The following is a 124420-nucleotide window of genomic DNA, read 5'->3' as shown; positions in this document are numbered from 1 at the left end:
GACAACTTACTAGCTGTGTGACCCTGGGCAAGTCACTTAACCCTCACTGCCCTGGGGAAAAAAGGGGGGAAAAATGAACAAAAACCAGAAAAGAGCCCTGACCATAGAAAGTCACTATGGCAACAGAAAGATCAAAACACAAATTCAGAAGAGGAGAACAATGTCAAAATGCATATATATAAAGCCTCAAAGGGAAATATGAATTGGCCTCAAGCCCAAATTAATTTACTTAATACTAATCAAACTACCAAAAATTATTTTATAGAGGTAGGAAAAGTAATAACAAAACTCATCTGGAAGAACAAAAAGTGAAGAATAGTAAGGGAATTAATGAAAAAAATGCAAAGGAAGCTAAGCTGTCCTAGCCATATGTGATCTAAAACGATATTATAAAGAAGCAGTCATCAAAACTATTTGGTACTGGGACAGCTAGGTGGCGCAGTGGATAGAGCACCAGCCCTGGAGTCAGGAGTACCTGAGTTCAAATCTGGCCTCAGACACTTAACACTTACTAGCTGTGTGACCCTGGGCAAGTCACTTAACCCCAATTGCCTCACTAAAAAAAGAATATATATATATATCTATATATATCTATCTATATATATATATATCTATCTATATATATATATATATCTCCTGTTTGGCATTTAAAGCTTTTCTCAGATTGACTCCATACTATCTTTTCCAGCCTTATTACACATCATTCCCCTTCACACGCACTCTGATCCACAAAACTGGCCTTTGTCCTGTTGGTCACATGTAATACTCCAGTTCCTTTCTTTGTCCCTTGACACTTCCTCCATGACTGGAATTCATGCTTTTCCTCTCCCAGGAAGGAGAACCTTCCTGCCTCTCAGAAGCCCTAGCCCAAATGCCACCTTCTGCATGAAGCTTTTCCTGATCCTTCCAGCTTCTAGTGGCTTTTTCCCTTCCCTTAATTATCTCATACACCTCTATGATGCATATGTGTATGTATGCATATATATAAATAAAATAAATAGCATTTATATAGCACTTTAAGGTTTGCAAAGGACTTAACAAATACTATCTCATTTTTTCCTCACAACCACCCTATTAAGTAAATGCTGTTAATTATCCCCATTTTACAGATGATGAAACTGAGGCATACAGATTAAATAACTTGCCCAGTATCTTACAAACAAATAAGTATAGAAGGTTAGATTTGAACTCAGATCTTCCGGACTTTCAAATCTAATGCATTTTCTATTGTGCCACCTAGTTAGTATCTTCCTCACTGCATTGTAAGGACTTAGAAAGGCAGAGACTATTGCACTTTTTTCTTTGTCTCTCTAATGTCTAGCACCAGGACTAGCATATAGTAAGTGACATGGGGTTTAGGATAAATTAGAAGTTTCTCCTGTGAGAAGCAAAACCAAAGATGATCAGATAACAGGACAGACAAGGAATCAAGGGACTATTAAAGTTCAGATTGACCGACCAGATATCAGGACAGATAAAATTCTATAGCTAGGAGACAGAGATAATCCTTTCAAAGGTCAGTATCATCATTTCAAAAAAATCCCCCAGACTCTCAGGAATATGACAAGCATCCAAGCCACACCCCACCCCAAAGGGGAACTTTCCAGTTTTCAAGTGGATACCCCATCTATCCTCTATAAAAGCTTTTGCCTTCTCTCTGTTCCTGGAAGAGGTTGTTTCTAAGCCCTTGTCCCTGGTGGTTGAAGCCTTTCACTTCCCAGTCACTTTCTCTAGAGCCAAATAAAAGACCACTTTAATTCTAATTGGACTTTATAGGAGTGTGTAATTCTTTATTGAGGAATTTTTAAGAATCACCGCCTCTCCCCCATGACAGTAAGCAAGTAGTTTCTAAATTCTTGTTGATTGAAAATTTTTTCTTGCCTTCTGACTCACCATAAAATCAACTCTGCCAGCTCCTTTATTTACCTCTCTAGGGAGGGCCTATGAACCAGCCTTCCATTTAACCTCAGCTTCCTTGTGTCTTCAGGTTTTGTCTTTATAATGTTGATATTGATAAAATACAACATTTCCAATAGAATATCTACTTATTGATCACTAGACACAAAAAACTAACCTTTAATATCCCAAAACATAAACTAACACTCTGAATAATTCATCTTGTGACATATCAGAAAGATATAAAATGAAGTAACTTCATCTTTAGCAGCATAAAATCTATAGATACTTTACAGTGGAGTAACCAAAACTTCCTTGAATATTTTATTTGCCCTTCTTTTTTTGAGTATTTGAAATGTTCTACATATTGAAACATATGCAGAAAAGCTTGAAAAAAAAGAAACATTCAGTAATCCTAGTAGAAAAAATACTATTAAAATATATAGAACTTTAGGCTTTGAGTATTTTGAAATGTTCTACATATTTAAATATATTTTACACAATGTATAAACACACACGTATACATCTTTACTCCACAAAAACTTGGGAAAAAAAGGAAATTAAAATAATCCTAGTAAAGAAAAATGGTATATATTGTGTGTATGTATACACACATGTACACACACATATATATACACGTACATGTAAAACTCCAGGCTGAGTTTCAGATTCTGATTTGATTTTTTTTTTTTAACTCTCCCTTTGGTCCCTCTTCATTTACCCTGTTTTTTTCTGGTTTTTGCATCAAAAGTTCATTGTCAGTACCAATGTTATACATTTAAAAAAAAAAATATGTATTTTCTGTTTTCCTCAGTATATGCTTATAAATAATGATAGATAATAAATAAAGGTCTACATTACTTAAGTAAGTTGGTTGGAATGTGATTCCATATGGTGTTTTCTGATCTGCTTTCTTGCTCTAGAGGATAAGCAACCTTTGACCTGCAGCTGGCAATCTTGTTAAGAAAAAGTTTCTTTATTCCTTATAAGGCATGGGCAGACTGTTGAGTAATGGCAATGGGTGGTTACATTTTCATTGTGCTGTAAGCTGACTGGAACATACCTCCAGGCAGCTTTTCTCTTAGCCTTTGTTACAAGCCTGGCAACAATAAAATTTTAGAGAAACAAGATTAAACTATCAACTGTGAAAATGGGAGGTTCAGGTAAGTGAACATTTTGTGTGTGAAGCATAATAGTGGAATTCCAAGCTGGAGTTTGTTTAGAGAAGCTTGGGTTGGAAAATGCTTGAAACTGAGTTAAATTGACTCAGCCCAATCTGCTGCCTTTGGTTTTTCAAGCTGCAGTGGTGTAGTTATTACGGTAAAGAGTCATATGTCTTTGAAGTAATGTGGGCACTAAATTTTCTTTAGTATGCAGGTCTAATCTGCATGCAGATTGTGACAGGGAAGGGAGCCATTTCTGCTTCCTCCACCTCGGAGGCAAAGATCATGCGTATTTTACAGCATCTTCTGTTTCCCTCTTTTATTGTGCCTTTAGAAACTTTGTGTGCCTGTCAGAAGAATGAAATACTCTAAGGGAAAACGCATGAATTAAGTATGTCTGAGAGGAAGTGTTTGAGAAAAGTGCTGGATGAAATGAACACAAATCTAGGCAGTGTAACATTGTGGAAGCCATTTATATTTTGCTGTGGACTCAGACTAGTGGAAAAGACCGAAGCCGCAGCATCTGGCTTCTGGCTTCTGGCTTCTGGCTTCTGCAGATATGGAGGGGAGGGATCGCCCTTCTTTGTAAAACAAAATTGTACCAGCAAAGCAGCAAGAGGATTCTATCCAGGCAAATCTAATTATCTTTCTGAATATGTCAATGACAGTTTCTTTCTCTGTAGTTACACTCTATTTTCTGGTGACACTTTTGAAGGGTTGGGGGGGGGGGGATTTTTATTAAGCGAACCATAAAACAAAAATGAGCAAAAGGTGTTTCGTCCACAGTCCATAGTTCAGTATTCTCTCCCTAATACTGGCAACAAGTTATGAAGTCAGCCACAAATGATCAGGAATATTTATCCCTCAAACTCCTGGGTTCCCTTACTGGATCTATCAAAGGGTTAGGAAAACTGTACATCTGATTTCAGTGGTGTCTATAGGGAACTCCCATCTACCTACTTGGGTCAGCACCTCTTCTGCTGCATGTAGTCTCTGTTACCTAGAATACTGAGAGGTAAAGTAACTTCCACACAGTTATACAGTCTGTGTCAGAGGTGGCTCTTGAACCCAGGTCTTCCTGACTGAATTCTACTATTCCATGCTATCTTTCCCAGCATTATGTATGAATTTTTAAAAAAAATAAACTTTATAGATGCTTTTTTACATCATCATATCCAGATTGTACCTCTCTCCCAACACCACCACCATTAAAAACAGTTGCAGCATTCTGCCGGATTAATACTAAACTGTTGGAGGAGGGAGAGAGGTTTTGTTATGTGGTCTCATGGTTGGTTTTTCAATTACTCAGTTTCACTCAATCTAGCTAAATCAATTTGGGGGCTTTTCAGTATATTGATACCCTTTGAATACTACAGGCTTCAAAAAGTGCCTTTTATTTCTAGTATTCAGAGATTTAGTGAACTGATCTATGTTTACTCTTGGTGATTTTATAAACTTTACTCTCAGCCCTCATTTTTGTAATTCCTAAGCTGCATGGGGTTCTGGGTGGAAGAAGTTTACTGTAATGATAATAATTTACTGTAGCAATAAATAGACCCCCAAAGCATAAATACAATATTTTTTAATGCACAGGAAAAAAACAGAAAGGGACCTTATTAAATTTATATATTTGTATATGTATGTATATTTCCATTTATATGTCTTTAAACAACTGCACATAATGGAAGTGCATTGTTTCTTAATCTTTTTTTCTTGTTCTTTGTGTATCATTGTATTTGCGTTTATTGATGATTGTTCAGTTCACAATTTAAATATTTTTTTTCAAATAGCACTGAACTTGCCATCAAGGATGCCTGGATTCAGCTTTTGCATCTGACACTGTGACCTTGGGAAAACCATCTTACCCTTCTCAGCCTCAGTTTTCATATCTGTAAAAATGCAGATAATATTTGCATTACTTATTTCCCAGGGTTATTATGAGAAAATTACATTGGAAACCCTAGGTATTCTATAAATGTAAGATATGGTAGGGAAGACTCTATTCAAATATTTCAATTGTTTTTCCCCAATTTTCTTCAGCTCTTTATTTGTAATATTTCTTGAGCTGCAGCTGTGAGAACTACACTCATCATTCTGTGGTTTTTGTTTTGTTTCTAATGCCTTCTTGCTAATACCCAGAATTTTGTTGGCTTTTTTGGCCCGGGAAACACATTGGACCATTGTCCTAGGGAACAGGAAATGATTTTACATTGGCTCCAGAGTTAGAATTTTGCCCAGCACCCACAGTGAAACATATCTTCCAGACAGCTTTCCCAGATCTTCAGTATGGCATTTAATTATCAATAAGAGGGGACAGCTAGGTGGCGTAGTGGATAGAGCACCGGCCCTGGAGTCAGGAGGACCTGAGTTCAAATTCGGCCTCAGACACTTAACACTTACTAGCTGTGTGACCCTGGGCAAGTCACTTAACCCCAATTGCCTTGCAAAAAAAAAAAAGAGATACAAAATTGGAAATGTAGTAGAAAGAGAACAAGAATAAGTTCTTGTTGGGGCAACTAGGTGGTGCAGTGGATAGAGCACCGGCCCTGGATTCAGGAGGACCTGAGTTCAAATCTGGCCTCAGACACTTAACACTTACTAGCTGTGTGACCCTGGGCAAGTCACTTTAACCCCAATTGTCTCACCAAAAAAAAAAAACAGAAAGAAAAAGAAAAAGGAAAAAAAAAGAATAAGTTCTTGTTGATTTACGTCTTAACTCTTCTACTTACAAGCTCTCCTAGGTAGGCTATGTGAGTCACTTGCCCTCCATGTAAAATAGTCATAATAATACATATGCTGCCTATATTACAGGGATATTACAAGGATCCAAAGATAAGATATGGTTTAAATGCTCTGTGTTTTGTGCTAGGCCATAAAACTTAAGGTGCTTTATTAACTTGTTTTTGTTTTGTTTTTCATCTGAACCTGTTAAGAAATTTTAGCACTAGGGAATTCCTAGTGTGGGAAACTCTTTCCACGGATCCAAATTCCTAACTGCCAATTCTAGTCATACAGAGCTGTCCTGAAAGGGTATGGAACGTTAAATGATTTGTCCCAGATACAAAGCAGCAGAACCTTAACCCATGTCTTTCTCTAAACTTTCTCCTCTGTCCACACTGCCTCTAAATTGTTATTAATACTAATAATGAATAACCACCAGATGTCATTAAACATCTTGAGGAGCTACAAATAATAATGCTAAGCAAAAAAACTCAGCCTCAATCCTAGGGAGAACCTAGCATTGATACTTCCTTCATCCAAAAATAGTGTTCTTTTTCCTCAATCTACATTTTGTTTCCTTTCTCTAAGCCATTCCCCATCAGAGATAAAATATACTACCCTGATATCACAGAAGGCAAGGATTTTGTACAGGGGGAAAACCTGGAAATAAGCTTTTAAAATATCTAGATAAATTATACCAACTGATTTATCCTTATCCACATGCCTAATCTTAATCTACTATACTCCAACTCTATGAGAATAGTCAGAGATAATATCCTCCTACAAATACTACAATGCCTGTTTACCTGGCAGTTTATTTTAGCTTAAGTGTTTAGAAGTAGGCCAATATTATAAATTCTACCAGGACATCTAATGTCAGAGGGAGAGTGACCAACCTTTACTTCTTAGTTCCACCTCTACACTCCTTCTAGAGATAGGGTGTTGGCCTGGGAGTCAGAAAGATATGAGTTCAAGTCTTACCTCAGACTCTTACTAGCTATATGACACTAGGTAAATCAGTTAGCTTCTCTTAGCTTCAGTTTCCTCATGTAAAATGGGGGTAAGAGCACCCTCTTTGTATTGTTGGTGTGAGGATCAAATGAAGGAAAGAAAGTAAAGCACTATGCAAACCCTAATGTTCTATGTAAGTGATATTATTATTATGGATGTGAATCATCTTAGAAGGTATTTGCTAACATCTTAATGTCTTCCCCTGGCTCTTAATCCCTGTATGTGAGAAGTAGGATTATTCAATAAATAGTTCCTTCAATAAACTTCTTAGAATGTGAGTGAGGTCCTTGAGGGCAGGCATAGGGTTGTTTTTTTAAACCTTCCTTTGTATCCTCAATTTATGTATAGTACCTGTCAAATAGTAAAGACTTAGTATATGCTGTTGACTGGCTGTCTCTCTGATCATTTACCCCTGTTCCAGGACCGACAGAAGTTAAGCGATTTGCACACAGTCAATAAGTGTCTGGGGCCAGATGAATTCAGGACTTCTTCACTCTAGGTCATAGACTCCTAAATACTGATTATTCTGTTCAATAGATGGATTTTTCATTCAGAAGAGACCAAAAATTTCAGACCAGTAATAATACTATTTCCTAATAATTTCTAGAAGAAAAATACGGTTTAGTGAAGATACTTCCACACTGATAATGCTTCTAGTGTTTCTCTATTATAAATAGAGAATATTCTTGGTGTTTTTTACTATTTTTTTTAACAAGAGTCCATTATTTTGTTGAAGGCCTTTTCTTAACATATTTAATACTCTGTAGCCATTTTTGTTATTAATATCATCAATTATTTTTATCATTTTTCTAACATTGGACCATCCCAACAATCCTGGTATAAATCCAACCTGATCATAGTGAATAATTTAAGAAAATATATTGCTGTAGTTAAATTTTATTCAGTATCTTTGCTGTAAGAGTCATTAATGAGATTGGTCTATAGTTTTGTCTGCTTTAACTCTCCATGGCTTGGGGATCAGGACCATATTCGTTTCATCGAAGACTCCTTACTGTGCCTTTATTTTTGTGAAAACATTTTATTGTTCATATGGGTCAGTTGCTTATTGTTTATAGGAATTCCTTGTCTAAATGTTAGAATTCACTTGTAAGCTAATTTATAATAATTTTCAAGACAGTTTGCCTTTTGAACCCTGTCCAGCTATGTGTTGTTGTTTTTTAATTTTTCAATAGAAATGCTTAGAAGTTGTCAATTCAGTTAAAATTTCATTTTTCCCCCTGTAGCATTGTGGGATCATAGCTTTAAAGCTGAAAGGGGCCTTAGAGATCATCTAGTCCAGTCTTATCATTTTACAGATATAGAAACTGAAGCACAGAGAGGTTCAGTGATTTTTCCCATGGTTACTCTGGCTGTGTGTAGGACTGTGCTCAGCTTTCTAGGATAAACCTTTCGTAGGCAGAGTAGGCCTTTTTACTTTGTTTCTTGGCCTATTGGTGTGGCTCTAGAGTCAGAGTAATTCAGTCAAAATCCTGCATCTGCCACTTGCCACAGGATCTAGGGCAAGTTACTTACCCTCTTGGGACACAGGTATTTTTTCACCCCTGAAATGAAGGTTTTGAATCAAATATGTAACTTTTCCAGCATCTTCTTTTTTTTCTCATAGATTCATAGTCCTTTGTGATTCTGACTGGGGTTCCTCAGTATGTAATCTGTCTCTTCCTCTTTCTTGCAGCAGTTTTTCTTTGACCTGAGAACTCTAGAGTTGGCAGTCACCTTTTTGGGCATGTTAAATTTAGGGAATTTTGGGGGCGGCTAGGTGGCGCAGTGGATAAAGCACCCGGCCTGGATTCACGAGTTCCTGAGTTCAAATCCAGCCTCAGACACTTGACACTTACTGGCTGTGTGACCCTGGGCAAGTCACTTAACCCCCATTGCCCCGCAAAAAAAAAAAAAAGGTTGGGGGGCAGGAAACTAACCCCTAAGGGGAAGCTAGGTGGCACAGTGGGTAGAGCACCGGCCCTGGAGTCAGGAAGATCTGAGTTCAAATCCGGCCTCAGACACTTAACACTTACTAGCTGTGTAACCCTGGGCAAGCCACTTAGCCCCAATTGCCTCACTGAAAAAACACACACACACACACAAAAAAAAAATTTAGGGAATTTTGTGTGGATGCTGTCTAGTTTTGTTTCCCCCCAATTCCCATACTCCTAGGCAATTTTATATTTTCTTGAAATGAAATATCCCAGTTTTCCACGTCAGTTGTTTTTTGCTCATAGAAACCTTACATATTCTTCCGGTGTTGTTGTATTTTGACTTTGCTTGAATATTTCTTGTGTCATTAGGTTTTTGAATTGTTTCCTTCATTTTTTCTGTTAATTTTTTCTGTAGGATTTGTTTAGTTGTTTCACACTCAAGATTTCTATAAATAGCTTTAAATGTACTCATCTTCTTTCATTCCTCCCAATAGGCATTTTATAACCACTTTCAGAGCCCTTGTGACCAATCCATTCTCTTTTCTGGTGTACTAGTTTTAGCTGTTGCAAAATCATTTTCTCCTGGTGTTTTACCCTTGGGCCAGGAGCAGGACAAATCACCCTCACATCCTTTCCTTCCTGCTTAACACACTGCAGCTAGCTCTGACAGTAAAGAGGAATGACACCTGCTTGTCTTTGCCTTGCTTCTTTCTCCTCTGCTCTCTGGCATTGTTTACTGTCTGAATGAAACTTACAAGGCGCCTTTATTGACATGGGGCCAGCTGTCTCCAACACATGAATCAAGTTAGTCCTTAAACATTATGTTTCTAGTCCTTTGTCTAAGGATGGAGAATGAACACTAAATCATCCTTGCAGATACAATCCCCACAAGGAATGGAGAAAGGGAGCAAAGAGAGGTAGAAACAGGAGACATTTCATGTCTTGAATTTTTGTGCAGGCAAACAAGAAAATATGTTACGTTAAATAAAGGATTTTAATCTAATGTAGCTTCATCTGTTTGTCAACCTCAGTCTGAACAAACCATCTCACCTTTCAGTCTTGCTACAAATTATATAGGGACCTAATGGTAAAAATGTCTTAGAGTTATTTTATAATTGGGGGAACTCTTAGAGTTCATTAGTCCAGCCTCTTTATTTTATAAGCCAAGGAAACAGGCAGAGAAAGGGTGAGTGGATTGCTGAAGATCACACAACTAGTAATAATAATGAAATAATAATAGTTATTTACACATGTTAACATTTACAAAATATTTTCCATGTTATCTTATCTGAGCTCCCTCTTCCTGTGTGAGATGGATAACCAAGAGGTATTGTCACTATTTTACAGATGAGGAACCTGAGAGTGTGAGAGGTGAAGTAACTTCCTATGGTCACATAGTTAGCAAATATCAGAGGAGAGATTCAGGGCATTCAATAAAATATATAATCCCTAGTTGCCTTAGTAAACCTTTAGGTAGGCAGAGTTAAGGTAATACATTTATCTCTTGGATCCCTTTGGCCTCTTCCTTCCAACCCTTACAGGGATTGAATAGTACTTTCAATTTTGCCGTTGTGTATTTTCAGTTTTGAAATTTTAAAATCTTCAAAAAAAGATCCAGGTAAGAATATATGTACCTGAATAGAGCAGAAAGGATATAAACAAGCAGGAGAGTGTCAGGACAACATTTAAAAAAAAAAACATGTTGTACATAAGAGATTCATGGTTTCATATATAATCCACTTTCTTTTTTGTGTATGAACATTTTCATGTTTATTGATATTAGTTAAGTTTGTAGGGGAAAAAATTGGGGAGAAAAAAGAATATGTGTATCAAGAACTCTCCATTTTGGGAACTCCTTATATAGAAACTCTCCTTTACCCTTTTCCCAATTAGTATCAATTAATACCATTACTACTGTGAGAGTTGGAATAACGCCCCCTGCTGGGAGAAACATTGTGAGCTCTGACCTGAGGACCAGCCATGTGACGTTAGTGTCCAGAACTGACCTTTTCTGGGATTTCAAAGGTCAGCCCGGCATCCGGAAGTTACTTCTGTAGAACCACCTGTTGGACTTGTCAATCAGGGCTGCCAACCAATTAGCTTAGATCTGTGTGTGGGTGGACAGCCCTGTTTCCTGTTGGAGAAGAGGCTTCTGGGAAGAGGAAGGAAGCATTGGGGTCTTTTGGGTTCCTGACCTCAGTTTGGAGAGGTCGGATGATGGGGTCTCTTAGAAATAATTAGATCTATTACCTCTCTCTCTTCACCTACCTCTGATTGCTCTTTAATAGATTCTTTTTTTTTTTAGGGTCATGGAGGTTAAGTGACTTGCCCAGGGTCACACAGCTAGTAAGTGTCAAGTGTCTGAGGCCAGATTTGAACTCAGGGAGTCCTGAACCCAGGGCTGGTGCTTTATCCACTGCGCCACCTAGCCGCCCCCTCTTTAATAGATTCTTAAAAGTCTAAACTCTTGCTAAAGCTTCTAATTTGGGGCAACCACCCATTAGATTTTAGACATCATAGCTAGAATTTTAACCCCTTACACTACCCACTTGTGACACCTGTGATAAAACCTGGATAGTTCCCTGAAGCACATAGACATTAAGTAATTTACCCTGGATTAAACCCTCTAGTAAGTGTCAGAGATAGGATTTGAACCCGTCTTCTGACTACAAACTCAGCAGTCTACCAACTTATGTCTTTATGCTCATAATTCCATGGTCTTCACAATAGTTGGCAAGCAATTGAAATTTCGTATTGTATATTCCTTTTTTGTAACTTTTTTTTTTTTTTTTTTTTTTTTTTTTTAGTGAGGCAATTGGGGTTAAGTGACTTGCCCACGGTCACACAGCTAATACGTGTTAAGTGTCTGAGGTCGGATTTGAACTCAGGTACTCCTGACTCCAGGGCTGGTGCTCTATCCACTGCGCCACCTAGCTGCCCCTTTTGTAACTTTTTAATAGTATTTTAAGCAGAAAGGCTTATTATATTCTGTGTTAATTTGCTGTAATATTTAATCATTAGCAGTATTCCAGTTTGAGTCACATTTAACAGTGAGGAGACAGGGTCATAATAGAGGCAGAGAGGAGGCAGCTAGGTGGCACAGTGGATAAAGCACTGGCCCTGGATTCAGGAGGACCAGAGTTCAAATCAGGCCTCAGACACTTGACACACTTACTAGTTGTGTGACCCTGGGCAAGTTACTTAACCTTCATTGCCCTGCAAAAAAAACAAAAACAAAAAAATAATAGAGGCAGGGAGAGGGAGCTCACTGAAGCACTAGTGTCTTTGTTTTCTTCTTCTGAAAACCGACCAGAACAAGAGAAAATTAAAAGTTTTGGAGAACAGTGAGGGGGATATAGAAAGGAAGGAAGGTAAAAAGGTAGAGGAAGTAACTTTTAAAAGTACACACTTATTTTTTTGTTTGTTTTGTTTTTTGTTTTTTCGGTAAGGCAATTGGGGTTAAGTGACTTGCCCAGGGTCACACAGCTAGTAAGTGTTAAGTGTCTGAGGCTGGATTTGAACTCAGGTACTCCTGACTCCAGGGCTGGTGCTTTATCCACTGTGCCACCTAGCTGCCCCAAAAGTACACACTTATTAAAAGGCATACTTTTAGGCAGATACACAGAGAAATTGTTCTTCAAGTCTCTACTAAAGTGTCACTTTTTTTTTTTTTGGTGAGGCAATTGGGGTTAAGTGACTTGCCCAGGGTCACACAGCTAGCACGTGTCAAGGGTCTGAGGCCAGAGTTGAACTCAGGTCCTCCTAAATCCAGGGCCGGTGCTCTATCTACTGCGCCACCTAGATGCCCCTAAAGTGTCACTTTCTACAAGAAACCTTTACCAATTAACTTTAATGCTAATTCCTTCCCTCCGTTAATTATTCCCAATTTATCCTGTAAAGATCTTTTTTGTATGTAGCTATTTGCATGTTGTCTCCTCCATTAGATTGTAATCTCTTTGAGATCAGGGATTGTCTTATTTTTTTCTTTTCCCCATTGCTTAGGGTGGTGTCTGGCACATACTAGGCCTTTTATAAAAGCTAATTGACTGAATGTCCCCAAAGGAAAGCTGTCTTTATGAACTTCTTTATGTCCAGTGAATTTGTAACTGCAGTAATAGATACTAATAACCTTCCCCTTTAGGATAGATAATTTAAAATTGAGATTTACTGTCCCATTTTGAACAGTTTTGGTTCTGCTCATATATTTTGAATCTGAATGTAAAGAAAAGGGAGCAGAGTCGGTTTTGATTTCACAAGCTATTTTTAAAATAGTTTAACTCAAAATAACCACATGTTGGAATATGCCAAAGAGGAATAATTTATATAAAAATATTATTTAAAGAAGAAAAAATACTTGCTTTGATTAATGGGATTTGTTTTGTTTTGCTGTGGTATTTCTTGCTATTTGAGTAGACAAAAGTTTTACAGCCCTAAGTTTATTTTTATTTTTGAATTTTGAATTTAAACACCAAAAAATAGCATTTCCATATGTGATATGTATGTATACATATATGTGTCAGAATACAAGAAAAGAATTGCATATAAAATTGTTTCCATTTCACATGGCTTTCTTTAAAAAAAAATTTTTAATTAATCTGTTGTTTCCATTACCTCCACCCTACCCTACTCTCATTGAGCAAATTAAAAAAAAAAAAACAACCTGAAAAATAAAGCCATGAATATATAGCTGCCTAATCTGGCAAAACAAATTCCCACATTAGCCATGCCTAAAAATATATGTCTTTTTCCAAATTTTAAGTTCCTCTCTGGTCAAGGGGGAAAACAGTATCTTTCATCTTCTTCCATTTGGATTCTTGGATTAATATTGCAGTGATTGGTGTTCTAAAAGACTTTCAAAGTTGTTTTTATGTGTGATGTTAACAATTTTTGTATAAATTGTACTCCTAGTTTTGCTCACTTTGTTCATTAGTTCATAGAGGTCTTGGGCTATAGCGCTGTTTAATACTAGGTATTTTCTATAGGAATGAATTTTACTGTAAAAATTTTGTTCATGATCACATGACGTTATCCCTTACTTACTTGAAGAGGTGTCCCATTTCTTTTCCAAGACTAGCCTCTCACCCTACCCCTTTAGCAACTAGTCCTTGAATTATCTCTTTTCTTCACTAGCATCTCAATTTGTGTCTTACTGACTCTTTCCTTTTTTCCTACAAATGTGCATGCCTACCCATTTTAAAACAAAAACCACTCAAACCTTCACTTTGATTCTGTGGCCCTCTCCAGCTACCTATAATTGCTTTCATTGCTAAACTTCTTGAATACACATAATCACTACCTCTAATTAAAAACCCATTATTTTTTCCTTAAGATCCTGAAATTACTTTCATTCTTTTTATTCTACTGGAATAGAACATGGGTCTAATTACTAAATCCAGTACCATTTTTTTATGGTCTTTGAATTTTCTACCCACCTCTGCTTTTTTTTTTTTTTTTGGTGGCCTGGAATTAAAGTTAGATAACAGTATGGTCAGTACAGAATCACAGGATCTTGCCAGCTGAAGGCTTCCGACATTATCTGGTCCAACCTCTACCTCAACAAGAGTGACCTCTACAACATTTCTAACAAGTGATTATCTAGGATCTCTTTGAAGACTTTCAGTACCCACATTGGAAGCCCATTACACTTTAGACAGTTCTTAATTGTTAGCAAGTTTTTCCTTAATAAATCTGCTTCTGCATGTTCTGAACCATGCAATTCAATTCAACATGCACTTATTAAACAAACTCTCTACTTCTGCCCCCTTTTTTCATGCCTTCTATGTAACATTTGATATTAGTACCCTTTCCTCTACACTATCTCCTTTCTTGACTTCCATGGACTGTTTCTCTTCTTACCTCTTTCTTCATTCCACTATTTATTTTGCTGACTTCTTTCTTTCTGGAAATGTGATCATTCCCCATAATTCATACCTGGATACTTAATTCTTCCTTTATACTTACTTCCACAGAAAACCTATCCTCTCCTATGGTTTTAATTACCCTGGTGACTTTCAGGTCTGTATTTCCAGCCCTAATATCTCATCTTCATACTAATCCCATATTTTCATTTGTTGGGCATTTCTGTTTGGATGCTCTGCTCATTTCAAGTTCACAATATTCAGAACAAAAGTCATCATCTTGGGAGCATCTAGGTGGCACAGTGGACAAAGCACCAGCCCTGGATTCAGGAGGACCTGAGTTCAAATCCAGATTCAGACACTTGACACTTACTAGCTGTGTGACCCTGGGCAAGTCACTTAACCCTCATTGCCCCACAAAAAAAACCAACCAAACAAAAAAGTCATCATCTTATACCCAAAACTCCTCTGCCCTTCCCAACTTTCCTCTTTAGTTATGTTACCATTCTCACAGTCACCAATGCTAAAAAACTTAACTATCTTTGATTTTCCTAACCCCCATATATACAAGTCCTGTCAATTCTTTTTTCACAGTGTTTTTGGCATTTGTTCCTTCTTCATTCCCATCACTAGTAACCTAGTCCAGGTCTTCCTACATAATTTCTGAATTGGTAAAATGATTATAGACTATTACATTGTCCATCTGGTCTACTTGTCTGTAATTTTCACCCACTATAATCAAAGTAGTAACTAGCGTGGAGTAACAGGACTTTGTCTCAGGGCACCAATATCCAGAGACTTATCCCCTATTTATAGTGACCTCCATCCCTGCATCCTTCTTCACAGCCTTCTGCTCACAGTGCTACAGAGAGGCACAGCAGCCACCTTCACCCTCAATCCTATCACCATTATACCTCTCTCCTGGGACCATCTTTCCCCTGAATCTCCATGATTGCAAGGGTTCAATTCTTTGAGGGATGGGTTGTCACTTTACAGAGGACACTGTACCCCTAATGGAACTGTCCTCTGGGTCACCACTAATTTAACTCCTTACTACCACCACAGCCTCCTCTGAATTTGCACACTGTTGCACCTAATTATGGCATTGGCTCTAATCTTCCTTTTAAAAAGTCACTTTTATCATATTACTTTCCTACTTTGAAAAATATTAAATGACACTGTTAGTTTGAAGCCAGGCTCTTTAGCATGGAGATGCAAGGTCTTCTACAATATATCCTTTCTTTACTTAGCCAATGTTACTTCTCTTTACCCTTCAAGCAAAGGATACAGTCAGGCTGGCCTTACTTATTCCTACTTCTGTATCTATTTCAATGCATTTGTCTATTCCCCTACTTCAAATACCTTTCTCCCTAACTGAATCCTGTATATCAAGACCCAGCTTAAATTCTACCTTTACTAGTGTTGAATTATAATAACTAAAGTTCTGTTAGACAGCATTTCTGAAAAGGAAGCCATAATCTCATTTCTAAACCATTTGGCTATACTTGTCTATTTAATGGTAAAGTTCATCCCATTCTCATTCACAGTTGCTAAACTGTATTTCCCTTCATCCTATTTTCTTATACTTATCCTTCTCTATTTTTCCATGCCCTTCTTTAAGAATCTCTTTTGCTTCTGATTATTGATTCCCCTTAATCTACCCTCCTTGTTCCCCACTTTTTCCTTAATCCCTTTCCTTCTTATTTTCTTCTTAAGTCAGATGTTTTTCTATACTCAACTGTGTGTATATTAATTCTTCTCTCCTTTAATCAGTTCAGATTAGAGGATGGTGCAACTACATATACTCCCTCACTCCTGCTATCCCTTCCTTATATAAATACCTCTTTGTGCACCCCATTTATAAGATATGGTTCCTAGTAATAATAAAGTTCTGAGGGTTTACATGTATCTCCCCTTATAAGAATATAAACAGTTTAAACTTGTTTAGTCCTTTATAATTTCTCATTCATGTTTACCTTTTTAATGTTTCTCTTGACTCTTGTGTTTGTCACTTTTTTTAATCAGCTCTGGTCTTTCCTCCAGGAATGCTTGGAAGTCCTCTATATCATTAAAGGTCTGGTTTTTTTCCCATCGGATTATAGTTAGTTTTGCTGGGTAGATTACTCTTGGTCCTTTGCCTTCTAGTATGCCATATTCTAAGCTCTCTACTCTTTGTGGTGATGGCTGCCAAATCTTATGTGATCCTGATTGTAGATCCTTGCTACTTGAATTCTTTCATACTGACTGCTTAACTGCTTAGAGTATTTTTTCCTTGACCTTGGAGCTCTGAATTTTGGATTTAAGATTACTGGGATTTTTCATTTTGGGGATTCTTTCAGAAGGTGACTGGAAGATTCTTTCAATTTTTACTTTGCACTCTGGTTCTAAGATAGCAGAACAATTTTCTTTTGCGATTGCTTGAAATAATGGTAGTTAGCCCCTTTGTTTATGGCTTTCAGGTGGTCTAATGATTCTTAAGTTATTTCTCCTAGATCTGTTTTCCAAGTCAGTTGTTTTTCCTGTGAGAATTTCACATTTTCTTCTATTTTTTTCAATATTTTGACTTGTTTTATTATTTCTTGGTATCTTGTGGAGTTATTAGCCTCAATTTGGCCAGTTCTTATTTTCAAGGAGTTATTTTCTTCACTGAAGTTTTGTACTTCTCTTTAAACTGTTCTCTTTTTGTATCTTCCTTCCCTAACTCTTCTTTTTTCCCCATTGTTTCCTATACTGCTCTCATTTGGTTTTTTAAATAATTTCTAACTCCTTTTAAATCTTCTGGGAATTCTTCTTGGACTTGTGTCCCAGCCACATTTATCTTAGAGGCTTTGCTTGTAGGGTTTTTGTTGTTTGTTTGGGTTTTTTGTCATTATCTTCTGTGTTTGTGTCATGAGCTTCCCTGTTGCCATAGTAGCCCTTTGTGGTTGGATTCTTTTTTTTGTTTGCTCACTCACCAGCTGGCTTCTTATCTTTAGACTTCTTATCTTTAGACTTTATGTTAGTGCTGGGCTCTGCACACTTATTGGGTTTGGCAAGAGGGGGTAGGGAGAAATGTCTGGCTTGAACTTTTATTTTCTTATGACCCTTGCTTCTTTCACCGCTCTGGCTGAGAGCCTGAAAGTTTGCAGTGATCCCAAAGTAGTGTAATTTGGGGAGAAGTCTGTTCATTGCCCTCTTTGTCTGAGTACCAATAAGTTCCTGATCCAAGTTTGAGTCCATTGGCTTGCTTCTAGTTGGAAGTTTCAGCCAACTGCCACTTGCTGGGAGGCTCTATGGATTCAGAGTAACAGAACTGCTGGCTCCTCTTTGGCCTGGGATATTGTGCTCTGCTCCTGGGATCAGAGACACATGGCTACTATGTGCTATGTGTTTAATATTCATATATTCCTCAAGGACATTTTTCTCTGCCCTGGATCCATGTGATCCATGGGTGCTACCAGATAGCACTCATTCCTGCACCTAGTACTTATTCAGGGATCCCTGGGTTCTCTTTCTGGTGCCCTACCTTGGCCCTTTCTGAGTCCCTGGGTACTAGAATGTTCCCTTATGGGACTGTGGCCAGAGCCACATGTTCCTGGTCAAACTACCTGCCCATTTCTCTCTTTCTGTCTTCCTAAGCTGCCCTGGATGGGAGAGGGAAAAGCCTCACTGTGACTTCTTCTTGTCTTTCCTAATCAAAATTCAGTCTGGTACACTCTACATCTTTGTTGAGGAGGTGTGGGAAGGGGAAAGCCAGGCTCTAATGCTTTCAATCACTTAACCATTTCAGTATTTCTCCATCTATAATCTCTTGAAGAGAAGTAGCCTTTAAATTTTTTGAGTTAGGTTTAGGGGGTATGAGCCATGCTGCCAACTAAAGGTACCATTTCAAGGTGAAGGTGATTTCCAGATTGCATGTGTATCTATATATATATTTTTTGTATCTATATATTTTTAAAGAATATTTTTTATTTTTTCTCAATTTCACGTAAAAACAATTTGTTTTTTATAATCTTTGAATTCCAAATTCCCTCCCTCTCCTTTTTCTTTAATAAGGCAAGTACTTTGATATGGATTATACATGTGCAGTCATGCAAAACATATTTCCATATTAGCTATGTTACAAAAGAAAACACAGAGCAAAGAAAAGAAAAGAAAAGAAAAGAAGAAAAATAAAATTTAAAAGTGTGTTTCAATCTGCATTAAGATTCCATCAGTTCTTTCTCTGAAAGTGGATTTTTCATCATAAAACTTTCAGAATTGTCTTGGATCATTGTATTGCTGAGAATAGCTAAGTCATTCATAGTTGATCATCAGACAATTTCATTGCTACTCTGTACTGTTCTCCTTGTTCTGCTCACTTCATTTTTCATCGATTCATATAAGTCTTTTGGGGTTTTTTCTGGGAGCATCCTGCTCATTGTTTCTTTTTTTTTTTTTTTTTTTTTGGTGAGGCAATTGGGGTTAAGTGACTTGCCTAGGGTCACACAGCTAGTAAGTGTTAAGTATTTGACATCAGACTTGAACTCAGGTCCTCCTGAATCCAGGGTCGGTGCTTTATCCACTGTACCACTTAGCTGCCCCTTACTCATTGTTTCTTAAAGTACAATAGTATTCCATCTCAATCATATACCACAACTTATTCAGCCATTCCCCAATTGACAGGTATCCCTGTGATTTCCAATTCTTTGCCACCACAAAGAGAGTGGCTATAAAAATTTTAAAACATGTAGGGGGGCAGGTAGGTGGCACAGTGGATAGAGCACTGGCTGTGGAATCAGGAGGATCTGAGTTCAAATCCGGCCTCAGACACTTAACACTTACTAGCTGTGTGACCCTGGGCAAGTCACTTAACCCCAATTGCTTCACCAAAACAACAACAACAACAACAACAAAAAAAAACCATGTAGATGTAGGGGTTTATTTCTTTTTTCCCTAATCATCTTGGGAAGCAATTCTATTTTAAAACATGTAGGGAATAATTTCCTTTTCCCCTATTCATCTTGGGAAACAATTCTAAGAGTGGTATTGATGGGTCAAAGGGTATAGTCGATTTAACAACTCTTTGGTCATAATTCCAGATTGCTCTAAAAAATGGTTGGATCAGCTCACAGATCCACCAACAATGAATTAAGGTCCCAATTTTTCTGTATCTCCTCCAACATTTGTCACTTTCCCCTTCTATCATTTTAGCCAGCCTGGTAGATGTAAAATGATATCTCAAGGTTGTTTTAATTTGCATTTCTCTAATCAGTAGAGATTTAGAGTATTTTTTCATATATCTATAAATTGTTTTGATTTCTTCATCAGGAAACTGCCTGTTCATATTCTTTGACCTTTTATCAATTGGGGAATGACTCACATTCTTATAGATTTGAGATATGATATCTTTATGTGAGGAACTGTCTATAAATTTTTTTCCCTGTTTTCTGGTCCTGCTTTAAATTTAGGTTTATCTCTATCTTAACCCTTGGGCTCTTTATGTTTGAGGCAAATTCAGGTTACTGGCAACATTTGAGTAAAGAAGTGAGCAGAGTACTGGATGATGTCTATAAATGTATAGAGTAGTATGTTGTCTATAAAAGGCACCAAAAAGGTAAGTTGGAAAAGCAACAGTCAGTTTCTTGGAACTTCCTCCATCTTTGCAAAAATGGGTAAAAATGGTGGCTTTAGACTAAATTTAATATTCAGAGGTGCTTGTAAGAGTTGATAATCTTGTCACAACTCAGTCTCACTCCTTTTTTTCTTCTTCTCCTGTAGCCCCTGTGACAGTGATTCTTTACTGCTTTGCTCATTAAGTCCTGGATGGGGCTAGGGAAATTAACTCTATTATCACTGCTGCAGCTGCTACACAGCTCTTGAGCTTCTTCCCTTTTCCCTTCTCTAGCTCTCATTTCTACTCTCTAGCTCAAAGACTATAATAATCCCCAAACCCTCTCAAGGCTGAGAGAGGGAAATGCTTATCCTTCTGAACTAGAAATCCTAAGATGTCAGTTAGGTCTCCAATTCTTATGACACTACTTTAGTCATTTTGGTTATGGTATTTTTTTTTACTTCTTGTTAACAGTATTTAATGGAATGCTTCATTGTTTTAAATTGTTTTAGCTTCAAAGGAGTTTGCTGGAGATATGTTAAGAGCTCACAATGACTACAGACGGAAGCATGGCTGCCCCCCGATAAAACTGGACAATAAATTGAACCATGAAGCACAACAGTGAGTCAGTTTTTAACACTTAGAGATTTTTAAATATTTGTTCCGCCTTTTTGAAAGAACTTAGCACCTAAGGATCCTGTGTGATTGTTGTCTGAGATTTGTCATAACATTTCCTGTTATAGTGCTCTTTTCTTAGTGTCATTTTAACATTAAGGAGGAAGTTTGCTTTTTAAATAAATTGAATTTTGTGACAATACATTTTCAAGGTTTAGATGTAAGCAAGGTGGGCATTTGGAAGTTTTTTTTAAGGTTCATTCATTTCTGCTTATAATTTTAGTAAATGCTGTGAGTTTCTTTGCTAGGTATGCAGATGCACTGGCTACTACAAAGGTTCTCAAACATAGCTCAGAATCCAGTAGGGGAAATTGTGGAGAAAATCTAGCATGGGCTTCCTATGATCAACCAGGTATGTTTGTTGGTTCTTTCATACTCTCTTGACGGAATTATTAGATTCTAAATTCCTATCTCTGAAATTTACCTACTTCATTTTTTGTGGGCTGTATATATTTATAAATCTGATCTGGTTTTTTTCCCCCTAAAAGTTGATTTACACCTGAGTTTTGTTTTTGTTTTTTCATACATGCCCTCCTGGACTGAATTATATCTCACCTACTCTATTTTTAATCTATTTGTACACACTTGGAACCACAATCCAGCTCCTCATATAAAAATACAAACCTTTTCTCTCCCCCCTCCCATCTGATTTATCTCGTCTACTTCCTCCACCTACCTCTTCCATTTCTATTCCCAAACCCTATGCTTTAAATTGCATCCCCAAGGCTTGTTCTTGGCATAGCCCTGTTACCCATTCTTGTATTTGTTAACCAAACTGAGAGCAGCACATGAAAAGCATTTACCACGTAAAAGTGTTATTTGGACTTACCTACCTGCTCTTGTAGAATTGAATTACAACTACTCAGAATAATATTGAGTACTATTAAATATTTTGAAAACTGCAATATTTTAATCAGAAGTTCCCTCATTAAGGAAAAGAAGCCTTTTTCCTCTTTCAGTCACCAAAGTCAGAGAGATTTGAAATCAAAAAGTTATTTTAGGGCCTCTAATTATACTCTTAATAAGATAGCATGTTTATTGGGCTTATTGAGTTTTATTTTGTTTTAAAGCTTATTTCCTCTTTTTGAGAGGCACTTTCTATTGATTTTGGGGAGGAAGATATTTTGTTGTTAAATTGGTTTGCATGCTTTTATATGTGTGAGTATATGCATATATATATATATGTTTTGTATACACATATATATATATGCAAACATACATACATATATAAATATTTATGTAGCCCAGGTTTCTCTGGGCATATCCAGTTCTGGCTTGGAGTACCCCTACTGAACCTTTTGAGAATGCCTAGTTGGCCTAACACGTAGCCTACATTGTACCCTACCAGGTGAGTGGGGGATATATTGCTGCCTTTGATTGTCCACTTGAGTCTTTAAAACTGGAGTAACTGAACATTTCACATGCTTTCTGCCATCTTTGAACTGCCCTTTTTGGACCCTATCTGCTTCATCCAGCACTGAAGCTATGAACTGAGGTGGTGAGAGAGGAAGGAAAATCTTTCCCCTGCTTTCTCCCTATTACTCCTGGCTTAAAGAAATGGGCCTGGAAGTGTGTATTTCTGTTCTGTGTTGTTTTCCCTCAGTTTCAGGTACTGGAGGTGATCTCCACCACAGACCTGGGAGTTTGAACCATGGTGACCTTGATACCTAGAGCCAGGATTGCAGACAGGATGGTGTAGGGGCAGCTAGATGGCGCAGTGGATAGAGCACTGGCCCTGGATTCAGGAGGACCTGAGTTCAAATCCGGCCTCAGACACTTAACACTTACTAGCTGTGTGACCCTGGGCAAGTCACTTAACCCCCATTGCCACTCAAAAAAAAAAAAATTCAGACAGGATGGTGTAAGCAGCCATCTTGGCATAGAAACCCTGAGAAGCCAGGGTACCTGAGACTTGATCCTGAGGGGGATTTTGGACTTGGAACTGGGACTGTTCTCTGTGGGAAGAGAGCTAAGCTAGGAACCTAATCCTCCTTCCCCTTCACACCACCTGCACCACCTTTACACTACTTGTACACCTTAGTCTTGGGACCTCCACTCTAACCTAGAACTCTTGAGGCCCTTGAGCAGCATGGAACTCCTGAAAGGGGTGGGAAAAGGAGCTTCTGGAAACATCTGGCCACCTGGAGAAATCCCTCAAATCAGGCCCTAGGAAGGAAGTGAATCCAGTGGGAATGAGAAATATCTGCCACATTTGTAAAAGTTAACCAGGAGTTACTGCTACCCCTGCATTCTGCTTTATTAAAAAAAAAAGTAGTAATTCATACAGCATGTAATAGTTTACAAAGCACTTTAGAACAGGGCTTACTTTTTATTTTGTTTTATTGTTTCTAGGTATCTCATGGAGTTATTAGTTTCTATTGGTTCCATTGTAACAGGGCTTACTTTTTAAAGTTTTTTTTCTCAAATACATTAAAAAAATTTTTTTTATCATTTGTGTTTTAAAATTTTGAGTTCCAATTCTCTCCCTCTCCTTTCCTCTCCTAACTCATGCAAAACATATTTCCATATTAGCCATGTTGCAAAATAAAACAGAGACCAGAAGGGGAAAAAAAAGAAAAAGAAAGTAAAAAAGATGTATGCCACAGTCTTCATTCAGACTCCATCAGTTCTTTCCCTGGAGGTGGATAGCATTTTTCATCATAAATCCTTCAGAATTGTCTTGGATCATTGTATTGCTGAGAATAGCTAATTCATTCATAGTTAATTATTATACAAATTTCCTGTTACTACACTGTGTAGTGTTCTCCTGGTTCTGCTCACTTCACTTTGCATCAGTTCATAGAAGTTTTTCCAGGTTTTTCTGAGAGCATTCTGCTCATTTCTTATAGTACAGTAATATTCCTGCACAATCATATGCCCCAGCTTATTTAGCCATTCCCCAATTGATTGGCATCCCTTCAACTTCCAGTCTTTGCCACCACAAAAAAAAAAAAAAGGTGCTAGAAATATTTTTGTACATATAGGTACTTTCCCTTTTCTTATGGGATACAGACCTAGTAGTGATATTGCTGGGTCAAAGGGTAGGCACAGTTTTATAGCCCTTTGGGCATAGAGTTGTAAATTGTTATACAAAATGGTTAGGTCAGTTCACAACTCCACCAAGAGCTCACTAGTGCTCTTATTTTTCCATATCCCCTACAACATTTGCCATTTTCCTTTTCTGTCATATTAGCCAATCTGATAGGTATGAAGTGGTACCTCAGAATTATTTTAATTTGCATTTCTCTAATCAGTAGAGATTTAGAGCATTTTTTAATTTAATTTTTTTTTTTTTTTGGTGAGGGGTTAAGTGACTTGCCCAGGGTTACACAGCTAGTAAGTGTCAAGTGTCTGAAGTTGGATTTGAACTCAGGTCCTCCTGAATCCAGGGCCAGTGCTCTATCCACTGCACCACCTAGCTGCCCCAATTTAGAGCATTTTTTTTATGATTATTAGTAGCTTTGATGTTGTCTTCTGAAACTGCCTGGAAAAGAGGTTCTTAAAATTTTTGTGTCAGAGATCACTTTGGCAATCTGTTAAAAACTATATACCTCTTCTCAGAAAAAAAAAATGTTTTTAAATAATTGTAGGAAATGCTATATCTCATTTAGAGGTAAATGAAAATAAAGATGTAATTTTTTTCTCATCCAAGTTCATGGGCTCCCTGAAATTATATTCATGGACCCCAGGTAGAGAACCCCTGCTTTAAACTTTAAAACACTTTCTGTGGTTTGCTCAGTGGTCTCTCCAGGCCTAGAGAGCTTTCAGTAGACATTCCTTAAGTTATAAGCATTGGACTTCAAGCTATTCCATGACATGCATATAGCTATTCGCATTCTAGGGGCTCATGGATGCACTACTTACCTTCCTGATAACCCACTGCCCTTGCCCTTTCACTTTATTTTTCCTCAGGCAAATCTGTATTCCCAAGAATTATCTTTAACCCTCTTCTATTTTGACATTTTTGCCTATTCTCAGTAAATTATTTTTCTTCCTCTCTCCTTCCCTTTTTTTATTCCACTTGTGGGTTTAAGAGGCATCCATAATGGTTGATTAAGAGCAATACTGGCATTATATTCATGTCAAAGAAAATGAAATCATATTTTGAAGTAAAATTAGACATCGTTAGTGTAAAATGGTGGAAGTTTGGAGGTGTTTGGTTTAAGAAGAAAACTGGCTATTCCCTCTCTTTGACTCCCACTCTCGAGGGGATAGAGCTACCAGCAACTCCATTCCAGGGAGGAAGAGTTTCCTTGAAACAGATGGAACAATGACCTCCCTTAGAGCAGCTCTGGGAGAAAGCTTTTTCTTAGCAAGCCTCTGTCCCCTGTACACTGCTCATTCATGTATGTTATTACAGACAGATTCACATGACTTATTTCCCTGCTTTGGGGGCAGTTATATTGCTACTTGTCAGTCAAGTCTTTTTGGCTCATTTCTAACCTACAGTTGGGAAACTCCAACAATTTTAAAAGAGAGTTTCCTCTCTATGTAGCCAAATGTAACTTGCCCTTGAGCAAACAGAATACATCAAGATCAACAATGCATTGTGTTACTTTTGGTTTTATCGTAATACCAATTTCTAGATATGAGGGGAGGGGAAGAGAATAAGCATTTATATAGAGCCTACTAAGTGTCAGGCACTTAGTATAAGTATTTTTTACAAATATTATCTAATTTGATGGCCACAGCCTGAAAGGTAGGTGCTATTATTAATCTCCATTCTACAGTTCAGGAAACTGAGGTAAATAGAGATTAAGTGACTTGCCTAGGGCTACATAGCTCATAAGTGTCTGAGGCCAGATTTGAACTCAAGTCTTTGTAACTCCAGGCCCAGCACTACATGCAATGTGTCACTGGCTGCCAGACTAGGTAAAAGATAATATAATTTATAAACTTTAGAGAAACAGATAACCTTTCAAACAAATATACACTCTCCCTGAAAGGAAGGGGAATTTAACCATTTGTAGTTCCCAGCTACTGCCTTTTCTTGGGTGGCTGTAGGGAGTCCCGGATGTCACACCTGATGGTGGCATTGGTAGCAGAGTTAGCAGCAGTCACAGTGGCAGTGCTCAGTTCAGGAACTCCTCCTGTCTCCCCATCAAGATGAGGAAGAGCTGATGACCGCTCAGCTTCTAGTAACCCCTATGGTTGAGCCACTTGGGTATAGAGTGGGTAGCAGGGGAGCCAGCCAGTGGCAGCCTCCTGGACTCCACAGTCTGTTATTGCTCCAGTCTCTTTCCTTCATTGTGGTAGGAGAATATTCTCAGTCCCCTTGACCACCTCTCAGCTCTCTTGCATATCCTTATTTCTTCTTGGGAGCTTTTAGCTACTTCCTCCAAAATGGATGGAAGAAGAGGCTTCCTTTTCATGATAAAGTCTCACAGAGATGGATGGGGTGTTCAAGCACTGCTAGTACCTGGGGCGGGAGGGCTTGCTGAGGCCTTTTCAGAGATGTTCATCCACCTGTAGTGTCTACTTGGCATTCTCACCTGTGGCTCTAAGAAGCTGTAGTACGCAACAGCCACGCTATAGTAAAACATTTCAGCAGACAAGCTAAACCTGGTTGAGGATAACCAATGAGCCTCAAACCAGTTGATGAGTTAGTAGGTGTCTACCCTAAGCACGTGAAGACTTCCCACAGCAAAATGGGCAGATGAAAACAACTTGTTCCAACATCCATAAAGGCGGCTGAAGCAAGTGCTATGGAGTGCTTAGAGGTTGGTCAGGCATCGAAGATGCCAAGGTCATCCTGGGCCATTGTCAGTTGCCCTGACTTTTGTCTTGCCACTAAACTTTGATGACTCTGGAAGAAAGTGAGGCTGATGACTTGTGCAACTCTGCCTCACTTAAACCCAATTCATGTGAGTCGAGATATCACCCCATGATGTTATTGGTCACCTTTGAAAATGAAGGACAAACAACAATCTCACAGTCACCTTTGAAAATGAAGGACAGACAACAATCTCACAGTCACCGTTGAAAATGAAGGACAGGGGCAGCTAGATGGCGCAGTGGATAGAGCACCGGCCCTGGAGTCAGGAGTACCTGAGTTCAAATCCGGCCTCAGACACTTAACACTTAACTAGCTGTGTGACCCTCAGCAAGTCACTTAACCCCAATTGCCTCACTAAAAAAAAAAAAAAAGAAAGAAAATGAAGGACAGACAACAATCTCACAGTCACCTTTGAAAATGAAGGACAGGGGGCAGCTAAATGGTGCAGTGTAAAAAGCACTGGCCCTGGATTCAGGAGTACCTGAGTTCAAATCTGACCTCAGACACTTGACACTTACTAGCTGTGTGACCCTGGGCAAGTCACTTAACCCCCATTGCCCCACAAAAACAAAAACAAAAAAAACAAAAAAAGAAAATGAAGGACAGACAACAATCTCACAGTCACCTTTGAAAATGAAGGACAGGGGCAGCTAGGTGGCACAGTGGATAGAACACCAGCCCTGGATTCAGGAGTACCTCAGTTAAAATCCGGCCTCAGACACTTAACACTTACTAGCTGTGTCACCCTGGGCAAGTCACTTAACCCTAATTGCCTCACTAAAAAAAAAAAAAGAAAGAAAGAAAATGAAGGACAAACAACAATCTCACAGCCCCATGGCTCTCAGGACCTCAGATGGACAGACATTGGGTACTTCTTATCCCTTGATCAGAAATTTTGCCCTTCCTTACAAAATCAGCCATACTACAAGTGGCACCTGGAATTACCCATGACAATATCAAAATAAAGACCCACTCCTAAGAAAACCAGCATCCCAGATGGGACCTCAGAATACAATTCACAGGAAATATACATCAATAGTACATGTAATAGACATAGGACTATTCACACTTCAGTGACTAAAGGTCTCATTTACATGGAGGACAGGTATATACATATGTCACAGCAGTGCATGCTTATACAAAGAACACAAGCATAATAGCAAAACAAAAGTAAAACAATATTAATATCAGTAGGACTATAAAGTAATGGCATATGTAAAAACAGCAGTGTTTATACCAATAACAAGTAAAATTATGAATAGTTAAATTAATGTATTCACAATATATGCATGATGTAACAAAGCAAATAGCATGAACAAGGAAATAAAACAGAAGTATATTCAAAACATGCAATAATTAGAATGTAGATTAACAGACATGTATTTGCATATAAGGGACACATTTCAGAGGAAAGCATCAAAAATGTCACCTGACTGCTTGTTTTACAATTTCCCCCGTAATATAATTATTAGTCTGGCCACTGATAAAAGGGACATAGTTCTCTGACCTATCATTTGTTGGTCTTTCCACCTCTGCATGAACTAGTTGTGGAGGACTCAGACTAGCTGTCAATGCTACTACACTGCTACGTGGCTTTCCTCTAGGAGTCCTTTTAGCTGCAGTTCTAGACGGAAAAGGTGGTGGCTCTGGGTTCTGTTCTGTCCCCTTATTTGAACTAGTAGTTGAGTGACAGTACACCAATTGTTTTTTACTTGAAATGTCTGTTTCTGAGCTATTGTTTGGATCAAACATCCTGCTCAGCTGACAATTTTTTTTTCCTACCTAGAGTTCAGTGGGGTTAAATGTCCATCGGTCTCTATCTGCTCATAAGGGAGTTTAACCAACTCACCTAAAGGCAATAAGTGGTCACAGTGAATTGTAAATTGTCTATACATGACCCTATCAGTGACCCCTACTGTGTGGCACAGTGGATAGAGTCCTGGGCCTGAAGTCAGAAAGAATCATCTTCCTGAGTTCAAACCTGGCTTTAGACACTTACTAGCTGTTATCCTACGCTAGTCACTTAACCCTGGTTTGCCTCAGTTCTTTATCTGTAAAATGATCTGGAGAAGGAAAATAGCAAACCACTCCAGTATCTTTGCCAAGAAAACTCCAAACAGGAGTCATGAAGAATCGAACATGATTGAAACAAATCAACCAGTCTCCCGGCCTAATTTGTTAACTAGCAAGTTGCCCACTGTTGGAGGGGTCCCTTACCTTCTCATTTCAGGTTCACTGTTGGAATATAATAAAACACTCACAGGTTATTGAACATGAATGAAAGGAGGTTTACTTTGCCCTAACAGAGCAAGGCTACAGTAGCACTTAGATTCTCTGGATACCACTTCCCCGTGTCTCCATATGGAAAGGAATAAGAGCAAGTTAGGCACCATGAAGGACAGAATGACTGAAGGGGTCTTCAGAAATCCACCAAGTCTGAGGGGCCCCAGCTGCCTGTAGCTGGGATTTCTTACGACTTTAGGTGACCAGGAAGCTAATCCAAGACTGATTAGGCCCCAATAACTTTGTCTCTCTTTAGGGAAGGCTAATCCCTAAGGATTAGATTAGGAGGAGGGTCATTGGCCTCCCCATGTTAGGAGAGGAGGGGAAACGATGTCAGGGAAATACTGATACATTTTAGCACTATCACACCTATTTATCTCTAGGTGTGAAATCGTTTTCCTGGTGATTAGTTAACTTGTGTGTCTCATACACACCAAGATTTCTTAGCAAAACTGTCTCTTTGTTGAAGGTCTTGACAATAAACTTTGGCATGATCATTTGGCATCATTTGTTTCTGTCAAAGCTCTTCTGAGCTGAAATGTGGCTAGGTGATGAGATGTACTGGTTATGAATATTTGCAGTCTTTCCATCTTCAGAGACTCCAACGTACATGTCAGTAAGGAGGTATAGTGCCCAAACACAAGCGGCTTGGGTGTAAAGGCTAGGGATCATTCTTGGTGGCATTGTACATATGTACTAGGAATGTTACATATCTTGTGTCGGTATACCTAACATATTCAACAGGATATAGATGTAATAGGCTCTGGATCCCCCATGAACATGGCAAGATATAGTTTGAGACTAAGTGACTTGCCCAGGATCAGTGGCTTTCTGGCCACTGTACCATACTGCCTCTTCACTAGTATCTTGGACATACTAAAATTGGTACCAATTAGTGCTAACATTCTGTTATAAAACATAGTCATGCCAGAACCAAGGTGTCTTCTTCTCTGTTGATACCAGCAACTTCTTGGAATGATTTCTACTTACTGTGATATATTTCAAACAGGAATTCTGTGCCTGGCCTGACTTGGGCTATTCCCCTGATAGGTTAGATGCTATATGAGACACTCATAGGTTTATTCAGGAAATAAGAAAAAAGAGATTTGCTCAGCCATAGTAAGAGAAAGACATTCAACAAAGATAGCTATCAAAGGTACCTCAAGTTAATGCAGATGAGCAAAGCTCCCTGTACCCATCACCTTCCACTAGCCAAGCATCAGAGAGCCAGCCTGGAGCTTCTTGGGGCTGCCTTGTACTTAAGGGAGGAAGAAATGACATCCTTTATTTGCCTGAGCCAACCAAGTCTTAAGGAAGGTCTCAAATCTTTTAGCAAGAAGTACTCTAATTTGCCTGGGGAGAAGGGTTAGAATATTGTTTCTACCATAATGGGTAATTTTTATTATTCTGTCTTCCAAGTCCAAGCCAATTCAAAAACGGTAATTATATTGTTTTTCATTACATTATGAGCTCCTTGAGGGCAGGGAGTATCTCTTGCCTCTCTTTTTATCTCTATTTCTTAGCATAGTGCTTGGCACACAGTAAGTACTTAATAAATATTGATTGATTAATTGAAACCCTTCATAGAACAACTAGAACACAGTGATCACTTGTGCTCTTCTGACCAGGACAGCAGTGGAGTCTACATTTTTTATTCTTCCTTATGTTCAGTCCTATGTGTCCAGATGAGAGAGACCCATAAGGAATATGATGAGGTCATGGTTACTACTGCTATTTCGTGGTAGCTAGATGGTATAGTGGATAGAGCACTGGACCTGGAGACAAGAAGACCTGAGTTCAGATCTAGCTTCAGGCACTTAATAGCTGTGACCCTGAACAAGTCATTTAACCTCTCTCTGCCTCAGTTTCGGCAACTGTAGAATGGAAATAAATAATAGCACCTACCTCCCAGGATTGTTGTGAGGATCAAATGAGATAATATTTATAAAGCACTTAGCACAGTGCCTGGCACATAGCAGGCACCATATAAATGCTTATTCCTTTACCTTCCCCTTCTATTTCCCAGTATCTTCCTGTTTCCTGATATTTTCTATTTCCTGTAGACCTTAGCATCTGCAGTACCAACACTGTATGTGTCCTCCTTACAGGTATGTGCAACCTGCACATGACCATTTTCTCTTCAGCTGTAATAGAAGGCCATGATACCTCATGGTTTTCTCTTGATAGCATTGTTCTTGTGTCAGTCTGAGAAGTACCTAAGATTCTTGGGCTTGAAATTTTGCAGTGAGCTATCTCATGGTCCCCCTTCCAATTGCTCAAGTGCTTTCACACAGTCTGTCAATTTGTTACAAGTCAGTGACTATTTCATTGCCTTATCAGTCAAGCCAAATCCCATAGTCCTTTGGTAGTTTAAGTCAGTTTTGTCAGATCTGCTTTTGGCAGGGACTATCACTCCTCTTGCTACCAGTTTCAATAATTCATAAATAAATTGACTGGCAGTTTCTCTCTGTACCAAGTCATATTGCCAAACTAGGTAAGACCATCTCACCCATTAAGCTACAGCTACAGAAATACTAGAGGGTTCATAAGCATTTCTGATATGTGAGCTCAAGGCTTCTTTACTTTAGAGCTGGCAGCTCTTCAAATGTAGGGGCTCTGATACTTTCTTTTAACAATTCATGTTGCCCCTATCAGATGATTGCCAGCCTTGTAGAATATATAAGATCAAAGATTTAGAATTGGAAGGGGATGTATGTGGTCCAACCCAACCATCATTTTACACATGAGTGAAAACTAAGGCCCGAGATAGCGTAATGACTTGACAAGAGGTCACACATCTGAATCCAGAGCCAGTGCTTTACTTCCCCCTATACTCCCACATCCTCTTGATCCAGACCTTTATCGAGTCCTTTCTCTGGAAAGGCAAGTGTCCTTTCCGGAGAAAGTGCATCCCTTGGGCCCAGGTAGAGTTTGTCTTTATTGAGGCTCTTAATTTCAGACCAGCTCACAGGCAACCAAAGTAAGTTTAGGCCCCACCCTGATGCCCAGGGAACGCTCTCTCCTGTAGGAGACTGAGCTCTTTGCTTGTTTTGTTTTTTTGTTTGTTTGTTTGTTTTTCCGGTAAGGCAATTGGGGGTTAAGTGACTTGCCCAGGGTCCACAAGCTAGTAAGTGTTAAGTGTCTGAGGCCGGATTTGAACTCAGGTACTCCTGAATCAAAGAGCCGGTGCTTTATCCACTGCGCCACCTAGCTGCCCCGACTGAGCTCTTTTCTTAAGGGAGGTACTCCTCTGCATGGCCTAGGGAAACTAGTCCTCCCTCTTTGAACAAATAAGAATTTCATTTCCTGCATAGATATAATATGGCATCAGCCTCAGCCACAGATGAGTTGTCTGATTCTGATGATAAGAATCTTGCCTCAATTTCCTGTTCTGGTAAGTTTCCTTGTAGATCTAATTCTTTATCTGAACTTCAGGGTAGTTTGACCTCCTTTACTCATTAATGTTGCCATTTCTGTGCAGACTGTCATCATTTTGGATGGCAAACTGGTTATTTAATAATGTCTCCTACATAGATTTTGTCAGGAATTTTTAAATGATCAAATGAGTCTGGCATTTTACACATCACATACTTCAGTTCTCATTCCACTATAAATTGTCGATGGTGTCCCCCAAACTTTCTTATTATGTCCTTTAATACTTTTTGTAATATCCTGTATTTCATACCCAAGGTCTGTTAAAAAAAATCAGCAGTATATGGTACAGTGGACAGAGTGCCAGGCCTGGAGTCAGGAAGACTCATCTTTCTGAGTTCAAAACTGGCTTCAGACACAAACTGTGTGACCCTGGGCAAGTCACTTAACCCTATTTGCCTCAGTTTCCTCATCTGTCAAATGAACTGGAGAAGGAAATGGCAAATTACTCCAGTATCTTTGCCAAGAAAACCACAAATGGGGTCAGGAAGAGTCAGACATGACTGAAAAAGATTGACCAACAATAACACTCTGAATATCGGTAGTGCCCTGTTGATATGTATGCCCATCAAATGACAATATGTTGCAATGAAATATTTGTATTTTCAAAATGTTTATTTATAATGACAATATTAAATATGGTCAATATTTAAAATGGAACTAGCAATGTAGTCTAATACTACGGTGATACTACAAATCAGCATTCTAAGCCAATGGTGTTAAAGAGAAAAGGATCAAAAACAAAAACAAAAAAAAAGAGAGAAAGGGATCCCTGCCTATAGCATGTTGACTTAGAAAATCACAAATTAACATTGTTTATTTGAGGCAACTAGGTGCAGTGGATAGAGCACTGGGCTTGGAATCAGGAAGACTCATCTTCCTGAGTTCAAATCTAGCCTCAGACACTTACTAGCTATATGACCCTGGACAAGTCATTTAACCCTGTTTGCCTCAGTTTCCTTAGCTATAAAATGAGCTAGAGAAGGAAACAGCAAACTATTTTGGTATCTTTTCCAAGAAAATCCCAAAATGGGGTCATGAAGAGTAAGACAGGACTGAACAACAGATGGTGGATTGCATTCTTATTTATTTTGTTAAGTATTTCCCAGTTACATTTTAAATCTGGTTCAGCTAGCATTCCAGAGAGTTTGGCCACCTCTGTACTAACTAATTGACAAAGCATTTAATATGGAAATTAGCTACAATCACATTCTATTTGTACACTGATAGGCACCTAAATAAAGCTCCTTGACTCAGTACTGTCAATGTGTTCATATGCATATGTAACAGAGGGCAGTAGGACAGCATGTGTATTGGTGACAACTACATGGAGCCACTGAAAATCCTAATGCAGAACAAAAATAATAGCAAAATAAAAGAAAACCAAAACTAGAATCAGAGTTCAAAAGCATGATATAATCAAATTGCAACCTTCAGTAAGAAAGAAAGCAAATACAATAATATGAGAAAAAAAGTGTAACTCATTAGTAACAAAATTATGTGTCAAGTTCAACAAGCAATGAGTCAGATTTAGCAGCCCACAAAAAATCTTCCCATAATAACAGTAAAGATAGTGTATTCAATGTAACAGAAAATTTAGAGCAGAAAAGGAAAAATGAAATAACATAACATTAAAAATGAAAATTGTAAAAGAAAAAATTAAATAAAGTATTCATATTATAGATAACCATGATGCTTGTAGCTGGAATCCTGATTCAGCTTAAAAGAAGCAAGAATAAAGAGTTAAAGCATTATTTAAATTAAAGCTTCAAAACTTGTTTTTCAGACTGTTTATGTTTTATAGTAGAGATGCCTTACATTTTATTCTGTTTTTAGCAGTCTTTTTATTTTGTTTTAATATTTCTTGTTGTCTTAGTCATTAATGTCTTTTTGATCTATTAAAATTTCAAGGGGTTTGTTGCTTAGGTAAGGATTTGTACCTAACCTGATAATTTTCCTTCCAAGTATTTTCCTCTATAACTCTCATTTCTTTTTTAGTTCTTTCCATTAGAACTCTCATTTCATTTATCATACACTTGTTTTTATACTCTTTGTATCTTGCTTCATTTCTTCCAGAAATCCTACTTGATTTCTGTGGTTTTGTTTGATATTTTGCTTGTAGACGTCTTTTGGGGAGTTTGTGTCATAGAAGCCCCTATTTACACATCTCTTTATTGTTGTCAGTCTTTTTTTGTTTATTTTTCTTCTAGCCTTACTTCCTGAATTGGTACTTTGTGTTAGCTCCAGGCTCATTTTACTTCTGGAGGGAATATTGGGGCCTTGTATGGTCTTAATCTGTATTATCTGGGTCCTGCCACTGCTTTCTCTGTGTATTGAGTGCTATGTTGTCAAGGATCTTAGGGGCAGCTCAGGACAGGGAACTGCAAATTCTGTGGGCCCCGAGCAATCTGACCTATGACAGGGTCTGATCATTGGCCTTAGCTTTGCATGATCTAGATGCTGATTGATTCTGGGCAATATAGATATAGGCGTTACACTATATAGTTGCTTTACCCAGCCCCTGTCTGCAAAGTGGAAGGTTCTGCAGGTTCAATTGTGATAGAGCTGTGTCCACAAACTAAAATACAATTTGATGAAGCACCATAGTATCATAGATAGAGTCCAGGACTTGGATTCAGGAAGAACTGGGAAAGTGACTAAACCTCTCTGGGCCTCAGTTTTTTTCAACTGTAAAATAAAGTTATTAGAGTCAAGACTTATACAATCCCTTCTAGCTCTAAAGATATAATCCTATGATAGATTTACCAGAATTATCAGGTATTATTTCTAATTGCTTTGTAAGACACTATAACTGGAAAATATATATGTGAAACTGGCTATGTTATCTTAAATGTTAAAACTAGAAGAGGCCTGAGGGAACTGAGGGATGGATAAGGAGGAAAAAAATGTCTAAGACCAATGTAAACATTGACAAATTACCTTTCTTTTTGAGCCAAATTTTTTCCTTCACAGTGAGAGACTAAACAAGATGGATCCTAAGGTCTCTTCTAGCTCCAAAATTCTGATTCTGATTCTGATTCTTCAAAGTATATATTTAATAATTTAGTAGCTTAAAGGAAGAAAGATTTAACAGGACCAAGAAAAGAATAGGGTAAGTTGCTTAAGACATGTTGGTCTCATTTTCAGTCATGTCTGACTCTTCATGGTCCCATTTTTTGTTTTCTTGGCAAAGATACTAAAGTGGTTTGACATTTCTTTCTCTACCTCATTTTGCACACGAGGAGAATGAGGCAAACAGGGTTAATAAGTGATTTTCCCACGGTGACACAGCTAGTAAGTGTCTGAGGCCAGATTTGAACTTAGGAAGATGAGTCTTCCTGACTTTAGGCCCAGAACTTTATCCACTGCACCACCTAGCAGTCCTGCTTAAGACATATTACCACACTATTCCATAATCCCTTTGAGATATCAGAATTCACTCTCAGCTTTGATGTGTTTATACATTGTATAGTACCAAAATACCTTCTTAAATTGTAAATTTTCCTTATGAAGGAAAGTCTCTGATCTGTTTCATTCTTTTATATGGTTTTAATTTATTATTTATTTTGAACATTCTTTTCTTTTTAAATTTTGAGTTCCAAATTCTCTCCCTCCCTTCCACCCCTTCCTTAACCCACTGAGAAGGCAAGCAATATGATGTCCTTTATACATGTGAAATCCTGCAAAAAATATTTCATATTTCATAAAGTGAGAAAATTATACTTCAGGTTGTACTCAGAGTTCATCAGTTCTCTCTCTAGAGGTGGATGGCATTTTTTCATCAGGAGTCCTTTGGAATTAATTGATCAGAGTACAGTTAATCATTATTATAACATTGCTGCTATTGTGCATAGTAATCTCCTGGTTCTTCTCATTTCACTTTGCATCTTTTCTTACCATATTTTTCTGAAACCATGCACCCTGCCCTTGTGATTTCTTATAGCCCAATAGTACTCCATCAAAATCATATGCCACAGTTGTTCAGCCATTCTCCAGTTGATGGGTCTATCTGCCATTTCCAGTATTTGCCACCACAAAAATAACTGCTAGAAATATTTTTGTATATATAGGTCATTTTCCTTTTTCTTTAATCTTTTTGGCATACTGACCTGGTAGTGGTGTTGCTGGGTCAAAGGGTGTGCACAGCTTTATATCCCTTTGGGCATAGTTTCACATTGTTTTGAATGGTTAGACCAGTTCACTAGTCCACCAACAATTCATTTGTGTACCTAATTTTTCCCTCATCTCCTATAGCATTTGTCATTTCTGATAGGTGTGAAGTGGTACCTCAGAGTTGTTTTAATTTGCCTTTCACTAATCAACAGTAATTTAGGCCATTTAAAAAATATGTTTAAAGTAGCTTTGATTTCTTCTTCTGAAAATTGCTTGTTCATATCCTTTGACCATTTATCAGCTGGGGAATGAAAAGCTCTAATTTTTACAAATTTAACTGAGTTCCATACTCAGTATATGTTTGAGAAATAAGGAAGAAACTTCCTATAAAAATTTTTTTATATCAATTCATTTTCAAGGATACCTTTTAGCAAAAGTTTCTTGATTATCTCTTTTAATTAAGCCTATTTTTGCTTTTGATTTGTCTGAAATTATTGCCTTACCTACCTTTTTTTTTTTAGATCAGCTGAAGCATATTAGATTCTGCTCTAGTTTTTATTTTAACTCTGTGTATTTTTTTGTTTCAATTTTGTCTCTTGAAAACAACATATTATTGGATTCTGGTTTCTAATCCATTCTGTTATCTGTATCTGTTTTACTGATTAGCTCATCCCATTTACATTTGCAGTTATGATTACTAACTGTGTATCTCCCTCTATCCCATTTCCTTTTATTTTTTCCACTTTTTTTTTATTCTTTCCTTCCTCAAAAGTCTATTTTGTTTCTAAGCACTGCCTTTCTTTTAATGTCTCCTCCCCGCTTCTTCTTATCTCCTTCCCCTCCTATTTCCCTATTGGATAAGTTACATTTCTTTTTTCTGGGGTTTTTTTTTTTTAATAAGTTACATTTCTAAACCTAGCTGAGTATGTATAAATATTCTTCTCTGCTTGAAGCAATTCAGATGAGAATGAGGTTTAAACATTGCCTTCCACTCCACCTCATTCCTATTTCCCTCTCTACTCTAAAGGCTCTTTTTGTACCTATTATATGTGAGAAAATTTTCCGCATTCTACCTCTCCCTTCCTCCTTTCTTACCCCATCATTTTTTTGAAATCATAATCAACTTGCATTAATACTCTTTGTTTATGTAAACTCCTTTTAATTGCACTAATAATAATAATAATATTTTTAGGAGTTATGTGTATCATCTTCCCATATAGTAAACTGTTTAACGTTATTGAATTCCTTATGATTTCTCTTTCATGTTTACCTTTTTATGCTTCTCTTGTATCTTATATGTAAAAGTCATATTTCCTATTAAGCTCTTGTCTTTTTACCAGGAATGCTTGAAAGTCTTCTATTTCATTAAACATCCATTTTACTCCTGAAGGATTATACTCAGTTTTACTGGGTAGGTTATTCTTGGCTGTAATTTTAGCTCTTTTGCTTTCTGGAATATCATAATCTAAGCCCTCTGCTCCTTTAACATGGAAGCCACTGAAGCTTGTGTGATACTAAATATTGGGTCCACAGTATTTTTTTAGTGAGGCAATTGGGGTTAAGTGACTTGCCCAGGGTCACACAGCTAGTAAGTGTGTGTTAAGTGTCTGAGGCGGGATCTGAACTCAGGTACTCCTGACTCCAGGGCTGGTGCTCTATCCACTGCGCCATCTAGCTGCCCCTGGTCCGCAGTATTTTAATTTTTTCTTTCTGACTTCCTGAAATTTTGTCCCTTTGAACTGGGAGCCCTGGAATTTGGTTGTAATTTGCCTGGGAGTTTTCGTTGTTGGGATTTCTTTCAGGAGTAGATTAGTAGGTTCTTTTAATTTCTATTTTACCCTCTGGATCTAAGATATTGGGGCAGTTTTCCTTGCCTTGTCTAGGCTCTTTTTTTTTTTTTTGCTTTTTTTTGGTCATGGCTTTCAGGTAGTCCAATAATTCTTAAATTATCTCTCACTGATCTATTTTCCAGGTCAGTTGTTTTTCCAATGAAATATTTCATATTTTCTTCTTTTTTTCCCCATTCTTTTGACTTTTTAAAATTGTTTTTAATGTTTCATGGTGTCATTAGATTCCACTTGCCCAGTTCTAATTTTTGTGGAATTATTTTCTTCAGTGAGATTTTTATACCTCTTTTTCCATTTAGCCAACTCTGCTTTTTAAGAAGTTCTCTTTAAGAGGTGAAGTGCCTTCTTTTACCATTTAGCCTATTCTGTTTTTTAAGGTGGTGTTTTCTTTAGTATTTTTTGTGTGCCTCCTTTACCAAGCTTTTGACTCTTTTTTCATGTTTTTCTTCCACTGCTCTCATTTCTTTTTCCAGTTTTTCCTCTACCTCTCTTATATGCTTTTTACAATCCTTTTTCGAATTCCTGTAGGAATTCTGAGACCAATCCCTATTTTTCTTTGAAGCTTTGAATGTAGCAGTTTTGACTTTGTTACCTTCTTCTGAATTTTTTTTTAATCTTCTCTCTGTCACCATAGTAACTTTCTATAGTCAGATTTGTTGTTGTTTGCACATTTTCTCAGCCTATTTCTTGAATTTTAACTTTATACTGTCCCAAGTTTTTGTGCAGCTGTTTTCAGAGTTGGTTCTGGGGGTTTATAAGGTTTTAGATCTTTCAGGGTGATATGATCCAAGGAAAAGTGTGTTTACTACTCTTCTGACCTGTGCTATGGTCTCTGGTTATTCACAAGCACTCTTTTCCACCCTGGAACTGTAACAAGGGTCCCCGATCCCCTATGGCCACAAGCTCTGGTATGCTAATGTTCCTATTTACCTTAGGATTGTGATTCAGGGCTATGCCCTGGATCCAAGAGTAATCAAAAGAGTCCTGCACTCAGTGCCAGCAAAGGGACCCCTGTAATCTCCTTCTGATCACTTATTTGACCCCCTTATCATCTGTGTGCTGAGAGCACTGGAAGTCACACTACTGCAGATGATTCAGTCAACTTCAGGGCTTTTTGCTGGTTTGCTGGGGTACGACCTATGCTGGTGCAGCCTCCGCTGCACTGTGCTCCATTCTTAACTTTCTTGCCAACCTTCTAAGTTATCTTAGACTGGAAAATTGTTTCACCCTGTCCTTTTGTGGGTTCTGTCATTCCAGAATTTATTTTGAGGCATCATATAAAGTTATTTGGAGAGGAATTTGGAAGAGCTCAAACTAGTCCTTGATTCCCCCCAACCCCCCACCCATTTTGGCTCTGCCCTCCAATTCTGTTTTTTAAGGTGTTATTTTCTTCAGTATTTTTTTTTTTGCCTCTTTTACCAGATGTTAATTCTCTGTTCATAATTTTCTTATATCACTCTCATTTCTTTTTCCAATTTTCTCCTCTGACACTCTCATATTTTTATTTCACTCTTCCATGAATTCTTGTTGGGCCTGGATCCAATTTATATTTTTCTTTGAGGTTTTGTTTGTGGCTGTTTTCACATTGTTATTTTCTTGGTTTCTCTTGGTCACTATAGTAGCTTTTTATGGTCAGATTCTTTGTTGTTGTTTGCTCATTTTTCCAGCCTGTTTCTTAACTTTAAACTTTATGTTAAATTTAGGCTCTTGTCACCTAGGAATGGGGAACCACCATGCCAAGCTTCAGACTTTTTTTGTGCTTCCATTTTCAGAACTAGTTCTAGGGGGTCTACAATTTTTTGATGCTTCCATCATGGTGTGGTCCTGGGAAAGGTATGGTTACTGCTCTACTGTTCTGCACTCTGGTCTTTGCCCAGGAAAGACTTCTGGTCCCCTATAGTCACTCTCTTTGCCTTGGAATTGTTACCATGATCCCTGTTCTCTTTGGCCAACCCCTAGCGCTCCTCTCTGCCTTGGAACTGTAACCCAGAACTGAATATAGACAATAGAGTTGCCAGTCAGTGCCAGCTATATCTAGTGCCATCAAAGGGTCCCCTATGATATCTTTCTGACCAATTGCCCAACTCCCCTACCACCCTCTCTGGACTGAGAGCTTCCAAAGCTGCCACTGCCTCTGCTGTGGCTATTGTTGTCACTGCCATGTGTGTAAACTACAGACAGGCCTCTACCTTGGTGACACAAACTTCTCCAGCTAACCTCCTAAATTTTTCTTAGACCAGTAAAATGCCTCACATTGACGTTTTCTTGGCTCTACCCACTCCAGAATTTTATTTGAGGTATTATTTTGAGTTTTTTGGTGGGGAATGTTGAGAAAGTTCAGCTGGGTTTCCTCTAACCTATCATCTTAGCTTCCTGTTTTTTGCCACAATTAAAAAAAAATTTTTAAGTAGCATCAGTGCATTTTGCTTTTACATCATAGTCATTATCAAATATAACCCTCCCCTATCCAGCTAGCCTTCCCTTGTAACAGTCCTTTTTTTTTTTGTCCTTCGTTCTTTTTTGGGGGGGTGGGGTGGGGCAATGAAAGTTAAGTGACTTGCCCAAGGTCACACAGCTAGTAAGTGTCATATGTGTCTGAGGCCAGATTTGAACTCAGGTACTCCTGAATCCAGGGCCAGTGTTTTATCCACTGCACCACCTAGCTGCCCCCAGTCCTTTTTTTTTTTAAAGTTCAGTCTGCTCCATTTTCCTAGCACTACTGATTTCATATATCTCTAAGTCAATTCAGCATTTCTGTCTTCTTCATGTTAAAGTCCAGGAAACACTTCATTCTCAAAAACTATAGAGTCAGTTGTCAGTTATCAGTTATCATTGATACTGGATAAAAGGGGAAAATGGGGAATTGAAATCCATTGATAATCTAAAATATCATTTTAACCAGTATGCTAACAAATGGATATACTCCATAAAAGTTCTATTTTATCCAACAGTTTCAAACTGTCCCCTAGGTTATTCTTTTCAAAACTATTAACAATTTTAAGTTTAATCTCCTCAAATTCTCTTGTTTATTCTCTGATAGGAGTATTAATAAGCAATGACAGGTGAAAGCATAGAATTTCTGGTAGAACTATTAGGTCTGTATCCCAAAAAGATCATAAAAAGGGGGAAAGGGCAACTAGGTGGAGCAGTGGATAGAGCACTGGCCCTGTATTTCAGGAGAACTTGAGTTCAAATCCAGCCTCAGACACTTGACCCTAGCTGTGTGACCCTGAGCAAGTCACTTAACCTCAATTGCCTCACCAAAAAAAAAAAAAAGTTTAAAAAAGGGGGAACCCACATATACAAAAACGTTTATATCTGACCAAGAATCGGAAATATAGGGCATGCCCATCAATTGGGGAATGGCTGAACAAGTCATGGATGTAATGGAATACTATTGTGCTATAAGAAATGATGAACAGGCAGATTTCAGGAAAACCTGGAAAGACATGAACTGATGTTGAGTAAAATGAGCAGAACCAGGAGAACATTGTACACAGTATCAATGACATTATGTGATGATCAACTGTGATAGACTTAGCTCTTCTAAGCAATACAATGATCCTGATCCAAGACAATTCTAAAAGACTCATGATGGAAATGCTCTCCACATCCAGAAAAAGAACTATGGAGTCTGAATGCAGATTGAAGCATACTATTCTCAATTTTTGTTGTTGTTGTTGTTTCTTCTTTCTTGTGGTTTTCCCCTTTTGTTCTGATTCTTCTCTCACAACATGACTAAAGTGGAAATATGTCCAACATGATTGTACTGTATAGCCTATATCAGATTGCTTGCTGTCTTGGAGAATGGGGAGGGAAGGGAGGGAGGGAGAAAATTTTGGAACTCAAAATACTGTAAAAAATTAATGTTGAAAACAATCTTTACACATAATTGAAAAAACAAAATACTATTTAAAAGGGAGAAAGGAATTGGTAGAAGACACTAAAGCCACAGATAATTGTGAATTGCTTAAAAAGTGAAGCGCTAGGGGCAGCTAGGTGGCGCAGTGGATAGAGCACTGGCCCTGGAGTCAGGAGTACCTGAGTTCAAATCTGGCCTCAGACACTTAACTCTTACTAGCTGTGTGACCCTGGGCAAGTCACTTAACCCCAATTGCCTCACTTAAAAAAAAAAAGTGAAGCACTACCTCCCAGATAATTAAAAGACTAATTCACAGTGATTAGAAAGAAAGCATAAAAAGGAAGAAAGGTAGGGTAGCAAGGGATTTATAGATCTGATCTTGCATCGGGCCTTGATATATCAGGGCCACTTTCCTGTGTCTTCTGCCTTCATCCCACTTCCCCAGTTCTCAAATTGCTGGTCCTTGGATCCTGTCTAGACTTTCCCATACCTCACCTCCTCCTGTCTGCTGGAAGGTGACCATCTTGGACCTAAAAAGAATCAGCAAATTTATCTGCTGCCATGTTGGACCTTGAGGGAGGGCCTCAGTCTAATTCGCTGCCTCCTTCAATAGTTCTCTCTCCAGCCACTGATACTACCTGAACCCATTAGCATACAACCACCCTGTCATACTCTCCCCATCCCAGTGGTTCTGAACTCCTGCAGCACCACCAGTCTCTGATGTCATTGTACCAATCCCTCTGCCTGCTCCTTTATACCCATCCCCTTCAACCGTATCCCCAAAATGTCTTATTCCAAATCTATCTGCCCCTTTAACCGTACTCTCACGAATGCCTGCTCCATAGTTTGAAAACTTGCCTGATGGTATTATTTCAGTAATTCAAGGATCATAATGTGTTCTCTTTACACATGACAAGGCAATTCAGTTCATCAAGCATTTATGAAACATCTCCTTTGTGCCAGGCACTGAGGATACAAAGGCAAAAATGAAAACTTGTCCCTGCCCCCAGAGAACTTGCACCCTTATGTGTGCAGCAGCAAATGCAAACATAAGTAAATACAAAGGATTTACAGAATTGTGGCTGGAAATATGCATCATTCGGTGGTGAGGTTTCCTTTGCATTTAGGTATACTGGTCCTTGACTGATAGCAAGGGAAACTGTCCTTGAAATCCCTCCCAGTTGGTGGGACTTGTTGCAGTTTTGTGCTGTTAGCATAATCTTCAAAAAGTAAGGTCACACATTTGTTAACATTACCGAGATTGGTCTTCTAGTAAAGAGCACAGCATGAAGGATCATACAAAAGATCATCTTACTTATAGAAACCCCAGCAAATATCTTAGAAGCATTCCCACAAGACCAAAGATAAAGAAAAAAAACAGACAAGAATTGTAAATGCAGAAGTCATCAGATGCAGAGAGAGGAGCAGACCTCAGGAGAGCTAGTATAAGCTCAGGCTAACAGAAAATCCAGCAGAGGCAGAAAGAGAAACCACACCGGGAAGCCGCTTCTGGCTCCCACAGTCATAACTGGAGCCATCCCATATTTCAAATAGGGGTCCCAAGCCAGCAGGAGCTCTAGCAATTGAGGACCTAAAACCAGATTCAGCACCTATAGGTTACTGCATAGAAAAACAAAGTAATTCTCCCAACACTAAAAGCCATAGCAGGAAATGGGGTCAATTCTCACCACATGTGCTGTGCTGAAGGCCTGAGACCAGTATATCTTGATTGGGCATCATGAAAGGAAAAGAAAGACTGGCCAAGTCAGGAGTCCACAATGTATTACTGGGAGACTGAGACAGCACAGGTTGAGGACCTATATGAATCACCCCCAATCTATTTCAGCAGTGACAAAGGTATCCTCATAACAGAGGGGGCAAGACCAAACAAGGCCTGCACAGCTTGTATAAGCGGAATGGGACTACCTTGAGCACAAAATACCCATCTAAGACACTAAATCTGAAAACATAAGTGAACATAAGAAAACATTTAATAAAATGGAGAAATACTATACTATGCCTTAAGAGAAAACCAAAGGAGTAAGCCATCCCAGAAGAAGATAGAACCTCCACAATAACAACAAGCAGAGCCTTAGAGGGGGAAAATGACTTGACCCTAAGGATTATAAAAATGACTATGAGAAATGAGTTTTTTAAAAAGAAATTATAAGTTGAATTAAGTTTGAGGAGGAAAAAAGAGAAATAATTTTTAAGAATTTTTTAAAAATGTAAAAAGATTAAAATAAAAGATTAAAAACTTTACCTAAAAAACAAACAAACCTTTACATAAGTAATGGAATCCTTGAAAAATATGATGAAGCGACCAATCAGACTACCTAAAAATTATTTTATAGAACTAGAAAAAATAATAGGTGTGTGCTGCCCTGGAGGACAGAGATTCGCCACCTGTAACTGACAGATCTAATTCAGCATGTTCCAGATCAAGAAACTGGGGCCGAAGCTAGACCCGGAGGAACTGAATCACAAGATGCTCGAGGATGTGGTCTCCTCGGTCTGCAACTTTCTTCTCTACATGGCCCTGCTGCCCATCACACCCTATATTTTAAAGAAGTTGGACAGCATATGAAGATCATGGTAGAAGAGAGACAATGGCATGTGAGAGCATGAACTTCAGAATATGGTTTCGATTTCTCTTCCCATTTGCTAATCAACAGGCACAAAAAGACATCAGAGACTTCTGGTACTGAACAGATATAAAAACTCCACTTACTAAGAATGAGTTTGACCTTGGTGAAAAATGCTAACAACTGAAAGAAGCATGAAGTTTTTTTCCCTTTGACACTGTTTAAGAAATGTTAAGCAGACTTCTTTGGTCTCATACTGCTGTGTCAGTATCATTCAATCTTCATAACTTTTGGTTGAGTTGTAAATAGTTTTATCAAACTACGATTTGTAGTGAGTACTCATTGTAAGGGAGCTACCTCTGAAATTATCTCATTACTTCTGTTAAACCTCCTGCCTCTACCTGAGTTCAAATCCAGCCTCAGACACTTGACATTTACTAGCTGTGTGACCCTGGGCAAGTCACTTAACCCCAACTGCCTCACCAAAAATAAATAAATAAATAAACAAATAAATAAATAAATAAAATGTCCCTTTGGTGTTCATTATTTGGAAAAGTAGTTTTAGATGCCCATTTTTATTTAATCCCATATGTTGATTTTTCAATTATACATATTAACAAAATATCCCTTTATATTCTGGTGACATGCATAAGTTTCTAGAATTCATAAACAAACTCATAAAATTTACTAAAGATTTAAGCTCAAGTTCCAAGTAATAGGAGAAAGACCTCCTAATAACCCTAAAAAATACCTATCGAAACTTTCATTGTATCATGTCTGTTGGGCAGTGCCTTTACATTTTCCTATTGGAAACATGAACTTATCACCTTGAATAAAGGTTCTTTTGGTAAAAACAAAAAAACAAACCTGCCTCTGTGAGGAATATGCATTGTGAAAGATTTTCTTGTGATTACTTTTGTTGAAATTGATACCATTATGATAATTAGCACAGTACTGTTAGTCTTTGTTTTTAATAAATGTGCCATTTTTTTAAAGTAAAAATAATAATAATAATAATAACAAAATTCATCTGGAAAAAAAAAGGTCAAGAATATCAAGGGAACTAATGAAAAAATTCACAGGAAGGTGGGCTAGCTGTACCAAATCTGAAGCTTTACTATAAAGGGGTAGTCATCAAAACTATTTGGTACTGGCTAAGAAATAGAGTGGAGGATCAATGGAATAGGTTAGGTATAAGAGACATAGTAGTAAATGACTTTAGTAATGTACTGTTTGATAAACCCAAAGACTCCAGCTTCTGGAATAGGAACTCAGTATTTGACAGAAACTGCTAGGAAAACTGGAAGATCATATGGCAGAAACTAGGCATAGGCCAACATCTTACACTTTATACTAAAATAAGGTCAAAATGGGTACATGATTTAGACATAAAAGGTGATACCATAGGTAAATTAGGAGAGGAAAGAATAGTTAACTTCTCAGATCTTTGGAAAGGAGAACAGTTTATGACCAAACAAGAGACAGAGAATATTATGAAATGTAAAATGTATTATTTTGATTACATTATATTAAAAGGTTTTTGTACAAACAGAAGCCATGCATCCAAAATTAGAAGGGAGGCAGAAAGCTGGGAAACAATTTTTGTAGCCAGTACTTCTGATAAAGGCCTCATTTCTAAAATATATCAGGAATTAAATCAAATTTATAGGAATTCAAGTCATTCCCCAATTGAGAAATGGTCAAAAGATACAAACAGGCAGTTTTCTGATGAAGAAATCAAAGCTATCTATTGCCATATGAAAAAAAAAAATGCTCCAAATCACTATTTATTAGAGACATGCAAATTAAAACAACTCTGAGGTACCACCTGACACCTATCAGATTGGCTAATATGACAGAAAAGGAAAATAATAAATTGTTGGTGGAGCTCTGAACTGATCCAACCATTCTGGAGAGCAATTTGAAATTATGCCCAGAGGGCTATAAAGCTGTGCATACCCTTTGACCCAGCAATACCACTATTAGGTCTTTTTCCCAAAGAGATCATAAAAAACGGGAAAAGGGCCCACATGTACAAAAATATTTATTGCTGCTCTTTTTTGTGGTGGCAAGGAATTAGAAATTGAGGGGTTGCCCATCAATTGGGGATTGGCTGAACAAGTTGTGGTATATGAATGTAATGGAATACTATTGTGCTGTAAGAAACGATGAGCAGTCAGATTTCAGAAAAAACATGGAAGGACTTTCATGAATTGATGATCAGTGAGATGAGCAGAACCAGAACGTTGTACACAATATCATCAACATTATGTGTTGATCAACTGTGATAGACTTTATTCTTCTCAGCAATACAACATCACAAGATAGTTCCAAAGGACTCATGATGGAAAATGCTCTCCAAATCCAGGAAAAAAAAAAAAAAGAACTATGGAATATGGATGCAGATTGAGCCATACTATTTCTTTTGCTTTTGGTGCTGTTGTTTTTCTTTTTTGAGGCTTTTTCTTTTCTCTTTGATTCTTCTTTCACAGTAAGACTAATGCAGAAATATAGCCTATATCAGAGTACTTTCTGTCTTGGGGAGGGGGGAGGGAGAAGAGGGAGGGAGAAAAATTTGAAACTAGAAATCTTATAAAAACAAATGTTGAAAACTGAAAAAAAATAAAAATATGATAGAACAAACAGAACTCAATGAATACATGAAACAGCAAAAATTATTAGAATAAGATTAAAATTTTGGAAAAAATAGAAGAAAATGTAAAGTATCTATTCTCAAAAACAGTTGACCTGGAAACAAGTAAAAGAGAGACAAATGAAGAATGTTTGGACTCTGAAAAGCATGAACATGCAAAAAATGCAAATGCTATATTTCAAGAAATTATAAAAGAAAATTGCCAGAACCTTTGAGAACCAGAGTGAAAATAGAAAAAAAAAAATAACCTAATTTTCAGTTTTAAAAATCCACTGAAAAATAATTACCTCCAGAGAGAAACACCATATTGAAAACACCTAGGAATATTATAGTCAAAATCCTGGACTTCTAAGTCAGATTTTTAAAAAATACAACAAGGGGCAGCTAGGTGGTGCAGTAGATAGAGCACCGGCCCTAGAGTCAGGAGGACCTGGGTTCAAATCCGGCCTCAGACACTTAACACTTACTAGCTGTGTGACCCTGGGCAAGTCACTTAACCCCAATTGCCTCACTTAAAAAAAAATTTTTTAAAATAAAAAATACAACAAGCAGGCAGAAAGAAAGAGTAAAATTATCAAGGAATCACAGTCAAAATTACACAAGTCAAGTCAACAAGCATCTATTAAGCACCACTGTGCTAAGCTGTAGAGAAACAAACTAAAAGATAGTTTCTTTACTCAAGAATCTTACAGCCTAATAGCATAAGAATATAAAAACAATTATGTACAAACAAGACATATACAAGATAAATTCTGCAACTATTTTAAAGTAGAGAAAATTTTAGAGTACAATAAGTATTCTAAAGGTAAAAGATAAAAGCTTATAGCCAACAATGACTTACCTTGCAAAACTCAATATGATCATATAGGAAGGAAAATAGGCCAAAAGAATAATTTCAAACATTCTTGATGAAGAAACCAAAGGTGATTATAAATTTTGAAAGCAGACACAGAATCAAGACAAATTTAGAAAGAGAAATAAATGCTTGAGTAACTAAAAGGGGCTTAACTTACTTTCTAATAAGGGGAGAAGAGACAGGTATCTCCTTTAAAATCCTAATGTCTTTGAAGATCTCAGAAAGAATTAAGAAATATGAACACAAAGCTTCAAAGTAGTTTTTGCTTCAGAGAAGGAAAAGAAAAGTGTAAGAGGTGCTGATTGAGGTAAATACCAAATTAGCCATTACAGCAGTGAATGTGAATGGGATAAACATACCCAGAAAATAGAGGATAACAAATGAATTAGATAACAGAATCCAATAATGTGTTTATAAAAAACACATTTGAAAAATAATGATTCACAAATATTTAAAGGGGTGAAGCTGGAGTAAAATTTATTATGCTTCAACAAGTTAAAAAATAGGGCTAGCAATTATGATCACAGCAAGACATGAGTAAAAATTTACATAGTTAAAAGAGATAGATAGGGGGGCAGCTAGGTGGCGCAGTGGATAAAGCACCGGCCCTGGATTCAGGAGTACCTGAGTTCAAATCCGGCCTCAGACACTTGACACTTACTAGCTGTGTGACCCTGGGCAAGTCACTTAACCCTCATTGCCCAGCAAAAACAAAAAACAAAAAACAACAAAAAAGAGATAGATAAGCAGAAAAACAATATTATGTTCAAAGGTACCCTAGATAATCAAATAATATCAATATTTAATCCACATGGACTGAATGACACGATGTCTAAATATTTGAAGAACTAGCTATTCAGATTCCACAAAGAAATAGTCAATTTATAATAGGAAGCTCTGTGTATTCATTTTAGACCAAGACAAGTATGACAAAAAAGAAAGAGGCTAAGGCAGGTAGGTGATGCAGTGAGTGAATAGAGTACCAGGCCTGGAGTCAGAAAAATAAGTGTTCCTGAATTCAAATCTGGCCTTAGACATTTACTAGCTGTGTGACCCTGGGCAAGTCACTTTACCCTGTTCGCCTCAGTTTCTGCACCTGTCAAATGAGCCGAAGAAGGAAATGACAAACCACTTCAATATTTTTGCCAGGAAAATCTCAAACGGGGTCATGAAGAGGTGGACACAACTGAAAATGACTCAAACACAACAACAACAAATCTAAATAGAACTTTAGAAAAGTTATATATGATAGATTGATTACTAATAGGTGACTGGATTAACAATCTAAATGATTAAGTGATTATTGATTGGAAATTGAAATAAATACACATTTCTCAGATGTGCATGACACCTTTACCAAAAATTGACCTAGTGCTAGAATATAAAAATCTCATAAACATGTACAGAAAAGCAGAAATATTAAACACATACTTTGTTGGCCACAACACAATAAAAATATTAATCATTAAGATTCCTTGAACAAAGCATTCAAACTTAAATAAATAATAATTTAACCATAGAAAATCATTGGGTAAAATAACAAATCATAGAAACAACAGATAATTTCATTTTTAAAAAATAGGGGGAGCTAGGTGGCACAGTGGATAAAACACTGGCCCTGGATTCAGGAGGACCTGAGTTCATATCCAACCTCAGACACTTGATACTTATGAGCTGTGTGACCCTGGTCAAGTCACTTAACCCCAATTGCCTCACCCCCCCCAAAAAAAAAATTTTAAAAGAAAAATAGCAAGACAGTATACCACGTATTTTGGTTGTAGCCAAAGCAGTCTTCAGAGAAAATGTTATAGCTCTAAAGTACTTTGATCAAGAAAACAAAGAAAGAACAAGCCAATGAATTGATCATTCTAATTCTAAAACAATTAGGAAAACAACATTTTTTTAAAAAGTCATCCAAAAGCAAAAATAGAATTTCTGAAAATCAAAGAAAAGACAAACAAGATTGAACGTATAAGTAAAGCTAGAAGTTATTTTTGGGAGGGGGAGGAATATAAACCATTAGCCAATATGATTTTTTAAAAAGAGAAAGGAAAACCAAATTGCCTCTATCAACAAGGGAAAATCACACAAATGAAGAGGAAATAAATGGTTTTGTTTGAAATTACTTTGCCTTATTCCCCAATTGAGAAATGGTCAAAGGATATGAACAGGCAGTTTTCTGATGAAATCAAAGCTATCTATTGCCATATGAAAAAATGCTCTAAATCACTATTGATTAGAGAGATGTGAATTAAAACAACTCTGAGGTACCACCTGACACCTATCAGATTGGCTAATATGACAAAAAGAAAATAATAAATGTTGGAGAAGTTGTGGGAAAATTGGAACACTAATGCATTGTTGGTGGAGCTGTGAACTGATCCAACCATTCTGGAGAGCAGTATGGCACTATGCCCAAAGGGCTATAAAGCTGTGCTTACCCTTTCTTTGACCTGGCAATACCACTATTGGGTCTTTTTCCCAAAGAGATCATAAAAAAGGGAAAAGGACCCATATGTACAAAAATATTTATAGCTGCTCCTTTTTGTGTTGGCAAGGAATTGGAAATTATGGGGTTGCCCATCAATTGGGGAATGGCTGAACAAGTTGTGGCATATAAATGTAATGGAGGGAAGCTAGGTGGCACAGTGGATAGAGCACTGGCACTGGAATCAGGAGTTCCTGAGTTCAAATCCGGCCTCAGACACTTAACACTTACTAGCTGTGTGACCCTGGGCAAGTCACTTAACCCCAATTGCCTCACTAAAAAAAAAAAAAAAAGAAGAAGAAGAAGAAAAATATAAATGTAATGGAATACTATTGCGCTGTAAGAAACGATGAGCAGGCAGATTTCAGAGAAACCTGGAGGGACTTGCATGAACTGATGATGAGTGAGATGAGCAGAACCAGGAGAACATTGTACACAGTATCAACAACATTGTGTGTTGATCAACTGTCATAGACTTGATTCTTCTCAGTAATGCAATGGTGCAAGATAGTTCCAAAGGACTTATGATGGAAAATGCTCTCCAAATCCAGAAGAAAAAAAAAACTGTGGAATCTGGATACAGAGCAAACCATACTTTTTCTATTGTTTTTGTTGTTGTTTTTATTTCTTGAGGCTTTTCCTTTTTGCTCTGATTCTTCTCTCATAACATGTCTAATGCAGAAATATGTTTATTGTGATTGTGCATATATAACCTATATCAGATTATTTGCTGTCTTGGGGAGGGGGGGGAGAAAAATTTGAAACTAGAAATATTATAAAAACAAATGTTGAAAACTATCTCTAAATATAACTGGAAATAATAAAATATTTATATGGAAAAAAAAGAAATTACTTTGCCTGATTATATGCCAAAAACTGATAATTTAAATGAAATTAATATATATAAAAACTTAAAATACCCAGGTTATCAGAACAAGAAATAGAGAACTTAAGTAGTTTAGCCTCATAAAAATTGAATAAGAAAATCTGAGACTAACGAATTTTATCAAACATTCAAAGAAAATTAATTCCAATATTACATAAATTGTTTGAAAAAGTAGGAAAGAAAGGCATCCTACTAAACTCCTTCCATGAGACAAATATGCCCTGATATCCACACTGATGTAGGAGGTAAAGAAGGGGTTAACAGACAAACCTAAGACCCGAACTCTAATTTAGATCTGAGCTCCATAAAGGATTAATGGATAACTTAAGACTTGGGTACTCATCAGTATAAGTGAGGGCCTAGGTTCTTATTACCCCCATTAATCACTACTTATTACAAAAACATAAAGAGGCAGGTCACAGAGACCTTAACTACAACAAAAACATAAAAAGACAGGTTATAGAAACTGATAAATGTTAATACCCAGAAACTAGGCCTAAGAATAAAAAACATAGGGACACTCTGACCTTGGCAAGTTGAGGTAACTTGTGTAGAAAAGGCCAAATTTGTCCACAGATTCACCTTATGACAAGTAAACCCCCAAAACACACCTCCTTGAAAAAAGGTGCCTGCCATAGGGGTTGGCTTAAGCCCCCCGGAATTCCAAATTAGGATAGGCCCTCCTCTGTACCTCCCTAAGGTGAAGATTATTATAACGAGACTGATAATCAATTTGTCCATACTATAAATATAACTGTCTTTTCTTTCCCTATTCAAGAGATACCTTTCCATTTTTCTGGTACTCTCCCTGTGGTCAACAGTCTTTCAATAAAACTTGGGAAACTGAGTCACTGAATCTTGTAATTCTTTTGGGATGCCTCATGAACAATTTGATCACCATAATTCCATCCCACATCATACACCAGGGAGAGATAAAGTAAAAGAAGGGGGAAACTAAATTCATAGCTCTAATATTGTAAAAGTGTTGAATAAAATGTTAGTAAAGAAGCTATAGCAGCATATTTAAAAGATACAGGATTTATACCAGGAATGCTGAGTTGTTTGTTATTATGAAAATGTCCAACATAATAAAGCATATTCATACAAAAACAATAAAAATAACAATTATATTTTTAAATGCAGAAAAAGCTTTTTAACAAATTATAACATCTTTTTATGTCAAAAATATTTGAAAACACAAGAATAAATTTCCATTCCTTAATATTGATAAATAGCAGCTATTTAAAAGCCAGAGCTAGAATTATCTATAATGGAGAAATAATAAAGCCTTTCTAAAAATTTGGAACTATACTTTAAAAGTCATTAAGCTGAACTTACCATTTGGCCCAGGCATGCCACTACTATCAGATTAGTCAAAGGAAGAAGGAAAGGGATCCATATGTACAAAAATATTTATAGCAGCACTTTTTTGTTATAGCAAACAACTGTAAACAAAATAGGTGCCCATCAATTAGGGAATAACTGAACAAATTATCATACATGAATGTAATGAAACATTGCTACCCTAATACCTTTTGACCCAGTAATACCACTACTAGGTCTATATCCCAAAGAGATCTTAGAAAAGGACCAACATGTACAATATTTATAGCAGCTCTTTTTCTGGTGGCAAAGAATTGGAAATCAAGGGAATGCCCATCAATTGGGGAATGGCTAAACAAGTTGCGGTATACGAATGTAATGGAATACTATTGTGCTATAATAAATGATGAGCAGGCATATTTCAGAAAAACCAGGAAGACTTACATGAACTGATGCTGAGTGAAGTGAGCAAAACTAGGAGAACATTGTACACAATAATAGCAACATTGTGTGATGATCAACTGTGATAGACTTGGCTCTTCTCAGCACTGTGATGATCTAAGACAATTCCAAAGAACTCATGATGGAAAATGTTCTCCACATCCAGAAAAAAAGAACTGTGGATTCTGAATGCAGATCGAATCATACTGTTTCTACTTTTTTTGTTGTTATTTTTCTTTTTTTCTTTTTTATCTTTTTTGATCTTTTGTTCTGATTCTTCTTTCACAACATGACTAATGCAGAAATATGTTAATTGTGATTGTACACATATAACCTATATCAGATTGTCTTCTGTCTTGGGGAGGGGGGAGGGAAGAAAGTGAGGGAGAAAAATTTGGAACTAAAAATTTTATGAAAACAAATGTCAAAAACTTTCTTTACATGAAACTGGAAAATAATAAAATACTTTTATGAGGAAAAAAAAAGAAAAGAAATATTGCTATCCTAGTAGAATGACAAAAGGGATGGATTCAAACTGATACCAAGTGAAGTGAACAGAACCAGGAGAAAGCAATCTACAATGTGCATACATAGTAAAGGAAAATAACTTTGGAAGACTTAAAAACTATGATAAGTACAATATGACTCTAGAAATCATAGAAGTGCTTCTTAAAAAAAAAAAAGGAAGGTATGGACAGCTAGGTGTTACAGTGGATAAAGCATTGGCTCTGGATACAGGAGAACTTGAGTTCAAATCTGGCCTCAGACACTTGACACTTACTAGCTGTGTGACCCTGGGCAAGTCACTTAACCCTCATTGCCCCACAAAAAAAGAAAAAGAAAAAATAAATCATGCTTCTTACTTCTTAGCAAGGAGGTGATGAACTAAAGTTGCAGGATGATACCTAAATTTTTATATGTGGACAAGAAATTGAAGAGAGTATCTTGCACCAACTTCCTTTTTTAAAAAAAAGGTTTTTATAAATTATCAGGATATTTCTGACTATTAATTCTGGTTTTGAAATTTATTTTCTACTGCCACTGTATTTTGACAGGGTCATCTCTTTTTTTCTATAGGACAGGATGTGTCTGACAGGTGGTATAGTGAAATGAGAAATTATGACTTTAAGAGTCCAGGATTCACCCCAGAATCAGGTGAGTATTTTTTGCCATCATTTTATTCTCCAAAGTACAAGGTTTTGGTTTTGTTTTCTTTTTATTATAAATATAGGAAACGGGAAGAGCTGGGTGGTACAGTGGATAAAGCACCAGCCCTAGATTCAGGAGGACCTGAGTTCAAATCTTGCCTTAGAAATTTGACACTTACTAGCTGTGTGACCCTGGGCAAGTCACTTAACCCTCATTGCCCTCCCCCCCCAATTTTATATATATATATATATATATATATATAATATAAAGATAGGAAACCCAATCTATTAACATTTCTAAGATTACATTTATTGTCTTTCTTTCATTTTATCTTTCAGAAAAGCAAAAAAGTTAGAAAAGGCATCTATTTCACCATTTTTTACTTGAGTTTTTGACTAAAACATTCTAGTTCATTATAGAACTGCAGGTTTTCATATAGTATATGGTAATCTTACATATAGTAGAGGTTTTTGAGCATATATACATAATTTAAGTGGGATCTATCCATCACACACAGTGTAACCTCCCCTTAAAGTCTTATGCTATATTTCTATATCATAAGACTTGATAATTCAAGAGGAAGTTATACTGGGTAGTGCATAGATCCATTCTTAATTACTTATGTGTTATTTCTATCTATCTCTTTTGAGGTGATAGAGAAAAGTTATGTTTTATATGCCTTGTGTTAATGGAGTTCATAAAAGCTACCATTTGATGGACCAAAAATGTTTATCCCATAAAAGAAAGACAAGTTAGACCCAAGTCTGAGATGTTAGAAATGTGAGCAATGGAGGAAAAGAAGGGGTCTGGTCCAACTGTTACCTGAACAGGTAACAAACAAAAGTAAAATAGATTAGGAAGTGGCAAGAACACATAAAAGAAGTACACAAGAAAGGTCTTAGCATCACTGATAACCACAATGGTGCGGTTACTGATCTAGAGTCAGACCTGAGAATGAAGTCAAGCGGACCTTAGAAAGCAATGCTAACAGTAAAGAGAGTGGAAATGACAGAATTCCAGCTGAACTATTTAAAATCCTAAAAGATGATACTGTTGAATTTCTGTACTGAGTATGCCAGCAAATTTGGAAAGCACAACAGTGACCACTGTGTTGGAAAAGATCAATTTACATCAATTCTAAAGAAGGGCAATGCCAAGGAATGTTCAGATCACCAAACAATTGTTCTCATTTCACACACCAACAAGGTTATTCCACAAGATGGGCCTCAGCAATTTGTGAACCAAGAATTACCAGGAGAGCAGGTTGGAATTCTCTCTTCACCGGCACCATGCCTGCCCTCAGACTGCTCATGAAGCCCAAAATCTTCAAGAAGAGGACCAAGAAGTTCATTCATCACCAGTCAGACCGATATGTCAAGATCAAGAGAAACTAGCATAAACCAAGAGGCATTGACAAGAGAGTGCAAAGACGATTCAAGGGCCAGATCTTGATGCCCAGTATTGGTTATGGAAGCAATAAGAAGACAAAACACATGTTACCTGGTGGATTCAGGAAGTTTCTGGTGCACAACATCAAAGAGCTAGAAGTGCTGCTGATGTGCAACAAATCTTACTGTGCTGAAATTGCTCACAATATTTCCTCGAAGAATCGGAAAGTCATAGTTGAGAGAGCAGCTCAGCTAGCCATCAAGATTACCAATCCAAACGCTAGACTGAGGAGTGAAGAAAATGAGTAAAAATTTGCACATTTTTATTTGTGTTAAATAAACCCCCAATGACAAAAAAAAAAAAAAAAAGAAGAAGAAGAAGAGCAGGTTGGTTTTTGAAGAGGCAGAGGAACTGGAAGCCAAATTGCCAGTATTCACTGGACTGTGGAGAAAGCAAGGGAATTCCAGAAAAACATCTACTTCTGCTTCATTGACCATACTAAAGCCTTTGACTGTGTGGATCACAACAAAATGTGGCAAGTCCTCAAAGAGATGGGAGTACCAGGTCATCTTATTTGTCTCCTGAGGAACCTATCTGCAAGTAAAGAAGCAACAGTTAAAACTGAACGTGGAACAAATGATTGGCTTAAGATTGGAAAATGAGTATTATGGGGTTGTATATTGTCCTTTTATTTATTTTACTTACATGCAGAAATGTTATGCTGGATGAATCAAAAGCCAGAGTTAAGGTTTCTGGGAGAAATATCAAAAATCTCAGATATTAGATGATGCTACTCTGATGGCAAAAGGTTAAGAAGAATTAAGAAGCCTCTTGATGAGGGTGAAAGAGGAGAGTATAAGGGGCAGCTAGGTGGTGCAGTGTTTAAAGCACCAGCCCTGGATTCAGGAGGACATGAGTTCAAACCTGGCCTCAGATACTTGACACTTACTAGCTGTGTGACCCTGGGCAAGTCACTTAACCCTCATTGCCTTGCCAAAAAGAAAAAAAAAAGAGGAGAGTATAAAAGTTAGCTTGAAGATTAACAAAAAAAATTGGTAACTGTTCCCATCACTTCCTGGAAAATAAATAGAGGAAGTAACAATTTCAGATTTTATATTCTTGGGCTCAAAGATCGCTGCAGGTGGCAACTCATGAAATTAAAAGACCCTTGCTCCTTGGAGGGAAAACTATACAAATCTGGACAACACACAAAAGCAGAGGCATCATCTCCTCATCAACAAAGGTCCCTATAGACAAAGCTCTGGTTCTTCCAGTAGTAATATATGATTCTGAGAGTTGGACTACAAGGAAAACCGAGTGCTGCAGAATAGACACTTTTTAATTGTGGTGCTGGAGAAGACTTTTGAGAGTCCCTCAGACAGCAAAAAGATCAAATCAGTCAATAATTAACGAAATTAATTTAGACTGTCCATTGGAAGGACAAATAATGACACTGAATCTTAAATCCTTTGGCCATCTAATGGGAAGACAACACTCATTGGATAAGACCCTGATTTTGGGAAGAAGGATGGAAAGCAGAAGGGAAAAGAGATGGCAGAGGATGAGATGGATAGTTAGTGTCTTGGAAGTAATGAACATGAGCTTGGACAGACTTAGGGAGATAGTGGAGGAAAGAAGGGCCTGGCATGCTGTAGTCCAAGGAGTCACAAAGATACATGATAGAACATCATATACCAGGCATTGTGCTAAGCACTGGGAAAACAAATAAGAAAAAGAGACAGTCCCTGCCCTCAAGGAGCTTAAAATCTAATGGGAGAAGACTGCACAGAAAAAGAAACTGAAAAGGGAGTGTGATGGGGCAAGAAAACTAGGGAGTACCTACCTTTGGGGCATGTTGTTCCCAAAGAGTATGGTGGAGAAGAGACATAATGAAAAAATTGAGTTACCAGGAAATAAAAGAAGGCATTGGAAGTTTACTCCTCTGCCCTCTAATTAGAGGGGAAAGACAACTAAGGCTGAGTTGAAAAGTATAGAGTTTCAAAACCTGAGTCAAAATCTTCTCATCCCTAAACAAAACATTTCCAAGTTTCTAGATGTGGTCCAAGGAGAGCAAAGTGTAACAGGACCTTCCTCTTCATTTGAGACACACTGCAGCCTAAGATCTCATTAGCATTGGTGGCTAATGTGTTAGACTTTTCACTTAGAGTAAGTTTGAAGTTCACTGTAACTTCAGATCTTTTTCAAACTACTATACAGTAATTTATTCTTGTGAAGTTGGAAGGTTTTTATAAACCCAAATATAGAACTTTGTTTAACTTTAATCAAATTTCATCTTATTAGATGTGGCCCATTATTCTGGACTATTAAAATCTTTGTGGATCCTGACTTTGTCATCAAACATGTTAGCTGTTTCATGGAACTCCAGACTTTCTAGCTTCATATTCAAATTTGATAAGCATGGTTCTATCCTAGTCAATGATAAAAAATGCCGAAGAATGGATCCTTAGAGCATTCCCCTAGAGACCTCCTTCTAAGAATTGTCCTTCTATCTTGTCCACAAGAATATGTTAAATAAATGTTATTATAATATATATATATATAATTCCTTATTCCTGACCAGATCCCTCATCTAGTAACCCTTTCAGAAAAGAAAATAAGTTTAATCTGGAATAACCAGTTTTTTATAAAGCCATGCTGGCTTAGTGATCAGTGTTTCCCCTTGTAAATGCTTACAACAATCTGTGTGTTTTTATTCTCTAAGAATGTGTTCTCTGTTACTTTGTCTGATTTAGATCTTTTTTTTTTCTCCCTTAAAAAAGTTTTGCATCCAATTTTCCATCTGTTCCAGAAAAAGAAATTAGAGATTTTTTTTTCCTAGTTGGTTTTTTGGTGATTATAATTCAGAAAAACATCTCCCAGGACCATTTCACTTTCTGATGAATCTGGAGCAGCTTTTCATAATAGTCTAGAATTATGGACTTCATACTGAGGGATTACCAAAACTAATGTCAGTGCTTCTGTGGTTTTTGAGTTAAACACTACCTGCCTCTGCTGCTCTGACCAACATAAGACTCTTCATCAGGAGTATCAGATGGCTGACTAGTTCCACCAGAGCTATGGAAAAAAAAAAAAAAACCTTTCCTCTCCCTCCAGACCTGATTCCTGACTTTTACTACCTCAACGCTGAAATCATATAACAGAGGGGGTGGGCAAATCTTACATGTGCGTAGTAGTTTCTTTATGAGAATGACAGAGATGGGAAATGTTCAGGAAGAAGGAAATAATTTGCAAAGAAAAGTACTATAATAACATTTAAGATTTCCACACCTTCAGAATTCCAGGTATGGACCTCAAGTCCCTACTCCATTATGTCCCCAATTAGAGAAACATTGGAACCTCAAACAAATGGCAGTGCCCAGATGCACACTTGCCCTGTCCACTAACAGTTGTCACCAAGTACTGCCAGGTCTACCGTGCAAGAGGCAGTGTACAAAAGCACCCGAATTGGGAGTCAAGACCTGGGTTCTAGTCCTGACTCTGCAACCAATTAGCTCTGTGATCTTTAACAAGTAAACTATATGCTCCATGATCAATTTTCTCACTTTTAAAACTAGGGACTTAGATTAGGTGTTCTCTGAGATCTCATTAAACTGAATCTTTCCTTTTTTATCATAGTAGCCTTCTGGTTGGTCTCCCTGCTTTAAGTCCCTCTCTATTCCAATCCATCTTCCTCTCAGCTACCAAAATCCTGTTTGGTGTTCACAGTCTGGTCCTTTCCTACCTTTCCATATTTCCCCATGCTTTACTCCCCTTCATGTACTAATCCAGTTACACTGGACTTCTTTCTGTTCCTCCCTCACAGTACTCCATTCCCTGTCTCTCCCTTTTTCCTGGATGTGCCTTCAGCGATGGATTACTCTCCTTTTTCATCTGTCCCTCTAGATTAACTTCCTTTAAGACCCAACTCAGATTCTACCTTCTTCAGAAGACCTTTTCCTGCCCCAACTGCTATTTTCTCTTTACCTCCTTCAGTTAGTAACTTTTCCTCTTTTTGAAGTCTACTCAAATTAAAGTTGTGGTACCTATAATATGCCAACCCCACCCCAGACGTTCTCCCTCTTTTCTCAGAAAATTCAGAGCACCTGGCTTACCATCTTCTTTTCCCCACTTAGCACAGTCCTGGTGCACTTAGTGGGTGCATAGTAAATGCTTATTGACCTACTAACTGACATAGGGAATTTAATATCCACATAGAAGCTCCTTTAAGCTCCCCAGTCTCCTATTTCTTCAGTCTTCTTAAGTCCCATTACCTACTTCTTCATTCTACCTCAGGAACATAATTTCTCTCTGTTTTATCCCTCCTACACCTGTTCTTTGCCATCATCAACACCAACATTCCCTCAACCCTCAAGATTTTCTCAAGTTATTACTTCTGCTCTGACTTCACTTTCTTCCCTTTCCAACCTCAACCCAGTAGTCATGCATTTCAGTTCTACACTGTCTTCTACTTTTGAATCCACAGATACTTTTCTCTTGCCAAACATCAGTTCTGCATTATATCTGCCTCTTCTCCTACTCACCATTTACTAAGTGAAGGGAAAGTCGTATAACTATGTTGACTGGGTGCATTAGAAATTCATGTTTCTTACATATATACTGATTTGTGTCTGATGGTAGCCATGGGGTGGGTGAGAGGGAGAAAGAAGAAAAAATAAATTTACATGATAATTGTGTTGTATATTTGAAAGGAATAGCAAATTGTACACCGTAGATTTGCAGTTTTAAGTGCAATCATCTTTTTTAATATACTATGTTATGGAAACATTTATTTTATTCCAAAAATTAAAAATGGAATTTAATAATGGGAAAAAATTCATGTTATCCGGTCTCAGCTGGGCCTTTACTGCAGCAAGGCAATCCTATAATTTCTCTCTAATTGGTTTGCTATCTCACTACTCACAGAAGCTATTTTAAACCTTCTTTCCATTCCTCAAGTGCCACATAACTCCTCTTTCCCAGATCTCTCTCAGGCTCAGTTAAGGACCTTGCCTCTTACTTTACCAAAAAAAAAAAAAAAAAGAGTCCATTCTTTTCCTCTCAAAACTGCTTGACAAGGGGGCAGCTAGGTGCAGTGGATAAAGCACTGGCCCTGTATTCAGGAGCACCTGAGTCCAAATCTGGCCTCAGACACTTGACACTTACTAGCTGTGTGACCCTGGGCAAGTCACTTAACCCCAATTGCCTCACCAAAAACAAAACAAAACAAAAACTCATTGGCATCATACCCTACTCATTGTTACTCTTACTTTCCCCAACTCTTTCAAAAAGCTGCCCTTCTCCTTGCTAAGGCCAATCCATCTTGGTGTGCACCCTATCCCTCATCCTTTCCTATGTGTTCCAACAAACTGCACTCTAAGTCATTCTCCACTCTCTATCGAATCTTCAACTTCTTGTCTACTGATTCCTTCTCTCCTGCTTTGAAATGTGTCCGAGTCTCTCCCCTCCTTAAAAAAATGTTCATTAGACCCTACTATCTCCTAAAGATATTATCCTATAATTCTCCTCCATTTCTCAGCCAAACTCCTTGAAGAAACTGTCTCCACTTAGTACCTTCACTTCCTCTCCTCTTACTTACTCCTTAGTTCCTCGTAATCTGGCTTCCAATCTTATAATAAAACTGAAACTCCTCTCTCCTCATTGTCAAAACTGGGTTTTTCAGGGTCCAAATCTTTCTCCAAATATTTGCTACCTTTGGTGCTGTTGACCACCTGTTTCTCCTGGATACTCTCTTCCCTAGGTTTTCATGACACTACTATTTCACCTCCCATGATTCATAGTTACTTAGCATCACCAAAACAAGATTGCTTTTATAAAAGTGGGTTCTTATTTCAGGGAGATGCCGATGGTCATTAAAAGTACCACAACCCAGAAACTGCAAGTTTATGAACTCTTTTTTGAGATTCCAGGGGTTGATCTTTTGCCTAATCCCTTTCTTCCCCATCCAGGACATTTTACAGCAATGATATGGAAGAACACAAAGAAGATGGGGGTTGGAAAGGCCGCTGCAAATGATGGTTCTTCCTATGTGGTTGCCAGATACTTTCCAGCTGGAAATATTGTCAATCCCGGTTTCTTTGAAGAAAACGTCCCTCGTCCTTCAAAGAAATAATTTTGAAAATGCAAACATTAATTGTGGACTGCAGAGTGTAACAGTAAAATGCCTATGAAATCTAAAGCTTGATGCCCCTATTTACCTGTCACTTTGACAGCACGCACTCTAATACACATTATGAGTGTAAATTGACTTAAGAAGGCTTAAAATAAGCATTTAATCATCTGGTACAGTTACTTGGACTATCATTATGTGAACTTTGTATAAAAAAAAGTAATCATTTCTTGTAATGTTTTTAAGCAGATTGGTTGTATATTTTCCTCCTATACCATGTCTAGTACTCTGTTTTCTAAATTTCCATTATTTTGAAAACAACTGAAGTCTTACATTTATCTTTATGCATTATAGTTTTGTATTATTATGAATATTTAAAATGATAAAAAAATCAAACACCATAAGATTAATTCATTTTAACTGAAATCAATTTTTGGTTTTAAAATTATAAAAACATTGCAACATGAATTTATCATCTTTGTAAACGTTGATATGAGCCGTAAGCTAAGTGCATTCCCAGTGTGACTTTAAAGATACAAAATCTATGGCAAACTTCACTTCCTCTTACACCTCCTAATTTTTTAAAAAGAATATATTTTTTTAATATTTCAGACCACCATCAAGTGGGTCACAGCACAGTGTGGACACTGGATTTGGGTGATTCCTGTGTTCGTGGCTAAAACTTATCATATGAGCCTATATATTGGCATTCATACTTTAATATTTCCAGGCTCTACACACCCCCTTCTTTGACACAGATTACAACTCATCTGTGACATAGTGGACAGTCTCCATGAGTTTCTGTGCCTTCAAAATTTAGCACTTGATGAGTAACCTTTTAGCTATAAGCCAGGCTGGGCTTGGACAGTGGAAATACAGGCCACTTCCTTACTCTAAGCTTTTCTAGTTTGGCAAAACTTGCCTTCAAGAACCCAAGGTCACTTAAGTGCCCACACATCAGAGGAAGACTTTAGTGAATGATTAACATGTATACAAATGTATGTGTATATGTATACGTGCATGTAGCATAAAACTTTGAACATAGTAATTTCCCCGTCCACAATTTCACATTTCCTTGAACTTGACTGTGACCTTGGATAAGCCTTCTTAGGCAGACTTGGATGACTTTGGTGGGATTTGAAGGATTATAAACTGTCTCCTTGCTATAGCCTCTGAAATAAGCTATCTCAAAGCAGGAAATGAGCAAAAGCAATATTTCTGGCAGATCTGTAGTATTACAGTTGTGCTAATATTGCCTCCAGGAATTATGTCATACTGGCACAGCTTAAAGATCATAATAAAAAACACATTTCTTTGAGAGATTTTAGCATAGACAATCCTGTGTTCTTTAGTTGGTTCAGTATTTATATTTGTGAAGTATTTGCCTTAAGGTTAAAATATAAGTGCATTTATTGAGCATCACATAAATTCAAGTACTGCAGCAAATTAATTAAAAAGAACATTCCTAAAGAGTATATTCTAGAACTTGATGTTGTCTACTATTTCAGTCATCTCTCCTTTGAAAAATTAGCTGTAGAATTTGAGGTTGGTATTTATAAGTTCCAACTTAGAGTAAGTTTGAGTAGAAACAAATTCTGTTTACAGTATTCTGATGTCTTACGTTGTCAAAATTGTTGTTGTTTTTTTAACGCTAATTCATTATTCCTAATGTGATCCAGGGATATGATGTTATGGAGAACATTAGAAAATAAACCATATTTTTCATATAATACATTATTTTGAAGTGATTTGCACTGGTTTCTTTTTGAGTGCTAATTAATTCAAGACTTTAAGTAGTTTCTAATAACTGGCAATTCCCCACCAAATAACAGCGATGTTTAGTGTGATATGTAAAATGACAGCTTTAGTACTGTGGTGTTTAAAATTATATGGGGTTGTCCTATTTCTGTCCCAAGTTTTAGGGAAAATTAGCTGGTGTTTCTAATTTATTGCTACTTATAAATTAGAAGCTATAGCACCAGTTTGGGGCATTAAGCATTTATTAAAGCATATTAAATAATATGAAAGAGAGAACACATGGCTCCAAAAGTTCAGAAGCCCTAGTACCTAGGATAGAAGAGCGAGAGAGAACAAGGTGCAGCTGCTTCCTCAGAGTCTCAGGCCAAAAGAGCACGTGAGAGCGTGTGTGAGCGGAAGCTTCCTGAGGTCCAGAGGAGAGGCGTCCCTTCCACACTGCTCAAAGCTAATTGGCTAGCATCATTCAAATTGATTGGTTTACTGGACTCAAGGGTATGTGCTGATGTCACAGTACAGAGCCCTCCAGGGGAAAAAGCCTTCAGGCAGGTGTGGTTTTTAGTGAGGTAACTTCTATTGTCTGTATTCACAATCCAAAGTTCAACTACATTTACTTTGAAATTCTCCTAACTCTGAGCTGGCCTTAAGAAAGGCCTGGCCAGGCTCTCTGGGTTTCATAGAACCCCATTATTTTCTCACAGTACCAAGCAACCAAGATGGGGTCTGGTACTTAATTTTTACTGAATGAAATCAGATACTTTCTGAAGATATAAAATGAGCTATGGGAGGCAGCTAGTTGGTGCAGTAGATAGAGCACCAACCCTAGAGTCAGGAGTACCTGAGTTCAAATCCAGCCTCAGATACTTGACACTTACTAGCTGTGTGACCCTGGGCAAGTCACTTAACCCCAATTGCCTCACCAAAAAAAAAGAGCTATGAACCGAAGGGAAGAATCCTCAATCCTCAAATCGGATTTAATTCCGAATGATAAGGATTATGATAATGTAGGATTTTACCAAGTTTAAACAACACCACAATAACAAATAATATTTATGTAACACTTCAAAGCTTGATAGGTAGATGGTAAGAGTATTATTACTCCTATATTACAGAAACAGAAGCCGAGAAAGATAAAGAAATTTGACCATAATCATACAGCTAATAAGGTACAGAGACTGAAGCTCTAAATCCTGTGTTCTCTCCACTATGGCTGACTTAATCAAGGGCAGGAGAAAGAATTCACATATACAAAGTTAGTTCTTATATATATTCCATTCTCAAAGCTGAAATTTAAACACTTTTCCTACAGAAACTCAGTGAATTATCATTAGGTAAATACGCAATGAATAAAACCCACCTCCGAATAAGCATTCTATAGCCAAGAAATGGGTTTTTTAATATATAGTAAAATTTCAGCGGGCTAGTGGAAGCCTCAACCAATCATTTGCATACTCGGTGTTTAGAAGGAAGAAGCAAAAACAAAAAGAGAACTCATCAGAGTTTTGTTAAAGACATTTTTTTAAATTATCAAATGTGCTTCAGGCTTAGTTAAGTGCTATATTGACAGCACTGTGTGAGGAGAGATTTTGTTCAGAGGAGTTGTTTGCTGCAAGATTCTGTATCAGTGTAAAATTCTATTTTAGACTGAGAAAGGTAAATGTTGCACCTTTTATTAGCTTCTTGTCATGATAGTTTTGTTGAAAATCAAGAGATGACCAATACTTACCTAGCATCTCTTTAAGTAATGACAAGTTGTATGGTGCCTAGATTATTTATGCAGCAATGGTTGGATCCATTTGAATAGAATAGAAATGTTTTACTTCCTTGACACTCTATTTTCTTAGTTATTAATAATAATGGTTAGGGGCAGCCAGGTGGCACAGTGGATCAAGCACTGAGCCTGGAGTCAGGAGAACCTGAGTTCAAATCCAGCCTCAGACACTTGACACTCACTAGCTGTGTGACCCTGGGCAAGTCACTTAACCCTCATTGCCTCACCAAAAAAAAAAAAGAAACCCAACAGAATAATAATAATAATAATAATAATAATAATAATAATAATAATGGCTGACTTCTGTCTAGCACTTTGAGGTTCTTCTATTTCTACTGCTTACGGTTACTTGTCTTCCATCCTTATTGAACTTACCCCTGCCTCCTCCCTGCCTCACAACTAGATATTCCCCAGGTCTGTAGCACCATAATAATAGGAAGCATTTTACATTTCACCTACCCCTCAAAAAAACTTTACAGGTTTGTAAAATTTTATGAATAAATGATTATGGACAATATCATCTCATAAAATAGCAGTGAAGGACAAAGCCAGCTTAAAAAAACCTGAAGTTGGGGCAGCTAGGTAGCACAGTGGATAGAGCACTGGCCCTGGAGTCAGGAGTACCTGAGTTAAAATCCGGCCTCAGACACTTAACACTTACTAGCTGTGTGACCCTGGGCAAGTCACTTAACCCCAATTGCCTCACTAAAAAAAAAAATTAAAATAAATAAAAAAACCTGAAGTCATCCTGGAGCATCATGGATAAAAATGGAAGGAACATTACAAACTGAAGAAAATGGAAGAGATTTGCAAAAATCATTATAGCAAACTTTTCTCCATCAAAGTCACTTTGGATCCTAATATCTCTGTTCCTGGATATACTTATAAAGGAGGTAGAAATCTCACTATTAATCAACAAGCATTTATTAAAGAGTGAATAGATGGGAAAACAACTGTATGGATGAAGTATATGCACAATCTGTTTTCCAAGTGCAAATCAAAAGGTGTATCACTAGTCCCTGTCACTATATTTCATGTCTGTTGGCCTCAGTTTCTTCATCTATGAGATAAGGGTTAAAATGACCCATAAGGACCCTTCCAGATCTAAATCTACAATCCAGTGAACCCACAATTATATTGTACTTTAAGGCTTGCAAAGGGTTTTTCCCTTACAATTCTGTGAGGTAGGAAGCACAAGTATTGTTTGTGATTGGGAACTGATATTTCAACCAGTGTGTAGGTAAAAACCACCTCCCAAGGTGGAAACCACCTCCACTGACACAGTGTCGGTCTGTCTATAACAGTCCTAAAAAGTGACTTATCATTTTATTTAATTAAAATTTTTATTTTAAACATCAAAAAGCATTTCCATACATAGATCAGAACACAAAGATTCTATATGAAACCAAATCTCTGTTTCATACTGCTTGTTTTTTAAAAAGCATATGATAAATTTTACAAATTACTTTCAAAATTGTCCTGTTTATCATTGCTTCTTTATGAACTTCTTTCTGTTCTCTTTTGTATATTATTTTAAATGTTACGATGGAGACCTTTTGGGGGGCATCCCCATTGCTAACTCTCATCTTCCTCCCCGCCGCCACCACCAGGGAGGTTAACCAAATTAACTGAAGAGGGAGGGGAAAAAAAACCTTGTAACAAATAAGCATACTTAAGTGAAACAAGTCCATGTGGTAGATGAAATATGAAATGACTGAGGAAAAAGGTTTGAACTTCCATGCATTTCGATTGTTTTCCTTTTTTTCACATTTTTATTTAAAGTTTTTAGTTCCAAGTTGTATCCCTCCCTCCATACCTCCCCTCCCCACTCCCTGAGATCATAAGCAATCAGATATAGGTTATAGATGTGCAGTCATGGAAAACATTTCCATAGTAATCATTTTGTACAAGAAGACTAATAAAAAGGAAAAATGAAAGAAAGTGAAAAATAGCATGCTTCAGTCTATATTCAATCAATATCAGTTCTTTCTCTGGAGGCAAATAGTATGTTTCATCATTAGTCCTTTGATATTGTCTTAGATTATTGTATTGCTGAGAATAGCTGTCATTCACAGTTCTTCATCAGACAATGTTGCTGTTACTGTGCACAACACTCTCCTGGTTCTGTTCACTTCACCATGCATCAATTTATATATGTCTTTCCAGGTTTTTCTGAAATCATCCTGTCAAGTATTTTTATTAAGCAATGCATGCTAATTGCCTAACAAATTGGGATCAGGCCTCTTTCTCAGTTTAGGGCTGGACCCCAAATACAGGGGAAAACAGATTTTTTTATACATTACAGTAAAAACAATCAAATAAGGCCAGTTAATTAAAAGGAAACATTTAACCAGGATACAATATTAGATAATCTGATTTCTAATTGGTGGAAAGATTAGCGACTTTCGAAGTTGAGAGGGGGAGAGTAAACAGATACAATTCTCTGAAATCAGAAAAGGAGGTGTCCTACTCCCTCCAAGTGTCTGATTGCAATCAAAGGAACATGGAAAAAAATAACTGATGAGTATAGGACCAGTTTTCAGATAAGATCTATGGGTTTCTTGAGATATATAAGTGTCAGGAAATTCCTTGCATCAATTTTAGGATCTGAATGTCCTTAGTTAAGGGTCTCTAAACAGTAGGCAGAAGTAATCCAGTTTCCTAGCCATGCAGGCTAGGTTCAAATGATGCAATAAGGTTTTCTCCCAATTCCCACAACTAAATAAGTTTTCTCACAAGACAGAAGTTGTACTAGACCTATAATTGAATAGAAAGGACAGTGAATTAGCTTCAGATTTGAGTCACAGGATGGAGTCAGTGTGGTTCGCTCAGTTCCCTCATTCACAAAGTGGCCATGTCCAAAAATGTATGCCTCTTTTACTTTTATTTCCATCATCTCTCTGTTAGGAGGTAGGTAACATACTACATCATAGTTCCTCTGGAAACATGGTTGGTCATTACTTTGATTATAGTTCTTAAGTCTTTAAAAGTTGTTCTTGTATAAACTGCTCTGTTTCTGCTCACTGTTAATTGTACCAATTCATGCCACCCAGAATTCTCTAAAATAACCTCTTTTGTGATTTATTAAAGTATAATAATATTGCATTGAATACTTTACTCAGCCATTCCTTGACTGTCTAAGAAACAATCAAAGGCACTATTCTACTTTTCTAACCCTGCTCTCTTCAATACCTCCCTTCAAGATCAAGAAGTTTTGTTTTGCTTATGACATTCCTACCTGATATCCTACCTCTTAGCCTGTCCCAACCCTGTCCCTGCTTGTTTCCCTGTTGAGTTTGATATATTCTACCCCAAAATGTGTGACTCTATGTACATTCAAATCTCCTTCATATTTATATATACTTCTTACCCCAATTATGAGAAATATCAAGTTCTACCCCCTTCTTCCTCCCTCCTTTCTAAACTGATGTTTTGCTTTTGCTTTTGCCTTGCCCTTCTTAACACCTTCTGAACTGAACCATTCCAACCTCAGGACCTCTGCTTTTCTTATTTAACTCTTTTATCACCCTTTAAAGATGACAGGACACTTGTCATGAAAAGACACTTGTTTCTTCTCTATATAGTGGAATGTTAACACTACTGTTAATACTCCATCATCATAAAGTTATTCAGTTGCTCAAATAAAGTTACCTTTCCAGGTTTCTCTAAACTCTTGTGTTCATATTTCAGAGTTTCTAATCAGCTCTGGTATTCTCATTTAAAATGCACAAAAGTCCTCTCTGCCAAAGGTATCAAACTCAAAACCCTCAAACTCCCATCAGAACCAGATTAAAATGTAATTGGGGGCAGCTAGGTGGCGCAGTGGATAGAGCACTGACCCTGAATTCAGGAGGACCTGAATTCAAATCCGGCCTCAGACAATTAACACTTACTAGCTGTGTGACCCTGGGCCAAGTCACTTAACCCCAGTTACCTCACCAAAAAAATAAAATGTAATTGGGGGGAGCCAAGATGGCAGAGAGAAGCCAGGAAATTGCCTGAGCTCTCCCAAGTTTCCCTCAAAAACAACATTAAATCAAGCCTCTAAATGGATTACAAAAAAGACAGAGAAAAACAATCTTCCAACTTGAGATAATTTAGAAGACTTCAGGAAAGGTCAGTCTCACTTGGGTGAAAAGGGAGCACAGCACAGCTCAGTGCAGTTCAGAGGGAGTCTGGGCAAGTCAGTGGGAGGCTCTTAGACACAGCACAAATCAGCAGCTGAGGCCCCTTGGTCCTGGCTCAGAAGGCTGGTGGCACAGCAGGCCAGTGGTGAGACCCACCAACCCTGAATGAGAGGGCAAACTGCCCAGCTAGAGAACCACCGACAGGACAGGTGTGGTTTGGACAAGCTATCCCAGCACAGGGAGCAAGCCAAGGGAGGTGAATCTGAAAGCCACAGAAGCCTCAGAGCAGAAAGCCAGTGATGATGAGGCCACTATCCCCCATCACAAGAAGCTTGCAACAGTAACCCCTGTGCCCCAGGAGCAGACCTCAACTTTATAAGTTTGAAAATAGTCTAGACACACACACACACACACACACACACACACACACACACACACACACCACACACTAGGCTACAGTATGAGTAAGAAACAGAAAAGGACCCTTACCATTGACAGTTTCTATGGTGATAGGGAAGCCCAAAACACAAGCTCAGATGAGGACAATACTATTAAAATGCCTACATGTGAAGCCCCAAGGGAGAAGATGAATTGGTCTCAAGACCAAAAAGCCTTCTTGGAAGAGCTCAAAAAGGCTTTTAAAAATCAAATGAGGGGGCGGCTAGGTGGCACAGTGGATAAAGCACCGGCCCTGGATTCAGGAGTACCTGAGTTCAAATCCGGCCTCAGACACTTGACACTTACTAGCTGTGTGACCTTGGGCAAGTCACTTAACCCCCATTGCCCCACCAAAAAAAAAATTTTTTTTTTAAATCAAATGAGAGGGGGCAGCAAGATAGTACAGTAGATAAAGCACCGGCTCTGGATTCAGGAGGATCTGAGTTCAAATCCTGCCTCAGACACTTGACACTTACCAATTGTGTGACCCTGGGCAAGTCACCTAACCCTCATTGCCCTGAAAAATGATGATGATGATGATGATGATGATGATGATGATGATGATGATGATGATGATGATAAAATTAGAGCGGTAGAAGAAAAATGGGAAAAGAAATGAGAGTTACACCAGAAAATTATGAAAAAAGAATCAACAGCTTGGAAAAGGAAGCGCAAAAATTGAAGAAAACAATTCTGTAAAAAATACAATTGGCCAAATTGGGGGGGGGGGCGGGGATTGGCCAAATGGAAAAGCTTACTGAGAAAAATAATGCCCTAAAAATTAAAATTGGGCAAGAGGAAGCTAATGACTCCATGAGACACCAAGAATCCATCAAACAGAATCAAAAGAATGAAAAAATAGAAGAAAATGTTAAACACCTCATTAGAAAGACAACTGGCCTGGAAAATAGCTCCAGGGGAGATAATCTAAGAATTATTGGATTACCTGAAAGCCATGATCAAAAAAACAGTCTATTCACCATATTCTAGGAAATTATCAAGGAGAACTGCCCTGATATTGTAGAACCAAAGTTTAAAATCGTCATTGAAAGAATCCACAGATCACCTCCTGAAAGAGAACCCAAAATGAAAACTCCAAGGAATATTGTAGCCAAATTCCAGAATTATCAGGTGAGGGAGAAAATACTACAAGTAGCCAGAAATAAATTATTTAAATATCATGGATCTACAGTCACAGAACCTGGAAGCTTCAACATTAAAGGATCAGAAGACTTGGAATATGATATTCCAGAAGGCAAAGGAGCTTGGATTGCAACCAAAAATCAACTACCCAGCAAAATTGAGCATTATCTTTCAGGGGAAAAGATGGATATTCAGTGAAATAGGTAACTTCCAAGGTTTCCTGAAGAAAAGACCAGAACTAAATAGAAAATTCAGTCTTAACATATAAGACTCAAGTTTAAAAACGTAAACTGGGGCAGCTAGATGACACAGGCCCTGGATTCAGGAGGACCTGAGTTCAAACCAGCCTCAGACACTTGATACTTACTAGCTGTGTGACCCTGGGAAAGTCACTTAACCCTCATTGCCTTGCAAAAAAAAAAAAAAAAGAAGTAGTTAAATGAGTTACAAGAAGAAATAGACAGCCAAACTATACTAGTGGGGGATCTTAACCTTCCCCTCTCAGAACTAGAGAAATCTAACCACAAAATAAATAAGAAAGAAGTTTAAAAGGTGAATAAAATTTTAGAAAAATTAGATATGATAGACCTCTGGAGAAAATTCAATGGGAATAGAAATGAGTATACCTTTTTCTCAGCAGTATATGGCACATACACAAAATTTGACCATGTATTAGGGCATAAAAAACACATAATCAAATCCAAAAAGACAGAAATAGCAAATGCATCCTTTTTATTTCATGATGCAATAAAAAGTATGTGTAATAAAGGGCCATGGGAAGATAGACCAAAAACTAATTGGAAACTAAATAATCTCATCCTAAAGAATGAGTGGGTCAAACAACAAATCATAGAAACAATAACTTTATCCAAGAGAATGACAATAATGAGACAACATACCAAAACTTGTGGGATGCAGCCAAAGCAGTTCTTAGGGGAAATTTTATATCTCTAAATGCTTACATGAATAAAACAGAGAAAGAGGAGATCAATGAATTGGGCATGCAACTAAAAAAGCTAGAAAAAGAACAAATTAAAAATCCCCAATTAAACACCAAATTAGAAATTCTGAAACTTAAAGAAGAAATTAATAAAATTGAAAGTAAGGAAACTATAGAATTAATAAATAAAACAGCTGGTTTTATGAAAAAATCAATAAAATAGATAAACTTTTGGTTAATTTGATTTAAAAAGAAGAAAACCAAATTACCAGGATCAAAAATGAAAGAGGAGAATTCACCACCAATGAAGTGGAAATTAAAGCAATAATTAGGAGCTATTTTGCCCAACTGTATGCCAATAAATTTGACAATATAAATGAAATAGATTAATATTTACAAAAATATAAATTGCCCAGATTAACAGAAGAAGAAATAAAAGACCTGAATAGCCCCATTTTAGAAAAGGAAATTGAACATGCCATCAATGAAACTCCCTAAGAAAAAGTCTCCAGGGCCAGATGGGTTTACAAGTGAATTCTACCAGACATTTAAAGAACAATTAATTTCAATACTATATAAATTATTTGGTAAAATAGGTGAAGAGGGATTTCTACCAAATTCCTTTTATGACACAAATATGGTGTTAATCCCTAAATCAGGCAAAGCCAAAACAGAGAAAGAAAATTATAGAACGATTTCTCTAATGAATATCAACGCAAAAATGTTAAACAAAATAATAGCAAGGAGATTACAGCAAGTCATCACCATGATTATACACTATGACCAGGGGGGATTTATACTAAGCATGCAGGGCTGGTTCAACTTTAGGAAAACTATCAACATAATCAACCACATCAATAATAAAATGAACCAAAATCATGAGATTATCTCAATAGATGCAGAAAAGGCTTTTGACAAAATACAACACTCATTCCTACTAAAAACACTAGAAAGTGGGGCATCTAGGTTGCACAGTGGATAAAGCACCAGCCCTGGATTCAGGAGGACCTGAGTTCAAATCTGGCCTCAGACACTTGACACTAGCTGTTGACCTTGGGCAAGTCACTTAACCCCTATTGCCCAGGGCGGAGGGGGCGGGGGGAGGCAGGGAGGGGACACTAGAGAGCATAGGAATAAATGGAGCTTTTCTTAAAATGATAAGCAGTATCTACCTAAAACCATCAGCAAACAAGTAATGGGGATAAGTTAGAGGCATTCCCAATAAGATCAAGAGTGATCTATTATTTAATATTGTACTAGAAATATTAGCTTTAATAATAAGAGATAAAAGGGGAATTAAAAGAATTAGAATAGGCAAAGAGGAAACAAAACTATCACCCTTTGCAGATGATATGATGGTATACTTAGAGAATCCTAGAGAATCAACTAAAAAACTACTTGAAACAATGAACAACTTTAGGATATAAAATAAATCCACATAAATCATCAGCATTTCTATACATGACCAACAAAGCTCAGCAGCAAGAGAGAGAAGGAGAAATTCCATTTAAAGTAACTGTAGACAATATTTGGGAGTCTACCTGCCAAGACAAACCCAGGAACTCTATGAACACAATTACAAAACACTTTTCACACAAATAAAATCAGATCTAAATAATTGGAAAAATATTAGTTGCTTGTGGATAGGCCAAGCTAATAGGATCAAAATGACAATTCTACCTAAATTAACTTACTTATTCAGTGCTGTACTAGTCAGACTACCTAAAAATTATTTTTCAGAGCTATAAAAAATAATAATTCATCTGGAAGAACAAAAGGTCAAGAATATCAAGGGAACTAATGAAAAAAATGTACAGGTGGGTTTGACTGTACCAAATCTGAAGCTATACTATAAAGCATCAGTCATCAAAACTGTTTGGTACTGGCTAAGAAATAGTGGTGGATCAATGGGATAGGTTAGGCACAGGAGACATAGTAGTGAATGACCATAGTAATCTGCTGTTTGATAAACCCAAAGACTCCAAGCTTCTGGGATAAAACTCACTATTTGGCAAAAACTGCTGGGAAAACTGGAAGATAGTATGGCAGAAACTAGGCATAGACCAACATCTTACACCATATATAAAATAAGGTCAAAATAGGTACATGATTTAGACATAAAGGGTGATACCATAGGTAAATTAGGAGAGGAGGGAATAGTTTACCTCTCAGATCTATGGAGAAGAGAAGAATTTATAACTGAACAAGAGATAGAGAATATTACAAAAATGCAAAATGGATTATTTTGATTACATTCAACTAAAAAGGTTTTGTACAAACAGAAGCAATGCAGCCAAAATTAGAAGGGAAACAGAAAGCTGGGAAACAATTTTTATAGCCAGTATTTCTGATAAAGGTCTCATTTCTAAAATATATAGGGAACTAAATCAAATTTATAAGAATGCAAGTCACTCCCCAATTGAGAAATGATCAAAGGATATGAACAGGCAGTTTTCAGATGAAGAAATCAAAGCTATCTATTGCCATATGAAAAAATGCTCTAAATCACTGTTGATTAGAGAAATGCAAATGTTTTTGAGAAATGCAAACAACTCTGAGGTACCATCTCACAGCTATCAGATTGGCTAATATGACAAAAAAGGAAAATAATAAATGTTGGAGATGCTGTGGAAAAAATGGAACATTAATTCATTGTTGGTGAATCTGTGAACGGATCCAACAATTTTGGAGAGCAATTTGGAACTATGCCCAAAGGGCTATAAAACTGTGCATACCCTTTGACCCAGCAATACCATTATTAGGTATTAGAGAAGGAGGTTGAAGTAGGAATTGGGTCTTGAGTTTAGTCATCTCACTCACCCGGATCAGGTTTTGCCCCATTTGTATTATTTAATGGATTCTACATTTGAGCATTAAGGTTTAGAAAGTTCATTGGTCTTTTCAAATAACTTGGGTAAGAGTCAAAACTAACTTTCAACTTCTCTGAGGCTTGGTATTATTTGTGATAGAGAGATGATAATGTTTGCACTACCTGACTTCTTCATTGTCTTGCCGAAGGTGCTTTAGGCATATTAAATTTTTATCAAGGTTCCCACTCTCCTGATCTCAGGACTCTGAGACTTTTCTTTGCATTTTTTTTTTATTTTTTAAGGGGGGCAATGAGGATAAAGTGACTTGCCCAGGGTCACACAGCTAGTGTCAAGTGTTTGAGGTCAAATTTGAACTCAGGACCTCCTGAATCCAGGGCCAGTGCTTTATCCATTGCACCACCTAGCTGCCCCCTTTTGTTTGCATTTTTGCAGGCTTGTCTCTTACTCTCAGAGCCAACCTTCTTGGTGCCCATTCTAACTTCCTCCTACACTTTTTCCCCAGCAGAGGCAAGGTGGCTATTGACTGGAATTTCTGGAATCCCATCAGTCTCTCTCTTCATTTTGGGGAGCCCAGGTCATCCAGGGAAAACCTCTTTGTGTGTGGTTAGTGTCACTATGGTTTTCATTTTCAGAAAATACACTAACAGAAACAGATGTTTTATATAGCATCTAGGAACCAAATGAGCATCCAGGAAATGGAGAAACGACTGATATGAGTCACACTTCTGACTAAGGCTGAAAAGTCCCCACACCCAGCAACTAAACTGAGGGGGTTAGGACATTCCAAAGAACAAACCGAGAGAGTGAGGAGATACAAAGCCAACTAACTAACAAAGGCTAAGTGAATCCACGTTCTAAATTATTCCTCGCCTAATGTGGTTTCTCTTGTATCCTACCACCCAGGGAAGCTGCGCTACAGGAAAATTGGAGTCACCTGAACCTGAGTTCTGGGACCCTAACCCCAGCTGGATAAGATTTCTTTCTCAGGTTCTGCCCCTACTCTGAAGGAAAACTTTTGAACAAAGCTTAGGCATGGCTCAAGTCTAAGGTTACCTCAAAACACAAGTAGCAGGGTCCTCTTTAGAAAAGGTACATAGTGTACAATATACGTATCAGGTATCAGTTTAATTTTTTCCATTATAGAAAATGCATACGATGCAAAGTACACAAAGGTACCCATGAATAAATACAGGAAATAGAAAGGAATTGAGTTACCCATTACATTCTTTATATTCCCCTGGAAGATACTTTATGGGACTTCTGAGAAGGTATTTTATATCCATCTTGGACCTGCTGCACTGTTTAAGCAATTTATAGTGATCTGTTATGGTGAGTTGGCAAGGTCCAGATCTCCTGGCCAGCCCAGGGAATCTCTGTCTTTAGTTCTCTAGCTGCAGGGAGATCCCAGTGGTGATCTATTCCAAGAAATATGCTGTAGTAGAAATGTCCTCCCTTTGGTTAGTTGATGCTGGAACATTCAGGAACTTTTGACCCATGAAGTAATTGCCAATTCTGCAAATGTCCATTTCTCAGGATTGTTAGTCATTGACTCAGAAAAGGAAATGAAAAAGTCAGAAGAATGCAGCCAAATGCTTGAGCTCCATCTCAAGCATACCTAATTAAGCACATCTCTTGAATGCCATGTTTTTCTGCGGTAAGTCACTATTGCAACTTTGGGAAGATTTCCCCTCCCCCTCCATTCCTGTTTTCATGAAGTCCAAGGGAAAGAAAAGCCTGGAAAAGAACCCCTAAAGCAAAGGGTACAAAAGAGAATAGAGCCTCAGTCTCACAGAGCAGGGCACATTTCTCTAGTTCTACACATTTGCAGTCACTGGAGACCAGCTAGGAATTTACTGTTTCCTCCCAGTAAGGTACATTCTCCTCAGCAAGGGCCAATGTCATGTCCCTAAGCAAGAGGGCAGGACTTATGTCCAGCTCCATAAGAGGTTCCTCCTTGGACCTGAGTTCAAATGCAGACTCAGACACTTGACACTAGCTGTGTGACCCTGGGCAAGTCATGTAACCCTCATTGCCCCACCAAAAAAAAAAAAAAAGGTTCCTCCTCTTTTTGATAAAACTGTAATTTCATCAGGTAGATGAGGGTGTAGAAGAATTCATCAAATTGAGGAGAGTTTCTTCTGATCTCCCTCCTGCTCCACCCCCATAGATCCTACACATGACCTACTTAGTACTTGGAGCAGTTGTTCCAGCCTCATGCAGCAAAGTAGGTATTGAGCAAATAAAGGAAACTTTGGCCAGAGAATACACCACCAGAGGGGGTACAGCTGAAGTTTCTGTGTACACATCTCATGACCTTACACTATATACATTGTACAGTCAATATTTCTGGATCTCCTCTGGTTACAAGAAGTGTGAAGCAAGCACTGTGCTAGGGGTAGCTATCTTGGTCAGTCAATAAGTATTTATTAAGGGTTTACAGCATGTCAGGCACTGCGCTAAGTACTGGGGATACAAAGAAAGGCAAAAAACTAGCCCCCGTCCTCAAGGAGCTCACACTCTAATCTCCCACCATCATGGTATCTGGCTCTGTACCTTCACAGGTCAAGCGTAGGAAGGGGAAGAGTAACCTGCTTTAGGAGAGAGCTGACTATGGTCCACAAATGAGACCAGGCAGAATCCCAAGGTCCTAGAAACATAAATAGAATACCATCAGGAGCCAGTCCTTGTTTGAGTTGGTAACAAGTACTAAGGGGACTGCCCTTCAACTGACCTGGCAACACCCAACCAGGACACGCTGATGAAGTTGTTCATATATGTGTATATGACATCTCATGCACACACAGTGTGATCAGCACATGCTATGCTAAGTGCTGGGGATTCAGAGACAAAAATGAAACCATCTTTGCCGTTGACAAGTTCACTTTCTGTAAAGGGACACCACATGTAGGCATATGATAATAACAACAACAATAGCAAACATTTATATGGCCCTTACTATGTACCAGACACTGTGCTCAGCATTTTACAATTATGATCTCATTTGATCCTCACAACAACTATAGGAGATAGGTGCTATTATTGTCCCCATTTTGCAGATGAGGAAGTTGAGCAAACAAAGATTAAGTCACATCTAATAAGTGTCTGAAATCAGATTTGAATTCAGATCTTTCTGACTCCAGGCCTGATGCTCTATGCACTGTACCACCTAGTTTCCCCAATAAATATAGTTAAGTATACACAAAATATGTACATGCAACAGGTTAAGTCCATAAGTATAACAGACTTTGCCTTCTTACCACCATGTAAGGAAGGTGTTTCTTATAACAGGTTTAAGAGATGGATGTCCCATATGTAGCACAAACTCCTCTCTGTGGGTCTGGTTTTGCCTGGGCTTGACTCATTCTTGTCTCAAGAGCTTATCTCAGTTAAACCTAGGGAGATATCTACCCATCTATCTATGTTGTTGTTCGTTTTCAGTCATGTCCAACCCTTCATGACCTTATTTGGGGTTTTCTTGGCAAAGATACTGGAGTGGTTTGTCATTTCCTTCTCCAGCTCATTTTACAGATGAGAAACTAAGGCAAACAGGATTAAGTGACTTGGTCACATAGCTGCTAAGTGTCTGAGGCCAGATTTGAGTCTTCTTGACTCCAGGATCAGTACTCTATCTACTAAAGCACCTAGCTTCTCTGTTTGTCTATCTGTCTATGTATCCATCTATCAATTCATATGTGTATATGCTTTTGATTAGAGAAATGCAAATTAAAACAACTCCGAGGTACCATCTCACGCCTATCAGATTGGCTAATATGATGAAAAAGAAAAATGATAAATGTTGGAGAGGATATTGGAAAATAGGGACATCAGTGCATTGTTAATGGAGTTGCAAATTGATCCAACCATTCTGGAGAGAATTTGGAACTATGCCCAAAGGGCTATAAAACTGTGTATATCCTTTGATCAAGCAATGCCACTACTAGGTCTGTATCCCAAAGAGATCATAAAAAAGGGAAAAGGACCCATTTGTGCAAAAATATTTATAGCAGCTCATTTTGTGGTGGCAAAATACTAGAAATTGGGGAATTGCTCATCAATTGGGGAATGGCTGAACAAGTTGTGGTATATGAATGTAATGGAATACTATTGTTCTGTAAGAAATGATGAGCAGGAGGATTTCAGAAAAACCTGGAGGGACTTACATGAACATCTGATGCAAAGTGAAATGAGCAGAACCAGGAAAACATTATACACTGTAACAGTAATGTTGTGTGATGATCAACTACAAATGACTTAACCCTTCTCAGAAACACAATGGTCCAAGACAATTACAAAGGACTTATGGTGGAAAATGCTATCCACATGCAGTTAAAGAACTGATGGACTCTGAATGCAGATCAAAGCGTACTTTTTTCATGTCCTTTATTTTGGGGGCGTCTTTTCCTTTTGGTCTGTTTTTTCTTTCACGTCTGTGACTAATATGGAAATATTTTACATGATTACACATATATAACCTATATTGAATTGCTTACCATTTTAGGAAGAGAGGAAGGGAGGAAGGAAGAAAAATTTGGAACTCAAAATCTTATAAAAATGAATGCTAAAAAAAAAATGAATGCTAAAAAGTGTCTTTACATATAATTAGGGAAAAATAAAATACTATTAAAACATACAAGTGTGTGTATACACATATATAGAAATACATCTAGGATATGTATGTCTATATAATCTATATCTATAGGCTGTATATATCTATAGGCTCTCTTGATTATGGAAACTTGCCCTTGCCTTCCATACTTGTGGGATTTCCATGTGGGATCAGCATCTGTTTCTTCCCTCTCTTTGCATCTTAGTCATGCTAGAGTAGGAAGTTGCCTCCTGTCTCTTTCCAGGGAACAAATCTTTCTGATTCCCTATTAAGACCATCATTAATTACATAAACAAGTATTGGTAGCTGACAAACTTCCATATTTAACCAGAGGAATAAAGACATAGCAACTAAAGTATAGTCAGTTCTGCTATAATGTCTTTTTCAAAAAACATTTGTTCCAACACAATTGATATATTAGGGAACATTAATCATAACTTGAATTTCCAGTCAGCTTCCATTTCATTTCTTCCCAAAAAACCATCAAGAATGCAGAAAAAGGAACCACTTCACAGTAACATACAAGCTGTGGCCTTTCTGACCTTCACTTCCACAAATAAAGTCTTAGTTGCAGTAAAGTGCTATATTTATTGAATATCTTCTGGTGGAGTAGGAGCTGTTAGTGGAGAAGGGCTGATCTGGATCCCTAGCCTGTGTACCCCCTTCTACCTCAGAGTTGAGGCCTGCCCAAATTTGCAGCCCAAGGCAGAAGATTCAGTTACTATATATTGCAGTAGCTATGTGTTTCTTAACCACTTAACATGGATAAAATCATTCTACTTTTTTTTATTAGGTTCCTATCTTTTTTGTTTCTCTGATGAAATTTTTGAGCATTGTGTGCCTCTAATTTCCATTTTCCATCTGAGTGTGGTGTCCCCAGTTCCCCATTTTCCCCATAAGCTCTGGAGGTTTTATTGCACAATTTTGCATAGCTCAACGCTTTTTGCAGAATGAATAAGCGACATTATAGAGTGGCCTATATAATGAGCAATGTAGGGGCACTTAACACTTACTAGCTGTGTGACCCTGGGCAGGTCACTTAACCCCGATTGCCTCACACACACACACACACACACACACACACACACACACACACACACACACACACAAAAACCAAACAAACAAAAAAACTTCATATGTATTATGGGAATGGTCCAATGGAAGATGAACAGAAAGTTGTTTTTCTCTATATACCCAGAAATTCCCAAAATTAGCATTTTGTAATGGGCTAGAAAGTAAAAATGAAAGTCATAAATCCAACAATCTAGGTTCTATTTTTGGACTTATGATAGTATTGTTAATCAACTTCAACAGGATGAGAATGTGATAAATTTATGTGGAAAAAAATTTATGTGGATAAAAGTGCATTAGCTTATGTGTTAAAAATAGTAAACATATTTTCATAGTTCTATGTGTACTTTTATTTTAAATAAACTAAAAGAAAGGTTTGGACTTTTTAATTTGACTGACTCAAATTATATGGTTTTATGGATCATCCAATACAATCTTTTTTTTAAAGTCCTATTAAGATTTTTAAATATATTTTTATTTATTTCATTAAATATTTCCTAATTACGTATAAAAAAATTTAACATTAATTTTTTTAAATTTAGTTTTACTTCTCTCCCTCCCTCCACCCCTTTAGAAGGCAAGCAATATGATGTCAATTACACATGTGAAGTCATGCAAAACATATTTCCGTATTAGTGATGTTGCAAAAGAAAACACACCTACACACAAAAACAAGAAAAGTACAGTTAGAAAAGTATATTTCAATCTGCACTAAGAGTTCATCGATTCTCTCTCTGGAGATGAATAGCATTTTTCATCATGGGTCTTTTGGAATTGTCTTAGATCATTGTCTTGAGCAGAGTAGCTAAATGTTTCACAGTTGATCATCATTACAATTGTGAAAATTGGATTGACGCCCCCTGCTGGAGAGATACTGTAGGAAAGCTCTGCCATGAGGAGAAGGCATCTGAGGGCAAGCCATGTGGCTTTGAGAGGTCAGTTCCTTGGCATCAGGAAGTGACGTTTGCTCGTGGGTACTGTCGATTAAAGCTACCAGCCAATTAACTTGGAGCTGTGTGTGGGTGAACAGGATGTTTCCAGTTTTCACAGGAGGCTTGTGGGACGAAGAAGGTACAAGTCTCTCTCTTTCACCAGGACCTTGGGAGGAATGGAGCAAAAAATGCTGGCTTCCTGAGATAGATAGATGTAGGCACCTTGACCTCTTTCTCTCTCTTCACCAAATTCTTATGCTCCTTAATAAATGCTTAAAAGTCTAAACTCTTGCTAAAGCTTCTAATTTATTGGCAACCACAGATTAGATTTTTAGACAGCCTAGCTAGAATCTTAGCCACCTTACAGACCACAACTATTCACAATATTGCTGTTACTGTGTATAATATTCTCCTGGTTCTGCTCACTTCACTTTGGGTCAGTTTATATGTTTTCCCAAGTGCCACAACTTGTTCAGCCATTTCCCAATAATGGGCATCCCCTCAACTTCCAATTTCTAATTTTTGCCACCACACACACACACACACACACACACAAAGAGCTGCTATAAACATTTTTGTACAAATAGGTAATTTTTCCTTTTCTTTCATCTCTTTGGGATACAAACCTCATAGTGCTAATGCTGGGTCAAAGGCCTATTAAGATTTTTTAAAAGGGGCAGCTAGGTGGCACAGTGGATAAAGCACTGGCCCTGGATTCAGGAGTACCTGAATTCAAATCCAGCTTCAGACACTGGACACTTACACCAGAAGCCCTAAGCCTGACCTCCAAAACATTCATAAATCCAATAGAAGGTAATATTTGCAGAGACAACTTGCTGTTAACTTTCACTGCTCCATTCCATAAGAATTGGTATGTTTTCTGGAATGGTGCTTTGCTGTCTTTGCCTGGTGCTGTCTGGATCAGGAACCTTTTTATTCTTTTCATAAGTCAACCGCAGTCTAAGGGAAGTGAGAGAAGTGATTATTTTTCTATTATATTAACAACCAAATTAGGATTGGGTTTTTTTTTTCTTTCTATTTCCTCATTTAGGAACCAGTCCTGGCAGGTCAGCCAGTCTCTAAAGGACAGGACTGATGAAGAGATTGGTCTAATCCTCGGAGAATATTCTCCTCAATTTTGGGTGGAACCCCACCCACCTAGGAGAGTTTACTTCTTCTTAAAGTGTAAATAGATGCTAATCTAGGGGAATTCCAGCCCTGAAACTAGGCTCATGCCCTTGAACCCCACCCCTCTTTCAACTGGAGCAGTTTGGGTGGAGATTGATTCCTTTGTCTAGATTTCTGGAGGCAGCTGAGCCTCATGATCAAGTCATATTCTCAGCAGGAGTAGCTGAAGACTTTTAGCCTGCCTCCTCATTAAAATGTCCATCCCCCTCATTAATTGTTCACCATTTGGGGTTGGTTTTCTCCTATCAAGGGCACTTCCCATTTCCAAAGCAATCAGGGATCTCCATAGTTTTATCTTTGGCTTGCCCTCAGACTGACCCGTCAATTTATTATTTACTAACCTAATTAATAAATTAATTATTAATTACCCAGAAACTGTCTCTCAAGCTTTTTGTTCATCTTAGGGAAATTGTTTTTGGGGTGTTAGGGTTGTTTTGTTTTTTTCATTTAAAAGGTTGACATGTGTCATTATATAAAATATAAAATGATACCTGGACACCTACTAGTTCTTTAAAAAAAATGTTTTTTAATTTCATAAAAATATCTGTATGATATGACATCCATGTGACATGGGAAAGTCAGGTATAGCTTTCTAATATAGAATCATATGAAGAATCTTCAGGTCAGAAGAAACCTGAGATGTTATCTAGTAAGTACCATTCCTTCCTGAACAAGCAATGCCCTCTACAGAATCCCTGACAAGTGTTCATCTAGCCTTTCCTCAAGTATCTCTGATGATAGAGAACTCACCATCATTCCACTTTTTTATAACTCATTAAATAATTTACATATAATGTGGATCAAACTGATGTGGGATGGAATTAGGGTCAAATTGAGGGAGAGTTGTCCCAAAAGAATTATAAGACTCAGTGACTCAGTTTCCCAGATTTTATTGCAATACTGTGAGTGACCACAGGGAGAGAACCAGAATAGTGGAAAGGTATCTCTCCAATAGGGAAAGAAAAGACAGTTATATTTATAGTATGGATAAATTGATTATCAGTCTCATTATAATAATCTCCACCTTGGGGAGGTACAGGGGAAGGCCTATCCTAATTTGGAGTTCCTGGGTTCCTAAGCCAACCCCTGAGGTGGGTACCTTTTTCTGTGGAGGTGTGTTTTAGGGTTTACAGTCATAAGGTGAATCTGGGGACAAATCTGGCCTTTTCTGTGGATGTCACTTTCTGATTCCCATGGCTAATTTCAAAATATCTTCATTTATCATTTATTTCTAGTTTTAATTTCTATACACTGTCATTTTATCATTGTTATTGTTAAGGTCTCCATGGCCTGCCACTTTATATTCTTGTTATGGGTGCTGATTAATGTGGGTAGCAAGAACCCAGGCCCTGACTTGTTTCTCAAGTCTTAAGTTATCCATTAACTGGAGTCTGAATCCCTTTCGGAACTGGGGCCTGTAAGTTATAGCCCCTTTTGGACCTCAGATCTAAATTAGAGCTTGGGTCTTAGGTTGATGTAGGAGGCAAAAAAGGGTTAATAGAAAAACCCAAGACCCAAGCTCTAATTCAGATATTAGTTCTAAAAGGGAGTCAGACCCCAGTTAATGGATAACTTATGTTAGGTTCTCGGACCCATAGTGATCAACATCCATAACAGACCAGAGCTGGTCAGGTCAAAATAACAATAAAGGAAAAAGACAACCTATAGAAATTCTAATAAAAAATGATTATATTTTGAAACTAGCCATGGGAATCAGAAAGAGACATGCGCAGAAAAGGCCAAATTTGTCCCCAGATTCACCTGGAGTGGGGGTTGCAGGAGGATGGAGAAAGTGAGAGAGGGCTGACAGATGGGGGTTTTTGCAAGAGGATTGGAGTTAGGAGTTTCTCAGGCGTTCAGTGCGACGGTAAAGAGAGGGGCTGACAGAGAAAAGGCTAAGAAGAAGGTAGGGACACTGAGAGGTTGGTGAGAGAAGAAGCGCTTGGGGATTCGTCACGACAGTACAGAAAGGGGGTTCACAGACATTGTCACTAAGGAGACTGAAGCTACAGAGAGGGAAGTTAGGCAGAAAGGGGAATGCTAGAAGGTCAGTTGGTATGGAGACACAGGAGGATGCTAAGAAAGTTAGACAGCAAAGAAGCACAAGTGGCAGCAAGAGAGAGACACACCAGAAAGCAATCAGGTCTCATTTCTTCACCCTTATCTCTTACATTTATTTTTATAAATAAACCCTGCTTTGATTATTTAATTAAGAGGTTTCTTAATCGTTTGCTTATCAATTCCGGAGGAGCAAGTGTGGGGAAAATTTCAAAATGGCCCTAACAGATTAGTTTTAGACAATTAATAGCAATCAGATAGTCAAAAATCAACAGATTAGGCCTCCAGTTAGATTAGACTCACAGCAAGTCAGCTAAATAGAAATTATTCTTACAGTTCTTTTGTGTATTCTTGGCACCTCTTCTTAATCTCTTCTGCTTCAGTTAAATCTTTATGGTTTTTGTCTTATCAGGACCATTTTTGCATGAAACTTTTCCTTGGTAGTCTTACATGTTTTCTTCAAGAAATCTCATCTTTCCCATTTAATTCTCTTCTATTTCTTTGCATTGCTTATTTAAGAAACCTTTTTTTCCCCTAATCATTAGCTCCTGGCTATTTTCTGGAATTCTGCATCCAGTTGGGCATATTTTCCCTTTCTCCTTTCCCTTTCCTTCATTGCCTCAGCTATTTGTAAGCCTCATAAGTCAGCCATTTTGCTTTCTTGTTCTTTTTCTTTTAATGTTTTGTTGTTGTTGTTGCTGCTGCTGCCTCCTATACAATATTACAAACCTTTGCTCATAGTTCTTCAGGACCTCTATCTACCAGATCCATTCACCTTAAATCCATTCATCAACTCCACTTCATATTCATAAGGGATGTTTGTTATTTAGTTTATACCTAATCTGCTCTGTTGGTTGTTCCTTACTTTTCTTCAATTTAAGGCTGAATTTTCAATAAGAGTTCATGATCTGATCCACAGTCAGAGCCAAGTCTTGGTTTAACTAACTGTATAGAGCGGCTTCACCTTTGGCTTACAAAAGTATATAATCAATCTGATTTCAATGTTGACCCATCTGGTGACGTCCATGTGGTAGAATCACCCTTTTGCATTCTTCAAAAAGTATTTGTTATGACCGGCAAATTATCTTTTGGGTTTTTTGTTTTTTGTTTTTTTAGTGAGGCAATTGGGTTAAGTGACTTGCCCAGGGTCAAACAGCTAATAAGTGTTGAGTGTTACTGAGGCTGGATTTGAGCTCAGGTACTCCTGACTCCAGGGCCAATGCTCTATCCACTGCACCACCTAGCTGCCCCCAGAAAAATTATCTTAATAAAACTCTATTAGTCTCTGCTCTGCTTCATTTTTTACTCCAAGGCCAATTTGCCAGTTATTCCAATTATTTTTTGATTTCCTACTTTAGCATTCCAATCCCTTATATGAATGTGACATCTTGTTTGGTGTTATTTCTAGATGGTGTAGGTCTTCATAGAACTGATCAGCTTGGCCTCTTCAGCATCAGTAGTTGGAGCATAGACTTGATTACTTGTATTGTTGATTGCTCGTGTCAGTATTAGGAGGGAAGGACGACCCCAAGCTTTCTATCCAAGACTTGACCCCCTTTCACACTAAATATCAGTTCCACAATGAACACACATAGGAAATCACAAAGAAATTCATTTATCCAAATCAATAGCCAAAACAGAAATCAGAGAAGGCATTCACAGGGGGAATATATACCATACGATACAAAATGAAAGCTCTCTCCTTAAGAAGCAAAGTAACTCAACGCGACCAAGTACAAGAACTCAAGAAAGGGAAACTCCCTAAAGTCCCTAATGTAGCACAGTGAGGAGAAAGACATGGTTAGAGGCTGCCAGCTCCCTTTATGTCTTCTCAGACTTTTTTCCTTTAGACAGCCTACTTCTATTGTCCCTCACGAAGCCAAAAGCCAGATGTGCCCAAAGCGACTCAAACTTGAAAAGTATCCAAAAAGACCACACGAGAACAGAAGAGAACTCAAGCTCTCTTGCTTTCTCCACTCCACCCTACTCGCTTCATGCAGGACAGTGAATCATCTCTACCAATAAGGAGAGGTTCCTCTGTCAATGGGGCTTTGAGACGGGTTGCATGTAGTTTTTCCTATAAAGTAAAGATTAGTCCAAGATCACTTAGGTAACTGTGTGGTGAAGTTGCTGGACTTAGAATCAGGAAGACCCAAGTTCAAATCCTGCCTCAGAAGTTGCTAGCTCTGTGGCTCCTGGACAAGTTGACTTGATTTACCTCGGCAAAAGCAGACATAATGATAGCACTTAATCCCTAGAGTTGTGAGGATCAAATAAAATAACCTATGTGAAGAGCTTTGCAAACCTTAAAGCACTTTATCAGTGCTATTTCACTATGTAACCCCTCTTTTTAACCATAGGACTGGAATGCAACTGGGTTGAAAGCCTACAAGATGGGATAGAAATATTATCAGCATTTTCTAATCCAAGGACCATTGTGAGCTATAACTGCCCCAAGAAAAGACAGGCTCCTTCTCCCCTCATCTTGAAAAAGGAGGAGAGGGGAATATCACAACCCTGCAAATTGTCATTCATGCAGAAGCCAGAAATCAGATCCTACCAGGAAGGCATTGCTCACCTCTGCCTTTCCTGAGGATCTCCATTCTCCAGACTTTTCAGGATGAGAGGACAAGGGGATGGTCCTTTTTTCCTGAGCAGTCCCAACCCCAACTATCTTTGGATCAGAATAGGCTAATGATTATCTGTCCCATCTTGGCAGAATTCCATCCTAGATACATTCCAACTTCTTGGGTCAGAAATAGCCAGGGTAGATAGCGGTAGAGGAGGGGAGCTCCTGATAAAACGATCAAAATTTTCATATGCCTCAGCCTAGTTTTTTCTCTGCCACTTTATATTCTCTATAATGCCACCCCCCCACCCACTCAAATACCCAAGCCTTAGAAAAAGATGATTTCTATTTGGGGGACCATGAGAGTGGAACAATAGATCTAATGTGAGACCTTTTTTCAGTGTTGTGAATAATCTGTTTTCCCACCTTTTTTATCTCCTTATTCTAAAGAGTAACTCTCTGGAGAAGGAGGGAGAGTAAATGATTAATAGGAAATACAGGTAATATAAAACAAATTGTTTTTTAAAAGAAAGGATCTGCTATCAGTGACTTACCATGTCAGTGGTGAATTTAAATCAATCTTTCTGTTTTTCTAGCAGTTCAAGCCTTTTCTCTCTCTACTCATGGAATTGAAAATATGATCTCCTCCTAATAGGAATTCTAATAACCATCAATTAGCCAATTACCTTTGGGTGGGGAATCACAGATTCCTTTTGTACCATTGATTCTATAGAATCATAAGTTTAAGAGGCTCGGAGGGGACCTTGGGGGGGCGGGTGGGGGGGGGCATATTTTTTCCAGTACTTCTCTGAAGAAAAAGAAAAAAGTCACCCTCAGGTCATCCACCTATCTGGCTATGGCTTAGCCCAATATCATCTTGTTCCCCATGATGAACATGAGAGTGTATTTCTAAATCTGTCTCAGAACCGGACGGGGGGGGGGGGGGTAGAGATCATCTAATCCAACCTGGAGTTTAATGGGAATCCCGTCTCAGCATTCCCAACATATGTTTATACTACCTTTTTCCCACTGGCATTTTTGTTTGGAAATTTAGAAGAAGTGAGAGCTACTTGTGAGCATCTGGTGTCAGGGCTGCTGACAACCACCATCCCAGGGCCCCGAGAAAGGAAACAACCCTGAAAACCCCCAGTGCTGTTGCCATGGACAACCTCCATAACTGATGACACAGATGAAAGCGACCACAGCCCTCGGAACATGAATCTGGGGTCATTCATCAATAGTACCGGACAGCTGGCTTTACCAAGGCTTCAAAGCCCCCCTTGAGGGGCAGCTAGTGGCGCAGTGGGTAAAAGCACCGGCCCTGGATTCAGGAGTACCTGAGTTCAAATCTGGCCTCAGACACTTAAGACTTACTAGCTGTGTGACCCTGGGCAGTCACTTAACCCCCATTGCCTTGTAAAAAAAACAAAAACAAAAAACCAAAGGTCCCTTGAACTGCTGCAAAGTCAAAAGAAAACATGAAGCAAGGAGCAATCCCATGGGGAAAGCACATCTTTGCTCTTAATTCTCAGAATGGGTCATGGTGCATAAAAAAAGGGTGAGAAAGTATGTAAAATATGAATAAATTGCACAATTCATCGCCTGGCAAGAGAGAATCAACACCCCACCATGCCCAACTCCACTGGAGAGTTAAACTGTGGACATGATTGATTAGCCCCACCTAGTGGCTACAGAAAGCAAAGTCAGTGTCAATCTGAACTCAAACCTGTGCCTACCAACCTTGTTAGGAGCAACCAGTAACCGGTCTAGGGCTCTCACCGCTGCTCCCCGCACCATACCAAGAATCGCTGGTGTCCCTTTTTATAAGCTGGGATAAGATGGAAATGATTCTGATATCTACCACAATGAAATTCTGTGCATTTAATAAACATTGTTTAAGACTCAAAAAAAACCCCAAATCCCATTTCTCATTCATTTTATGACTTCACTCATTTGGGAAATTTTACTAAATCAGTTTGGGCATATTTGGCCATTCTTTTCATTGCATGCAATCCTGTACATCAAGCCTCTGGGTTTTGAGGAGTGCTAGGAAAGACTCTGTCCAAAAAGCCCCCACCTAATGGTCTCTGAATTTGGCCAGTAGAGAAAGATACATCGCTTTGGGCACCCAAACCTGCAGTCTTCTTAAAAAGACAGATATCGGGGCAGCTAGGTGGCGCAGTGGATAGAGCACTGGCCCTGGATTCAGGAGGACCTGAGTTCAAATCCGGCCTTAGGACACTTGACACTTACTAGCTGTGTGACCCTGGGCAAGTCACTTACCCCTCATTGCCCCGCAAAACAACCACAAAACACAAAACCAAAACCTCATTGTCAATGTCTTCTAAGATCTTTTTGTGCCTGGAGGTGAGGTGCTGGGTGGTCACAGAAAGGGACAAAAAATGTGCAAAAAAAGGGAAGAATATGTTGACAGGTGGAGAGGAATTTCATTTAGAGTCAGTCACTATGGCATGAAGGAGTCTAGACTACATGGGGAAAATGCCCATTCCATTCCCACTGCCTCCTACATGATGCCTTCTACCCTGCAGCTCAAGTAACTGGTGGTTTGAGAAGAATGAAGGTGAGTTCAGGAATACACCAAGGACGCCATTCATTCAATTCATTCATTCAAGAAATTTAAGCACCTATTTCAGGAAAAGGCCTGTGGGAGATCAAAATAAGGTCTGACTCTTGACCTCGAGGAATTTTAGTCTAGTTGGGGAGATGAGACAGACATACAACTAGGATACAAAATAATACGTGATTAATTCATATAAGGTACAAAGGGTTCTGAGTTTGGGTCTCCTCCAAGTTCCTGTTGTTAACTGCCTTCTGGGCCAGGCTTGGACCAACTGCTTTGTGAGGGTACCTCTGAGACTAAAGAGCCAGCTTAGAAGGAAAGGACTCCATCATGGGATTAGTATTGCAAGGTTGAGTTTTACACTGCCATGGAAATTTAAAATAGGAGACTGAGGACGAGAGTTGGAAAGAGAACATAGGCAGTACCAGCAACAGATCGAAGATCCTTCCCAAGAGACCGACTCTAAACTTTATAGGCATCAGGCAGCAGAGGAGACCCCAGCAGCAAACAAAGCAAGCAGCAAAATAGGTCTTAATAGAAGAGGTGTGGGGAAGGGGAGAATGGTAGTAATGGACAGCAATGTAAGCCCCGGGAAAGCAGAGTGGGAAACCACGTAGGCTACAATGGAGTGGACACCAGCATGAATAAGGCAGACTCAATGTAGCACTCTTCTTACTATAATTTGGAACTAAGACCCCCTCTAAATAACAGCCAGTATACTAACTAATGGCCAATAGACAACTCAGAAAAGGCTTAGTGGATCAAGAAGTAGATTCCTCGAGAAGTCCTTTGCTTTCCAATGTCTGGAAGGAAGTGAAACTGTCAACCCAGGTCCTGCAGAAGAAGGGAGGTAATCCCTCAGCAGATGTTTCCAAAGGGTCAAAGATATAGTCTTTCCCCCCCTCCTAACACATAGTAGCATTAGGGTAAATGGAGGTGACTATGACAATGTTAAAAAAAAGACATCAATAAAAAGATTTTTTAATTGTCACTTCTCAATAATTTTCTCTCCACACATACCACCAACAAAAGAACCTCTTTTAACAAAGAAAAAGTTAAGCAAAATAAATCAACATATTGTTCACATTTGATAACATTCCACACCTATAGCATACCACCTCTCTGCTAAAAAGAGAGAAGCATGCTTTCTTGGCAGTTCTCTGAAGACATGATTGATCATTGAATTGATCAGGATTCTGGTGTTTTTCAGATTTCCATTCTTTACATTATTATGATCACTGAGAAAGTTGTTTCCTGATAGATAGAGACAGTCACTGACTGAGGCCTTATTCTCTTCCATCATAATGTATTTCTAAACCATTTTATGTTGATCAGCCCCAACTTAGCAAAATAATTCTGCATTTTTTAAAATCATAAAAGTACTTTATTATTTTCCAGTTACATGTAAAGATAGTTTTCAACGTTTGTTTTCATAAAAATTTTAGTTCCAAATTTTTCTCCCTCCCTTCCTTCCCTCCTTCCTCCCCAAGATAGAAAGCAGTCTAATATAGGTTATTTGTGTAGAATCACATTAAACCTATTTCTCTATTAGTCATGCTATGAAAGAAGAATCAGAACAAAAGGGAAAAAACTCAACAAAACAAAAACAAAAAACAAAAAAAGGTAGACATAGTATGATTCAAACAGCATTCAGAACCCACAGTTCTCTTTCCTGGCTATGGAGAACATTTTCCATCATGAATTCTTTGGAATTGTCTTGTATTGTTGTATTGCTGAGAAGAGCTAAGTCTATCACAGTTGATCATCACACAATGTTTCTGTTACTGTGTACAATGTTCTCCTGGTGCTGCTCACTTCACTCAGCATCAGTCCACTTAAGTCTTTCCAGGTTTTTCTGAAATCTGCCTGCTCATCATTTCTTACAGCACAATAGAATTCCATTATATTCATATACCACAACTTGTTTAGCCATTCTCCAATTGATGGGCATCCCCTCAATTTCCAATAGTGGATAATTCTGCATTTTTATAAAACTTGATTAAAACATTATTTCAAATTGTATAGTCATAAGAAGTATATAATTATAAAAAGGTTATCATCTGATTTTTTTTAACTTTTCAGATCATAATTTACGCCATTCATTACCATATCTCTCTAGGTGAGTTTTCATTTTTCAGACCAGCTAATTGCCTCTGAATGTTCCATCTCCATAGGAACATAGGTACCCAACTCTCTTTTAATTTAATTTAAAATTTCTAATTTTTATCTAAACAAACAATTCTCCCACCCTTGGGTAATACTATGGCTGATGAATCAGTGTGCTCTCTAGCCCATGAGCTCCTTAGCTAAAGACAGAGACTGTTTAATAAGTCAGCCAATGAGTATACATTAATTTAAATTAAGTAATTATTATGTGTAAAGTGGGGCAGCTAGATAGCTCAGAGGATAGAGTACTGGGCTTGGACTCAGGAAGACCTGAGTTCAAATCTGGCCTCAGATAGTTACTAGCTATATGACTCTTCAAATTTCAACTAAATCTTAACCATCTGCAAAGAAAACTTTCTCAGTTCTGAAACTTAGTGCCTTCCTGCTGAGATTGCCTCCAGTTTATGCTGTATATATCTTGTTTGCACATGCTTATTTGCATGTTGTCTGCCCCTAGAGGCCATAATAAGCTCCTTGCAAGTTGGAACTGTTCTTTGCCTTTCTTTGTATCCTCATTGCTTAGCATAGTGCCTCACTCCTAGTATATGCTTAATAAATGCTTGATGACTGACTGATGCTATTAATACAAAGTCATTTTCAGACAGTAACATCTAGAGGACCTCAACATCTACAGGGAATTCCTCTCCCATTTGAACTCTCCCATTTGACACCCTCATGACAGTGGCAGATGCCTTTCTTGAACATACATACATACATATATATATATATATATCCCTGTTTTATACTTTATCTGATATTAATAATTAGAAGGATATCAAACATAGTTGTTTCTAGTGTTGAATTTCCTATCAAAGTCTTGTGTATGCTCTTTATGTCCACATTCGAGGCTTTTCTTTGGAGGAGAGTCCTTGAAGCTGAATTTTGTTCTATTGAATCAAATGCTTTTTTTTATAGTTTAAAAAAGTGAGCACAACAGAATCTTGCATTTTCTGTATTTCTCAGCTTTGCAGAGCCAATTGTGGGACTGTAGAATATCCTTTGTGAAAGCCTGTTTATTTCCTTCTCATATCTTCATCAATTATGTCTTTGACATACATATAAAGCATTTTCATAGATTTTACAGAGATGGAATAATGGCTCTATGTGTAAAAAGTACAAATCTTATTGTCCCCATTTTTACAGATACCCGATACCCAGAGAAGTGACATGACTTGACAAGAGTCTCAGAGCCAATAAATTGGCTGTTCCAAACTAGACAATAAAATCATAACTTCTTAGAGATCCTCTAGTCTAACCCCTTTCTTATAAATGAGAAAACTGCTTACTTGAAGGTATATCTTTTAACTCTTATTTTAAGGCTCCTTTCACACTAGGCTGCCTCTTAAATAGAGCTGGCAACAATTGCCAATAGATTCAAGATTTAGATAAATTCATGGATTTTCTATTTATTCATAATGGATAATATTATTCATAATGAGAACTCTGAGGTATATTCAGCATCCACACAGCTTTAGTGGTTGGTTTTGTTTTGTTTTGTTTTGTTTTGTTTTGGCAGTGTCTGAAATAGTTTGGGGAAAGGGTATGAGATCCCCATAATGGATGAAATTGGAATTATGAGGAATTTTTAACCATGAATCAATGAATTTCAAATAAATACCAAACATAAGCATAGACTTAATATTCAAAAATAGATATAGGAAGGTAAAGAATAGACTTAATGCCTCAGTTGTTCAGTCTGGCTTTTATTGACTATTTTTAGCCAGGTGTAGTACTTCATAACCTGAGCAAAAGACTAAGGAGCTGTTAAGTCTGTCCTTATCAGGAATAGATTTCTAGTCATTGCCCCTTAAGAGATGGTCGCTGAGAGGCTATCAGACTGTGCTGAAGCATGGAAAATTGCTGCTAGAGTGATGCTCAAATGTCCACAAGACCAGTACAGGTAATGAGGCTGAACAAAACCAGAGACACTATGACATTACCCAGTATACCCTCAGCAATCTGATAGCATTGGAAGTATGAGTTGCCCAGGATACATGCATGTCCTGCTCGTGTGTTCTTGGCATGTGTCTCTTCATGCACATTCCCTATTTGTTTGCCTTCCACCAATGTTCTTTGATTACACATGTTCTCTGTGTTCATACTCTCCCCTTCTTGTGGTATGGTAAGAAAGATTTAGATAATCCTTTTACCACATGTGGGAAAGAGTAACCCAAGTATGTATGTGGACATTTTATTTACACTTTACTGTTATGCTGCTTGATCAAATACCTTTCATTTTGAATGACTTCCCCAAAAAATGCAGGAGTGAGAAAGGAGATGCACTAGGAGAAGGGGGGAAAGGAGAGGTAGAATGGGGGAGATTTTCTCATGTAAAAAAGACATGCGAGGAAGAGCTTTTATAGTGGAGGGGGAAATGGCTGGCAATGTTTGAACTTTACTCTCATCTGAATTGATTCAAAGAGGGAAGAATATATAGAGAGAGCAGGTGGGTATAGAAATCTATCTTACCTAATAAGGAAATAGGAGGGGATGGGGATGATAAAAAAAAAAAAGAGGTCAGATTAAAGGAAGCAGTGTTTAGAAACAAAACAGATGGGGTAGCTAGGTAGTGCAGTGGATAAAGCACCAGGCCTAGATTCAGGAGGACCTGAGTTCAAATCCGGCCTCAGACACTTGACACTTACTAGCTGTGTGACCCTGGGCAAGTCACTTAACCCCAACTGCCTCATAAAAAAACCCCAAAAAACCAAAAAAACAGGCTTTTGAGGAGGGACATGAAAGAGACAGAGGCAGAGAGAATGTCAATGGGATGAGCCAATCCATAAAATGGAAGTGGATAGCAGAATGGATTAGAAACCAGAATTCAACAATAAGCTATAGACAAAAGACACACTTGAAACAGAAAGACACAGACAGGGTTACAATAAAGGGCTGGAGCAGAATCTATTATGCTTCAGCTAAATTTAAAAAGGCAAGGGTGAGCAATCATGACCTCAGACAAAGCAAAAGCAAAAAATAGACCTTATTAAAAGAGATAATCAGGGAAACTACATTTTGCTAAAAGGCACTATAGACAATGAAGCAATATTTTTTAAAATTTTATAAGTTTCTCTAATAAAGTCCTCATTTCTCAAATATATACTGAGCATAGAGTTGAGTCAAATTTATAAAAATAAAAGTCATTTCCCAATTGATAAATGGTCAAGGGATATAAACAGGTAGTTTTCAGAAGAAGAAATAGTCATATAAAAATGTTCTGAATCATTACTGATTATAGAAAAGCAAATTAAAACAACTCTGAGGTACCACTTATAGAAATGAAAAATGCTGGAGGGGGATAGGGAAAATAGATGCACTAATGAGGTACAACAATTCTGGAGAACAATATGGAATTATGTCCTAAAGGATGTAAAACTATGCATAGCTGGGGCAGCTAGGTGGCACAGTGGATAAAGCACCAGCCCTGGATGCAGGAGGACCTGGGTTCAAATCTGTCCTCAGACACTTGACACTTAACTAGCTGTGTGACCCTGGGCAAGTCACTTAGCCCTCATTGCCCAGCCCCCCCAAAAAAACCAAACCAAAAAACCTGTGCATAGCCTTTGATCCAAGAATACCACTACCAGGTCTGTACCCCAAAAAGATAAAAGGAAAAGAACCTACATATACAAAAATATTTATAGCAACTATTTTTATGGTGGCAAAGAATTGGAAATTGGCGGGGGGCAGGGAATGTTCATTAATTAAGGAATAGCTGAACAAGTTAAAACATATGATTGTAATGGAATACTATTGTGCTATAAGAAATGGTGAGCAAGATGGTTTCAGAAAAATATAGCAAGACCTATATGAACTGAAACAAAGAGAAATAAAAAGAACCTAAAGATCATTATGTACAGTAACAGCAATGTTATAATGATGATCAACTATAATATGGCTGTTCTGATCAATATAATGATCCAAGAAAATTCGAAAGGACTCATGATTTTAAAATGCTATCCACCTCCAGAGAGAGAACTAATGAACTTCTAGTAGTACAAACTGAAGTATAACTTTCTCACTTGTTTTTGCTTTGTTTTGCAATGTGGCTAATATAGAAATATGTGTTGCATGATTGATATCATATTATTTGCCTTCTTAGTGGGTGGAGAAGGGATGGGAGGGAGGAAGAGAATCTGTAACTCAAAATTTTAAAAGAAAAGAATGTTCAAAATAAATGATTAATTGATTAACTTTTTAAAATGTAATTTTATTTTTAAAAAAAGAAAGTGCTATAAATAGAGGCTAATAGTATTGAAGGGGTAAGATAGATGTAGGGGCAGCAAAAAAAATCAGGAGAGAATACAGACCAAAAGATCACTTTGGTGTTTTTGTTTTATTTTTTTTGTCAAGCCATGCCATCATAGAATTAGAGCTGGGAGGGACCTTTGAGGTCATTTAACACAGCTCCATTTTGAAGATAAGGAAACTGAGACCCAGAGAAGATAAGTGACTTGCCCATGGTGACCCAGGTAATAAGTGACATAGCTAGGATCTGGACCCAATTCTTCTGATTCCAAATTCAATTCTTTATTCTATGTCCTGCCACCTCCTGTCAAGACAGATTCAACCAACTTATTTCTTTAAAGGAAATTAATGTATTTACCATTGGTAAGTAATGAAATACAGGGTTCTCATACTGATTAGTCGTCTGAACTTATGTAGAAAAGGAGATTCCTTGTTCTGGTCAAAGAGAAACTATTGGGGCAGCTAGGTGGTGCAGTGGATAGCGCAAGGGCCCTGGAGTCGGAAGGACCTGAGTTCAAATCCGGCCTCAGACACTTGACACTTACTAGCTCTGTGACCTTGGGCAAGTCACTTAACCCTCATTGTCCTGGAAAAAAAAAAAAGAGAGAAACTATTTCCTCCATTCTGGACACACACACACACACACTATCTATCTACCTGTTTGTCTGTCCATCCTCCCATCTGCCACATAATATACAAATACACTGTAGATATATATATACATACATACACACTGTATATACACACATACATATATACAATACATACAATATATAGTGTCTGTATACATATGCACACATATACACACATGTGTACAAATATAAATATAAAAATCCATATCTTAATATATGTGGTGTGTTTGTCCAGAATGTAGAAAATAGTTTGTTTTTGGCTAAAACAAGAAATGTTCCTCAGGGTGGGTGTGTATTTTTATGTATATGTGTGTGAGTGTATATATGTGTGCATGTGTGTAGATATGTATATATGTATGTATGTATGTACGTATGTAAGACATTGTCTCCCAAATCCTCTCAGATGTTTGGTAGTGTGGTAAAAAGTTTTTAACAATTGGTTAGTGGGGGGTAGCTAGGTGTCACAGTGGACAAAGCACCGGCCCTGGATTCAGGAGTACCTGAGTTCAAATCCGGCCTCAGACATTTCATGCTTACTAGCTGTGTGACCATGGGCAAGTCACTTAACCCCCACTGCCCCGCCAAAAAACAAACAAACAAACAAAAAAACAGTTGGTTAGTGAATACGGAAAGACGCCAATTTTTGAAGGACCACCCTTTCGGGGAGGAGACCGACAGCCATGCATGGGCTACGCACGCCAGCCCGGCGGCTAAGCACTCCACTTCCGGGGTGCGAGCTTAAAAAGCAAGGAGAGAACAGAAGTGGGATCTCTTTCCTGCTCTCCTGGTCCGAGGACTGGCGTGACACACAGACAGATGCTGACTGGAGTTCGACTAGGCCCAACTCGCAGTTAGCAGCACATGCCTGACTAGGCTCTCCTCCTCAAAGGTGGCCTTGGGTTTTTGGTGAGTTTTATATGGAATATAGACTAAGCTTAGATTTAAGACTATTTGTTTGTATTTCTACTTTCCTATACCTCTAATCAACATCACCTTGTAATTTCCAAACAATAAAAGCTCTAACTAGAGACCAGAGGCTTCTTTACTTACTGATCTGGGAGATAAAATAAGGGAAACAGTTAAAAGGGGAGGTTAATGCTCAGTATCCAATTTTAAATCTCACAGTAGTTTTAAGTCTTATCATTACTTATACTATATTTGTATAGTGCTTTAGAGTTTACAAATCACTTTCACACAAAACCATGAAATAGGGCAAGTGTTATTACCCCCATTTTACAGATGAGGAGACTGAGACTCAGAGAGGTTGTGACCCACCTGAGGTCACATAGCTAGTAAGTGAGAGGGTCAGGAATGGGATGCCAGGTCTCCTGGTCCAATGCCCTTATCCACTCTATTTGTCCACACTGTCTTTGCATAAGCAACATCAAGTAAGAATGAGGTAATGAGTGAGCAATTCCTGTGTTGGATGTTGCATTATGATGTGGTCACTCTGCTCTATTGCATCACTCTCCCTGTAACCCTTGCTTAACAGGAGATAACCAGACCAACAAGCACAAGAGAAATTCTATGTGTTCAGTACCTGCTCTTGTGCCTTCTATTTCATCGAAAAAAGAGGAAGCATGAAACTGGAATTCACAGAAAAAAACTATAACAACTTTGTCCTTCAGAACCTCAACAAGCAGAGAAAGAGGAAAGAGTACTGGGACATGGCGCTGAATGTGGGTGATCATGTCTTCTTTGCCCATCGAAATGTGCTAGCTGCAGTCTCACCCCTGGTGAAGAGCCTCATCTCCAACAATGACATGAAGACCACGGATGAGCTCTTTATCACCATCGACTCAAACTACCTGAGCCCTTCTTCTGTGGAGCAGCTTATGGACTATTTCTATAGTGGGAAGGTGGTGATTTCTGAACAGAATGTGGAGGAGCTGCTGAGAGGAGCCCAGTACTTCAACACGCCCCGACTAAGGATTCATTGCACTGACTTCCTGCTAAAATCCATCAAAAGAAACAACTCCCTTCGCTACCTGTTCTTGGCTGAGCTCTTTGAGCTGAAAGAGGTTTCTGACTGTGCCTATGCTGCTATTCGGGATAACTTTCACTATTGGGCCAGCCACGAAGGGTCAACCCACTTCATGCAATGCCCCCCTGTAATCTTTGGCCGGCTGCTTCGGGATGAAAATTTGCACGTGCAGAACGAAGACCAGGCCCTTAGCTCCCTCCTACACTGGGTAAATTTCAAAAAGGAAGAGCGGGAGAAATATTTCAAGAAGTTCTTCTCCTACATCAACCTAAATGGAGTCTCCAACAAAACACTTATATTTGCCAGCAACAAAGTGGGAGCAATGGAGAACAACAGTACCCCGTTGGCCCTGATAGAGAATATCTTGTTGGACCGAAAGCAGGAGAAGCCATGCAGGCTGCTGAATTTCCAAAGGAAAGGAGCCTTGCTGGATGCTGTAGTGATTCTAGGGGGTCAGAAAGCCCAGGGAAAATTCAATGATGCTGTGTTTGCTTACATTATCGAGGAGGATATTTGGCTGAAACTCACTGAGATGCCATACAAAGCAGCTGCTCTCAGTGCAACTTCTGTGGGTAAGTACATTTACATTTCTGGTGGAACCACGGAACAGATTTCAGGCCTGAAAACTGCCTGGAGGTATGACATGGATGAGAACTCCTGGACCAAACTGCCTGATCTACCCATGGGGTTAGTCTTCCACACCATGGTGACCTGCGGGGGAGTTGTGTACTCTGTGGGAGGGAGTGTTGCTCCAAGGAGATACGTTTCCAACATCTACAGGTATGACGAGAGGAAGGAGATCTGGAGTCTGGTGGGGAAGATGAGCATCCCAATGGATGGAACAGCAGTGATCACCAAGGGAAACAGGAACATGTACATAGTGACAGGGAGGTGTCTGGTGAAGGGATTCATTTCTCGAGTAGGGGTGGTGGATTGCTTTGACACCAGCACTGGGGAAGTAGTGCAGTGTATCACCTTCCCAATTGAGTTCAACCACAGGCCTCTCCTGTCTTTCCAGCAGGATAACATCCTGAAAGTGCACAGCCACAGGCAGAGTGTAGAAATTAACTTGCAGAAGATTAAAGCCAGTAAGACTGCCAACTGTGTGCCCTTGCTGCCCAACAACTGTGCCTTGGATGTTTCCCATGCAGTGTGTCCGATAGGTGACAACAAGGTGTTTGTATGCGGAGGTGTCATTTCTGTGAATGACACTCATAATAAAGATTACACTATCAATAAAAATGCCTACCTGTTAGACCAGAAGGCAGGGGAATGGAAGACTATCGCTCCACCACCAGAAGCCCTGGACTGTCCAGCATGTTGTATGGTCAAGCTGCCTTGCAAGATTCTTCGAAGGATTGACAATATTTAAGTGAGAAAATAAGTAAATCCATTATTATTCACAGTTTAAAAAAAAAAGAGAGAGAGAGTGTGCATGCATGCACCCTATTGGTTCCTTCTCAAGGCTTCTGTCGTCTGCTTTTGGCCTTGTGGGACATATTTAAGATCCTTAGGCAGAGCCAATCCTAGAGGAAGGCAAATGGAAGCTATTGCCCCACACTCTATGCTTTAGGCTTTGACATGAGGGTGTCAGATGTAATCATTCATGGCTACTCATTAGAGTGAGCACATTCAAATGCCAAATGTAGTTACATAGAAAAAGATCCACTAAGGATGGTGAGACCCTAGGCACCTCCATCATCACTCTCTTTCCAACCTGAGAGATGCAAAAAAAAAAAAAAATGCAGCAAGAATTCATTTCATGGGAAAGGATAAAGATCCACAGAAAGTTGGGTATATTGGATTTGGGGGAGAGGGTGGGGATGGTGGTATAAAAGGGTTGGTGGAATGTATTGAGCAGGAGAGGAAGACAAAAAGATTCATGGGTAATGTGGAGAGCAGATACCCAGCCTGGTACATTTAACTTTGGATCAACAACATATCTTTGATAATTAGTTTATGGGATACATTTTTGGAGCTATTTATAGATGGCTATGTCAAAGGAAGGGTTCTTTTAAGACTTATAGAAGATTGGGAATTGGGGGACTGGGCAGATGAGGGAAGGGGAGAGAATTTCTACTCTGATCCCCAACATTAAAGGTGAGAAAGAAGAAAAAGTGACCCCCCTCCCCTGCTCAGAAGATAATCAGGGGAAGAGAGAAAGGATGGGAATTCATGATGTTGAGACTCTGCAATATTTAAAATAGAAATGGAGAAGAGAAAGGGGTAGTGTAGTGCCTTGGCCTGAGGCACATGAAGTCCACTCAGCATCCCAGAGATGGATGAAATAATAGGAAATTGAACTCCTGGCCAAAGACACACTAAGTATCTATCTGTCTTTGTGTCTCCCTCCTTTACTCTGATCCTTCCTTAAACCCTAGAGGCAGAAAGTTTTCTCAAGATGGTGGTAATTGAGAGAAGAAAGGTAGAGAATTATATCTTCCCTGACCAAATTCCTTACTCTGCATTTCTTCACCTCTCCAATACTCATTGAACCTGATTCTCTTTCCTCAATGGAATTGCAAGGGTTTGGTCCCTCCCCATTCAACTATACCATCAGCTAAACATACCTAGCTGTCCCCACAACCTTAAGGTTCTAATGTTCAGCTTTGGATCACCCACACTATCTGCCTTCTTTGTTATTTCTCTTAGGCTTGAACATATAGAAGGTGAAACCTCATAAAGTTTTTTTCAATTTGTCTCTTTAAAAAAAAAATTATTATTTTTGTTTTTACAATTCAATCAGTTTCCAATAATCTCTGTTTCATGAACACATACAATTCCCCCTCTTATGTCCAAAAAAAATTTAACTTTGGTATATGATATATGGTGGCATCTAAACCTTTTTTTTTAAACAAACATTTCCAGTTTTCTCAGCAGTTTTTATCAAATAAATTGGATTTTCCCAGTCACTTGTGCTCTTTGGTTTACAAAAAAAAGAAGTTACTGCACTTTTTTCTCTCCTAGGCATTATTTTATCTAATCTTTTTTACTAATCTGCTTTTCTATTTTTAATTTATACCAAATAGTTTTAATGATTACTGCTCTATAACATAATTTGAGATATGGTAATGTCCTTTGCTTCACACAATGCCAGGCACATAGTAGACACTTAATAAATGATTGGATTCTTTCATTTCTTCTTTTTTTTCATTATTTCCCTGGAAATGCTTGATCTTTTATTCTTCCAAATAAGTTTCATTATTGTTTTGTCTAGTTCTATAGAGTAATTTCCTATTTGTTTATTTGAAATAGTGCTATTTAATTTAGGCAATATTATAAATTTTAATGTATGGGTCCAACCATGAATAAAACCTTTCCACAATTATTTGTCTTCCTTTATTTCTCTAAATATTGTTTTGTGTTTATATTTACATGTTTTCTGATTGTTTCAATAGGCTCATTTTCAGATATTTCTTTTTTTTGTGGTTATTTTAAATTTCTCTTTTTATTTCATCCTGGTTTTTGTTAGTACTATACTAACATGCTAATGATTTTTATGTATTTTTTCTACTTATTTTATTCTACTTCTCTGAAGCCAGTTATCATTGAAACTTTTTTTTTCTGATTCTCTTATGTTTTCTAAGTATGCCAACATATCTTCTACAGATAGAGGTCATTTTGTCTCCTATTTTCCAATGCTTAATTTAATTTAATATTTACTTTAATTTTTAATGTCTTCCTCTCATCTAACTGCCATGGCTTCTATTTCCTTGAAGTATATCAAAGTGGGAAAGGGGAATTGTCTTGCTTTAACCCCAAATTTACTGGAAAAGATCCTAGTGTTTCTCCATTACAAAGATAACTCGATTTCAAACCCATTCTTTGCATCATATAAAAGAAGGGTTCTTTCATGCCTGTTTTTTAGTATTTTTAAGGTTAAATCAATGCTATCTTCTGGCAAAGGTTTTTCTGTATCTATTGAAATATAATCTTGTGGAGGTTTTGTTTATATTATTAATTATACTAATTATTTTCATAATGTTGAGTGACCATTGCATCTCTGTATAAACCCAACAAAACCACAATGCTTTTTTTATGCATTGTTGAAGCATCTTTGCTAAAATTTTACTTCACATATTTGCATCAATCAATATGGTTAGTGATCTTGGTAGACAACTCTATTTCTTTGGCATACTTTTTGGTTTGAGACTCAGAACCATAGTTGTCTCATAAAAGAAATTTAGTAGTGTGCCTTATATATTTATTTTTAAGAATATTTGTAGTTCCTTGAAAGTTTGGTAGAATTCACTTGTAAATCTATTTGCATTAGTGGTTTTTCTATGGTAGCTCATTTATGGTTTGTTAGACTTCTCTTTCTGTTACTGGACTGTTTAAATTTCTATTTCTTATTTTGTTCATATGAGTATTTTAAATGCTTTTTTAAGCTAATCATCCATTTCCTTTAAATTCTAACTTTTGATGGCATATAGTTATGTAGTTTCTGATAATCCTCCTTTATTTCCTCCCTGTACATTGTGTACTTGCCTTGTTAATTTTTTATCTTAGTGATTTGATTTTGCTCTTTTTAATTGTTAGCTAATGGTTTATCAGTTTTATTAATTTTTTAAAAAGATACTCATTTTATCCGATAAATAGTCTTTATTTACAATTTTACGTCTCAAACTTTCTTTTGTTCTTTTTTTGGTGTTGCTAATATGGTGATTTTTCCAGTTGTTGGGTCTTTTCAACTGCATGGCCAACTCATTAGTCCCAAGTTTTCTACTTTTTAAACATATTTTTTTCAGAAATAACAATTTTCCTCTGCTCAGAAGAAATGCATCTTACAAATTTTGGAATATCATTTATTGTATTTCACTTTTTGTTTGTTTGTTTGTTTTTGCAGGACAATGAGGATTAAGTGACTTGCCCAGGGTCACACAGCTAGTAAGTGTCAATAGTCTGAGACTGGATTTGAACTTAGGTCCTCCTGAATCCAGGGCCTGTGCTTTATCCACTGCGCCACCTAGCTGCCCCGTATTTCATTTAAAACAATTATTTTTTCTGTGATTTGTTTTTTGTATCTATTGTTCATGTTTTCTATATTGATTGATTCTTTTTGTTGAGTTCTGTCCTGTAAAGGACATATTTATTATTTCTGCTTTTTTGCATTTATTTATGATTTTTATGTTCCTACCACATGATCATTTTTTGTAAAGATATCATATGTTGTTGTAAAATATGTAAATTCTTTAACATTTCCACTCAGAAACCACCCAGATGTGTTTCAAATCTAATTTTTCAAATAATCTTTTTCTTGTCTATATTTTTCTTTTTGTTTCAGTTTGATATCCAGCCCTGAAAAAGAATTGTCAGTCTCCCATGATAACTGTGTTATTATCTATCAGGTTTTTTTTTTCAATTCAGTTACCTTTCCTTTTAGGAATATATACATATATACATGTGTAAACATATATATTAGAGAAAAAAGAGTATGATTAGTATGTATACATACATGGAATATGTATATAAAGTATATAATTAGCATATCTGTATATATACAGATATGCTAATCATACTCTTTCATTGTCTGTGGTGCCCATAAGCATAATGTAGTCTCTCTCAACATTATGAATTTTCATTGCTGCCTTATTTAAAATTATGATTGTGACTCCTGCTTTTTATTTAATCCCCATAAGCACAATTTTTGTTCTAGCCTATCATTATTAACCTGTATGTATTCTTATATTTTTTAACATATTTCTCATATACAGCAAATTATTGCCTTTTTTGTGTATTCTCCTATTCATTTTCATTTTATCGAGTAGTTTAATTCACTTTTAGGGGTATAATTGTGAAGTTTGGGTTCTTTTCCCTCTTCCTTTTCTTTTTACTCCTCTTTTAAATCAGCCTTTAGTCCCTGTGGGGTTTTTTGGTTGTTATTGTTGGGTTTTGTTTTGGGTTTTTTGGCTGATCCTGGTTTCCTCCCACAGATTCTCTCTCCCCTCCCTCCCCCCTATTACCTTCCAATCTCAAAGTCCTTTGGTTTCCCTTTTTATTTCTGCCTTATTCCTTTTCTCCCAGTTCTTCTATTTCTCTCCTGAACCTTTCTGCAAGTTGCTGAAATTGTTCCATTGTCATTTCTAGTGATCTCACTGAATTTTTAAAAATATTTCTCCTGGGGGCAGCTAGGTGGTGCAGTGGATAAAGCACTGGCCTTGGATTCAGGCAGATCTGAGTTCAAATCCAGCCTCAGACACTTGACACTTACTAGCTGTGTGACCTTGGGCAAGTCACTTAACACTCATTGCCCTATAAAAAACCAAAACAAAATATATATATTTTTCCTGTCCTTGGGATTTTGGAATTTTGATTTCTTTTGCCTCCCATTGCTTTGGCCCTTTTCTCAGTTGTTTGTTCTTTTTTTTTCCCCCCTTCTTCTTTCTCAATCTCTTTGCTAGTTTTCCTGTGATCCTCTTCCTATAATCAGCCTTCTTACAGGAGGTCCCATCTCTTCCATCCCCACAAATTTTGAACCCCTCCCCCCTATATTATAACCAAATGGATTTTCATCCACTAAGGAGATGGAAATAAGAGCAGATTTTTGTCATGGTCATGTTGAGCTTAAGACAAGGAATCAGTATGGTGAGCAATCTGGTAGGGTGACATATAGGGTATATGCAAAACATAACTAGAAATAGCAAGCACTCTTCAGTTGTCTGTAAGGTGCTCGGGTCTTCTTCGGAAGCTAAGGCCGCGTTGGGGTGTAGCCTCACTTCAGCACCACTACAAACAAGTCTCTCCTCATCCATCTTCCGAAATGGCCGTCTCAGAGCTCGCTTGCATCTACTCTGCTCTCATGCTTTACGACGATGAGGTTACGGTCACGGAGGATAAAATTAATGCCCTCATTAAAGCAGCAGGTGTAAATGTTTTTGTTTTTTGGTGAGGCAGTTGGGGTTAAGTGACTTGCCCAGGGTCACACAGCTAGTAAGTGTTAAGTGCTGAGGTCAGACCCAAACTCAGATCCTCCTGACTCCAGGGCCAGTGCTCTATCCACTGTACCACCTAGCTGCCCATCAGGTGAAAATGTTGAACCGTTCTGGCCTGGATTATTTGCAAAGACCCTGAACAATGTAAACATTGCAAGTCTCATCTGCAATGTAGGAGTTGGTGGACCTGCCCCAGCAGCTGGTGGTGCTGCCCCTGCTGGAGGTGTTGCTCCTGCTAGCACAGCTGCCCCAGCTGAGGAGAAGAAAGAGGAAGCAAAAAAAAGAAGAATCCGAGGAGTCTGATGATGACATGGGCTTTGGTCTGTTTGACTAAATATATTTTTTGAAACATTAAATAAAAAGCTTAACTAAAAAAAAAAGAAATAGCAAGCAAGTAATATGGCCTTTTGTAATTTTTTTGGAATCAGCTAGTTGATTTAATAAATGCTTGCTAAGGAGTAGTTTTCTTCTGTTCTTGAAATTTGTTTCATTTCTTGTTTTGAGGTGCTAAAAAGATGCTAGGCTTAGAAACAACCTCAAATTCTGCTATCTTCCTAGGAATTCCTGAATCTCCCTTGTGTCCCTCTAATGAGGAGAGACTTCTTTGATTAGGCAAACCCATTGAGACCCTTCATTCTGGCACTGATCATATCTTGACTAGGTCTGAATTTGTGTTGCCCTGGGTATCGCTGAATTAACTCTATCATGATGATGATAAAATTGCCCCAGTTAAATACTCATTAAGTCAATAACTAAGATTTTGTTAAACATTTGCCTGTTTTATTTATAATTTACAATATTCCAACAGAACAGCCCCATTACTATGTTTTTAATTCTTAGTAATTAGTTTCTACAAAAATAAACCTAAGCTTTTATAGTAACAATCTATAGATAACTAAAATTTCTTTAGCTATTTTAAAGGATTTACCAAGATGCTTATTTCAACAAAATGCCCTGTTAACTAAAGAGCAGTATGTGCCTATACTAAAAGTACTAAGCTACCTCCATGGAATTGGCTTTTTAAAAAAGGAGGTCAGAAGGCAATAGAACCAGAACTGAAAAAAAAGAGAATCATGTCAGACACATAGGACTCAAGTTACATGGAAGGAAGCATGTGCAGTCTTACATGACAACCCTACCAGGAAAGTCTGTGTATTAAGGAACCAAAAAAGGAAAAGAAATCACAAAGCCCCAGAGATGGTAGCAAACTAAGGCAGTGCCTGAGTGGTGAAGCATTAAAGCCACCCTGTGAGTAGCAGAAACAAAAATAATGGCAACAAAGAAGAAAAGGAGCTCCTGAACCAAGTGGAAGAATTTCTGTACAGTATTGAGTTTATGGACCAAGCCTCTTAGACCCAGTGTAGAAGTTGCTTTTGTTCCTATTGTCAATCCTTTATTTTTATTTTTTATAATAGCAATTTGGTTTTCCGCTTTCAAAAAAACAAATTAGCTAACAATTTATGTTATTACTTTTTTCAAAAAAGCCGCTCCTAATTTTATGTATCAGTTCAACAGGGTTTTGCTTTCAATTTTGTTAATCTCTTCTTTGATTTTTAGAATTTCTATTTGTATTTAGTTTTTTAGTCATTGCTTTCTTACCCTTTTTTAGTTGCATGCCCAACTGATAGATCTGGTGTGGTTTTTTTCTTTTATTGATGAAAATGTTTAGAGACATATATTTTCTCCTAAGTAATACTTTGGCTGAATCTGAGGAATTTTCATATGGGGCCTCTTATCTTTGTCCTTTTCTTTGTTTTGTTTTGTTTTTTTGCAGGGAAATGGGGGTTAAGTGACTTGCCCAGGGTCACACAGCTAGTAAGCATCAAGTGTCTGAGACTGGATCTGAACTCAGGTCCTCCTGAATCCAGGGCCTTTATCCACTGTGCCACCTAGCTGCCCCCTGTCTTTTTCTTTGATAAAAGAATTTACTATTTTCATAATCTATTCTTTGATCTATGCATTCTTTAGGAATAAATTATTTAATACCTATTTTAATTTTAACCCTTCCTTCAAGGTTCCTTTATTGATTATATTTTTATTGTGTTGTGGTCAGTAAATTCTGTGTTAATATTTCTATTTTTCTACATTTATTTATTAAAAGTTGTGCCCCCATACATTATAAATTTCTATACAGGTACACTCAACAGAGGTTTACCATACCTAGCATTTCTAATTTTCTCTCTAAATTTCTAATTTCTAAATTTCTTTCTTCATCCGTAACTTCTTTTTTGGTTTTTCTTTTTGTTAAATTTATCTAGGTCTGAAAGAGATACATTTAGGTCTCTGGTAATTCTTGTTTTGTAGTCTATTTCTCCCAATAACAAATTTATTTTTCTTTAAGTGTTTAGATGCTATCATATTTGATCCGTAAACATTAAGAACTAGTATCATTTTACTATCTTTGGTGCCTTTAAGCATATATAATCTCATAGTTCATCTTTTTTTAAACACATCTGGCTCTTATTATTGCTTTGTTTTATGTTATGATTACTATCCTGTTGAGAGTTTACCTGAAGCATAATAAGTTCTTCATTAGCCTAGAGATGTCAAAAACATGGCTCATGGGCCACATGTAATCCACAACATTCTTGCATGTCATCCATACCAGATTAAAATATAATTGGGAAATATTTGACAAAATAAATAAAAATACAACAAAACATAAATGCCAACACCTTGAACCCTCATATGCTCCTACCACTGTTTGGTGTCAGTTTCATTTAACCAATTAACATAAATTCGCTTTTATGAAAGGATTAAGAGAACAGACCAATTAAATATCAACTAAAAAAAGAAAAACAACAAACCTTTACTTAACACAAAGATAGAAATTCTGAAAATCAAAGAATTTAACAAAACTGAAAGTAAAAAAATCCTCAAATGAATTGATAAATAAAACTTTGAGCTTAAAAAAATCCAATACTAAAAACAGCTTATCAGATTTTTTAAAGAGGAAAAACAGATTGCTAATAATAAAAACGAAAATGGAGGATTCACAACAAATGAAGAGGAAATAAAGGGAATTATTAAAAATTATTTTGCCCAACTTCATGCCAACAAAATTGATGACTGAATTGAAATGAATATTAACAAAACATAAAATACAAAGAAAAAGAGAATTTATATAACCAAATCTCAGGAAAAGAAATTAAGCCAACTATAAATAAGCTCCAAAAGAAGAAAAAAAAAACAAGACCAGATGGATTTATGTGATTTCGATCCAAAATTCCAAGAATAATAAGCTCTAATATTACACAAACTATTTACAAGGAGAAAAAGAAGTGATGCTACCTACCTTAACGGACTGGTTATGAGAAAAGTGCTTTGTATACCTGAAAACCTTAAATAAATATGAACTATGTGAAGGACCTAAATTTCCTTCCCCTAAAGTCAAGTTTGATGATATAAGTGTTAGAGAGGAGACAGAAGTTTGTGAGCATATGTAACCAGGAAAATTTTAAATCAGAACTTTTTGAGGTAATCTGAAAGAAAGGAAGGTACGACATTCACACATAGATTTCTGAGGATGGAACACACACAGATTTCTGAGGTTGGAACAGAATAGAATTTAAAAAAAGAATAGACTATAAAATGATACTTGTTTCTTCCTCACTGGATAAGGTGCAAGTGAGGTCATATATGTATAATGCTTTGCAAAGCTGAAAACAATATGATAGTTATCATTATTAATCAAAGTGGATAATTGGGAGTTTATGCCCAAGTTAAGTAGGGAGACAGTAAGAAAGCATCTGGCTATACTTAAAGAGTTCAAATGCCTCAAAGCATTTGAAAAAGGAAAGTTACCTCGGCAGCCATTTTGCCCAATCCATGGAATCAACACTGGAATAAACCCAACAAGTGGTTATCACGCTGAAACCTGCAGACTTGCAAAGAGAAAGAACCCACCACCTCTCAAGGCAGCACATTCCACTTCTGAACAGTTCTAATTGTTAAAAGGTTTTGTTATTATCAAGTCTAAATTTCCCTCTTTAAACTCCCACCCATTTATCTTGGTTCTTCCTTCTGAGGCTGAACATAAATCCTGTCCCTCTTCTGGGTATATGATATATGTCATTAGAACTAGATAACTGGGGGCAGCTAGGTGGCACAGTGGATAAAGCACTGGCCCTGGATTCGGGAGGACCCGAGTTCAAATCCAGCCTCAGACACTTGACAGTTACTAGCTGTGTGACCCTGGGCAAGTCACTTAACCCTCATTGCCCAGCAAAATAAATAAACGAATGAATGAATGAATAAACAAACGAAGAACTAGATAACTATGACCAATGGAATTTACAATTGGTGAGCCAACAGTCATCTTTGAAATATCTTGAAAACTTCTACCTCATTCTCATTTTCTCTGATGTCCCCAGAGTGACATGTGAGAGCAGTTGATAACAGCATGTGGGCAGGAAATGCCAGGAATAGGTACATAGCCCCAAATTCAAGACTGTAACTATTCTGCCAGATGAACAGTTCAAAGACATCAGCCTGTCTGACTACAAAGGAAATATGTTAAGTTCTTCTTTCATCCCCTGATGTGATATTTCCCACAGAGATCATATTCAGTGATATGCAGAAGAATTTAAGAAATTCAACTCATATGCAATTGGTGCTTTAGTGTACTCCCACTTCTGTTACCTTGCATGGATCAACACATACAAGAAGCATGGTAGACTGAGAACCATGAATATCCTAATGGTGCCTAGCTCCACATGCCCTGTTGCTTAAGGCTATGGTGTCTTACAGGAAGATGAGGAAATTTCATTCTGGAGTTTCTTCTTCATGGACAAGAATGGGATCTTTTGCCAAATCACTACCAATGACTTTCTGTTTGTCACTCAGTGGATGAGACACTATGGCTAGACCAAACATTATAGTCCATAGATAAATATGAATATATATAATATATACATATACATATTATATGTATTGAACTGTGCCCAGCTGGCTGGGAAACTAGGAACTACACAGTACAGCCTGCCAAGTAGAGATCCAAGCAGTATTTCTCCAAGCAGAAGTGAGCTATTCTCTGCCAGACACCCCATGGATACAGACCTAAATTGCCATCTTACTGTAAAGAACAACAAATGCTAGATGTCTTCAGGATGCTTTAAACTTCAAAGCCTTAGTAGACTAAGCCAAGACATTGTGATGTGGCTATTCTTTCGTCCTTGGGCCTGAACCAGAATATTCTTTCCTCAGGGCAACAGCTTGCTGGATGGGTGAGAGTTGCTGTTTCTCTCTCCCTCTCCTCCTTTAATGACCAAATGTTGCATTAACAATGTTTGTACCCTAGTCAAGCCTTGGAGCTCATGCCTATCTTACATTTTTAGAGCTTTATTATATTTGCCCTTAAAGAGAGAAAAAAGAAATAACTTGAAGAACAGAAAAGGCACTAGAAGACCAGAGAAAAGCAAATGCCCTGTTTTGTTTTTTTAAAAAGAACCACATCCTTGAGGGGAAAAAAAGAAGGAAAAGAAAAGAAAAGATTGAGCCCTCAAACTACAGGGCAGTGAGTATTTCACTGGCAAAATACTAGAATATATTATTAAAGTGATTTTAAGTGAAAATTTAGAAAAGGGAAGTGATGATCACAAAAAGACAGCTTGGCTTCATCAAAAATAGGACATGCTAGACTAACCTCATTTCCTTTTTTTTTTTTTTTTGGTGAGAATTACTAGACTGGTAGATTAAGATACCATAGATATAATTTACTTACATTTTAGCAAAGCACTTCAGAAAATCTTATGCTATTTATGTGGACAAGCTGTAGAGATGAGAGCTAAATTAGAGTATAATTAGATGAATTTTTAAATGGCTGAATTCAGTGCCACAAATATAAGATAGGGGAAAACAGCTAAACAATTTATCTGAAAAATATCTTGGGATGTTAGTGGGTTGCAGGTTTAAGATGAATCAAGAGCTCAATATGGTAGTCAAAAAAATTGAGTGTGGTTTTAGGCTTCATTAGGAAAAGCAGGGTTTCCTGGATTAGGGAGATGATAGTCCTGTTGAAATCACATTATATTCAGTTCTGAGTGCCACATAACTGACTGACTGATTCAGCTATAAAAGATACATGTGAAGGGCATCAAGATGGTAAAGAGTCTCAGTTAAAGGAATTGGGCATATTTAGTTTGGAGAAGAGGTAACTTGGGAAGAAAGAATATCTTAGCTATTTTCTTTTCTTTCTTTTTTTCTTTTTTGGTGAAGGCAGTTGGGGTTAAGTAACTTGCCCAGGGTCACACAGCTAGTAAGTGTTAAGTGTCTGAGGCCAGATTTGAACTCAGGTCCTCCTGAATCCAGGGCCGGTGCTTTATCCACTACGCCACCTAGCTGCCCCTATCAGCTATTTTCAAGGGCAATCTGCAAGTTCTTTCCCTGTCCCCCTTAATGATACTGTCTTCACTCTGAGATTACCCCAGTTTTTCCTGTTTATGTTCTGTATGTAGCTAATTTCATGCATGTTGTAACCCCCATGAAAATGTGAGCTCCTTGAGGGCAGGGACTGTTTTTGCCTTTCTTTTGAATCCCCAGCACTTAGCACAATGTCTGGCACATAATAAACACTTAATAAACACTTGTTGACTGACTGAATGACCATAATGTGGGATAGGGCTTAGACTTTCTGCTTGGTCTTTGGAAGCCAAACTAGGAAAAATGAGTCAAAGTGGCAAAGAGGCCAATTTAAGTGTGAACTTAAAGGTGAAATGGTCGGCTTAAGATGGCAGTCTCTCCTTCACTGGAAGTCTGGAAAAGATTGAATGATCACTGGTTCAGTATATTATGGAGGAGATCTTTGTTCAGGTATGGGTGGAATTAAATGGGCTCTGAGATCCCTACCAACTCTGAGATTTTGTGATTCTGAATCCTATTGAAAATGTACACTCTGCTCTGTTAGGAGCTTAAGGTTTCCCCAGACATGTTTTCCTGGTATAAATTTAAAGTTAGATCAGGCAAAAGAGATCCATAGGTGCTACAAATTATAGTTCAAATGAGAAGCCCTTGGAGAAGGATCAGGGTGCAGATTCTTGGAGTATTATTCATTACAAATTTCTCTCCAGAAAATATGTATATTTAACTAATAAACTGGATTAGCATGGAAGATTCATCAGAGTTTTAAAGAGACTTCATCCCTAAAGAATCATAGACAATGCCAATGCAACTTCATTTATTAAAAAATGTTTTCTTATTTTTGAATTTGGCAAATACTAGCAAATAAGAGTATTTTCATATAAAAAGAAGAGCGGAAAAGGAGGATTTTACATTTACTTCAAATCACCTCAGATACAGTTTATTTATATTTGTTTGTTTGGGGTTTGTTTTTTGTTGTTTGTTTTTGGTGGGGCAATGAAGGTTAAATGATTTGCCCAGGGTCACACAGCTAGTAAGTGTCAAGTGTCTGAGGTCGCATTTGAACTCAGGTCTTCCTGAATCCAGGGCTGATGCTTTATCCACTGTGCCACCTAGCTGCCTCTATACAGTTTATTTTTAAAGTACACAATACATTTAGCATGTTAGAGTCAAAGTGGTCTTATCTATTTCCCTTTCAACTTCCTTTTGTCTCATTCTACACAATTTTTTTCAATAATAAACATTTTTATTTCTATCTATGAAATTTTTAAAGTATTTCATTTGACACATTTTTTTTTTTTGCATCACTATCATTATTCACCCTATCTTCCCCATTCTCCCCAAGGGAAAAAAAAACAACAACAATCAAACAAACAAACAAACAAAACCCTTCCTTGTAACCAATAAGCAGTCAAGCAAAATAAACCCACATACTTGACCAGAACAACTTCTTCAGTTTCCTGGTTCAATGCCAGCTCCTAGATTTGTGGATCATGAATCCCTTTACATCTATGGAACCTTCCAGTAAAGGCTTAGAGAGATGCTCAGTGCTTTGAGTGGGAACTTAGCACCACTAAGAATGGAAAAGGAGAAATTGCTAAGAGATTCTGCAAATAAAACTAGATTTCTTTGAGATGAATGAAATGGAGGAGGGAGAGAAGATGATCAAGATACTCCTGATCAACTGATCTCCCTCCAGCCCAAGTGATAAAATCACAGAAGACAGCAGGTTACAGAGAAAGCAAACTTTTAAACAAAACATAAAGAGTACTCTGATCAAAATTGATAGAATTAGAGAGCAGCTTTATTCACTGACTAGACAAGGATTGGGGAGCACTTTAACGTTTAACTTTTTTTTTTTTAGGTCAGGCAATTGGGGTTAAGTGACTTGCCCAGGGTCACACAGCTAGTAAGTGTCAAGTGTCTGAGGCCGGATTTGAACTCAGGTCCTCCTGACTCCAGGGCCGGTGCTTTATCCACTGTGCCACCTAGCTGCCCCTGGGGAGCACTTTAAAAAGATATTTCCCAAGTAGCAATGAAATTAGGAGATGGCTCTGAGGAATGTGACCTCTGGCAATAGAGAAGAGTTAGTTATGGAAAAATAACAGAGCCGTTAATAAGAAGTCATCCTCCCTCACCTAAGGGGGGGACAGGGAGATGTTTCTTTTTCCTCCATTGGCTAAAACATCTTATGGTGGCACTACTATTGTTCCAGTAGAAGACACTGTACACAAGGGAGTGGAGCCCGTGAGTTGAGGTGGGAAGCAGGTACGAGGGTATGACCTTTGTGAAGTAAGAGGCAACTCCAGCTGTTAGAAGTTGAGCTGCTGAGAGGAATAAGCCCAAGGAGCCCAAACAAGCCACTTGTTTAGCAGAGATGCTTCACTAAGGAGGAACAGTGTGAAGCCACCAAAGAGAGGGAAAGGACCTTGGGTTCTTTCAACGCTAGAGGTATGATAAATGTGTATTCCCTAAGTTTATGCCTCTCATGTACTCTTTTTTTTTTTCGGGGGGGGGGGCAATGAGGGTTAAGTGACTTGCCCAGGGTCACACAGCTAGTACGTGTCAAGTGTCTGAGGCCGGCTTTGAACTCAGGTCCTCCTGAATCCAAGGCCGGTGCTTTATCCACTGCGCCACCTAGCTGCCCCCCTCTCATTGTACTCTTAAGTGTATGTTCTCTATGGTGACTGACTCTGTGTAGCTGTAGGAGAATGCCCCCAAGTTTATTGAGAGAAATGTTTCGCCACTATCTCAGCAAACACATTAGCTTTAAGAAAATTGTACCTAATGGCTGAATATTAAAAGTAGATATCGGTAAAGTTTGAGAAGAAAGAATTCAGAGGGTACCTTGGCAGCCATGCTCTGGGAAACCTGACCTGTGAGTGTGGTGAGAGGTGGTTCTCCCAGAGGGGGCTCTACATATAGAAAGCTACACAAAGTGTAACTCATTCTAACTAAAATAGAGGAAATTCAATACAGAGGTAAATCATGAAGAGTCAAATTCAGCAAATACTTGTTTAAAATATATTATGCACAGTGCAACTGGGAATACAAATAGATATTGGTTAGTTTCATAACCTGTAAGAGCTGGCAGAGATTTGAGAAATTATCAGGTCAAAACCTGGCATTTTATAGTTAAGGAAACCCAGACCTATAAAGGTAGTCACTCAGCCAACTTAACTAGCCAGTTGACAGTAAAGCTAAGATTTGAACTCAGATCCCTTGTTCCCTAGTCTAGTGCTTGTTCTCCTATATCACACAACCCCACTCTCACTAAATTCACAATTTAATGGGGCAGAGAGATCACAGATACACACGTAGCTAGAATAGGAGGGTGAGACAAGTGTAAAAGGCTTAAGCAATAGGCCATGAGAAATAAGAGGTGTCGGGGAGTGATCAGAGTTTCAGATTGAGTAATGGTAAAGAAAACAAAAGAGAAACTGAAGTAAATTCCTCCATCTAGTTCAGCACTGAACAAAAAGATAGAATCTGGCAGAAAGTGGGACAGGATACACCAGAGACAGCTCTTCTCTGGTCGGTGGGCCTGAAGCTAGGAGGCTGTGACGTTTAAAATCTAATGTGTGGTCACCAGCTATTGCTGTGGAGGCATTTCTTTTTACACTTAATGTGAAACTTATGATGGATTGACTGACACTAAATCCTATAATTAAGACTGACTGATTGAGACTTATTTTCTCTTTATGTATCAGAGTATCTTCTTACTTGCTTTAAGTGGGATTATATGATTTAGTTTTTTACTCAATTGACTGCATCTTTGCATTATTATTGAAAACAATTGGAGTATGCAAGTATGTAGGCAAGGGATGTAGTTATTAAGCATTTCAAGAACCTCACTTTTATCTGAACTAGACAAAGGAAAGCTAAATACACACACAGAGTTTGATGTAGAAACACATTAAATTCAACAGAGAAAAAGGCATACACAGGGAGAAGGGAGAGAAGAGTTTAAGGGAGGGAGTAAAGAGAGAGTCACAAGAAAAACACACTTTAACTTCAAAGGGAGGATCATAAAAGGAAGTATTAAAAAGAAAGAAAAAGAAAGAACCAGAGATTGGAGTATGAGCTATCTTAAAAAGGAGGGGTAAGAGTAGAGTAGGAATAAATCAATCAAATTATAGATTACAAGTGTTGATCAGATTCTTTATCTCCTTGTGTAGAGGGACCCTAAGAAACTAAAAGACCCCAGCCCCCAAGGAATCCTTAAACTTTCCTAAGGAAAAAAAGCTCTGCCTCCTGCCTCCTGCCTCCTGCCTCCTGCCTCCTGCCTCCTGCCTCCTGCCTCCTGCCTCCTGCCTCCCGCCTCAGGAATGCAGTGTGTCTGAGCAAGATGCTGATAAAGAATACCAAGGTCTGCAAGATGATATGCAAGATATGGATGGGTGCTGCATATCTTACTGATGCCCCATTATTCAAAAATCCCCTCCCAGTTTTTTTCACTTCCCTCCGTGTTGCTTTGTAATCCCCACCCCCCCCCAGTTGTTTCACTTTTTTTGTTTTGTAAACATACAAAAAGACCACCTCTTCTCTTACTCAGCCAGTCTTCATAGTGATTCTGTCTCCCAAGCACATATCCCTCTCTCCTAACAAATCTTTTTATTTTACAAGATTTGTGATGAGCCTCCAATTCTTTGGGTGAGCTAATCCCCCGATCCAGATTGAAAGACCTCTCAATGCTTGTTCTCTGTAAAGAGGGAGATAATGTGAAAGAAAAAGTATAAGAAGATCCAATGGAGGCAACTACACAATTAACAGTCACAGACATGAAAGTGAAAAGGGTAAATTTATAAAACAGAGTGGCTTAGGATGCAGCATCTAATAATATGTTGTTTATAGGAAATGTACTTTGAAGATTCACATGCAGTTAAAATGGTAGGCTACAACAGAATTTATTCAAAGGAGTAAAAATGAAAAAAAAAACAAACCTCAATTGATGAGTGTGAGAAAGCCCATTCAAAAATTTCTGGGACTCAGTGTTGGAAATGGTGGTGAAAGGTGAGCCCTGAGCCCTTTTATCCATTAACACGGCTGGCCCCTCCCTTCTTCCCCAGTTATGATCTGCTAACCAAGATACTGGTGCCCAAAACTAGCCAATTGGGATGCAGTGTAGCCAGTGGGGGGGTAGGGAGGCAACACAGAGACAGCCCTCTAAACTCCTCCCTCATGTGACCAGCCTTGGGTCTCCCTCATCATGTAATTTGGTTCGCTGAAGAGGGGGAGGCAGCCCTTTCTTAGACTGGGAGGAGCCTGCCCCCCCCTTGTGAACATTAGCATTTTCAACTTGGGAGGGGCCTACATTTTCCAACAATGAGTAAAACTAGGTGCTGGTTGTTTAAAAAGCTAATAAAATAGATAATTTGTTAGCTAATCTGATGTTAAAAAGGAAAGATGGGGGGCAGCTAGGCAGTGCAGTGGATAAAGCACCGGCCCTGGATTCAGGAGTTCCTGAGTTCAAATCTGACCTCAGACACTTGACACTTATTAGCTGTGTGACCCTGGGCAAGTTACTTAACCCCCATTGCCCCGCCAAAAAAAAAAAAAAAAGGAAAGATAAATTGCCGATATAAGAAGAATGAGGAAGTATTCATAACAAAAAAGAGGAAATAAAGGAAAGTATTAGAAACTATATTGCTTAGGGGCAGCTAGGTGGCGCAGTGGATAAAGCACCGGCCCTGGAGTCAGGAGTACCTGAGTTCAAATCCGGCCTCAGACATTTAACACTCACTAGCTGTGTGACCCTGGGCAAGTTACTTAACTACAATTGCCTCACTAAAAAAAAAAAAAAAGAAACTATATTGCTTAGATGTGTATCCCCAAAATTGATTTAAATGAAATGAGTTAAGATATACAAAATTATAAAATACCCAGAATAACAGAACAAAAAACAAGTAATTTAAATTACACAGTTTCAGAAAAAGAAGTTGTATAAGCCATAAAGGAACTCCCAAAGAAACCCTAGGACCAGATTAATTTACAAATAAATTCTATCATGCTTAAAAAAAATAACTTCAATATTACACACATTGTTTGCAATAATAGGAAGTCCTATGAGAAAAAATATTACCTTAGTACCTATTTCTCAGGGAGAAATAAAGCAGAAAAAAACACAAATGCCAATCACTGATATTAAAAATATTAAATAAAATATTAGCATCAAATCTATACAACATATTTAAAAGTTTGTACACTATGAGTAAGTTGGATTCATATCAGAAATGCAAAGTTGGTTTAATATTAAACTATTATAACAGACCATATTAATATCAAAAATAATCACACAACCATATCAATGGATTAAAAAACTTTGGGGAAAAATCAATAACCTTTTATGTTAAAAACATGAAAAAGCATAAAAATAAATGGATAGTTCCTGAATGTGGTAAATAGTATCTATTTAAAACCAAGCACTAGCGTTATCTCTAATGGAGAAATACTAGTGACCTTTTCACTAATAGGAGGTATAAGCAAGGATGTTTGGGATCACCAGTATTATTTGATCAAGTTCTAGAAATGCTATCTATAGCATTTAGACAAGGTAAGGAAATTGAGGGAATAAAATTATCTCTTTTTGCAGATGATATGATAGGTTCTAAAGAACCCTAGAATATCACCTAAAAAGTAATTGAAAGAAATTATAACTGACATTTTATTGAAGAATATAAATTAACCCTTTGGAATGTGTTAGACTAAGAAGAGAAGAGCTAGAAGCTCTAGAAGAAGAGCTAGAAGACCCTGTATGACTTTAATGGGTACAAAAGATGAATATTCTAAATGATTGTCATGTATTATGCTACAGCTGAAAACAAATCCTAATAACTGTCAGTATTAATATCACCTTGAAAATAACTGTACTCTGCTTTAGTTGAAAGCAGGGGAGCTTGCTAGATGAGGTGGAATCTCTTGAACCTCCAAATATGGCTATTCTATTATCTATAATATTACTTTGATCCTGCTAAGAGTATTTATACTGAAAAGTCAGCAACCCTTCATGCAAGAAGAAACTACCAATTGCTACAAAAAAGGAGTATTGCCTGGGGAACCAAATATTAAATAAGTTTCTGGTGGATGTGGATTAGTGGGAAAGTTGAGGTGACATCCTTGTGAAGGAAGTGGTGGTATTCCCCACTGCTATATTCCCCATTATTCCCATTATTTGGAATTTTTTGATTTGTTGCTTTTCAAATCTTTTTTTTTTAGTTGCATGCATATCTTCCCAAACTATTCTTTTTCTCTTTTGTTGATGAAAGAAAGTATTTATTATTACAAAATTTCCCCTCTGTGTTGTTTTGGATGCATCCCATTTAGTCAGTCAATCAATAAGCAATTTATTTTCCATGTACTAGGTACTGTGCTGAATGTTGAGGAAACAAAGGCAAAAGACAGTCCCTGTTCTGAAGAGTTCATAGAGCATGGGGAAGACAACATTCAAACAATGATCTACAAACAAGATATAGACAGAATAAACTAGAGGTCATCTCAGAGGGAAGGCACTGAGATTAGGGAAGACTGGGAAAGGCTTCCCGCAGAAGGTGGGACTTTAGCTGTGACAAACACAATTTACTAAGAACTGAATGGTCCTCACCTATTCTCCATTCTTAGGGCACTTTGTCAATTCCAGCTTCTGATTATTCTGTAGATCTCCTAAACTCTCCCCCCTCCAGAGATCCCCAAGCTTTCTTTACATACTTTTGCTTGTTAGGTAAAAAGGCTTACTTTGTGAAACTGTGAGAAACTTACTCTTCCCAAAGGTAGTCTCAAAGCTCCCTCTGTTCTGTTACCCCGTATAAACCCTGTCCCCAGTCCCCATCTTTGGGTATTCCTAGCAATCTGCTTTGTGATACTATGAGTTATAACTCCTCTGCCCTCATTAAAGACCTAAATTCTGTTATATTAATTTCATTAATTTTCAGGGTGACAACTGAAATTTGAAGGAAGCCAGTAGGTGGAGATGAGAAAGGAGAGAATTTCAGGCAAGGGAGACAGCAAGAGTTTTGGTGTGTTGTCTCATTGCTATCACTTTCTTTAATACAATTATGCATCGGAGAGGATTCTGGGAAGATGGTATAGTAAGTCAGAAAACTTTTGACCCTCCAAATTTCCTCCACAAAAAAAAGACAGAACATGGCCTCAGAGGGAATATAGAGCAGAATAAACAAACAAAAGTCGGGTTAAAGTAGTTGTTTTCCTAAGACAGTTTGAGAAGACCCCAAGAAAGACTGGGGGTGTGGGAAGAGGGCAGAAGTTCAGCCTGAGTAAAGTGCAAACACTTCCAGGCCAACTTTGCTGAATCAACAAACAATGATCCCTGGGGGCAGCTGGGGTTGAGAGGCAGCCTCAGTCTTAGAAACTTGCATCTCGTGGATGGAGTGTGGTAGGGGAGGGGGGGTCGGGTCTGACAGCTAAGTAGGAGAAGACTGAAAGATCTTCTACTGTTGAGGTATGCCAAATAGAGCTTCAATGACCAAACTTGTCTTGGGCTTCAGGGAGGGGGGAGGGAGCTAGCACACATCTGGTGAGTGCAATAGCAGAGGGGCAGGGACCCTGCTGGCTGTGGACACTTTTGGAGAACAGAGTCCCTGGTTTCATTTCCAGGACAGAGAGGAGAGATGTACTTTAGATCCATTGCAGAGACTTCAGTGAGCAAGATCATTTGCAGGACAGTGTGACTGGGGGCCCTAAAACAATGGCTTTGGAGTGGAGAGGACAGCCCAAGGTTGAGCCGTGGGCAGAAACTCAGAGAATAACAGTAAGAAGGACCTGTTCCCCATGCCTCAGAAATAGAACTTGAATACACTAATAGATGCTAAAAACAAAATAAAACAAAAATAATAAATAATAAAAATGAGGAATCAAATTAAAAAGAACCCAACCATAGATAGCTACTATGGGGATAGAGAAGATCTGGGTTCATATTCAGAGGAACATAATGGAGCTAAAAAGGCCACTCTTTTTTTCAATAAGAAACATCAAATGGTCCCAAGCACAGTAAGAGTTCTTGGAAGAACTTTAAAAATCAAATGAAAGAATGAGAAAAAATTAGAAAAAAAATAAGAGCAATCCCCCAAAATCTAGAACATTATGAAAAGAAAGTCAACCAACTTGAAATAGAGAATCAAAAACTTAAGAAAATAATTCCTTGAAAACTAGAATTGCGCAAAGAGAAATCAGTGACAGTCTAAGACACCAAGAAATAATAAAACAAAATCAAAAGAATGAAAAATAGAAGAGGATGTGAAATACCTCATCAAAAAAATAGTTTATCTGGAGAACAGATTGAGGAGTAATAATATAAGAATGATCAGACTACCTGAAAATTATGATAAAAAAAATCTTGAAACACTATTACAAGAAATTATCAAGGAAAATTGCCCTGAAGTCCTAGAACAAGAAGGCAACGCAGAAATAGAAAAAAATCCATTGACCTAGCCATACCAGATCTAAAACTATATTAGAAAGCAGCAATCATCAAAACTGCCTGGTACTAAGAAATAAAGTGGTGGATCAGTGGAATAGGTTAGGTATCCAATACAGTAGTAAATGACTATAGTATTTACCATTTGATAAACCCAAAGACTCCAAATTCTGGGTTAAGAACTCACTATTTGACAAAAACAGCTAAAGAAACTGGAAAATAGTATGGCAGAAACTAGGCATAGACCAACATCTTATGCCATATATCAAGATAAGGTCAAAACAGGGACATGATTTAGACATAAAGGTTGAAAACATGGGCAAATTAGGAGAGGAAGGAATAGTTTACCTGTTAGATCTGTGGAGAGGAGAAGAATTTATGACCAAACAAGAGAATATTGCAAAGTGCAAAATGGATGATTTTGATTACTTAATGGATGATTTTGATAAACTAAAAAGGTTTTGTACAAACAGAAGCAATGCAGCCAAAATTAGAAGCATAGCAGAAAGCTGGGAAACAATTTTTACAGCCAGTGTTTCTGATAATGTCCTCATTTCTCAAATATATAGAAAACTGAGTCAAATTTATAAGAAAACAAATCAGTCTTCAGTTGATAAATGGTAAAAGGATATGAGCAGGCAGTTTTCAGACAAAGAAATCAAACCATATGAAAAAATGCTCTAGATCACTATTGATCAGATAAGTGCAAATTAAAACAATTCTGAGGTATCACCTCACACCTATCAGAGTGGCAAATATAACAAAAACAGAAAATATTGGATGCTGGAGGGGATGTGAGAAAGTTGGGATGCTAATCCTCTCTGTTGGTGGAGTTGTGAAAAGATCCAACCATTCTGGAGAGCAATTTGGAACTATGCCCAAAGGGCTATAGAACTGTGCATACCCTTTGATCCAGCAATACCACTGCTAGGTTTATATCTCAAAGACAACCCCCAAAAGAGGAAGGACTTATTTGTACAAAATATATTTATAGTAGCTCTTTTTGTGGTGGCTAAAAATTGGAAATCAAAGGAATGCTCATCAATTGGGGAACGGCTAAACAAGCTGTGGCATATGATTATGATGGAATATTATTATGCTATATGAAATGATAAGCAGGATGATCTCAGAAAGGCCCAGAAAGATTTGTATGAATTGATGAATAGTGAAGTAAGCAAAACCAAGAGAACATTGTATACAGAGACAGAAATATTGTTTGATGAAGAACTGTGAATGACAACTATTCTCAACAATACAATGATCCAAGACAATCCCAAAGGACTATTAATGAAATATACTATCTACCTCCAAAGAAAGAACAGATATTGATGCAACACAGACTGAATGAAGCATGCTATTTTTCACTTTCTTTAATTTTTTTACTTTTATTGAAGTTTTCTTATACAAAATGACTAATATAGTAATGTTTTACATAATCATACATCTATAAGCCATAGCTGATTGCTTACTGCCTCAGGGAAGGGGGAGGGGAGGGGAGGGAGGGAAGGAGGGATAAAAATTGCAACCCAAAACTATAAATAAAAATGTTTATTACATGAAAGAAGGAAGGAAGGAAGGAAGAGAAGAGAAAGGAAGGAAGAGAAAGATGCAAATTAAAACAACTCTGAGATGTCATCTTATACCTATAAGAGTGGCCAATTGACAAAAAAGAGAAATGATAAATGTTGGAGAAGATGTGGGAAAATTGGAACACTAATGCATTGTTGGTGGAGATGTGAACTGATCCAACCATTCTGGAGAGCAGTTTGGAACTATGACCAAGGGAATACAAAACTGTGCATACCCTTTGACCCAGCAATACTACTACTGTAATACTGTATCCCAAAGAGATCATAAAAAAGAGAAAAGGACCCACATGTATAAAAATATGAATAGAATAGAATACTATTATGCTATAAGAAATGATGAATAGGCAGATTTCAGAAAAACCTGGAACAATTTATATGAATTGATGCTAAATGAAGTGAGCAAAACCAGTAGAAAATTATACACAGTAACAGCAACATTGCTTGATGATCAACTATGATACCCTTAGCCCTTCTGAGCAATACAATGATCTAAGACAATTCCAAAAGACTTATAATGGAAAAATGCTATCCACATCTAGAGAAAAAACTATGAGATCTGAATGCACATGGAGGCATACTATTTTCACTTTTTTTGTTTGTTTTTTTTCTTTCTCATTTTCCCCTTTTATTCTGATTTTTCTTTCACAACATGAATAATGTGGAAATATATTTAACATAAATGTACATTTTTAACCTATATCAGATGCTTACTGTCTTGGGGAAAGTAAGGGAGGGAGGGGGAGAAAACTGGAATTCAAAATTGTACAAAAATGAATATTGAAATTGTGTGAGGTTTAGGAAGGCTAGGATTTCCATGCTATAAGAAATCTGTTCTCGATCTTCCTCTTTCTTTACTATCTTACATCTTTTAATAAACCCTTAAAAAAACTAAACTCATTTATCAGTGATTTTAGCCAGTTTCCCCCCAAAACTGGGGGGACAGATTAGAACCTACATTTAGAATTTTAAAATACACAGTTTGGCTGACCACAAAGAGGAAAGCTGAACCTCCATCTTCTGATCTTCCGGTTG

At 37.7% G+C, this 124420-nt stretch overlaps 3 protein-coding genes and 1 pseudogene across 3 annotated transcripts; all 4 read left to right on the top strand.

Annotated features, from left to right (window-relative positions):
- The first annotated feature begins 2910 nt into the window (after nucleotides 1-2910).
- GLIPR2 (GLI pathogenesis related 2) lies at nucleotides 2911-63752 on the top strand. The gene is made up of 5 exons (XM_043979195.1): nucleotides 2911-3059; nucleotides 20668-20776; nucleotides 21079-21182; nucleotides 54453-54530; nucleotides 61880-63752. Exons 1-5 carry the CDS (start codon nucleotides 3047-3049, stop codon nucleotides 62041-62043), a joined length of 468 nt encoding a protein of 155 aa, XP_043835130.1. The 5' UTR covers nucleotides 2911-3046; the 3' UTR covers nucleotides 62044-63752.
- LOC122736802 (mitochondrial import receptor subunit TOM5 homolog) lies at nucleotides 44575-45118 on the top strand. Its single transcript, XM_043979196.1, has one exon. The coding sequence runs from the start codon at nucleotides 44575-44577 to the stop codon at nucleotides 44728-44730; it is 156 nt and encodes a 51-aa protein (XP_043835131.1). The 3' UTR covers nucleotides 44731-45118.
- On the top strand, nucleotides 55782-56281 carry LOC122736800 (annotated as a pseudogene).
- A 34916-nt stretch (nucleotides 63753-98668) lies between the features above and the next one.
- On the top strand, nucleotides 98669-100452 carry CCIN (calicin). The gene has a single exon (XM_043979097.1). It carries the CDS (start codon nucleotides 98677-98679, stop codon nucleotides 100450-100452), a length of 1776 nt encoding a protein of 591 aa, XP_043835032.1. The 5' UTR covers nucleotides 98669-98676.
- The last annotated feature ends 23968 nt before the right edge of the window (nucleotides 100453-124420 follow it).

This window comes from Dromiciops gliroides, chromosome 1 (assembly GCF_019393635.1).
Source record: "Dromiciops gliroides isolate mDroGli1 chromosome 1, mDroGli1.pri, whole genome shotgun sequence".
NCBI classification, from domain to species: Eukaryota; Metazoa; Chordata; class Mammalia; order Microbiotheria; family Microbiotheriidae; genus Dromiciops; species Dromiciops gliroides.
The sequence above is the reverse complement of the archived record's forward strand: the minus strand, read 5'-3'. Positions and strand labels throughout refer to the sequence as shown.

What these genes read in the sequence shown, in the direction of transcription:
- LOC122736802 (XM_043979196.1), top strand. Translation starts at nt 44,575, where the DNA reads ATGTTCCAGATCAAGAAACTGGGGCCGAAGCTAGACCCGGAGGAACTG.
- GLIPR2 (XM_043979195.1), top strand. An exon ending in TTGAACCATGAAGCACAACA is followed by an intron (nt 20,777 to 21,078) that starts GTGAGTCAGTTT and finishes TTTCTTTGCTAG; the next exon opens with GTATGCAGATGCACTGGCTA. An exon ending in GGCTTCCTATGATCAACCAG is followed by an intron (nt 21,183 to 54,452) that starts GTATGTTTGTTG and finishes TTTTTTCTATAG; the next exon opens with GACAGGATGTGTCTGACAGG.
- CCIN (XM_043979097.1), top strand. Translation starts at nt 98,677, where the DNA reads ATGAAACTGGAATTCACAGAAAAAAACTATAACAACTTTGTCCTTCAG.